Raw genomic sequence first — 124,373 nt, 5'->3', positions numbered from 1 at the left:
GTTGCAGTGAGCCGAGATCGTGCCATTGCACTCCAGCCTGGGCAACAAGAGCGAAACTCTGTCTCAAAAAAAAAAAAAAAAAAAAAAAGAATATAGCAGAAGTGACCCCGTGTGACTTTCAAGGCTGGGTCATTAAAGGCATTGCAGCTTCTCCCTTGAGTTTCTTGAATCGCTTAATCTGTGAGAAGCCAGCTGCTGTGCTGAGGACACCCCAACAGCCTGTGGAGACGCCCACCTGACAAGGAGCTGAGGCTTCCTGCCAACAGCCAGCACCGGTTTGTCAGCCATGTGGGTGAAATGCCTTGGAAGTGGACGTGAGATCTCAGTCAAGCCTTCATCCGATTGCAGACTCACGAGAGACCTTCAACCAGAGCCACACAGCTAGGCTGCTCCCAAATTCCTAACCCACAGGAGATAAGAGGTAATCAATGACTTTGGTATTTTAGGCCAATATGTTCTGAGCGGTTTGTCCCATAGCAGTGGAGCTAATAATACTAGATCAAAGACCAGAGCATTCTTAAGATTCATGATCTAGAATTCCATTTTTTCTTCCCTTTTCATTTTCCTTTTTTTATTTTTAGATAGAATCTCGCTCTGGTTGCCCAGGCTGGAGTGCAGTGGTACGATCTCGGCTCACTGCAGCCTCTAACTCCCGGACTCAGATGATTCTCCCATGTTAACCTCCTGAGTAGCTGGGACTACAGTCATGTACCATCATGCCCGGCTAGTTTTTTGTATTTTTAGTAGAGACGGGGTTTCACCATGTTGCCCAGGCTGGTCTCAAACTCCTGGACTCAAGCCATCTGCCTGCCTCAACCTCCCAATGTGCTGGGATTACAAATGTGAGCCACCACGCCCGGCCACTTCTCTCTTCACATCACCAGATTGTCACTTATTTTTTTGTTTTCTCTTTTTGTGTTGTTATTGTTGTATTTGAGCAGGGTCTTGCTCTGTCACCCGTGGTGGAGTGCAGTGGCGTGATCACGGCTCACTGCAGCCTCAACCTCATGGGCTCAAGTGATCCTCCCATCTTGGCCTCCCAAAGTATTCGGTTTACAGGCTTAAGCTGCTGCACCTGGCAAGATTGTCCGTTCTTATTCTGACATGTAATTGGCCTGCATGATCTAAGGTGATCTCCTGATAGCAGCTCCTGTCAGCTCTGGGGATGTGGGATGTGTTTTCAAAGCCCCATGTGTGACCAACAGCCCTTTCCTGGCTATTCCCATAGAAAGATTTGTTTTTTATTTGTGGCTGTGAACCTTCCAGGGCAGGATGTTCACAGTTTGTTACTTGCGCCCAGCTAAACCATCTAATAGCCAAAGCCGGGCAGCAGAGAAAGTTCAGCCTGTTATAAGTTCATTGCTCTTTGGTTTCTCTGGATCCTCAAAAGCTTTTAAAGGAGTGTAAGCAAGAACACTTGGCTTGGGCTGGGCGGTGGCTCATGCTTGCAATCCAGGCACTTTGGGAGGTTGAGGTGGGAGGATCGCTTGAGCCCAGGAATTTGAGACCATCCTGGGCAACATAGCGAGACCCCATCTCTGAAAAAAAAAACAAACAGCTGGCTTATAAAATAATACTTCGGCTGAGCATGGTGGCTCACACCTGTAATCCCAGCACTTTTGGGAGGCTGAGGCATGCAGATCACCTGAGGTCAGGAGTTCGAGACCAGCCTTGCCAACATGGTGAAATCCTGTCTCTACTAAAAATACATAAATTAAGGCCGGGCACAGTGGCTCTCACACCTGTAATCCCAGCACTTTGGGAGGCTGAGGCGGGCAGATCGTGAGGTCAGGAGTTCGAGACCAGCCTGACCAACACGGTGAAAGCCTGTCTCTACTAAAAATACAAAAATTAGCCAGGCATGGTGGTGCACACCTGTAATCCCAGCTACTCAGGAGGCTGAGGCAGGAGAATCACTTGAACCCGGGAGGCAGAGGTTGCAGTAAGCTGAGATCGCACCACTGCACTCCAGCCTGGGCAACAGAGCGAGACTTCATCTCAAAAAAAAAAAAAAAAAATACAAAAATTATCTGGGTGTGGTGGTGTGTGACTGTAATCCCAGCTATTGGGGAGGCTGAGGTGGTAGAATTGCTTGAACCTGGGAGGCGGAGGCTGTAGTGAACCAAGATCATGCTATTGGACTCCAGCCTGGGCAACAGAGTGAGACTGCATTTCAAAAAAAGAAAGAAAGAAAGAAGTAATACTTCATCAGAGGCCATACAACCAGAATAAGGGTTATAATGAGGAAGTCAGCTTCCCTTTTCATGGCTCATGTACTGAACAGATGCCCCATGTGATGTGCAGACCCAGGGAACCTGCATGAGCACATAGAGACATATCCAGGGCTCCATTCCTTTCATCACTAATATGCCCAGTAAATATTTCATCACCTGGTGAACCCTGTTGGGCTTTGGGAAAATTCAAATGGAATGGAAATCATGGTGGTCCCTGCACTTGAGGTTGTTTACAGAGGCAGTAAATGGAGTAAAAAGTCCACAGATGTTGTAGTTTGAAGTAGGTTCAAATCCCAGCTGCATATAGTGATGTGCACCTGTAATCCCAGCTACTCAGGAGGCTGAGGCACGAGAATCACTTGAACCTGGGAGGTAGAGGTAGAGGTTGCAGTGAGCTGAAATTGCACCACTGCACTCCAGCCTGGGTGACAGAGCGAGACTCCGTCTCAAAAAAAAAAAAAAAAAAAAAAAAAATCCCAGCGGCATCTTCTAAAAGCTGTGTGACCCTGGATAGGTTCCTGGACCTCTCTGAGCCTTAGTTTTTTCTCTCTCTCTCTTTATTTTTTATTTTTGAGACAGGGTCTCATCTTTCATCCAGGCTGGAGTGTAGTGGCGCGATCACGGCTCACTGCAGCCTCGACTTCCCGAGCTCAGTGATCCTCCCACCTCAGCCTTCCATGTAGCTGGGACCACAGGCTCACACCACCATGCCCGGCTAATTTTTGTATTTTTTTTTGTAAAGATGAGTTCCTGCCATGTTACCCAGGCAAGTCTTGAACTCCAGAGCTCAAGCAATCTGCCTGCCTTGGCCTCCCAAAGTGCTGGGACTACACAAGAGCCACTGTGCCTAACCAATTTTATCTTTGTGTGTGTGTGTGTGTGTGTGTGTGTGTGTGTGTGTTTTTGTATATGTTGGGGGAGTTGTTGTTGTTGTTTTGAGACAGGATCTCATTCTGTTGCCTAGGCTGGAGGGCGGTAGTGTAATCACAGCTCACTGCAGCCTTCATCTCTCCAGTTCAAGTGATCCTCCTGCCTCAGCCTCCCAAGCAGCTGAGACGATAGGCATGTACCAACACACTCAACTTTTTTCTTTAATTTTAAAATTTTTGATAGAGGCAAGGTCTTGCTATGTTTCCCAGGCTGGTCTTGAACTCCTGAGCTCACGCAATCCTCCTGCCTTGGCCTCCCAAAGTGCTGGGATTACAGGTACGAGCCACCATGCCCAGCCTCTTTTAAAAGGGGAGAATAATTGTCTCTATTTGGGATGTTTTGAGGAAACATGAGCTATGCATGTGAAACACTTAGTACCTGGCCTAGCACGTGGCATGTGTTTAACAACTGCTGAGTTTATTATTGTTAGCAGGAAAATGTCCCGTGTTGTGCTGGATGGGCTCATGTGACAAAATTAGACCCATCTTTGAACTTCAGCTGCATTCTGGGGATCAAATGCCTTCACCACTCTGAGCCTCAGTTTCTTGATCTGTAGAATAGGTCTAATCAATATACCTTGCTGGGTGTTGGTGCAGATTAGACAGGGCAATGTATATATACGGATGCTTAGCACACAGGTAGCATTTGTATTAGTAGGAAAGACAATCAGAAGAGCAAATAATTGCAACACAGTGTGATAAATGTTGTAGCAAAAGTCTTTACATAGGGTTTTTTTTTGTTTTGAGACAGAGTCTCTCTCTGTCACCAGGATGGAGTGCAGTGGTGTGATCTTGGCTCACTGCAGCCTCTGTCTCCTGAGTTCAAGCGATTCTCCTGCCTCAGCCTCCTGAGTAGCTGGGACTACAGGCACCCACCACCACGCCTGGCTAATTTTTGTATTTTTAGTAGAGATAGGGTTTCACCATGTTGGCCAGGATGTTCTCAATCTCCTGACCTCGTGATCTGCCTGCCTCAGCCTCCCAAAGTGCTGGTATTACAGGCATGAGCCACCATGCCCGGCCCTTTACATGGGTTTTAAAGCCTGGATGTGATTTCCGAGAAATCAGACTGCAATACATTTGTATAGCCAGGACCTTAAAGAGGAAATCCTCATTTGACTTTAGTGCAGAAACTCTGGCCTGCAGAGACAGGATCCTGTGCTGTGGACAGATAGTCCTGGAACTTCCAGAAGCCATGGGGTTGTAATTAAGAGTCTATTAGACCAGGCCAGGAACAGTGGCTCATGCCTGTAATCCCAACACTTGGGGAGACCAAGGTAGGAGGATTGCTTGGGGCCAGGAGTTCGAGACCAGCCTGTGCAGCACAGTGAGATCCCACCTCTAAAAAATAAAAACAAAATAAAATAAAAAGCCTGTCAGACCAAATGAGACAGGTGCAGTGGTAGACACCTGTAGTCCCAGCTACTGAGGAGGGTGAGGTAGGAAAGTTGCTTGAGCCCAGGAGTTTGAGGCTGCAGTGTGCTGTGATTGTACCTGGGAATAGCCACTGCACTATAGCCTGGGCAACATAGCGAGACCCCATCTCTTTAAAAAAAAAAAAAATATCTGTCAGACCAGAGTGCAAAATTCAGCTTTACCACTGACTTAGCTAAGTGAAATTTATCAGTGAAGTCACCTCTTTGAGCCTCAGCTTCCTCATCTGTAAAATCATGTTAATGATGACAGCTAGCATCCACTGAGGGTCAGCTGTGTGCCAGATCGTGTCTTAAGTAATTCGCTATTTTTTTTTTTTTTTTTTTTGAGACAGAGTTTTGCTCTTGTTGCCCAGGTTGGAGTGCAATGGCACAATCTGGGCTCACTGCAACCTCCGCCTCCCGGGTTCAAGCGATTCTCCTGCCTCAGCCTCCCAGTTAGCTGGGATTACAGGCATGCGCCAGCACACCTGGCTAATTTTGTATTTTTAGTAGAGACGGGGTTTCTCCATGTTGATCAGGCTGGTCTCAAACTCCCAACCTCAGGTGATCCGCCCACCTTAGCCTCCCAAAGTGCTGGGATTACAGGCGTGAGCCACTGCACCCGGGAAGTAATTCACATTCACTAGCTTCCTTACTCTTCATAACCGCCCCATGAACTAGGTGCTACTGTTATATCCCCATTTTACAGATGAGAAAGATGTGACACAGGGAAGTCAAATCACTTGCTGGTAAATAGCCGAGCCAGGATTTAAACCCAGGCAGCCTGAGTTCTCAATCAGTGCTCTTCACTTTTAACTCTGAGGCTTTATTTATTTTTTATTTTTTTTGAGAGAGAGAGAGTCTTGCTCTGTCTCCCAGACTAGAGTGCAGTGGCACGATCTTGGCTCACTGCAACCTCCGCCTCCCAGGTTCAAGCAATTCTCATGCCTCACCCTCCAGAGTAGCTGGGTTTACAGGCATGTACCACCACACCCAGCTAATTGTTTTTTATTTTTAGTAGAGATGGGGTTTCGCTGTGTTGGCAGGCTGGTCTCAAACTCCTGAACTCAGGTGATCCGCCCGCCTCAGCCTCCCAAAGTGCTGGATTACAGGTGTGAGCCACTGTGCCTGGCTGTCTCTGCAGCTTTACATTCCGCCCAGTGGGGGTTGGGGGAGGATAAAAAGGACAATGGGTGTACAGTGGTGACCTAAGTGTCTCCAATGCAGGGCATGCTCGGTAAAGGGAGCTGCTGGGTATTTTTTGCTATTCTTATTCTGTCTTGTCTAAAGAAAGTGTTTTTTTATTCATACATATTTTAGAAAGGTCATATATCCCTAGCCCCCTTTGCTGGCCATCAAAATGGACAGAGCAGATGGCCAGAACCCAGTGGAGTGTGATGAACCCTTGAGAGTCCCCCAGTGAATGGTGTGATTTCAAAGAGGCTCCATCCTCCAGCTTGCCGTGCGGGTCTCTACCCCATGATCCAGGCTGGGTGGATCTCTGCAGACCTTCTAAGCATCTGATTACAGGTCCGATGCAGTAATGAGGCCAAGGTCACGGCCCGGGTCTCCCAGGGGGCCACTGAGCTGAGGTGGTGAGCACAGCTCTCACTCTGCCAGCTGTCTCATTCGTGCTGGGCCCTGCTTCAGGTGGCTGGAGATGGCAGAGGGGAGCCCACTGCCTGGTAGAGGGAAGGACATTGAGTGTTGGCTCTGTGGTCTTGGCCAAGCCTCTTTGAGCCTCAGTTTCTTCATCCCTAAAGTGGGAAGATTACGTATTTGTATTCGTTATCTATTGCTGTCTAACAAACCATCCCCAGGTGTTTGTGGCTTAAAACAATAGTATTTATGTAGCTCACCATTCTGGCGTCTGGCTTGGCTGTGAGTGTGTCAGCTGGAATGTTAGCTCATGTCTGGGTGGTCTAGGGGCCTCCCTCACATGTCTGGTGGTTGACAGCTGCGGGCTGGGGTGATGGGGTATGCCTGGGCCTTGGGACTCTCATCCTCCAGCAGAAGAGCCTGAGCTTCTTCAATTAGTGGCTGGGATTCAAGTGTAGCAAGAGATAGCAAGCTCCATATGTAAGCTCTTTTTAAGCTCCTGTTTGTGTCACATTCACTGATATCTCTTTGGCCAAGGTATGGCCCATGGTCCAGGCCAGAGTCAGGGTAGAAGGCAACACCACAGGGCTCCATACAGGAGAATAATTTGTGGCTATTTTTGCAATTGACCACAGTGTCCCAGGCAGAGATTTTGGGAAGAACAAATGAAAAATGGTAGGGTTCTGAGTAGTCATAAAAATATTTGCAAACATTTGGCTGGGCGTGGTGGCTCATGCCTGTAATCCCAGCACTTTGGGAGGCCAAGGTGGGAGGATCACTTGAGGGTCAAGAGTTCTAGACCAGCTGGTCAACGTGGTGAAACCTCATTTCAACTAAAAATACAAAAATTAGCCAGGCACATGCATAGTGTCTCACACCTGTGATCCCAGCACTTTGGGAGGCCCAGGCAGGGGGATCACCTGGGGTCAGGAGTTTGAGACCAGCCTGGCCAACATGGTGAAACCCTGTCTCTACTAAAAATACAAAAATTAGCCTGGTGTGGTGGCAGGCACCTGTAATCCAGCTACTCGGGAGGCTGAGTCAGGAGAATCACTTGAACCCGGGAGGCGGAGGTTGCAGTAAGCCAAGATCGTGCCATTGTATTCCAGCCTGGGCAACAAGAGTGAAACTGTCTCAAAAAAAAAAAAAAAAGAAAAATTAGCCAGGTGTGGTGGGGCATGCCTGTAATCCCAGCTACTCAGGAGGCTGAGGCATGAGAATCACTTGAACCCAGGAGGCAGAGGTTGCAGTGAGCCGAGATCACGCCACCGCACTCCAACCTGGACAATAGATCAAGACTCCATCTTAAAAAAGTAAAATAAAATAAAAATAATAGCAAACATTAATTGGAACATAATAGGGGCTCCAACATGTTGCATGAACAGTCCTCACTTTCCAGGCAAGGAAATGTGGTTCAGAGAGGTTGAATGACTTACCCAGGGTCACACAGCTAATTAGTGGGAGGGCTGGACTTGGAACCCAGAGCTATCTAATTCCAAAGTTCATGTTCACAGCAATCCTTTCTGCTGCCTCCCAGCACACGCAATTCAGTTCCAACATTAATAGGGATTAATAGAAGCCCCTATCTGGGATGCAAGCCCAGTTTCTCCATCCCTCATGAAGGCCTGACTTCATTTGAAAGAAGCCAGCTGACTGTTTTGCCTGTCATCTGTATTCCAGGATTGAGCACAGTTGAGGCTCGCACAAAGCAGAAACTAGAGAGCATTTGTTTGAATAAAAGAAATTGCCACCTATTCTCATAAGGATTTATGTATGCAGGCAGACATGGAGGGAGCTGCTTTGCACCCCACGTTGCAAATACTAGCTCCTCCCCGCTACTAACAATTTTGGTGGCAAGACTATCTGTTTCTGAGCATATGTTCTCCCCATCTCAGCTTTCCTTAGGGAGAAAACTATTTTCTCACCTCTCAGAAAAGGAGGTGACACTTAACGTAGGGAGAGAACAGATGATCTCACATCTAACTTTTCTGCTGGGAAAGGCAACAGCTGATGGGGGATATGATCAAAACCTGTAAAGGAAGAGGGGACGCGTTTCCAGCCACCTGAAGGAGGAACTTATGTGTTCCCAAGGGCCCAGGCCTGGTGTGATTCATCTTGGCTTGTTCAGGGATTCTTGATTGCAGGGAAGCATGTTGTGCTTGAGGTTCTGCCTGCAGCTCTGAAGCTGGGTAGAGGGACCATGCAGGCTTGTTCAATTGGTTTCTCTACTTTTGTTTATACCTGAAAATTTCCATAATTAAAAACAACAGGCCAGGTCTGGTGGCTTATGCCTGTAATCCCAGCACTTTGAGAGGCCGAGGTGGGAGGATTGCTTGAGCTTAGGAGTTTTTTTTTTTGAGACAGAGTCTCGCTTTGTCACCCAGGCTGGAGTGCAGTGGCGCGATCTCAGCTCACTGCAAGCTCCGCCTCCCGGGTTCAGGCCATTCTCCTGCCTCAGCCTCTCCAAGTAGCTGGGACTACAGGCGCCCGCCACCACGCCGGCTAATTTTTTGTATTTTTAGTAGAAACGGGGTTTCACCGTGGTCTCGATCTCCTGACCTCGTGATCCGCCCGCCTTGGCCTCCCCAAGTGCTGGGATTACAAGCGTGAGCCACCGCGCCCGGCCGAGCTTAGGAGTTTGAGACCAGCCTGGCCAACACAGCGTAGACCTCCGTCTCTACAAAAAATACAAAAATTCACCAGGTGTGGTGGCATGTGGTTGTGTACTCCAAGCTACTCAGGAGGCTGAGGCAAGAGGATTGCTTGAGCCTATTGGTTTGAAGCTGCAGTGAGCCTTGATTGCACCACGGCACTCCACTCCAGGCTGGGTAACAGACTGAGACCTTATCTCAAAACAACAACAGAGCAATAACTCAACAATTTGGGCATGGAGGAGAGCAGAGTGCAAGCCCATACCATATGATTTTTTTTTTTTTTTTTGGGATGGAGTCTCGCTCTGTCACCCAGACTGGAGTGCAGTGGTGCGATCTCAGTTTACTGCAACCTCTGCCTCCTGGGTTCAAGAAATTCTCCTGCCTTAGCCTCCTAAGTAGTTGGGATTACAGGTGCCCACCACCACGCCCAGCTAATTTTTGTATTTTTAGTAGAGACAGGGTTTCTCCATGTTGGCCAGGCTGGTCCCAAACTCCTGACCTCAGGTGATCCACCTGCCTTGGCCTCCCAAGGTGCTGGGATTACAGGCGTGAGCCACCGTGCCCGGCCTAGAAATGATTCTTAGCCTCAGTTTCCCTTTCTGTAAAATGGGCATGATAATAGGCCCTATACCCTAGGATTGCTGTGAGGCTTAAATGAGATCTTTCCTGTGAAGCTCTTAGCCCAGGAAGATCTAATAAGGCTCCATATGTCTGAACAGCCAGGGTTTCTCAACCTCACTCCTATTGACATTTGGGGACTAATACTTCTTTGCTGTGGGGTGGGGTGGGGACTGTCCCATGCATTGTAAGATGTTCAGCAGCATTCCTGGGATCTATTCACTGGATGCTAGGAGCACCTCCTAGTCAATGACAACCAAATACTGTCTCCAGACACTGCCAAATGTCCCCTGGGGGGAAGTGGGGAGTAAAGTTGTCCCGGGTTGAGAACCACTGGCCTAATCCTTTGTTGTTATTAATTAGCAGTAATTCTCTTTTCCTGTGAGGCTGAATATCTGATTTGTGAGGGGAGTTTGGCCAGGCTGGGCTTTGGATACTGCAGCTCTTGCCGTTGCAGACAGCACAAGCAATTGCAAGGTTTATTGCCTCAGTAATGAGATTTATGTGGATGAGCGAGCACATTTTGTGCCAAGATTCATACTTCAGTTTTGAAAAATCTGCACAAGAGCATTATCTGGAAATTTTTCCAGCTGGAGTTCTACTGAGTTTGTCAAAGGGTGACATTGGGCTCAGGATCTTGATACAATACCTTGAATTTACAGAATTCCTTCCTCTCTTAAAAAAGACATAACTTGGCCAGGCATGGTGGCTCATGCCTGTAATCCCAGCACTTTGGGAGGCTGAGGCGGGAGGTCAGGAGTTTGAGACCAGCCTGGCCAACATGGCAAAACCCTCCATCTTCACTAGAAATACAAAAATTAGCTGGCCATGGTGTCACACGCCTGTAGTCCCAGCTACTCGGGAGGCTGAGGCAGGAAAATTGCTTGAACCCGGGAAGCAGAGGTTGCAGTGAGCTGAGATCATGCCACTGCACTCCAGCCTGGGTGACAGAGTGAGGCTCTGTCTCAAACAAACAAACAAAAAAATTTAAAAACAAAAAAAGACAATAGCTTTTCTGATTTCCAATGACTGAATGTACTTTGCAGAAAAATTAGAAAATACAGAACGGAAGATATGAAAAAGAAACTTACCCATTGTGATGGTTAATTTTTTTTTTTTTTTTTTTGAGACAGAGTCTCCCTCTGTCACCCAGACTAGAGTGCGGTGGCGTAATCTCAGGTCACTGCAACCTCCATCTCCTGGGTTCAAATGATTCTCCTGCCTCAGCCTCCTGAGTAACTGGGACTATAAACGGGTGCCACCACACCCAGCTGATTTTTGTATTTTTAGTAGAGATGGGGTTTCATCATGTGGCCAGGCTGGTCTCGAACTCCTGACCTCAGGTAATCCACCCACCTCGGCTTCCCAAAGTGCTGGGATTATAGGTGTGAGCCACTGTACCAGGCCAGTGATTGTTAATTTTATGTGTCAATGTAACTGGGCCACAGGATGTCCACATATCTAATTAAACATTATTTCTGGTGTGCTTGGGAAAGTGTGTTCAGAAGAGATTAACATTTGAATCGGTGGACTGAGTAAAGCAGGTGGCCCTCTCCAGTATAGATCATCCAACCCACTGAGGGCCTGAGGAGAATAAAAAGGCTGAGAAAGGTTGGATGTGCTCCCCCTCTGCCTGTTTGAGCTGGGACATCAGGCTTCTCCTGCCCTCGGAGCTCCAGAGTCTCAGGCCTTCAGACCTGGACTGGAACCTCCACCATCGGGCCTCTGGTTCTCAGGCCTCTAAACTACACCACTGGCCTCTCTGAGTCTCCAGTTTGCAGATGGCAGACTGTGGCACTTCTCAGCCTCCTTATTTGCATAAGCCCAAAGTCTGTGGTGTTTTTTTTGTTTGTTTGTTTGAGACAAGGTCTTGATCTGTCACCCAGGCTGGAGTACGGTGGCACAATCACGACTCACTGAAGCCTCAACCTCCCAGACTCAAGCAATCCTCTCACCTCAGCCTCCCAAGTAGCTAGGGCTACAGCTGCACACCCTCATGCCTAGCTAATATTTGTATTTTTTGTAGAGGTGAGGTCTCGCTATGTTGCCAGGGCTGGTCTGGAACTCCTGGGCTCAGGCCATCCTTCTGCCCTGGTCTCCCAAAGTGCTGGGATTGCAGGCATGAGCCACCATGCCTGGCTGATTAAGGATTTCACTGTATGAATTTGGGTGGGACACAAACTTTCGGACCATAGCGTACATTTTCTTTTTTTTTTTTTTTTTTGAGAAGGAGTCTTGCTCTGTCGCCCAGGCTGGAGTGCAGTGGCGCAGTCTTGGCTCACTGCAAGCTCCGCCTCCCGGGTTCACGCCATTCTCCTGCCTCAGCCTCTCCGAGTAGCCGGGACTACAGGCGCCCGCCACCACGCCTGGCTAATTTTTTGTATTTTTAGTAGAGACGGGGTTTCACCTTGGTCTCGATCTCCTGACCTCGTGATCTGCCCACCTCGGCCTCCCAAAGTGCTGGGATTACAAGCGTGAGCCACCGCGCCCGGCCCATAGCGTACATTTTCACAGTATGTTTACTGCCACATATTTAATGTTTGTGTGCTTTTTTGGTATGACTTTTCTGTTTAAAATGATCCCCAAGTGTAGTGCTAAAGTATTGTCTATCTAGTATCCCTAAGCACAAGAAGGTTGTGATGTGCCTTGTGGGGTAAATACATGGGTTAGATACACTTCATTCAAACATGAGGTATTACGGTATTGGCTGTGAGTTTGATGTGAATGAATCAAATATATATATATATATATATATATATATATATATATATTTATTTATTTATTTTTTGAGATGGAGTTTCACTCTTGTTCTCCAGGCTGGAGGGCAATCGCGTGATCTCAGCTCACTGCAACCTCCGCCTCCCAGGTTCAAGCAATTCTCCTGTCTCAGCCTCCCAAGTAGCTGGGATTACAGGCATGCATCACCACGCCTGGCTAATTTTGTATTTTTAGTAGAGATGGGGTTTCTCCATGTTGATCAGGCTGGTCTCGAACTCCCAACCTCAGGTGATGCGCCTGTCTCAGCCTCCCAAGGTGCTAGGATTACAGGCATGAGCCATCACTCCCAGCCCAACAATATATATTAATCAACAATACTTTATACGGTGTCTTTGGCCGGGTGTGATGGCTCATGCCTGTAATCCTAGGACTTTGGGAGGTTGAGGTGAGAAGATCACTTGAGCCCAGGAGTTTAAGACCAGCCTGGGCAATGTGGCAAAACCCTGTCTCTCCCAAAAACAGAAGAACTAGCCGGGCATGGTGGTACATGCCTATCGTCCAAGCTACTCAGGAGGTTGAGGTGGGAGGATCACCTGAACTGGAAGAGGTTGAGGCTGCAGTGATCCGTGATTGCTCCACTGCACTCCAGCCTGGGTGACAGAGTGAGACCCTGTCAAAAAAAAAAAAATAATAATAAGCGGAGGGGTGTCTTTAAACAGAAATACACATAAAAAAAGGTTATATATTGATTGGTTGACTAAAATGTTGTGACCAAAAGCTTGCAGGCACCTAACCATGTATTTCCCCTAGGAGCAATGGTTTAGTATTTGCTAATGCAGTGTTCTTGGTGACTTTGTAGAATAAGTCCATGAATAATGAGAATTGACTCTGTGTATGTGATCATGAGAATTACTTTAGGATACATTTCTGGAGTGAAATTATTGGGTCTAAGTAGAACACCTTTTCTGATGTCTTTTGGGTTTGTATCAGGTAGCTCTCACTGTGTAACAAACCTCCCCCAAATTCAGCGACTTGAAATAATAAGTATTTATTATTTACTCACAAGTTTAAAGCAGGCTGGGAGGTTTGGTTGATCTGGATTGGGCTCAGTGGGTCTCCGCAGGGCTTGCTCATGTTTGTGGTTGATGGGGGTTGGCTGGTCCAGGATAACCTCACTCATGTGTTGGAGTTGATGCTTCTCTTCTTCCAGTAAGGTTGCCTGGGCTTGTTCACATGGCAGAATCAGGATTCCAGGAGAGCTAGTGGAAATGTTCAAGATCTCTTGAGGCCTAAGCCTGGAAATGCCAGGACAGTTATTTCTGTTGCATCCTATTGGCCAAAGCAATTTAGAAGACCAGTCCAGATTCAAGCAGTGGGAAACAGATTTTGTCCCTTGATGAAAAGAGCTGCAAAGATATATTGCAAAGCGCTCAAGTGATCCTCCCACCTCCGCCTCCCAAAGTGCTGGGATTACAGGCATGAGCCACTGTACCCAGCCCAGACACTGTAGTTTTCTTTTTTTTCTTTTCTTTTTCTTTTCTTTTTTGAGATGAAGTTTCGCTCTTGTCACCCAGGCTGGAGTGCAGTGGCGTGATCTTGGCTCACTGCAACCTCCGCCTCCCAGGTTTAAGGAATTCTCTTGCCTCAGCCTCCTGAGTAGCTGTCAGGCACTGTATTTTTAAGGAAGCTTTTATTTTAGGATAGACTTTGATTTACAGAAAAGTTGCAAAATAGTACAGAGTTTCCATATAACCCCACACCCAGTTACCTCTGTATTAACATCTTATGTTTCTATTTTATGTATTTTTTCATAGAGATGGGGTCTCACTATGTTGCCCAGGCTGGTCTCAAACTCCTGGGCTCAACTGGTCCTCCCAAAGTGCTAGGATTACAGGTGTGAGCCACCGCGCCTGGCCGATTTTTTTTTTTTTTTTTTTTTTTGAGATGGAGTCTTGCTCTGTCTCTAGGCTGGAGTGCAGTGGTGCAATCTCGGCTCACTGCAACCTCCACCTCCCAGGTTCAAGCAATTCTCCTGCCTCAGCCTCCCGAGTAGTTGGGATTTCAGGTATGCACCACCATGCCCAGCTAATTTTTTTTTTTTTTTGTATTTTTAGTAGAGACGGGGTTTCACCATGTTGGCCAGGATGGTCTTGATCTCTTGACCTCGTGATCCACCTGCCTAGGCCTCCCAAAGTGCTGGGATTACAGGTGTGAGCCACTGCACCCGGCCACCTGGCCGATTTTTTTTATATTTAATCAGAGTAGGAGCTGTGCAGATCCCTGAGCCAGAGGTTTTCTCTGGTGAATCAGATCTTCTTAAACTTTTAATGGCTCCTCTTATTCTTAGACACGGAGAAGGTGGCACACTCTATCAAGAAGTAGACTCAGTGCAGTGTGGCCCATGAGCAAGAGGCTTTACCTCTCTGAGCCTCAGTTTCTTCCTCTGTAAAATGGGGATTAAAAAAGCCATTTCATTGAGTTAATGCCTGGGAAGTTGGTATCACTGGCCTGGTGGGCGGTAAATGCTTAATAAGTACCAGCTCGACTGTAGTGTTTATCTGTATCAAGGATCAGTGGCAGGTGCTCTCACAGACATAATCTCAGATGAGCATCATTTCTCTCCACTGAAGAGATGAGGAAACAGAGGCCCAAAGAGGTGGCATAACTTGACCAAGATCACAAAGCCAGGAAATGGCAGGACCGGTCATCACACCAGGGCTTCTGGCATTAGCTCAAACCATCATGGCTACCATGCATGGACTCAGCCCCCAGCATATGGTGGGCCCTGAGCCAAGTGTGCAACCTGCATTTCCTCATGGATGCTCCCACAATGCCATGAGGTGGCATCAGAGAAGGTGGAGTAGGGAGTAGGGACTTCCATTCCCACCAGGTGGTCATGAGGCCTCTCTCTGTGGTTCCAGTGGCCATCACATGAGGAGTGTGCATTTCTACTCTCATCTGACAGTAACGATGTCCGCCTCCCTCTCCCCTACTGGGTGCCGTCAGGGGAGGCAGCAAGGAGTGTTGGGACTGTCGCCACTGCCTGGGAACACCTTCCCATGGTGTCAAAGGAAGACACATGGGGAACACTAGTGAGGCACTTCTACCTCTCCCAGCCAGGAAGGTATCAGCAGAGCAGGTGGGGAACCACAAGTCCCACTTTCACCCAGAAATAAGAGAAGTCTCCCACCCTGCCCATCAGCTTTCATCAGAGGCTGACCGGAGAACTTCTACCCCTCCTGGCATTAATGAGGAGGAACTCCCGCCCCCCACTCCACTGTAGTGGTGTCAAGTAGCACCATATAAAATGGATGGAAGATGTATGGGAGGCCAAGATGGGAAGATTGCTTGAGGCCAGGAGTTCGAGACCAGCCTGGGCAACATAGCAAGACCCTGCCCCTGTAAAAAATTTTTTTAGGCCAGAAGCAGTGGCTCACACCTGTAATCCCAGCATTTTGGGAGGCCGAGGCGGGTGGATCACCTGAGGTCAGTTGTTCAAGACCAGCCTGGCCAACATGGGGAAACCCCATCTCTACTAAAAATACAAAAATAAGCTGGTCATGGTGATGCGTGCCTGTAATCCCGGCTACTCGGGAGGCTGAGGCAGGAGAATCACTGGAACCCGGGAGGTGGAGGTTGCAGTGAGCTGAGATTGCACCACTGCACTCCAGCTTGGGTGACAGAGCAAGACTCCATCTCAAAAAAAAAAAAAAAAAAAAAGTTTTTTTAAAAGCCGGGTATGGTGGTACCTGTAGTCCTAGCTACTCAGGAGGCTTGTAGGAGGATCCCTTGAGCCCAGGATTTCAAGATAACAGTGAGCTATGATCATGCCACTGCACTCCAGCCTGAGTGACAGAGCAAGACTGCATCTAAAAAAAAAAAAGTTTAAATGAGATCCAGAGTTTCATAACATAATACCTAAAATGTCCAGGTTTTGATTGAAAATAACTCACACAAAGAACCAGGAAGATCTGAAACTGAATGAAACAAGACAATCAATAGGTGCCAATGCAAAGATGATAGAGATGTTAGAATTAGCCAACAATGTTTTTAAAGCAATCATCATAGAAATGCTTCAGCAACCAATTGCAAACATGACTGAAACAAATGTAAAAAAATTGAAAGTCATCAGAATCAGATCTGATGTTTAATCTATCTATCTATCTATCTATCTATCTATCTATCTATCTATCTATCATCTATCTATCTTCATAGTCTACTGGTGTTGTCATTTTACCAGTTCAAGTATAGAGTCTTATCTCCCTTATGTTTTCTTATACTGTTCTGTTTGTAATATAATTGTCTTAAATATTTCCTGTACATACGTTTAGAACCAGATTAGTGTTATAATTTTTACTCTAACCATTGGTCATAATTTAGAAAACTCAGGAAGAGAAGGAAAGTCTGTATTTACTCACACTTGAGATGACCATGTTCTTTCTTCCCTCCTAATGTTCCAAGTTTCCTTCTTCTATCATTTCCTTTCTGTTTAGAGAACTTCCTCTTTCCATTCTTTTTTTTTTTTTTTTTTTTGGCAGAATCTTGCTCTGTCGTCCAGGCTGAAATGCAGTGGTGCAATCTCGGCTCACTGCAACCTCTGCTGCCTCTCAGGTTCAAGTGATTCTCCTGCCTCAGCCTCCCAAGTGGCTGAGATTACAGGCATGCACCACCACGCCCGGCTAATTTTTATGTTTTTAGTAGAGATGGGGTTTCACCATATTGGCCAAGCTGGTCTCCAACTCCTGACTTTGTGATCCACCCACCTTGGCCTCCCAAAGCGCTAGGATTACAGGCATGAGCCACTGCCCCCGGCCTCTCTTTCCATTCTTTTAGGGAAGGTCTCCTGGTGACAAATTCTCTTACTTTTCCTTCATCTGAGAATGTCTTGATTTCCTCTTCACTAGCGAAGAATATTTTCACTAGATATTGTCTTCTGGGTTGATAGTTCTTTCTTTCAGCACTTAAAAAATGCTGTCCTGGCTGGGCATAGTGGCTCATGCCTATTATCCCAGCACTTTGGAAGGTGGAGGTTGGAAGATTGCTGGAGGCCAGGAGTTTGAGACCAGCCTAGGTAACACAGCAAGACCCCCTCTCTACAAAAAATTTAAAAATTAGCTGGGCATGATTGTGCATGCTTGTAGTCCCAGCTACTTGGGAGGCTAAGGCAGAAGGATTGCTTGAACTCAGGAAGTCAAGGTTGCAGTGAGCTATGATCATGTTACTGCATTCCAGCTTGGGAGACAGAGCAAGACCCTATCTTAAAAAAAAAAAAAGAAGAAGCGGTGCCACTTTCTTCTGAGATCCTTGGTTTCTGATAAGAAACCTACTGTCGTTCAAATTGATTTTCTATGATAGGTAGGGTATTGTTGCTCTCTCACTACTTTCAAGATTTTTTCTTTGTCTTTAGTTTTCAGAAGTTTGACTATGATGTGTGTTGGCATGAGCTTCTGTGGGTTTATCCTGTTTGAGTTTTGTTTAGCTTCTATAGATTTTTGGAATCTTTATTCCAAATTTGGGAAGTGTTTGGCCATTATTTCTTCAAGTACTTTTTCAGCCCCACCCTCTTTCTCCTGTCCTTCTGAAATTCTGATGTCATGAATGCTAAGTCTTTTGTTATAGTCCCAAGGTCCCTGAGGTTTTGTGTAGTTTTTTGAAAGATAACAGAATAATCTCCAAATGCTTGGAAACTAAACAACACTCTAATAAATAACCCATGTCTCAAAGAGAAAGTTTCAAAGGAAATTAAAAAAAAATTAATCTGAATGAAAGTGATAATACAACATATCAAAATTTGTGTCATACAGCTAAACAAGGGCTGAGAAAGGACTTCATAGAACTACATGAAGTCTATTTTATCTTTTTTTTGGAGACCGAAGTCTATTTTCTCTCTATTGTTTTCAGATTGGGTAATTCCTATAGTTCTGTCTTCAAGTTCATTGATTTTTTTCCTCTGCCCCCTCTATTCTGTTGTTGAGTCCACCCATTGGATTGTTTTAGTTTGTTATTATATTTTTCAGTTCTAAAATTTCCATTTGGTTCTTTCTTATATCTTCTATTTTTTGTGGATATCTACCTGTATATCTCTATCTATACATCCATCTATAATGTGGTACCTAGAACAACTACTAAAAGTGCTATGCAAAGAGATACACTCAAAAACACTATAGATAAATCGAAAGAAACTCTAAAAATCCCACAGGAAGGCAGTAAAAAGGAAACAGAAATGGAAAATAGAACAAGCACAAGCACAAAATAAAACAGCAGACTTAAGCTCTAATATATCAATAATTACCTTAAATATAAAGGGTCTAAACACACTAATTAAAGACAGAACTTATGGCTGGGTGCGGTGGCTCATGCCTGTAATCCTGGCACGTTGGGAGGCTGAGGTGGGTGGATCGCCTGAGGTCAGGAGTTTGAGACCAGCCTGGCTAACATGGCAAAAAAAATTAGCCAGTTGTGGTGGCATGTGCCTGTGGTGGCATGTGGAGGCTCAGGCAGGAGAATTGCTTCAACCCGGGAGGCAGAGATTGCAGTGAGCAGAGATCATGACACTGCACTCAGCCTGGGCAACAGAGTGAAATGCTGTCAAAAAAAAAAAAAAAAAAAAGAACTTGGCAGAGTAGACTGAAAAAGCATGAACCAACTACATGTTGTCCACAGGAAACTCATTTCAAATATACAAGTGGGTTGAAAGTAAAAGGATGGTGGCTGGGTGCAGTGGCTTACGCCTATAATTCCAGCACTTTGGGAGGCCAAGGTGGGCAGATCACAAGGTCAAGATATCAAGACCATCCTGGCCAACAAGGTGAAACCCCACCTCTACTAAAAATACAAAAATTAGCTGGGCCTGGTGGCATGTGCCTGTTGTCCCAGATACTCCGGAGGCTAAGGCAGGAGAATTGCTTGAACCCAGGAGGTGGAGGTTGCAGTAAGCCAAGATTGCGCCACTGTACTCCAGCCCGGCAACAAAGCGAGACTCCTCAAAAAAAAAAGAAAGTAAAAGGATGGGAAAAAAATATCAGGCAAACATTAATCAAAAGATTGCAGGAATGGCTATGTTAGTATTAGATAAAGTATACTTCAGAGCAAAGAAAACTGAGAGACAGAGAAGGACATTGTATAATGATAAAAGGACAATCCACTAAGTAGTCCTAACAATCCTAAACACATATGCACCAAACAACAGAGCTGCAGAATATGTGAGGCAAAAACTAATAGAATTAAAAAGAGAAATAGACAGATCCATCATTATAGTTTAAGATTTCTTTCCTCCTTTTTTTTTTTTTTTTTTTTTTTTAAGACATGGCCTTGCTTTGTCACCCAGGCTGGATCTCAGCTCACTGCAACCTCCACCTCCTGGATTCAAGCAGTTCTCCTGCCTCAGCCTCCCAAGTAGCTGAGATTACAGGGGCCCGCCACCACACCTGGCTAATTTTTGTATTTTTTCAGTAGAGACAGGTTTTCATCATGTTGGCCATGCTGGTCTCGAACTCCTGACCTCAAGTGATCCACCCACTTCAGCCTCCAAAAGTGCTGGTATTACAGGCATGCACCATTGCGCCTGGCCCTATAGTTTAAGATTTCAATATTCTTCTCTCAATAACTGATAGAACAACTTGACAGAAAATCAGCAAGAATATAGAAGAACTCAACATCATCAACCAGTGGGATCTGATCAACATATACAGGACGTTCCCCTAAACAGCAGCAGAATACAGTCTTTTCAGGTGCCCATAGAACATATACCATGATAGACCATATCCTAGACCATAAACAAATGTCAACAAATTTAAAAGAATTAAAATCATACACAGTGTATTCTTCAACCACAAAGGAATCAAATTAGAAACCCAGAACAGAAAGATAACAGAATAGTCTCCAAACACTTGCAAACTAAACAACACACTTATAAATAACCCATGTCTCAAAGAGAAAGTTTCAAAGGAAATTAAAAAATACATTAAACTGAATGAAAGTGACAATATAACGTATCAAAATTTGTGGCACACAGGTAAACAAGGGCTGAGAGGGGATTTCACAGCACTACATACATATGTTTAAAAAGTCCTACATCAGGCCAGGCGCGGTGGCTCACACCTGTAATCCCAGGACTTTGGGAGGCTGAGGAGGGTGGATCACCTGAGGTTGGGAGTTCAAGACCAACCTGACCAACATGGTGAAACCCCATCTCTACTAAAAATACGAAAATTAGCTAGGCATGGTGGTACAAGCCTGTAATCTCAGCTACTTGGGAGGTTGAGGCAGGAGAATCATTTGAACCTGGGAGGCAGAGGTTGCAGTGAGCTAAGATCATGCCACTGCACTCCAGCCTGGGTGACAGACTCCATTTAAAAAAAAAAAAAAGAAAGAAAATTGCTAGCCAGTGCAATAAGGCAAGAAATGGGCATAAGCGACATGCAGATTGGAAAGAAAAAAATTAAAATCATCTCTATTTTCAGGTGACTTGATTGTTTCTGTAGGAAATCCCAAGGAATCTATAAAACAGTTTGTAGAACTAAAAGGTGAGTTCAACAAGGCCCCGGGATATAAGGTAAACATAGAAAAACTAATTGTATTCCAATATACTAGCCATGAACTCATTGACATTGTAATACAAAATACAGTGCTATTGGTGGGGTGCAGTGGCTCATGCCTGTAATCCCAGCACTTTGGAAGGCCAAGGTGGGAGGATTGCTTAGCCCAGAGTTTGAGATCAGCCTTGGCAACATAGTGAGACCCCCGTCTCCACAAAATATAATTTAAAAATTAACTGATGTAGTGGTGTGTGCCTGTAGTCCCAGCTACTGGGGAAGCTGAGGCAGAAGGATCACTTGAGCCCAGGAGTTCAAGGCTGCAGTGAGCTATGATCATGCCACTGTACTTTAGCCTGGGTGATAGAGTGAGACCCTGTCAAAAAAAAAAAAAAGAAAAGAAAGAAAAGAAAATTAGCAAGACATGAAGAGACATATAAATAGCAAATAAGAGCCAGGTGTGGTGGATCACACCTGTAATCCCAGCACTTTGGGAGGCCAAGGCGGGTGTATTGCTTGAGGTCAGAAGTTCAAGACCAGCCTGGCCAACATGGTGAAACTTCATCTGTACTAAAAATACAAAAATTAGCTGGGCATGGTGGCAAGTGCTTGTAATCTCAGCTGCTCGGGAGGCTTAGGCAGGAGAATCACTTGAACCTGAGAGGCAGAGATTGCAGTGAGCTGAGATTATGTCACTGCACTCCAGCCTGGGTGACAGAGTGAGACTCTGTCTCAGAAAAAAAAATTAAATTAAATTAAAAAAATAAATAAATAGCAAATAAGAACATGAAAAGATTTTGAACATTATTAGCCAACAGGAAAATGTAAATTAAAACCACAATGAGGTATTACTCTATATCTATCAGAATGGCTAAAGTAAAATATAGTGACAACACCAAATGCTGACAAAGATGTAAAGAAGCTGGCACTTATAGATTGCTGGTAGGTGGGGATGTAAAATGGATCAACCATTCTGGGGAACAGTTTCTTAAAATACTGAACATACGACTACCACATAACACAGCAATTGGACTCCTGGGAACTTTTCATAGAGCAATGAAGACATACATTCACACAAAAAGCTGCACATGAATGTTTATAACGTTTATACCAGCTTTATTCATAATAGCTCCAACCTGTGTCCTTCAATGGGTGAATAGGTCAAACAATATGTCCTTCAATGGGTGAATATTTAAACCATGGTGCATCTGTACCATGGAACACTACTCAGTAATAATAAGGAAAAAACTACTCACACATGCAGCAACCTGGATGCATCTCCAGAGATTTATGCAGAGTGAAAAGAGTCAATTCTAAAAGGTTACATACTATATGATTCCATTTACATGACATTCTTGAAATGACAAAATTATAGAAATGTAGAACAGATGAGTGGTTGCCAGGGCTTAAGGAGGGGATGAATGGAAGGTGGAAGTGGGTGTGGCTATCAAAGGTAACAGGAGGTATTCTTGTGGTGATGGAAATATTTTCAATATCTATATTGACATTGACTGTATCAATGTCAATATCCAGGTTATAATGTACTATAGTTTTACAAGATGTTACCATTGGAGGAAACTGCGTAAAGGGTACATGTGATCTCTCTTTTTTGTTGTTATTTTTCACTAAATTTGTTGTAGAGATGGGGTTTCACTGTGTTGCCCAGAGTGGTCTCAAACTTCTGAGCTCAAGCGAGCCACTTGCCTTGGCCTCCCAAAGTGCTAGGATTACAGGCGTGAGCCACTGCACCTGGCACACACATGATCTCTCTCTCTCTCTCTCTCCTCTCTCTCTCTCTCTTTTTAATGAGACAGAGTCTCGCTCTGTCACCCAGGCTGGAATGCAGTGGCGTGATCTTGGCTCACTGCAACCTCCACCTCCTAGGTTCAAACAATTCTTGTGCCTCAGCCTCCCAAGTAGCTGGCATTACAGGCGCATGCCACCACGCCTGGCCTCTTTGTATTATTTCTTACACTTGTATGTGAATCTACAATTATCTCAAAATTAAAATTTTAATTTAAAAAAAGGCATTTGTCTGTAGCCGGTCAATCATTCAGTATTTTTCCAGTTTCTATTTTGCAGAAAGAAGTACCCAAAGCAGTGAAAATGAAGATTTATCAATGTAGAGTGAGTTTTAGTGCTCTTCAAATTTTGTTGTCTTCTATCGCTCAATTAGGGGTCTTGTCTACTGAGATTACTCTAGGGACTTCCAGTCTCATTTATTTAATAATATTATTATTTGTTAATGTTTCCACAGGGTAATTCACTGAGCTTCTAGGTTTCCCTAGCAACCTAAAACAAATGTCCCCATTTGGTACTCAGAAAAAATAGAAAAATGATTTGCTAAGGAGCCTCTGGATGCTGGGCCCACAGTTCTTTCCTCTTCGTACATAAGCTGGCATCTATATCATGTGGGGTCTGGAATCATTCTTATTTTTCCTGATCATTAAATTCCTCTCCATCTAGCTCCTGTCTTAGGCCACTTTAGAAATCACCAGCTTTTGAGAGCAGGAAAAAACTCTTAAATCCAACATCTCACCTGGACCTGGATCCAGGTGAAGCCAAGGTTTCTTTCAGGCCCACAAAGCAATTGCTGTAGGTTCAAGAACAATGAGATGATGGGGTTTTCTCCCAGCAGAGTTATGCAGTTTTCCTGTTTCTGGAAGTAAGCAGCTCTCAGCTGACCACATTTGGGGTAGGTATGGAGTGACAGTGAGGTGGCGTTGCTTCTGGCATTGGGTGCTTCCTGTGCAAGAATCACCTCCTCAAATGCAGGGCTCAAACTAGGAACTGAAAGAGGCAGTCGGAAGATGAAGGCCTTGGGATCTTTCATAGCATATTCCATGGCTGCTTTCTGGCGGTATCATCTGGCTGGGGGAATTATTCTAATTTCATCATTATCATTTCATCACTTCTAATTTCATAATTTATCTCTGATCTCACGGAACTCCAAGATTTTTTTATTTTCATTTATTTCTTTTTTTTTTTTCAGAGTCTCACTCTCGCCCAGGCTGGAGTGCAGTGGCACTATCTAGGCTCACTGCAACCTCTACCTCCAAAGTCGAGTTCAAGCAATTCTTCTGCCTCAGCCTCCCAAGTAGCTGGGATTACAGACATGTGCCACCATGCCTGGCTAATTTTTGTATTTTTAGTAGAGATGGGGTTTCATCATGTTGGCCAGGCTGGTCTCGAACTCCTGACCTCAAGCAATCCACCTGCCTCAGCCTCCCAAGCGCTGGGATTACAGGTGTGAACCACCACTCCTGGCTGGAACCCTGTGATTTTTAAACATCAACATGTTTTAAAACACCTATTTTGTGCTGGACACTGTGTTGGGTGCTTTGCCATGTCCGAATTCATTGAATCTAAACTCCTGAATATTCAAAACCACTTCCTGAAGCGTTTACATGATCCCAGTGATATATAGGCAAGGAGAACAGGGCTCAGCTCAGAGGGGAAGTGACTTGCTAAACATCACACAATGAGTAATAGGTGGAGCCTGAATTTAAACCTAAACCAGCCAGAATCCAAAGTCCACGGTTTTTCTGTTCTGTCATGCTGCCACAGAGGCAGTTTAGTGTAATGACTAACTGGCTAAGAGTGCAGGCTCTGCATTTAGATGGATGTGGGTTCTACGTGGTTCAAGCCATGTGACTTGGACAAGGAATTTAACTTCTCTGAGTCTTCAGTTTCTTCACCTTTATAGGTGGGGATTAGGAATCCCTTCTGGGCTGGGTGTGGTGGCTCACGCTTGTAATTTCAACACTTTGGGAGGCCAGGAATTTGAGACTAGCCTGGGCAACAAAACAAGACCCCATCTGTACAAAAAGTAAAAATATTAGTGAGCAAAGTGGTGTGCACCTGTAGTTTTAGCTACTCGGAAGGCTGAGGTGGAAGGATTGCTTGAGCCCGGCAGTTCGAGGCTGCAGTGAGCCAGATGGAGCCACTGCTCTCCAGCCTGGGCAAAAGAGTGAGACCCCGTCTCAAAAAGAAAAAAAAAAAAGAATTATTTCTGTGGCCATAGGATTGTTGAGCAATTTCAGAAGATTCTGCATATAAAGCACTCAGATAGTGCCTAGCATGTGTAAGTGATGGATAAATGTTAGCAATAATCTGTTTCCAAAGAATAAGCTAGCTTACTCGGTGGTTTCCAGTTGGAACTCGGCCAGGCGCGGTGGCTCACGCCTGTAATCCCAGCACTTTGGGAGGCCAAGGCGGGTGGATTACAAGGTCAGGAGATCGAGACCTGGTTAACACGGTGAAACCCCATCTCTACTAAAAATACAAAAAATGAGCCAGGCGTGGTAGCGGGTGCCTGTAGTCCCAGCTACTCGGGAGGCTGAGGCAGGAGAATGGCGTGAACCTGGGAGAGAGAGCTTGCAGTGAGCTGAGATTGCGCCACTGTACTCCAGCCTGAGCGAGACTCTGTCTCAAAAAAAAGGAACTCAAAGCACTTTACCAATCTTCATTTTCCCCAAAGCACTCAGAACTCACTGCTATCAATGCCCCTGTTTTATTAACTAGTGAATTTTAAAAAATCAACTTTTATTGTTCAAAACTATTGAGTTGTGGGCACAGTGGCTCATGCCTGTAATCCCAACACTTTGGGAGGCTGAGGTGGGAGGATCTCTTGAGCTCAGGAGTTTGAGGTCAGCCTGGGCAACACAGCAGGACTTCATCTCTACAAAAAAAATGTTAAAAATTTAGCTGGGCATGGTGGCGCGTGCCTGTAGTCTCAGCTACGTGGGAGGCTGAGGTGGGAGGATTGCTTGAGCCCGGGAGGTCCATGCTGCAGTGAGCCGTGGACTGCCCCACTGCACTCCAGCCTGAGCGACAGAGCAAGACTCTGTCTCAAACAAACAAACAAAAGCAAGTGAATTGTTTTTGAGCCTCACCATATGGCAGGCACTGCAGTAGGTGTTTTATCACGTTTATCTCATTTAAATAAAGTGAGTGGCAAATCTTACTGCAGGAAGAGTGCTGAATTCCTCCTATTAGGAGTGGCTGCTTGAAGGCAAAATAAAACCCATCCTTTCATTTTGTTGAGTCCCAGCAGCAGCAGCAACAGGTACTGTCGAGGGTTTATCACAAGCCAGGAACCCTTCTAAGTATATTACTATTATCCTGGTGCAAAAGTAATCGCGGTTTTTGCCATTCCTTTTAATGGCAAAAAGTAATGCCATGATCATGGCTGCTAATATGATCTCATGGAACCCTGTGAGGGAGGGGCTGTCATTATCCCCATTTTACAGATAAAGAAACTGACCCTTAGAGAGGATAAGTAATTTGCTGTGATAGCTGTCTTAGTTCAGGTCGAGCTTGATTTAAATAACACACGTTTCTGAGGCTGACGCTTAAAATAAAAAAAATCCCTCTGTGAATGGCAAAGATGCCTTGCTTTGGGAAGTAAATAGCCCTACCCCTCAGTCAATTCGGTTCCCCAGGCTCTGTTTCCTCAAATCGCGGTATTTCAGAGCTTGGTATTGCAGAAAGGGACTTTGGCTATTAACAGGACAACGTCTTCATGCTAAAGATTAGGGAATTCAGGCCCAGAGAGGTAAGAGAACTGTCCCAGGTCACACAGTCTTACGGCCGCAGAGCTGAGGCTCAAATTCCCGTGCTCCGACTTTCAGGCCTGGGCCGCCGAGTTATTAAGGGACTCTGGCCAAGGAAAGGAAGGGAGGAACCCTTAAGTTTCCATTCCCTCACCTGCGAAATGGGGTCAATCACGGGCCCTCTTTGGGGTTACGTGGGTGTGGCCCAGCCCAGGGGCGGCCACTCTGCACTAGGAATGTGACAATGGACGGTTCAGGGAGGGCTGGAACGTCGGCAGTCCTCAGGGGAGGTGGTGGGAGGGTGTGACGGACCCAGGGCGGAGCCTCGGGAGCCAGAGGCGTGGATTCGCGAATTCGGGGCGGGGCTTGAGGTTTAAACGTTGAGATGCGGTAGTGGGCGGGGCTTGAGATGCTAGGAATAGGGTTGTGGTCCTTGGGCGGGCCTTCTGGAAGACGGGGCGGGGCTTTGTGAGGCCGCTGGGCGAGTTCTGAAGCAGTGGGAGGGGAGCCGGGCTTAGGGAACCAGGAGGCTGGTTTAAGGACTTGGATAGGCAACGCGCGGGGCTCAGAGGAGCTAATGTTCCTGTATTGAGGGGCTCTGGGGGAATCTTTGAGGAGCCAGGGGACGTGGCCTTGCAGAGCCTAGCGGGTCAGTGGGCGGGGCTCTAAGAACCCGGCTCTGGGGTCTGAGCAGTGGGCGTGGCTCGGTGGCGCCTGTGGGCGTGGCCCTCTACCACTCAGATGACTGGAGAGCGGGGCGTGCGCTTGGGCACCGCCTGCATCCCTCGGCGCGACCAGAGGGGGCGTAGCGAGGCGTGGAACGTGGGGTGGGCAGCGGGCTTCCCCTCCGGAAGTGGGCGTGGCGCACAGCGGCCCGGCAGCCCTGGTTGGGCCCCGCGCGGCGCGGGGGCGGGGCCTACGCGCGGTGGCGGGGGCGGTGGCGGCTGCCCGCGCCCCTCCCCCGCACGGCGCTCAGTGCCAGGCGGGAGGCGGCAGCGGTTGGAGGCTTCGCCCGGCTTTGCAGCGGGGACTTCGGCGGCGGCGCCTCAGGCACCTCGGCCCGGGTGAGCGGCGCGCGCCCGGCGGGGCAGCCTGAGAGCGAGTCGGGCGGGCGGACCTGTCCTCTGAGCATGTGCCTGCGCCGGCTGACAGGAGCCGGCGGGGCGAGGGGCAGGGCTGGGTGGAGGGGACAGGGCTGGGTGGGCGCGCGGGGCGCGGGTTCACGGGCTGGGTTGCAAGGGGTTAGGGCCGGGGGCTGTCGGGGGCTCGGGGAAAGGGAGTTGGGGACCGAACCAGGTGGCGTGGGGAGCGTGAAGCAGGGTCCCTGTGGGGAGGAGGCTTTCGAGGTCCGGAACGCTCCTGGCCGGGTGCGGAGCCGCGGGCCGAGGTGGGACGAGGCTGCCCAGGGAAGGCTTGTAGGGGTCAGGGATCGCCTGCTTGGGCGAGGTGCTGGGAGGGAAGGGCTGCTTCGGGCGAGGCGCAGAGCCCGGGGGCTCCAGGCCTGGGGACTGGGTTTGGGCTGCCCCAGGGAACGAGTGGGTGGGGGCGGGCAGGGGCCGGGCTCACGTGGGGCCGGGGCGAGCTGGGCCCTGCCTCAGGAGGGGCGAGGGCGGCCGCCTGGCCTGCGGGTTTCCTGGCTTTGGGTGCGAGACCAGCTCTGGGCCCTGTAGATCTCGGTTGGGGGTCAGGCAGGGCGGGGCAGAGCTGGAGCTGGAGTAATGTGGGTGGGGGCGGCTTAGGAAGAGGCTGAGCCCGGCCAAGGGAGCAGAGGGCTGGGACTGGCTGGGGGTTGGAAGGGGAGGAACGAAGAAGGAAGGCTGTCGGATCGGGGGCCCAGGGTGTCCGAGTGAACTGGGCGATTCAGAGGTGTGTTCCCCTAATAGCGGGGCAGCTGGAGAGGGACGCAGTAAAAAGGAGCGAGGTGCAGGTGGGGCCCCGCTGCGCCGAAATGACTGAGGATGAGGTCAGACGTGGAGGGTGGGAATGCAGAAACCGAGCTCTCCCGCCTGTCCCCACCGGCGCACGCTCCCCAGCTCTCCGTCTCTCAAATGATTTGAATGTGTTGGGGGAAGTGGCAGGCTGCGGTGAGAGCCGAGAAGAAAGGGGCTTCCTCTTGGAGGGAGGCGCTGGCCCTGCCATCCTTTTTTGGGAGTGTTCAAAGGATTTTGAACGCTGGAAAAGGAATCGTAGGCTTTACTGCATCACGGTTTAGAAACACATCCTATATTTGGCCGTAATGTAGGCTGCCCTTGTTTTGTGGTGTCTAAAGTGCTTGCTCTACATGTTGCAAACGTGGGATTCAGAGTGCGAAGCAAATTGCAAGTTGTTCATTTCCCCCGGCATAGTAAGATACAAAGGCTTTTCCCTCCTATAAGACATTTAAAAAGAATTGAATGTAGTGTACGTTTAATAAACTGGTCCTGGGTGGCGGATATATTTACTTTTGGAAATAGTTATCACAAAATATTAGGCCCTCTTACCGCAGCCTTACTGCCTGGGATTACATTCTAAAACAGTACTTGTAGGGCTCTTAGTTACTCTATATAATAATGCATCTCATTGTCCTTATCTGGCAGAACGTTCTCCTGACACCAGGGCCTGCTGGAATAGACAGAAACATGATTAAGTATAAGCAGTTGCTTTGTACCGTCTGTTCAGTTGTGAAGGCAAATAGATATCTGTTTAATATTAATTCACTTTCTGCATTCCCTGTAAAACTGAAGAAATGTGCAAAATCTGTTTGGTTCTATACATTTCAGATGATTTAAGGAAACTAATATTTTTGGTTTGGAGGTATGTTTAACAGTCATAATGTTTGGCTACGAAGCATAATAGTAAACATTGGATCTGAGAAATCGCATAAATAAGTAGGGCAAAAAAGTGAAATAAAACTGAGAATTGTGTTGTACCTTAGGTCCTGAAGTGCAGTGTTTTGTGGTGGAGGTTAGTCGTGTGTACTGAAGATTGGACAAAGATTTGGTATAAACGTCAGGAGCACACATTTTTGACAAATATGGAACCTATCTTATCCATATTTATTTTGATTACTTGTGGAAGGTACATTAAAGCCTGATGAATTTTAATAGATACATACCGATGAAACATAACTGCACACAATATTGACTTTTTCATGATCCTTTGTTACTTTGCCTGCAGATTGTGCTAATCAGCATTTATGCTTATTTATATATAGGATTAGATTCGGTGTCAGTGAATAGCATTTTTTTAAGCACTGTTAGATTTTTTGATGAAAGTTTTATGTTTAATTTATCTGTCACTTCTGGGATCCGCTTCAACCATGAGGAAGAGTCTCACTCTAACGGCTATGAGATGGAATGTTCAAAAGGATAAATATCAATTCTTAGTTATATAAGTGGGTATGTCGACGAATCTCTTCTTTATGATGGTAAAATTTTAATTTCTCATATTTTGATTTGTCACAAACTGGTACTTTAGAAACATATTATTAATTGGGCTGTTTTACCTTTGACCTCTTTTCCAGGGGTGGGGCAATAATAAATTTGAGAGCTACTTGCATTTTCAAGTGATAAAACCTCTTAAGCTTGTTTTCCGTTTATGACTTCTCTGTGTTATTGTCTCCTTGAATTATGAGAACTCTTTTCTGACACTTGTATGTCTTTTTAAACTTAAGATACCTTTTCTGTATTAAAACATAGAATTCTTCATGAATATTTCAGTATGACCTAGTACCTAGAATGTTAAGTAATAGAATCTCTCTGGGTTTCTTTGCCCTAGTTCAGATCCTTTAAAGTGAGTGAACAAGATTCTGTACTCCTTTCTGAGTACTTTGTATTTCTAGAGTGCAGAATGGAACTTTTTTTGTTTTATGACAGCTTCATGGAGACATACTGTACAGTTCACCCATTTAAAGTGTACAGTTCTGTGGTTTTTGGTATATTCACGGAGTTGTGCAGCTGTCACCACAATCAATTTTAGGACATTTTCATCCCCCCCAAAAAGAAACCCCATACCCCTTAGAAGTCCTCCCGTTTCATATAAATGGAATCATACACTATGTGGTCTTTTGTGTCTTGCCCTTATTTAGCATATTTTCAAGGTTTATATATGTGGTAGTATTGTATAGTACTTCATTCTTTTTTTTTTAATGGTCAAATAATATGCCATTTGGATATGCTGTATTTTGTTTTTCCATTCATCAGTTGATGAACATTTGGGTGTTTTCCCTTTTTGGCTATTATGAATAATGCTGTGAACATACGTTTTCATTTCTCCTGAGTATTTACCTAGGAATGTAATCGATGGGTTGTATGGTAACTCTATATGTAACTTTTGGAGGAATGGCCAGATTTCTCCAAAGCAGCTGCACCATTTTACGATATTCACCAAGAGTATATGAAGGTTCTAAATTCTCCACATTCTTGCCAACACTTGTTACTCTCTGACTTTTTGAGTCTAGCCATCTATGTTTTCCTAATGGCCAATGATGTTGAGCATCTTTTCATGTGGTTGGTGAACATTTGTATGTGTAATCTTTGGAGAAATGTCCATTCAGATGCTCTGCCCGTTTTTTAATGGGTTGTCTTTTTATTGGTGTTATAAAAGTTGTTCATGTATTCTAGATTCAAGTGCCTTATCAGCTGTATGATTTGCAAAAATTTTCTTGGATTCTGACATGTGCTTTCATTTTCTTGATGGTGCCCCTTTTTAGGAACAAACATTTTAAATTTTGATGAGTTCCAATTTATGCATAGTGGGGTCTTACTAGTTAGAAATTAGACCTTAAACCACACCCTCATCAATATTTTGGTTATGTAAGTTGAAACCCAGATGTGAAAGGACTGGGGAAAGGTTTGAATTAATATATTTTAAGGTATGCTATAGATCAAAAAGGATTAATGAGGGAACATGCCATTCACCTGTTCACATCCTCTGGTGACCTCACCTTTACCCACAAAATAAAGTCCAGACTTCTTAATGAGGTGTGGAGTAAGGTGGGCTCTGATTTCAGCCTGCTTTATTTCTCACTATTCCGCTTCCCATGTCTTCATCTCTAGTGTCACTCCCTGAAACATCCCAGCTTTCAAATCTTGTGATGAACTTATTACTTCATCCCCTTTCTACTTCTAGAATCCCACTTGTCCTTTGGGACATGGGTCATGAGGTTTTTCCTCCATGAAAACTCCCTCATCTCACAGGCAGACATTTGTCCCTGCCCTCATGTGTTGTACATTCATCAGGACTGTTTGCTACAAAGAACTGGACCTGAATTTGAGCTTATAGTCTGAAAGGTGCCTTTCCATACAAGGCAGAATGCAATAGACCAATTCACATGGAAGGCAGACTGAGATTCTCTTGTTCACAGCTTGGTCATTAGTGCCTACTGGATATTCGCTGAATGAATGATTATTTATTGAAGTTAACTGGAAAGATCCTGAGGTCAGTGGGTTTCTCTGATTATCATGAATGTCTTTATTGCCTATGTTAAAATAACATGAATGGGGTAACTCCCTTTTGCCTTTCTGGCATCCAAGTCCAGCTCTTACCAAAAAGTGCTCAAATATTAAACTGAGTGTTTAAAACATTTCCCCAATGGCAGAACATTCTCGTCCAGGTTCTTTCCCCCGATGAACAGTAATGACTGGCGCACAGTCTTCTCAGTAGGGTAGATGGCCAGCGAACACGATGTAATCACACCAAATGCATACAGGCCGACCCTGATAGCATTTGGTCAGTTAGTACTGGAACTACCCCATCACACTCATGAGAATGGTTGTAAATTGGATTTTAAGGGTGTGTACTTTCTTTTCATTCATTTTTTTTTTTTTTAATGTTTTGTAGAGATGGGGTCTCACTATGTTATACAGGCTGGTCTTGAACTCCTGGGCTCAAGCAAGTCTCCTACCTTAGCCTCCGAAAGTGCTAGGATTATAGGTGTGATTCACCATGCCCAGCCTCTTCATTCTTTTGTTCATGCTTTCCTCTCTTGGAGTGTCTGACTCAAATTAGTATTCTTTAGTTATATTTTGTGTTCTTATGTTCTTTTTTTTTTTTTTTTTTGAGACGGAGTCTCGCTCTGTCACCCAGGCTAGAGTGCTGGAGTGCAGTGGCACGATCTCAGCTCACTGCAAGCTCCGCCTCCCGGGTTCAAGCCATTCTCCTGCCTCAGCCTCCCGAGTAGCTGGGAGTACAGGTGCCCGCGACTATGCCCAGCTAATTTTTTTGTATTTTTTAGTAGAGACGGGTTTCACTTGTTAGCCAGGATGGTCTCGATCTCCTGACCTCATAATCCACCCCCCTTGGCCTCCCAGATTATGTTCATTTTTAAAATACTTTAATTAAAAATATTTCATGCCGGGCGTGGTGGCTCACACCTGTAATCCCAGCACTTTGGGAGGCTGAGGCGGGCAGATCACAAGGTCAGGGGTTTGAGACCAGCCTGGCCAACATGGCCAACCTGTCTCTACTAAAAATACAAAAATTAGCCGGGTGTGGTGGCATGCGCCTGTAGTTCCAGCTACTCAGGAGGCTGAAGCAGGAGAATTGCTTGAAACCTGGGAGGCAGAGGCTGCAGTGAGCCTAGACTGCGCCATCGCACTCCAGCCTGGGCGACAGAGTTGCACTCCAGCCTGGGCAACAGAGAAAGAATCTGTCTCAAAAATAAATAAATAAATAAATAAATAAATAAATAAATAAATAAATTCACTTAGCACCTTTCTGAGAATTAGGAGAAACCAGTTGGCCATTTTGGGATACCTTTTCTTTTTTGTGTGTTCGTTAAAGCTTGGATTGTGGCAAGGTAGTACAGAAGAGAAAGAAAAATGTCAACTTTTTTGTCTAATTAGGGACAGTGAACTATGGGTACCTTCCGTAGTTCTCGTTCTAAGAGAGTTTCGTATTTAGGGGAACTGAGGCCGTGAGGGTGCAGGCCTTTAGGGCCAGATAGAGCTGGGCTTCACTCTTGGCTCCACTTCTTGCTAGCTGTGACTTTGCCAGTTCCTTCACCTCCCTGAGCTTCACTTTCCTCCTCTGTAGTGTGGAGATGCAAAAGGCTTACCTTGCAGGGTCATTGGCAAGATTAAGCAAGGAAAATTATATGAAGTGCCTAATACAGAGTAGGTACTGAATACATTCCTGTTCCCTCTCTTCGCTCTTAAATGTCTATTAATGAATGGAACTGCAGAGAAGTAAAGAGAGTAAGTTTAATACATTTTACATCTGACATTTAGCTATTAAGGGTATGGATTCCTACTCCCACCTGAGGATTTTAGACTTTGAATCAAAGTTGAGTCACTGAAGAGGGCAAAAAATGTCTAATTTTAGGATGGGAAGGCGGTCTTAAAAACACCTCCAGTGTTTTTGCATCTGTCTGAATTGGAAATGTCTATTCAGACAGTCTTCTCTATTCAGGTCTGTGTATTCAGTCTCTCTCTCTGTGTGTCTATCTGTCCATTTTAAGGAAAGTTCCTGGCAAAAGATGAATTTTTTTTAGGATTTGAAGGAGATTGCACTGCAGTGCTTGAGATACTCTTCTGGTTACAGTGTGATAAAGTGTAACATCCTGTGTGGGAAAAGAGCCTCTGCAGTTTTATGGTATGTTAAATTAGGCCTGTCATTTGGATCTCACATTAATAACAAAAACACAGTTCCTCTGGTTTGCTGCAGTAGTGAGTAATTAATATAATGCAAAGGTCAGAGTGAGAGAGACTATAAATGGGAGTAGGAAGGCCTATACATTGTATGTGGAAGGCAGTTATATTTTTTCCCCTTTGGTCAGGCAATGATCTACATTTCTTTTTAAAAATTTATGAATAATAGATTATATTTGGCACCAGTATCTCACCATCTTTTAAAGGATATATTATTTTGGGAGATTTGGGTGATTATTGCTCAGGTACAGAGGTCCTCATTCTTGACTGCCTTTGATGATCATCTGTGGACCTTTATGAATCCAGCTGCCTGGGCGTGAGTTCCCTGGTGACTCTGAATCACAGCCAGAACAGGAAGCACTGTGGGCTGGTCTATTCCTCATTTTACAGATGAGGGGACTTTGGTGGCAGGAGCTTAACAGATTTACCCAAGATCAGGAACTTAACTGCCCCTTCCTTTCTTCCCCCCCACCCCACCTCCACCTCATTCCATGTGTAGTATGAATTAATTTTTATAGTTAGTCGTGTGGATTTATAGTATAGTGTGGATTTTTTATTTAACAGTGTGAACCTGACATGGCTTTCCCTTCTTAGTCTTTGACCCAGTGCAGCAGTTCCATTCGCTTAACCCTTCGTCATGCTCTTTTGCCAGATCTGCAAACCGAGCCTATTCACAGGGTTTTCTTCAGTTAATCACCACAGTTGGTAGCACGTACCTATGTTGTTGTTGTTGTTGTTGCTTTTTCCCACATATTCAGGTTGTGCATGTATTAAACTGTGAAGTTTGGTCCAGGTTTTTAGGAGGATTTTTAGATGCATTTTTAGGAAACTTGAAAATACATGGATAAACCTTTGGTAAACTTGATTTCTATTTTTAATGTAAAGCTCCTTGACAGTATTTTATTGATCCTTTTAAATTTCCTCAATCTTATAATCTGAGCACTAGTAAGCAGTGCTTTTGTATTTGGAAGACCAATTATTATTGCAAAGGTGCCTTTGCATTGCATCTTGCCAAAAAAAATTGGCATTAGTAGGCCGTCTGTATTTGAAAACACCAAGTTTAGACAGGGACAACACAGGCCCAGTACTGAACTATTAATATATAGATTGTGACAGACATAATGAAAACCACTTAGGATTAGCAAAGGTTGATTGTTGTTTCACAATGTGGTTGTTCTGTCTTTGGGAGACCAAGACAGACTGCAAGTCTGGTCACATGGTGGTTTGGTGTAAGAGTCTTTCTTGCTCCATTGTGGAACTGGGTGTGTGTCCCCATGTCTCAACAACTGCTGAGGCCTTCATTCTGGATGAACAAAGCTGTAGATTTTTCATGAGAGACCATAGTAGACACACATGGGAAAGGAAGTGTTAGGAGAGTGAAGCCGTCAGGCTGTATCTTCCACTCTTGATATCATAGGGGTGCATGACAAAGTTCACAAGCACCCCTTCCTTAAGACAAATGTTTAATCACCATTATTTGCTTACTTCACAGGAAAGATACTTAAATTCCTTTTCATAATGGTCAAGCATTCTTTCCTAGTTAAAGATTCTAATTCCTTTCGTTCTTAGGAACTTAAAGAATTGACTGATTTGTTAATATAAGAACTCAAATGCGGCTGGAGTAGGGACTGAGGAACACACGTGAACGTGCGCTGTCATCTCTGTTAAGCAGGGGGATTTATTAGGAAACTAGTCACTTTGGAAGCTAGGTGGTGAATTAATTTTGTGGTTAGTAGTATCTTTAGCTTAACATTGTCATCCTGGTTTTTCTTGGCAAGCAAAAGAGAGGCTGGAGCCAATGAGGGCTGGCCACAGTTCTTTGGGGGTGATATTTAATAAGATGCACGTTGTCTGTTTTAGAAATAGGGTAACTGTCCTTCAGGCTCTCTCTTCTGTGGGCCACTGTTGCTTTACAGTGCTACTGTAGGAAAAGATAAGTTGGAAGTCTTCTTTTTTCTCCCTAAGACTGCTAGTTTGATCTTTTTATGCATTATGACAATGTCTTGAGTGCAGTGGACTGAATTACTTTTATCAAGTGGAACAAATAACATATCATACCTTCAAAGGATGGTTATGAACTGTGTGTTTCTCTGAAAGTGAATGAGCAAGAGCCCAGGTGAAATTTCTGTTTTGGAGGCAGGCAGTGTGTACATTTGGTCCCCAGCTCAAGACTGGGTTGTGTTCCAGAGTCTAACTCAGTTATTTGGAACTCAGATCTACTAGTAGTAGTTTCTGTCTATTGTGTTGATTCAGCATTGTAAGTGGTGGGTACGTTCCCAGCCTAGACTGAAGGAATCTGTTTAATTCACAGCAGTTTTTGAAATTGTTTATGGTGATAGTGGAATTCTGGATCTTGGGAGCTGGTAGTCATGTGAAAGAGAAGTAAGGACTCATGCCCCATGCCCCAAGAGCCTCCCTGTGCAGGCTGTGTGGCGTCCAGAGGTCTCATGCCACTGCAGGCCTCCAGGTCTGTGCTGGCCCTCCTTGTTCTTCATCCTCCTTCGTCTCTCTCTTAATTTGAAGATTCTACTCCCCTGGTTAAGCTCACTTTCTTTAAATCATGGTAGCAAAGCACATGGTTCAAATTCATTTCCCTGCTAGACTACCGCTGTTATTCAGGGTTGGGATGACTACAGGCTTTATTCATGTCATTTCACTCATGTTCTTTAACCCTTTTAGAGGGGTACAATGTTAATATTTTTAAAGAGGAGGTTCCTTACTGATAAACAGATTGTCTCTTTGAAATGTTTGCATTCAGTCATTGCAGCAAGGTTTCACGGGGAAAGTTGAGCAGAAGCATGTGAAGTCAGGCAGACCCCATGTAAGGAGGCTAGTCCTGATACCTGGAATCAGGAAGAAACCATGCCTGCTTTAGAAAGGTTCTTCCTGTTATTCCGAAACAGTGACTCTGCTAAATTTTTTTTCAAAATACTTACGATCTTTTTTTTCCCTTTTCCGTTTGGGAACTTAACAGCTTGAAAGGGTCTTAGGTTTCGGCAAAGTGGCTTGGTTTCTCTGACCTTTGGAAAGTTGATCAGGGCATGGTAGTGATTGTAAATTGGGGCATCTTATAATGGCCAGAACTGGGCACTGGTCCTGTCTATTTTTCTATTCTTTTATAAACTTATCAAAAAGCCACTTTTTTTCGTCAAACAGTGGGAAATTATTGACCTCTCCATTCTGTTAGTGCCTCTGTGAAGGGTTTGAACTACTGGTTTCAAAGAACTCTTCTCATTCAAACATTTTATGATGCAAAATATATTAGGGACTTAATTTTTCTGGTGTCATTTAAAAAATTCATATTCACAAAGTCTGTTACGGCAAGCTTAATGTTTTGATTTACTTTTAAATTATGTAAAAGTTTAAAAAATACATTACAAGCCTCCTCCAGCCCTCAAGCACATGACTCTTTGATGGTGAATTCTGCGGTATAGACTGTGAGCTCTGTGGGAATTCAGGAGACAGGCGTTGGAGAGTCAGTGTTTGTGGGACACTGGGAGTGAGATCCTGCCTGAGGGTGTGCCTAATAGTACTGGGCTGACTCAGAACTGGTGTAATTAGGGAAGAATAGTGTAAAATGGGTAGATGAGATGGCCCTGATTGTGGAAAGTGATGATAATAGGTTATGCATTTATACAATATGTTAGAGTAAAATGTAAATATAGTTTGGTTATGGAGTTATAAAGGTAGGTGAAAGTGTAATTTGTGGGTGTCACTAGTGTTAGTGATTTCTATGGTAATACTAATTACATTTGGGATTAAATGACTAGAAATTGAGTACAGAATTATTTTCTAGTTTGTGGAAGTGAACACCTTATAATACTGCTATATTCCATGTTCCTTAAAGGTAGAGGATATCTTAAATTTTCTGATGCCTCCATTTCCTAGCATATTGCCTGGTGCATAGTAGCCGCCCAATAAATGTTAATTGAGTAATTGAATTTCAACTTTGCATGATACACTTGTGATATTGTCAGTCTTTCCATTTTCCTAGAAGATGAAAGGAATAAAGATGTTTTCTATGGCTTAGGACTACTAATTGTAAATATTTGCCGGGTGTGGTGGCTCATGTCTGTAATCCCAGCACTTTGGGAGGCCAAGGCAGGCGGATCACGAGGTCAGGATGTCGAGACCATCCTGGCTAACACGGTGAAACCCCATCTCTCCTAAAAATACAAAAAATTAGCCAGGCGTGGTGGCTGGCGCCTGTAGTCCCAGCTACTCGGGAGGCTGAGGCAGGAAAATGGTGTGAACTCGGGAGACAGAGCTTGCAGTGAACTGAGATTGCACCACTGCACTCCAGCCTGGGCACTCCAGCCTGGGTGACAAAGCGAGACTCCATCTCAAAAAAAAAAAAAAATTCTTATTATGTTATTATAAACTTTATAAACTACATAATTTTTATTGTAAATATATTAGCAAGATGTTTATATGTGTAAATTTACACAGAGGCATATATACACATTCCTTTATTGAAACATGCTTTATTTGTAAAGCAAATTTTGGGGTTTTGATTATTTAAAGCATATATTCTGATAAAAAGCAGGATAACAACATTTTGGTACTCATCGCAAATTTACTTAATTGATTTCTTGAATAAATTAAAAATATTGGCAGCATGGGTTTCTTATGGCTGTGTTTTATAGCTCTGGTTAGCAAGTTTGTGTGTGCGTGTGTGTGTGTCTGTATGAGTGTTTGAGACAGGGTCTTGCCCTGTCACCCAGGCTGGAGTGCAGTGGCGTGATTGAGGCTCAGTGCAGCCTCGCCCTCCCAGGCTCAAGTGATCCTCCCACCTCAGCCTCTCGAGTAGCTGGGATTACAGGCATATGCCACTATGCCTGGCTAATGTTTTAATATTTTTGTAGAGACGGGGTCTCACTGTGTTGCTCAGGCTGGTTTCCAACTCCTGGGCTCAAGTGATCCTCTCGCCTCAGCCTCCCAAAGTGCTGGGATTATAGGCGTCAGCCACTGTGCCTGGCCTGGTTAGCAAGTTTGACTTTAGAGTCAATGAAGTAACATCCCAATGGAAGCATGCTTTCATTTAACAATGAAGATAGATATGGGAAGAACCATAATTTCTGTCAAGGGGATTTAAAGTTAAGGTAGCCATTGAAAAAGCTGTTTTCCTTCACTATCTTTCTCTTTTTGAGTTTCTCATCCTTTAATGAGCTATTGTCATTGCCTTATGTTCTCCCTGGAGGAGGAGGTGAAGGTGGAGGTTTGTCCGCAGTGGACCTCTAGGTGTGCCATGCCCAGCATCAGAGAAATCATAGGGCAGGCCTTAGGGCATTTGAGTGACTCCTGGAGCCCCAAGGATTTAATGTATTTGAGAATTCATTTGACTTGAGAATTTGACAAGGACTGAGTAAGTTAAGATAGGGTGAATTGTGCACCACTACAACTGTTAAGATGATCTAATCGCTTAGGAGTTCCTTTATACATATTAAAGTTTGAAAAACTGTAGACTTTGGTTTATATTGTATTCACGATAAGTGGTCACAAAAAATGAATTATTTTGTAATTGCATTTGTGTGTATATGTGTGTGTGTTATTTCTGGTAGTTTTTAGAGAGTACCATAAACCATAAATGTAGTTGTTTAAAAAAGTATTAGGGATAGGAAGCCCCTGGATCTTTTTGCTGGCCTTCTACGTAAAATTATTTGTCCTACTTTCATTTGAGGATAGATAATTTCTCTTTAGTTACTATTGTGATGTCCAATTAATTTAGCATAGAGAATTAAAGATTATAATTTTCAAGTCTTGATACAGTTTGGAAGGAAAATGGATTTGGGAGAGTTAGGGCTACAGTTTTACCAGCTACAGCTGATAAAAGCTTTTTGTAGTAGAGTATTCACTCTTAGAATATTTAGCCCAAATGTTTCCTTCTGAAAGTGGGCCGTATTTATTTGTCTTCACTTCCCTAGAGATATTTTCATTTTATTGGTGAAATTGAATGTGTGCTGTTTTCTTCCTGAAGAGCCTGAGACTTTCTTCTAAAGGTATTGAATGGTAGGTAGTAAAGTATTTGGTAGTAACTACATTTTCTCCAGTGAGTTAAATTCTTACAGTTTCTTGTACTCTATTGTAGATACTGATATTGAGTGTTTTTTTTTCCTTCCCTTTAGAAGATGCATATGCTGATAAGGAAATATTTTTAATTTTACCAAAAGGGATCAGGCAGACAAAATTATTTTTCCTAAGGTGCAGTAAGATTGTAAGCGCTATACTTTCCTGTTTCTATAGGATGTCTGAAAATTCCAGAAACATAGGGAGATTTTTATTTTAAACAGTATTAGTTTTCATTTTCTTTTCTTTTCTTTCTTTCTTTTTGTTTTTGAGGTGGAGTCTCGCTCTGTTGCCCAGGCGGGAGTACAGGGGCATGATCTCTGCTCACTGCAACCTCTGTGTCCCGGGTTCAAGTGATTCTCCTGCCTCAGCCTCCTGAGTAGCTGGGGTTACAGGCGTGCACCACCACACCTCACTAATTTTTGTTTTGTTTTTTTTGAGACGGAGTCTCACTCTGTCGCCCAGGTTGGAGTGCAGTACAGCTCACTGCAAGCTCCGCCTCCCGGGTTCACATCTCCCGGGTTCACGCCATTCTCCTGCCTCAGCTTCCCGAGTAGCTGGGACTATAGGCACCCACCGCCATGCCTGGGTAATTTTTTATATTTTTAGTAGAGATGGGGTTTTAATGTGTTAGCCAGGGTGGTCTCGATCTCTTGACCTTGTGATCTGCCCACCTCGGCCTCCCAAAGTGCTGGGATTACAGGCATGAGCCACCACGCCTGGCCTAATTTTTGTATTTTTAATAGAGATGGGGTTTCACAATGTTGGCCAGACTGGTCTTGAACTCCTTACCTCAGGTGATCCACCTGCCTTGGCCTCCCAAAGTGCTGGGATTACAGGTGTGAGCCATTGTGCCCAGCCTAGTTTTCATTTTCAAATAGCATGCTCAATACGTTTTTCTTCAAGCTCCAGACAGTTTTGCGAGCAAAGGTACGTAATTTTAAAGCCGTGGATCCAATTATTAATGTGCAAAGGTAATTACGTTTTAAAAAATAAATTTTAAAGTATTTTTCCCATGGTTTTACTCTTTTCAGATACCTTACTTGTCAACAGAAGGCTCTTTGAAGCTACTACTAAGAGGTAGTAAGTAAGTCTCCACACCAAAGAGAAGGTGGGAAGGCACCCCCAACCATCCGGTTGCATAAGTCAAATTAGGCATCACTGTTGATGCACCCTTCATATCTAAAACAGTTTTAAATTCAGTTGACTTCAAGTCTTTTGACTCTATCATCTCTGTTTCTACTGGGACTGTGACTTGTGGCCTGGACAAGTGCAGTGACTTCCTAACTAGCTTCCCTGAATCCTCTCAGATGCTCCCACCTGCAGATCCATTCTCCAGCTTCATTCAGCGTGAGCTTTTAAAATGCAAATCTAATTATGTCACATACTCTTAAAAAATTTCCAAGACTGCAAGTAAAGATAAAATCCTTAACAGGGCCTAGAAAGCCCTCTGTGATCCGAGTTCTGCTGACCTCCCAGCCTCTTCTACCCTTGCTCTCTGGGCTCCAGCCTCTGCGGGCTAAGTAGTCCAGATTCTGACAAGTGCTTGCTTTTGATACAGACTTTTGATATTTTGTTGTTCTTCCCAGCTGGGACTCACTTTTCTTCTCTTATTGCCCAGTTGACTTTTCATTCTTCGATTTCAGCTTAAGTGTCACTTCTCTGACTGGTTCTGTTCTCCCTGATTATTGACGCAGTTACCTTGTGTTCTTCTGCATTCCAGCACTTGCCACAGCGGCATGCTAATGTTTGCACGAATATCTGATTGTGTTGTGTCTCCTGCAGTGGACTGTAAGCTCCATGAGAGCAAGGGCCAGGTCTGCTTGCTCACAGTTGTGTCTCTCATGTCTAGCATGGTGCTAGAAGCATGGTCAAAGCCCAGTGAATAGTTGTTGAATAAAAGAATGACTGGGATTAAGGACGTATTCAACATTCATAGTTGAGTGTATATGGAATATGTATAACCCTGTGGATGTTAGTAAGTAATGTGGTTTGCAGTGAGTTGTGTCTGTTTTACTGGGGGGGGATGTGGACTGTATCCCAGTGAAAGAAGGATTTCCTGTAGACTCTGATGGACCCTGGAAATCATTTATTTTAGTTCTTCCATTTTATAGATGAAGAAACAAACAACCAGAGGACCAAAATGATCTAGCTGGGTAGGTGACTATGTCAGGATAAATTTGTGTCTGACATCTAAGCCAGAGATTTTCCTACTCTTCCTTAATGTTCCTTTGAAACACCGTCAGGAGTACATGTTCATATAATCCATTTAATCTCTGCTTGCCCAAGGTATGGGTTAAAAAGGGAAGGCTGAAATTCTTCAGGTGAAGGTGATTAATTTGTTTTTTGACACTGCTAGTTTTGCCTGTGACTAGCCTTATGAGGTTATTAATAAAAATATCCCCCATCCCTTTTTAAGATACGAGCATCCAGTAATTTCATTTCTGGGTATAACAGTATTGCCAAATAATAAAATTTTATTGTCTACTCCATATGACTAAGTAGTGAAAAACAGACTTAACAAGTTTGAACAGTCATACACAGTGTGTTTTTTACCAGTTGTTGATAAGAAAAGTAGGTCATCAATATAGAAAGAATGTTTAGAAACATATTCAAGGATTAATTTTTTTTTTTTTTTTTTTTTTTTTGCGACAGAGTCTAGTTCTGTCGCCAAGCTGGAGTGCAGTGGCGATCTTGGCTCACTGCAACCTCCGACTCCTGGGTTCAAGCTATTCTCCTGCCTCAGCCTCCCGAGTAGCTGGGATTACAGGCACGTGCCACCAGGCCTGGCTAATTTTTGCATTTTTAGTAGAGACGGGGTTTCACCATGTTGGCCAGGATGGTCTCATCTCCTGACTTTGTGATCCGCCCGCCTCAGCCTCCCAAAGTGCTGGGATTACAGGTGTCAGCCACCCCACCTGGCCTCAAGGATTAATTTTTAAGTGAGATTGCTAGGTCACTCATGTCTACAAAAGTTTTGCAGTTGGTTTGAGACCTCTTGGGATTAATTTGGCTCTTTGAGTTGTGTTCTGCTCTTTGAAGAGAGTCACAGAATTCAGCTTCTGAGTCTGGTCTCCTGTGGTGCACTTTAGGGAGATGGCTGCTGCCTCAGGCGATTTTATATGGTTCGGCGGTGTTTCGAGTATCCCCGGGGGAGGGGGGGGGCAGGTAGCGCCTGGCTTTGTCTTCCCAAGGGACGTTTCTTCAGCAATGCTTTTTCAAAGCTCCAGGGACCAAAAGAGGTGGTTGTGTTTATAAAGATGCTGGTGATAAGCAGAAAATTGGGAGATGTGGAGGGTTGTAAACATGTCATCCTTGCACATTATCTCTGTAATAGAAATATATATATATATATATATATATATTTTTTGAGACGGAGTCTCGCTCTGTCGCCCAGGCTGGAGCGCAGTGGCGCAATCTCGGCTCACTGCAAGCTCCGCCTCCCGGGTTCACGCCATTCTCCTGCCTCGGCCTCAGGAGTAGCTGGGACTACAGGCGCCCGCCACCACGCCCGGCTAATTTTTTGTATTTTTAGTAGAGACGGGGTTTCACCGTGGTCTCGATCTCCTGACCTCGTGATCTGCCCACCTCGGCCTCCCAAAGTGCTGGGATTACAGGCGTGAGCCACCGCGCCCGGCCAGAAATATATATTTCTGTCATTGAAGAGCTAGAGATGATTTCGAAGTCCTTATATATTCTCACATTTTAGTAACTGCATAATTTCTGTAGTGTCATTTCTATTATATTTTAAGTGAGTTACAGGCCTCATGGCATCTTTTAGTTCATAAAAGGGTCTCTCTTTAATAAGGTGTGAGAGAATTACAGTTTTGTTTTGTTTTGTTTTGTTTTTTTGAGAGACACGGTCTCGCTTTGTCTTCTGGGATCCAGTTCAGTGGTGCAATAATAGCTCAGTGCAGCCTCAGACTGCTGGGCTCAAGGGATCCTCCTGCTTCAGCCTCCCAAAGCGCTGGGATTACTGGCATTAACCATCACACCAGCCCAATTTTAGGAATTTTATCTTTTGTCTTCAGGTTCATTATGTGTTGCTGTTTTGCTGCTCATTTTACTTCTTGTCAGACTTGATTTTCAGCAGTCATTTTCATAGCGTCACATTCCGCTCTGCGATGTGCTCACTGCTTTCTGCTTCACATTGCCAGTGAGTGCTTAGGTTTGACGTTAGGTGGTCCCCAACCAAGTCTCTTTGTAAGAAGTTCCTAAAATGAGTATAGATTATAAAATGTAAATATACGAGTGCTCTTCTTTGAAAACTTTAAAAAGTGTAATACCTCTTTATTATACCTCATCTTTTATTTTTATTTTTATTTTTTTTGGGTCTCACTCTGTCACCCAGGCTGGAGTGCAGTGTCGTGATCTCGGCTCACTGCAACCTCTGCCTCCCGGGCGCAAGCGATCCTCCTGCCCTCAGCCTCCTGAGTAGCTGGGACCACAGGCATGTGCCATCATGCCCGGCTAATTTTTTGTATTTTTGGTAGAGATAGAGTTTTGCCATGTTGCCCAGGCTGGTCTCCAACTCCTGAGCTCAGCCTCACTCCCAAAGTGCTGGGAATACAGGTGTGAGTCACTGCACCTGTAATGTCTCACCTTTTAGATACTATCCTTGGTTTGTGTGTGTGTGTTTCTAGTGTTTTATGCATGCTCTTTCAGGTTGTTCTTTTTTTTGAGACTGACTCTCCCTCTGTTGCCAGGCTGGAGTAGTGCAGTGGCATGATCTTGGCTCACTGTAACATCTCCCTCCCGGGTTCAAGCAATTCTCCTGCCTTGCCTCCTGAGTAGCTGGGACTACAGTTGTGCGCCACCACGCCCTGCTAGTTTTTGTATTTTTAGTAGAGATGGGGTTTCACTATGTTGGCCAGGATGGTCTCAATCCCTTGACTTCGTGATCCGCCCACCTCGGCCTCCCAAAGTGCTGGGATTATAGGTGTGAGCCACTGTGCCCAGCCCAGGTTGTTCTTTTCTTGGACAACTGAGGACATAGTCCTCTGGCTAAGCTAAGGATTTTCAGTGAGAAGTAAGATTTGCTTCCTTGGTCATAACAGATACCCTCTTGTTTGTCTCAGTACATTTGAATGCCTACAGCTGGTTTCTGTATTTTGATTTTTCCATTTTTACTCATATTTATAAAGTGTAGGCAAAGTGCAGTTTCACATTTAAAGTGTTACACAAACTGGCCAACTGGACTGGGGGCTGTCAAAGCAGCACCCGCAGGACAGAGCTCTAAGTGCCATTGTTGGCTGATGTGGAGAAACTGAATTGTATATATGATTTGGGATTGATTGTTGGAAAAGTAGGACAGTTCATGGGCTGAAATGCTCCATACTTTGTAGTTCAAGGTCACTGCATCTTTCTCAGAAGTTGTTTATCTTTGGAGGAGTTATACGTCTCGGCTGAAATGTGACGGGCCTGAAATTGATGAGCTTCGGAACTCTCCAGTCCTAGCTCTGTGAGGCCCGAGCCTGGAGGCTTCTTGGTAGATCTTATTTGCATTTTCTCTTTATTCTTAGAAACTTTAAAAACTAAATGATATTGAGTTACTGAATTGAAACAAAATGCATTTTTACTGGTATGCCTCATTCTTGGCATCTTACCTGTTACCTGGATTAATAATGATGGGATGAAACTATTTGGAAGGCTATAATGCATGTGAATTTTTTTCCCTTAATTTTTACCATTCCTGGTGTCATAATCAATTGAACCAACATCAAGTCTATTCATACTTGCAGTCAGTCGGTCATGCTAAGTGGTCAATAGTTTTTCTAGAAAAAACATTTTTTTCAACAAGTCCATATCAGCAGTGGAATACGAATCTCTTTCAGCCAAAACTGCTGTGTATGAGGAGATCTATTGTGTATCTGACATTTTGCTGTGCTTTATAGCAAATGTTGCATGTGGTCTTTTTTCTTCCTTTTTTAAACAGCTTCTATTAAAATAGGTAAGGCGTGTTTTTTTTTCTCGGACTATCTCATGTATGAATCTGTTAAAGAGTTATATGCAGTAGAAATATAGTTTGTTAGGTAAATTCTTTCTTTGAGTGTCACTGCTGGATTTAATTTAGAAAATTTGAAAAAGCTCAGCTATCTCATATTCAGAAATGATGAATTTTTTTTTTTTTTTTTTTAAGAGACATGATCTTGCTAGAGTGCAGTGGCATGATCATAGCATACCGCAGCCTCAAACTCCTGGGCTCAAGCAGTCTTCCTGCATCAGCCCTCTTAGAGACAGTGTCTCATTATGTTATCCAGGCTGGTCTTGAACACCTGGCCTTAAGCGATCTTCCCACCTCAGCCTCCCAAAATGCTGGGATTACAGCCGTGAGCCAACGTGCCCGGCCAGATTTTTATATTTAATCAGAGTACCTCCTATATTTGCTTTGGGTGTCTGCTCTTTCGTGAATGTGTATTCTGTGTAGGCTTATATATTATTACATTTCCAACTTCTTTTTTTTTTTTTTTCGAGATGGAGTTTTGCTTGTTGTCCAGGTTGGGGTGTAGTGGCACAATCTTGGCTCACTGCAACCTCCGCCTCCTGGGTTCAAGCAATTCTCGTGCCTCAGCCTCCTGAGTAGCTGGGATTACAGACACCTGCCACTACGCCCAGTTGATTTTTTGTATTTTAGTAGAGATGGAGTTTCACTATGTTGGCCAGGCTCGTCTCGAATTCCTGAGTTCGGGCAATAATCCACCTGTCTCAGTCTCCCAAAGTGCTAGGATTTACAGGTGTGAGCCGCCCTGCCTGACCTCCATCTTCTTAAAAGGAATTTTTAACTGTTGGCATTGTCATTTAAATAACTGAGTTTAGGATATTTGTCTCCTCATCTGCTGTCTTACCTGCCTTTTTCTATTAAATAACACATCGGATCTCTTCTACATTAAAGTACCTGCCATACAGGTAACAGTGGCTTGGAGGGAACATGGTCTTTCCTCTAATGGGACATTTTAGAGTCTTCTTGTGGTTGCCACTGGCTGAGGGAGGATTCTCTGCCCACTGAATGCTTGAGTAATTGACGCCCTGGAATGGTCTCAGCAAATGGGCTGAGCAGGATTTTGCTACTAGTAGGGGTTTTCCTTTATGTGTTCCTAGCAGGATGTGTTTCCTTTCATATGAACCATAGAAGTACATCTGCTGGAATCTTTAAACAGATAGCTTTTCAATAAACAGGAAAAATGTCAAAATTGTCATTTTTTATGAGATGGAAGTAGAATAGAGAAAATGTAACATTTACTCAGGTGTTTTGAGTGTATTTTATTTGGTGCTGTTGCAATGTAAATACCCTGTCTTGTCTGCATTTTTTCCTCCTAACACCCAACATGTTTCTTATATAGCTTATAAGGTTTTTATTTTTTTTTTTGAGATGGAGTTTTGCTCTGTCACTCAAGCTGGAGTGCAGTGACGCGATCTCGGTTCACTGCAACCTCTGCCTTCCGAGTTCAAGCAATTCTCCTACCTTAGGCTCCCGAATAGCTGGGATTACAGGCGTGTACCACCAAGCCCAGCTAATTTTTGTATTTTTAGTAGAGACGGGTTTTCGCCATGTTGGCCAGTCTGGTCTCGAACTCCTGACCTCAGGCGATCCACTTGTTTCGGCCTCCCAAAGTGCTGGGATTACAGGCGTGAGCCACCATGCCCGGCCCTTTTCTTTCTTTTGTATTTTGTTTTTTGAGACATGGTCTTGCTCTGATACCCAGGCTGGAGTGCAGTGGCATGATCATGTCCCACTGCAGCCTTGATTTCCTGGGCTCAAGCAGTCCTCCCACCTCAGCTCCCCGAGTAGCTGGGACCGCAGGGGTATACTACAACATCACACCCAGCTAATTTTTTTATTTTTTGTAGATATGGGGTCTCGCTATGTTGCCTGGGCTGGTCTCGAACTACTGGACTCAAGTGATCCTCCTGCCTTGTCCTCCCAGAATGCTGGGAGTACAACTATGAACCACTGTGCCTGGCATATAAATTTTGTACATTTAACTTCACGTGGTAGTATTATAAGAAGCATGCCTTTACACTCTCCTAGAGATTGAGGATTATCAGCTGACTAATAAGATGAAGGTTTTATTGCAAGAGTACAATTTTTCTCTGACACATAAAGCCTTTAAACCATAGAGGTAGACGTTATTTTTACTTGTTCTTGGTTAAAATATTCACCCACCATGTAAGAAAAATTTTAGGCCAGGCGCAGTGGCTCACACCTGTAATCCCAGCACTTTGGAAGGCCGAGGCGGGCGGATCACGAGGTCAAGGGATCGAAACCATCTTGGCCAACATGGTGAAACCCCATCTCTATTAAAAATACAAAAATTAGCAGGGTGTGGTGGCGCACACCTGTTGTCCCAGCTACTCGGGAGGCTGAGGCAGGAGAATCGTTGAACCTGGGAGGCGGAGGTTGCAGTGAGCCAAGATTGTGCCACTGCACTCCAGCCTGGTGACAGAGTGAGACTCTGTCTCAAAAAAAAAGAAAAAAAAGAAAAATTTTAATTGTTTTTTGTTTCCTTAGATGTTAAGTATTATGAATATTAGTTATCAGCTTTTACATTTTATTTGAAGATAAGAGGAATGTGTTATCTCCTTATTAAAAATTTATTATGACAGTTGCTGAATAGTCAAAACCTGACCCGTAATCCTTTTTTTTTTTCTTTTAAAGTGAAAACAAGTTTATTAAGGAAGTAAAGGAATAAAAGAATGATTACTCCGTAGGCAGAGCAGCCCGTAATCCTCCTTTTTGGCCTTCAGTATCACCTGGAAAACTTGGTGAGGGAGACAACTGTCCATGTTTCTAAGATAGAGGTTTCAACCAACGCCCAGAGAGAGCATCTCATAGTTGAGCCTGTGTTCTCAACCTATTCCTGCATTGTCTCAAAGGTATATCAATTTTTATTATAATAAAAACCATTCTAGAATAGTTGCTGTCTTATCGGAAAGTAGGAGGAGAGTGATAAATTACATCTTTTTTTTTTTATTAATTTTTTTTGCACACAAAAACAAACATTTTCTAAAAATACATACAAACAAAAAGATGCGTATCAAACATATTAGGAAGGTTACACATGGGAAGTCGGGGAATAGAAATGGGGGGTGGGAGTTAAAATAAATGAGAGAGGGACTTTATATGGATCAGTGATAATAACTCAATCCTCTATTTGACAAAGAAGAGGGAGAAGGAAGAGGAAGAAAAAGAAAGTGGGATAAAGGATCAGAAAGGGAGGAAAATAGAAAAAATTAGAGTATGACTCCAGGGTAGACCTGTTTTGTTGTCACTGAGTTGGTTGGTTGGTTTGTCTGTTGTATTTTTCATGTTTCGCCAAGTTGGCCAGACTGGTCTCGAACTCCTAGCCCGAAGTGATCAACCCGCCTCGCCCCCCAGAGTGCCGGGACCACAGGCGTGAGCCACCACGTCCAGCCCCCACATTGCTTCTGGCCTCCGTAGTAGACCTCCCAGACGGAGCGGCCGGGCAGAGGCGCTCCTCACTTCTTCCCAGACACGGGGTGGCCAGGCAGAGGCGCTCCTCACTTCTTCCCAGACACGGGGCGGCCGGGCAGAGACGCTCCTCACTTCTTCCCAGACGATAGGTGGCCGGGCAGAGGCGCTCCTCATTTCCCAGACGATGGGTGCCTGGGCAGAGGCGCTCCTCACTTCCCAGACGGGGCGGCTGGGCAGAGGCGCTCCTCACTTCCCAGACAGGGCGGCCGGGCCGAGGCGCTACTCACTTCCCAGACGATGGGTGGCCGGGCAGAGGCGCTCCTCACTTCCCAGATGATGGGTGGCCGGGCAGAGGCTCTCATTTCCCAGACGGGGCGGCCGGGCAGAGGCGCTCCTCACTTCTTCCCGGACGGGGCGGCCGGGCAGAGGCGCTCCTCACTTCTTCCCGGACGGGGCGGCCGGGCAGAGGCGCTCCTCACTTCCTCCCGGACGGGGCGGCCGGGCAGAGGCGCTCCTCACCTCCCAGACGATGGGTGGCCGGGCAGAGGCGCTCCTCACTTCCCAGACGATGGGTGGCCGGGCAGAGGCGCTCCTCAGATAAATTACATCTTAAAAAGACAAGTAAGGTTTGTATTTCCCATGTTTTGTAGAGGTTAAAAACTCTGTTGCATTGTCTCCCATTGAAAGTAAGTCTATTTTGAAACTTGTAAATATTCCTTTGATTTGCTTAGTAAATAACTACTGCTACATTGTCTTCTTCTTTATTTATATTTACTGAGATGATCTTACTGTTTCAAGCAAGGGAAAGAGCCTATGCAGTTTTAAGAATTTGTACTTGAAAGACCTAATGAGCAAGCAGCTTTTCCAAAGTTGAACCACTCTCTGACAGGACATTTAAAATCATACCTAGTATTTCCTTGGAATTTGTGCCTATTGTGTTAGTTCAGGATTTTTTCATTTACTCTTTTTTTTTTTTTTTTTTTGAGAATTAGATCCCTTTATAAAATGCTTTAGTTTTAGGGGGACATTTTAGTCATCTAATTTATGATTTGATCAGTTTGGGACAAGATAGCTGATAACAGAACTCCTAAGTTTGATGATATGCCATCTTAATTTGGAAGTTTATAACTGAACAATTTTTAAAGTGGTAAAACACTAATACCATTTGACAGTGCAGACAGCTCTCTTAAGAAGAGGAAGTTTTTGTGTTTGGGATAGTTCCCATTTTTTCCTTTGTTTGCAGAGAAATTAAACTATAGAAATACCATGCTGAAATGGGAGAAGATAAAATTCCGTAAAAGAGTCCTTGATAAGTGGTGCCGGTTCTTTTATATGAAAATTCTACTCTTAGCCCATAATCAGTAGGGACTTGCTTAGGTTTTCTCCCTGGATAGGGAAAACTATTACTGGGCTCTTAAATAATAATTGCCACCATTTGTTAGATAGTATGTAATATGCTTCAGATTCTATGCTGAGCACTTTATAGTTTTTTTAAAAAAACTGTTTTGAGATATAATTCACATACTATACAGTTCACTCATTTAAAGTGTACAGTTCAGTGGTTTATATATATATATCAGTTCAGAGTATATATATAAAATCAAATAATCTGCAACCATCAACACAGTCAATTTTGGAACATTTTCATTACCTTAAAAGAAATACACCGGGCATGGTGGCTCATGCCTGTAATCCAAGCAATTTGGAAGGCTGAGATGGAAATATTCCTTAAAGCCAGCAATTAGTTAGAGACCAGCCTGGGCAACATGGTTAGACCCCCATCTCTACCAAAAAAAATTAGCCTGGTGTGGTGGCATATGCTTGCGGTCCCAGCTACTTGGGAGGCTGAGGTGGGAGGATTGCTTGAGCTCAGGAGTTTCAGGCTGCAATGAGCTATGATTGAACCACTGCACTGAGTGCAGAGTGAGACTCTGTCTCTAAAAAAATAATAAATAGAGCGAGCATGGTGTCTCATGCCTGTAATCTCAGCACTTTGGGAGGCCAAGGTGGGCAGATCACCTGAGGTCAGGAGTTTGAGACCAGCCTGACCAACATGGTGAAACCCCGTCTCTACCAAAAATACAAAAATTAGCTGGGCATGGCGGTGGGCGCCTGTAATCCCAGCTACTCAGGAGGCTGAGGCAGAAGAATTGCTTGAACCTGGGAGGCAGAGGTTTCAGTGAGCCGAGTTTGAGCCATTGCACTCCAGCCTGGGCAACAGAGCAAGACTCTGTCTCAAAAAAAAAAAAAAAGAAAAAACTCTGAGCCAGCCTGAATCTACTTTCTCTCTCTCTAGATTTGCCTATTCTGGACTTTCATATAAATTAGTGTGTCGATTTTTGTGACTGGTTTCTTTCATTTATAATGTTTTTAAGATTCATCCAAGTTGTAGCATGTATTAGTACTTCATTCCTTTTTATTGCTGAATAATATTCTGTTGTACAGGTAATATCACATTTTGTTTATCCATTGGATACAATGGATAGTCTGTATTTGGGTTGCTTCTACCCTTTGGCTATTGTAAATAGTGCTGCTTTGAAGACTCATGTACAAGTATTTGTTTGACTACCTGTTTTCAGTTCTTATGAGTGTATACCTAGGAGTGGATTGCTGGGTCTTATGATAATTCTTTGTTTAATTGTTTGAGGAACTGCCAGACTTTTCCACATCAGCTGCAATATTTTGCATTCCCACCAGGAGTGTATGAGGGTTCTGATTTGTCTGCATTCTCATCAACCCTTGTTATTCTCAGAATTTTTTGTTTTAGCCATCCTAGTGGGTATGGAATAGTCTCTCATTGTGGTTTTGATTTTCATTTCTCCATTGATTAATGATGTCCAGCAACTTTTCATGTGTATTGGACATTTGTATATCTTCTTTGGAAAATGTCTATTCAAGTCCTTTGATTAATTTTTAAATTGGACTATGTTTTTATTATTGAATTGTAGGAGTTCTTTTTATATTCTAGATACAAGTGCCTTATCAGATATAAGGTTTGCAAAAGTTTTCTCCCATTCTATGAGTTGTCTTTGATTTCTTGATAGTGTCCTTTGAGGCACAAAGGTTATAAATTTTGATGGAATCCGGTTTTTCTAATTTTTCTTTTGTTGCTTGTGTTTTTGGTATCATATCTTAGAATCTGTTGCCCAATCCAAGGCCGTGAAGATTTACTCCTATGTGTTCTTCTCAGAGTTTTATAGTTTTAGCTCTTATGTCTAGGTCTTTGATCTATTTTGAGTTAGCTATTTTATGTATTGTCCCAGTATCATCTGTTGAGAAGAGTTTTTCTATTGAATTATCTTGGCACTCTTGTTGAAAATCAGTTGACCAAAGATGTATAAGTTTACTTCTGGACTTTAATTATATTCCATTGATATAAATGTCTATCCTTATTCCAGTACCACACTGTCTTGATTACTGTTGCTTTGTAGTGAGGTAAGTTTTGAAATCAGGAAATAGGAGTCTTCCTAACTTTTTCTCTTTTTTCTCCCCAAGGTAATTTGGGTATTTTTGGATCCCTTGCAGTTCCAATCAATCCCTTCATCCATTTCTACAAAGAATTCTGGGAGTCTGATAGGGATTGCATTAAATCTGTATCTTAGTTTGGGGAATATTGCCATCTCAGTGCTAAGTCTTCTGATTTTTGAACGTGGAATTTCTTTTCATTCATTTGTGTCTTTAATTTTTTTCAACAGTATTTTGAGTTTTCAGAGTATGAGTCTTTCATCTCCTTGATTAAGTTTATTTGTAAGTATTTTATTTCTGATGTATTGTGAGTGGAATTGTTTTCTTAATTTCACTTTTGGATTGTTTGTTATGAGTTTATAAAAATACGGCTAGGCATGGTAGCTCACGCCTGTAATCCCAGCACTTTGCGAGGCCAAGACGGGAGGATCACCTGCGGTCAGGAGTTCGAGACCAGTCTGACCAACATAGTGAAACCCTGTCTCTACTAAAAATACAAAAATTAGCTGGGTGCGGTGTAGTCCCAGCTACTTGGGAGGCTGAGACAGGAGAATCGCTTGAACCCCGGAGGTGGAGTTTGCAGTGAGCCGAGATTGCACCACTGCACTCCAGCCTGGGTGACAGAGCAAGACTCCATCTTAAAAAAGAAAAAAAAATTGATTTTTGTATATTAATCTTGTATCCTGCAACCTTACTGAACTTACTAGTTCTTTTAGTGGATTCCTTAGGATTTTCTGTATATAAGATCATGTCTTCAGCACACAGAAATAGTTTTACTTCTTTCTTTCCAATCTGAATGTCTCTTACTCCTTTTTCTTGCCTAATTGCCTTGGCTAGAAGCTGTACTACAATCCTGAATAGAAGTGGCAGGGTGGACAAGCTCATCTTATTCTTGATCTCAGGGAGAAGGCATCTTTTGCCATTGAATATGGAGTTAGCTGTGTGTGGTATTTTCATGGATGCCCATTATCAGGCTGAGGAAATTCCCTTCTATTCCTAGTTTCTTGAGTGTTTTATCATGAAAGGGTATTTGATTTTGTCAAATGCTTTTTTTTGATTCAGAGTCTCACTCTGTTGCCCAGAATGGAGTGCAGTGGCACTGTCTCAGCTTACTGCAACCTCTATCTCCTGGGTTCAAGCAGTTCTCCTGCCTCTGCCTCCCGAGTAGCTGGGATTAACAGGTGCCCACCACCATGCCTGGCTAACTTCTGTATTTTTAGTATAGAGATGGGGTTTCACCATGTTGCACAAGCTGGTCTTGAACTCCTGACCTCAAGTGATTCCCCTGCCTCAGCCTCCCAAAGTGTTGGGATTACAGGCATGAGCCAATGTGCCCAGCCTCAAATGCTTTTTCTGTGTCTGAGATAATTGTGTGATTTTTTTTCTTCTATTGATATAATGTGTTACATTAATTGATTTTCAGATGTTGACCCAACCTTGCATTCCTAGGATAAATCCCACTTGATTGTGGTGTATAATTCTAATTCTTTTTCTATGTTGGTTGATTTTGTTTGCTGGTATTGTTGAGGATTTTTTGCATTTGTATTCATAAGAGATATTGGTGTGTAATTTTCTTGAGATGTCTTTGTTTGGTTTTGGTATCAGGATAATACTGGCCTCATACAATTAGTTTGGAAGTGTTCCCTTCTCTATCTTTGGAAAAATTTGTGAGTACTTGGTATTTTTTAAATGTTTGATAGACTTTAGCAGTGAAGTCATCTGGGCCTGGGCCTTCTTTGTCTGTGGTTGGTTTACATTCTTTTTTTTTTTTTTTTTTTTTTTTTTTGAGACAGGGTCTTGCTCTGTACCAGGCTGGAGTGCAGTGGGGTGATCTCAGCTCACTGCAACCTCTGCCTCCCAGGTTCAGGCAATTCTCATGCCTCAGCCTCCCTAGTAGCTGGGACTCCTGGCTAAGTTTTGTATTTTTAGTAGAGACTGGGTTTTACCATGTTGCCTAGGCCGGTCTTGAACTCCTGACCTCAAGTGATCTGCCTTCCTTGGCCTCCCAAAGTGCGGGGATTACAAGCGTGAGCCACCATGCCCGGCCTACATTCTTATTACAGGTATCATTCCCTTCATTTTGTGGATGGGAAACTGAGGCTCAGAGAGGTTAAGTAATTTGCTAATAGTTGCAGAGCTCAGATTTGAATCCAAATTATCTTATGTCAGTTACTAGGATGACAATAGTAGCTAGTATTTATTGAGTGATTAATTTTGTGTATTTAACCATACAAGGTACTATTATAGCATAAGAATCTCCTGCTACCATCCCATCACCAATTGTGCATTTAATGATCACTTCAACTTTGTATGCATTGTACCCATCTTTGGATAGAGAATTTTACACTTAATGGAGACTTAATGACTTGCTGTACTCTACCACGGCCAGGAAGTAAATAGTACAGCTGTGCTTCTCACTTACGAGGCTGTCTGACTCTGGAGTTTGCTCTATTGTGTGTCTGGAGGGCCTGAGACATTTTGTGCAAGAAAAGCAGCTATGCCATATGTACACAGCTGAGCCCAGATCAGAGTTGACCTTGGAGATGAATGGGCTCACACTGCCCTTCAAGCTCCGCTTAGAGATGCCTGACTCAACACAGCACTGCGGAAGCACTGGCTTTTCTTACTCTCTCTGTTCTGTAGCTAACATTCTACTCTGTGATTGTAGCAAAAGAACTTCTATATTATTCTATCCACAGGTATTTAGGACAAAAATAAATATGCATAATATTGAAATAACTTTTTTTTTTTTTGAGATAGAATCTTGCTATGTCGCCCAGGCTGGAGTGCAGTGGCGCGATCTCAGCTCACTGAAGCCTCCGCCTACCAGGTTCAAGCAATTCTCCTCCCTCAGCCTCCCGAGTAGCTGGGATTACAGGTGCCTGCTGCCACACCTGGCTAATTTTTGTATTTTTAGTAGAGATGGGGTTTCACCATGTTGGCCAGGATGGTCTTGATCTCCTGACCTCGTGATCCGTCTCAGCTTCCCAAAGTGCTGGGATTACAGGTGTGAGCCACTGCGCCTGGTGGAAATCACTTTTTAAGGTAGTTTAGTATGTATGTCAGCCAGAAGATTTGTATAGTATCTTTCAATGAAGACAAAGCATTTTACATATTTATATTAATCTTCATATTTTTATGAGGTTAGATGGTATCTGGCCTATCTGAGTGGAGAGGAAAAATTGTCTTTTTCAAGTGAGAGGCCTTCCTCAAATATCCATTCACATTTAAAAGTGAGGTTCTAAAAGCTGACCTTGTGCCTGTGTGGGTGGAGGGGCACATTGAATGGTGGACCTCACTGAGGGCAGTGATGTCTGATCTCTTGTGGGGTGGGGCAGGTGGTATCTTGGGAGCCAAGAGGAACAAGGGGTTGGAGGCCCCACTGTATAGAACCAGGCTGTCAGTGAGGCACCTGTTCACACCTGTGCTGGGTGTCATCCAGTCCAGGGCCTGTAGTCGGGCCTCTCCTGGCTTCTGCTGGGGAGAGGGCAGGCCAGTACCCTGGTTGTGCAGCCCTGGACAGAGGGGATCTGGGTGTCCAGCTGCTCCTAATTCAGGCTTTCAGTCATTTTCTCTGCAGCCCCTCTCCCACATCCCAGTTTCTCCTTGGAGTGTTCTGGGGATTCACAGTGGGCCTTGATATCCTTTTTGTGCGCTCCTCCTGAGACTCAGCTGAGTAGAGGACACTCACACTTCAGTCAGTTACACGTGCACGACAGCTTTCCATCTTCAAAAGTTTGTTGTCACATTTGCTCTCTTGTAGGCTCTTTTCCAGTCCTCCTGTCCTTTCATGTTTTTACCTGCTTTTATGTTTTGCTTTCATTTTATTAGGATTTTAGGAAGGAGTGGAGATAAGTGCTGTTTGTGTTTCTTTTGTAAATTACTTCTTCATGTCCATTGTCTAATTTTCTGTTGGGTTTTAATTGTATGAATTTGTAAGAACGTTTTATGAAGGATGTTAACGCTGACATGGTGCAATCCTTTTTTCTTCTACATTAGCTTACTTTTGATACACTTGCTTGAAGATGCTGGTGGGGATTGCAGCTTCTATAACTTGTACAGATGGTTGCAGATGGTTGTGTGGGGAAGTGGAGCCCGAGACCAGCTGGCTGTATGTTGGCTTTTGTATAGATGTGCTTTCCTTTTACTTCTCACCACCTCGTGGAAGCTGTCTTATCTAACTCACGCTTGAGAAGTATTCATATTGATTCCAAAATGAAGGACCCTGGCCACGAATCATTTGCCATCTCCTCTACCAAAGACTCAAAATGTATGGGCCTGGTAGTCAGCTGGGAAAGTCTGGCAATAACAGCTGGGCTAAGAAACGTGGATGCTCAATTGCCTGCCAAGGGTCTCTTACTTCAGCCCAGCTACATGCCCCCAGCATTGGAGAGAGGCCACTTTCACACATGCCTTGGAAGGGTAAGAGACTCTGGCAAAAATAAATTCGTCTCTGCATTTAGCAGTGGGCTCAGGGCCATGAGGAAGGGAATTAGAGGAAAGGAATTAGCAACAGCCCACCATGTGTCCCGTCTGGCATGAGTGGACAGGTGTTAGCTCTCCTCTGTATATGAGGATCTGATTTTCAGCTGAGTTGTCGACGTTGAACCATGTTCCATTTGCACTTAGATTTTTATCCAGGCTCCTTCTATCTAACCAACATGAACAGAATGTCCTACAGTAGCACATAGGAAAATTACATTGGGCGCAGTCTAGGAAATCTTAATCAGGGAGGGCCTGGTGATCCGAAAGCACAAAGCTTTCAGTGTCTATCAGGTGATTTAGTCAAATTTGGAGTCTGAAATGACACATAAGGCAGCCTAGGAACCTAGCACTGTGTCACCTCCCCTCCCCTTCAGAGTCCCTGGTTTACTAGGGAAGTGGCTGTGGTGGATGATCAGCTCAGTGAAAACCCAGCCTGGTTTTGTTTCCCCTCCACTATAGCCCCTGCATTTTTCCTTTCCTCGGTCCCAGCTGTTACTGCTGTATCACTCCAGGCCTTCCTCAAGTCTGGTTTACTGTCAAATAGCTTCCTAGCCCAGTACCTGGCTTTGAGCTTGTTCCTGTGTAAGCCGTCCAGTGTGCTTCTGCCACATTTACTGTCATCCTAAACATCACTTTGATCACATTGCTTTCCATTTAAATACTTTTGCTCTGCTTTTCCCAGACCTGGCTCTTACCCGTTAGGCTGCTTTAGGCTGACTTTTCCTGTTTCTCACTGTGTACCACTTAGCACTAGGCAGTTTGGTAGTGAGTTGCTCTTATTATTACGTCTGTGTTAGAAGGAGATTAGGCTTTTGAAGTCAAGGGTGATGGCTGTGTCTTTTGAATTCCTCCCATAGTTATTCTTGTTGAAACACTCTGGGGAATAGACATAATTCAGACAGCAGAGTGTTGATGTCTAGGGAAAATGTTTACAATCTGAAAAATTACCTTGGCAGGCTGAGGACAAAGCCACAAAATCGTAACTTGTTTTTCAGCTTTCTTCAGCCTCACCTCTACCAGAGAATTTCACTTTGGAGTTTTCTTATCTGTAAAAGGGGAAGGGTTGAAGTACATTATCTGTCAGCTCCCACCCAACCCTGAAAGGCTAATTTTCTTTAATTCTTTCCCTTAATCTTTCCATTGAAATTAAAACTGATGAGCTGTTTCTGGATCTTGAACTAGGCATTTTTCATTTCTTTGTAATTCTTTCCCTGATGCATTTTGCAGTTGTCTCCGGGTATGTGTTGCTAAAAGAAATTTGGATCGCAATTTGGCTACTTTTTAGGAGAGCAGACAAAATGCCATACCATTCTGTTTTTCCTACTTGGAGCATTTCATTTGTAAAAGTAAAGCTTTCAGTTTGGTGCATAATTCTAACATAATTCTCACTCTTCCTTTGCAGACACGATGAGGCGAGTGGTACGACAGAGCAAGTTTCGGCATGTATTTGGGCAAGCGGTGAAAAATGACCAGTGCTATGATGACATCCGGGTTTCTCGTGTGACCTGGGATAGTTCCTTTTGTGCTGTCAATCCCAGATTTGTTGCCATAATCATAGAGGCAAGTGGGGGAGGAGCGTTCCTTGTCCTCCCTCTGCACAAGGTAGGTAATTTGATCTTCCATTCTGGTAGACACCCTCTGATAGTCTCCATATTTTTTCCTTAATAGATTGACAGTTCACTAAGAATTGTATTTGTGAAACCATTAGACTCTGATGTAATTGAGGTTAAGTTCCACACGCCTTACTAACCACATCAGTTTTTCTCTAACAGAGAATCATTAAATAGAATAGTGACCTCTGTTCTGGGGATGCCTTCTATGGATAAAAAAATTATTATAATGTTGTGAGCATGGGCAGGCATAGGAATTTTAAGATTTCATTCTTAATCTTCTGCTTTTCACAAAAATTTTTCTTTTAGAGTGCAGTTTTAAAAACCGGCTTTTACTCCAAAGTAAAGTTTTAAAAACAGTTACATTTTCAAAAGAGCAGAAATTTGTAAGATAATATTCTCTTTTTTTGTGAAGTCATAAGGATGAGCCCTTTTTCTTTTCTTCTCCTTTTTTGAGTAGGAAATTGGATAAGAACTCAAGAAAATATCCTCAATACAGATTTCAATTCTGGACAATAATAAGTTTCAGCATAAGGTTTAAACAGTGTTAACAAGTGGTAGAAATAAAGGATCTTTACTGAGAATGGTTCTATGTGTTCTTCAATTCAGTGGGGTTCCAAGCCCTCCTCCTTCCTTTATTCTCCCAGAAAGCCTGCTCCAAGGTGGGAGATTAGATAGGAATTTTGTGTATTTGCTGACCAATCATGAATATTGCAGATCAAAATCTATAGTTACCTTATCAGCAAGTCCCAGAATTGCAAATAATGAAGAAAAAAAGCTGTGAAGAGGGCCTAGAAACAGTTGTTTTCTAGTTAGTTTTTAGGAGGAAAATGAGTTTGGTGGGTCCTGAGCTCCAGTGATAAGGGCTCGGTGCTGGTGAGGATGCAGATGTTGAGTCGTATGACAGCTGTTTCCACTCTGCTGAAAACAGTGGGGGAAGTGGATCCCCGCTGTGTCTGAGCCCCTTATATTCAGGGTACATCTCATCACAATGGACCATGTGATTCTGAGAGTGGTTACAATAAAGTGAATTTCTGTCAAAGGGTTGTTTCCCATTGTATGTTGATGTTTTTTCCTTGGGAAAACTCTCACTGGGAAAATGTCCAATTCTCTTGGACTTTTGTTTCAGAGATGCTGGTGACTAACTTGTTTTATTATAACATCTAATTTTTACTTCAGTGGCCAGATAGATAACACAGTAGAACCATCTCCTAACCAAAGAAAGATGGGTGCCTTTGGGGAACAAATTTGATACGTGTTTTGAAATGTACCTTCTAATTGGCGAAGATGAATCTTTTCATTAGGTTAAACATTTATTTTTTATTTAGATACCTTTATTTCTGTTCAAAAAATTGTCGTTCAGTGGCAGATAAGTACACTACACTGTTATAAGTGTTCTTAATCTGGTTTTGGGGATTTGAACTCAAGGCCAGTTGCATTTGGTCTCCACATTGTTTTAACTTACTCCTTCACCAAGAGCAAGGGGCATTTGGAAACTTGACATTTTACTGGTAGGCTTTATGGCAGCCAACTGAGAAGACAGCCATAGCTTGTCAGCTAAGGTCAGACACTGGAGCACCATGATTTGTTTTGGAGTTACGAGTTTTTATTTCCCCTTTTATAGACTGAGGGATAAATGTAAGACTTTTTTTTACTTCAAAGAAAAGGAACAAGCCAATTAAGAAGCACAAAATAGACATAATGAATGGCTAATCTTCCTCTGAATTCAGACATTTCCTTTCAGCTTTCACATCCACAAAGGTTCTGTGAGTTCATCTTTGCTTTTGCAAACCATGAGAAACTGAGTTTCACTTATCCCATTTGAGGGAGAACTGTATGCAGTGCCCCAGCTAACTGATCTTATGATTTGGTTTTCCCTTGCATTCAATGACCTACATACACTTAATGAATATGTCCTTGTATTTTGTTCTTTAACCAGCATTATGGGAACTAGGATAGAATAAGTTGCTTTACAAATTGTCATGTTTAGATGAGGTGTTGCTTTTTAGAGGAGCGTCGAGGGTCTTTCCCAGGCTATAATACTGTCTGTGTAGCTTTGCTCCTTAAATATGAGTTTGTTTTAGAGGAGGTGACATTGGTATAAGCTAAGCCCTGTGACAGCCATTGGAAATAAGATCAATACTTGGGTTTCTATAATTGATAGGTTCATGTGTACTATGTGAGATTTTTGTGTATTAAAGTGTGTGTATTTAGCTCTTAGCATCAGTGTGGCATAGAGGAAAGATCACAAATCTGGGAATCGATGAGCTGTGGAGTTCAGTCCTGGCTCAGTCACTGACTTGTAGTGGGACGTGGATGTCTCTCTTTATCCTTCCGCTCCTCTGTTTCTCTCTCTGTAACATAAGCAGCTGTGTATAAAAGTTATTTTCTGGCTGGGCGCAGTGGCCCATGCCTGTAATCCCAGCACTTTGGGAGGCCGAGGCGGGCGGATCACCTGAGGTCGGGAGTTCAAGACCAGCCTGGGCAACATGGTGAAACCTCGTCTCTACTAAAAATACAAAAATTAGCTGGGCATGGTGGTGCACATCTGTAGTCCCAGCTACTCAGGAGGCTGAGGCAGGAGAATCACTTGAACCCGGGAGACGGAGGTTGCAGTGAGCTGAGATTGTGCCACTGCACTCCAGCCTGGACGACAGAGTGAGACTCCATCTCAAAAAGAAAAAAAGTTATTTTCTGCCTTGGAAATTTTAGATCATGTCAGAAATGCTTCTCACCTCCCATGGTTCTCAGTCATGAAGTGATTTCCAGTGCAGTTGGTGTGCACTCAAAATTCAGCAAAGAAAACACTTTTGTTCCATTTTTGTCCCCCTAATTCAATGTATAACTTTGGCAAGTAGATGCCTTTTTACTCCTGGCTGCCTTTTCATTAAGGCAAAGCTGAGCCCAGCAAAGAGGAGTGGTCCTGTGGTCCCTCATGACAGTCGTGTGCCTAGGTAGTTCTCAGTAGGATCTGCTGTGGCAGGGCTTGGCCCATGAGCCCTGGAGCATCAGGTGACACTTGCCTTTCTTTTCTTCTAAGTTGCTGTTCCTACCTGAGATGCTGCCTGGTTGCCAGACATCAGTAGCTGGTAGAAAATAGAACCATCTTCCATGTTACCAGAAAACCTACATTTCTTTATGGGGCTGACTGCCTTCTTGATATCTACCTTATAATTTTGGTATAGTCATGAATATTTGAATAATGGTTATACATTTTACAGTTGATATTTGATTGTTTACACAATATGAGTGATGAGTCTTCATATACGATTAGTTGGTTTGATTGTCTATAAGCTGAGTACCTGCTGTGTGCTAGCATCTGTGCCCTTCAGGAGCACTTGTGTCTAAGAAAGCATCCTAGCAGATTGCTGGTACTGAGGTGTTTGTCTCCTCGTTAGAAGTGCAGCCTCGAAGAAGAAATATGATGGGGACTCCAACTACATGGTGAACCCATTAATCCCTTTTCAGTACAGGGCTTTGTAATACTAGGGCTCTTTACCCTGGAAAAGAGACTCCTACAACTTTAGTGTCTTGGCAACTATGAAATAGTTTTATCATGAGGTGTTGCTTTGGTTTAAAGGCAAAGAAAAACTAAATTCCCAATTATAATATGAAGTTATGTTTGAAATCAAGATAGCAAGAAATGTTATTTAGATGTGTGTTAGGCTCCAATACATGTTGATAGCAGCCTGGGATGATTTTAAACACGAACCTTAAAAGATGGGTATAGCTTTTAATAGGTATCTCATGGGCTTCTGAGAATGTTTTCCCTTTTTCGTTTCTGGTTATAGACAGGCAAGTTAGTTTTGGTGATGCGTTTGGGACTCTGTACATAATAATATTGAATATGTACACTTTGGAATTAAGTTGGATTATGACCCTTTCAGAAAGGCTCCCATTTGAAAACATGGTTTTCCATGAATTTCTTTTGAAAGCTATTTAGTGTCAGCAGTAAACAAGGCTTCTTATTGCAACCTCATGAGGCTTGTGATTAGATTCTGGGAGAATGTAAAATAAGTTAGACATGGTCTCTGTCTTCCAGGACTTAAAATCTGAAGTGAAAAGAGTAACAGGGATAAATACATCAAAGCACATGCATATACAAAGACACACACATATGCAGCAAGCAGCACACTTAAGAATGAATGTATGCTTATTTTAAGCATATGGTTTATGAGGTGTTTGTTAGGAAGGTTTTATTAGGGAAAGTGGGATTTTTGAAGAGGTCACTGCCGGATGAATATAGAAAGTCCTCAGTCCTGAGGTGGGGTGATTTAGATTAGCACACGTGATTCCCACTCTCTTTTGTAATGCTTCCATCAAGCTGTGGCTTGCCACTCTGCCATGACTTTTCAAGGTGTGGCTTAGTGTATTTACTTATTCTTTAGTCCTTCAGAGGATGAATAATAGCAGTCTTGCTGAACATAAGTTGGCTTTGTGGTTTTGGCTATGAGGGATACTTTTTTTTCTTGCCACAACTGCACCAGCTGCCTTGTCTCAAGAGCACACAGGTTTTCAGCCCTCTGTGTAATCTACCACGTTGGCATGAATAAGCCTTTCCTTTGTGGAGTAGCCACACTCGTGTTGTAGATAGAACTGAGACATTCCCTCCCTATTGTGAACCATGGAGGCTCATACACACCACTGTTTCTGGATAGATACACATACAACCCCCCCACACATACACACACAACACTTCATATCACAACAAGCCTGTAAATCCTGCCTTAAACAAGTAGGAGTGGGAGGAATCAGTAAGAATTATATGTTCTTGATCTCTTGACATTCTCTTGGATGGAGGATGCGAACTGGATGACTCCTGTCTTCCCAAATTGCTTTCTTTCTCCCTTCCTTCCTTGAGTATTATGAAGTACTGTGAAGCAACTTTGGTGAATTGGAATGATAGCTGATTTCACCCTCACAGAAACTACCTGGGACAAGAGCGCTGCTCTGGCCAGGATAGGATGGGTATGGCCAGGTCTCTGTTAGCTTTTTGGGTCATGATCTCTTCTTCTCTCCCATGAGCTCCTTTGTTATAGCTGTGTGGTACTTTCTTATACGCAACTGTATTTCTCCTATTTATTTTAGGAGCTGTGTGTGGGAATATTTGGGATCTTGCTTTATTTATGTCTGTGAACCATTTTTCAACTCATTTTGCAGTTTTTCATCTAGGTTTTTATGAAAGAATTTAGCTCTACAGAAAATCATCTGAATGGCTTTTTTTTTTTTTTTTTGGTTCTCCCAAGGATGATACATAGCCAGTCTTCTAGATGCATAGGATGGAAAAGAGCTCATTGCCTATAATAGCATATATTAGAGCATTAGGACTTTAATTTCTTATAGAACCTAGATTGCTGAGGGCTGCTTTAGAATGATTCTGTCATGTTTGTTGAGGAAGAGATATTGATTCATTTCAGTCAGTATTCTACTAATGATGATACTTGGTGGTCTTTTCTTACTGTTCATTATCCAGCTCAGATGTTGCCTTTGATTATTTACTGAAACAGAGGAACCCGTCCATTGGGTTCTCTTAGTTGCTTCTTCATACCGCTGGTACCACAGGCTGCATTATCACATTATTAAGATTATTATTCACTTAACAGATGGAGGGAGTGGTTAGAATTATATGCTCTTGATCTCTTGACTCACTTGGATAGAGGATGCAAACTGGGTGGCTATGTATATGGTAGCCTTTTGTGCAGGGTCTCCAAAAACTTGCTTCTATATTGTGGTAGGTGGCCTCCCACATTGAATAGGGCTGGCCTGTGTAACCATAAGGTATGGTGGAATTGATGGAGTGTGAATTCTGAGACTAGGTCATAAAAGCCCACTGGCTTCTACTTTGTCTCTTTTGGAGCTGCCATGTTGTGTGGATACTCCAGCAGCTCTGTGGCAAGGTCCATAGGACCTCCTGACGACTGTCAGCACCAACTCAACCAACCATGCGATGAGCCATCTTGAAAGTAGATCCTGCAGCCCTAGTCAAGCCATCAGGTGAGTGCAGCCCTGGCTGACACTATCTCGTGAAAAACCCTGGGCCAGAGCCACCAAGATAAGCTGTTTTTGAATTCCTGATCCTTAGCAACTGTGTGAGTAATAAATGTTTATTGTTTTAATCAGAATTTTAGGATAACTTGTTAATCAGCAGTTGATAACTAATACATGTATTCTTAGACTGTATTATGTGACTCATAATGTTAGTTCACACAATTCATATATGAGTAAGTCAGAGTGACCTAAAAGGCTTTCTGGTAGTTTTGAACACTATATTTCCACCTAGCCTTTAAGAAAAATCTACATAGAAATATAATGTCTATATAGATATAAACATTCTTAAGTCCTAAGTGAATAATTGAGGGATTCCTTTCAATAGCAAGAGAAAGTTACGTTATGTGGCAAGATTTTGTTATCCTGTATTCCATGGTACCTTCATATAACCTAAAAAATGTGTTATAAGATCATAGTCATTATCTCATACTTAACTTCAATTGTGTTATTAGTTTTTAGGAAATAATGTGCAATGTTAACATTGATGGGACTAAAAGTGATGTTTTATTTTCTTCTTTATAATTACCTGCACTTAAAAATATTTTTTTACAATGAACTTATTACATATTGAGATTTTGAAAAATATTATCAGTAATATTACCAGAGCACATATAAAGAGCTAACTATTGCCTAAATATTTGTGAAATTTAACACAGTACTTTAGAAAAATCACATTCATGCATTCACATACTCATTCCTTAGTGCCTGCATGTGCAGGGACCTGTGGTGGGTTCTTGCTTTTTTTTTTTTTTTTTTGAGACAGTCTTGTTCTGTTCCCCAGGCTGGAGTGCAGCAGTGGTGCGATCTTGACTCACTGCAGCCTCCACCTCCCAGGTTCAAGCAGTTCTCCTGCCTCAGCCTCGTGAGTAGCTGGGACTACGGGTGTGTACCATCACGCCCGGCTAATTTTTATATTTTTCGTAGAGACAGAGTTTCACTGTGTTGGCCAGGCTGGTCTCGAACTCCTGATCCTCTTTTCTTGCCCCCCCAAAGTGGGATTACAGGTGTGAGCCACCACACCCGGCTAGGTTCTTGCTTTTAAGAAGCTTCAACAACTGTGCTTGATCTCTCCAGGGGAGTGCTTTGTGCATGAAGTGCTTTAGCACTGGGGTGTGAGAGATCAGTTGCATGCTAGGCTTAGGAGGTAAGGAAGACATCACAGAGAAGATTCAGTTTGAATTCAGGTTTTTTTTTTTCTCTGTGTAGGAGCTAAAGATGAAACAGAAGAGGAGCCAACCCAACTTTTAAACTGTTAAGTTAGTAGACGGGCTCTGTCCCCAGGAGGGCAAAGAAGTAGGTGGTAGGCACATTCCTCCTTCAGACTCCAGGATCTCTAGTTTAGGTGGATTTTTATAGTATTGCAGAAATAGAATGTTTGATTGGAAGGGAAACAAATCATTTATGCATAGTGTGAACTAACATTATGAGTCAAAAGAAGCTGAAGGATAGCTTTTTGGTAGAAAATCCTACATTTCTTGACTCTTTCACTTTCAGTGTGAATTTGGCAAAATTGGTATTTTCCTTGATTTGTTACAGGGAAAAGAACTAGAATAAGCACTGTTTTATATTTTAGAATCATTGTTATAACTAGATCAACATGGCATCTTTCCTTTGTATCATCTTTAGGAAAAAGCAGTGACTTCTGTCACATTCATAGAAATGAGACTGCAGAATGTCAGCAGATCATACGTGGATAGTCCCCTTCATGAACAGTGCCTCCGTTTTTTCACTTGGTAGGGTGGGATCATTCCTCTGTTCTACAGTTGTAGAAATTGAAACTCAAATTGAGTGGTTGTCCAAGACCCGTGAGGTTGTTTGTGGATCAGAACTTAGGTTGCTGAGTCCTTACTTGATTTGTACATGTATATTTTTATTAATTTTTTTTCTACTGAGTGTGAATGAATTTTTTGGGGGAGGGAGGGGTATAGAATCTGTGGTCTAGCTGGGCGCAATGGCTCATGCCTGTAATTCCAGCGCTTTGGGAGGCCGAGGCAGGTGGATCACCTGAGGTCAGGAGTTTGAGACCAGCCTGGCCAACATGGTGAAACCCTGTCTCTACTAAAAATACAAAAATTAGCTGGGCATGGTGGCACATGCCTGTTACCACAGCTAATCAGGAGGCTGAGACAGGAGAATGGTTTGAACACAGGAGGCAGAGGTTGCAGTGAGCCGAGATCACGCCATTGCACTCCAGCCTGGGCAACAGAGCAAGACTCTGTCTCAAAAAAAAAAAAAGAAAAAGAAACTGTGGTCTAATGGACTCTGAATCCTTTGCATTCTTTCTCTGGGATTAGAGAGTTTAATAACAAAAACAGTAACTTGTCAGGGCTTTCATTCTGTCAGCTCAGAGAATTGTCTTAGGTTTGGAAAGTACTTGGTCTATATCATGCCTTGTGAGGACACAGTGACAGTGATGAAATCACAGCAGTTCACATTTGTTGCAGGCTTCCTTTAAGTGCCAGGCGCTGTGCTGATAAGTGCCTTCTTTCATGGGCTACTTGAGAGGGAATGGCAGTCTCCTGACGGTGCTTTTCTGTGTGATCCACAGTCTCTGCCAGCACCTGCTGGATTTGCATTGGCTGCATGTCCGCCTTACTGTGCATTGCTGAGAGGCAATTTCCATTTCTACACATTGCGGTACTCTGTTTTAGACAACAGTGGCAGTGCCGGTAGCCCTTTGTACAGATGTGGACATTTGGCATTTGGTAGCTTTGGTGTTGGGGCAGAGGATTTTGTTCAGAGCCAGCCAGTGTCCTGACTTGTCATGGGATGCCCATTCACCGCCTCCTGAAATAGATTGTCTGATGCCTGGAGCACCTTAAACTGCCAAGTGTATAGGCCGTGAAAAGCTGGGGGACAGGACTGGGAGGGGTGGAGGATGCAAGGGGAGGGCACCAGGTGCAGAACAATGACTTCCAAATTATGTCACGAGCTGCCAGCCACACGAGTGCGGCCTGGCCTCATTACCACATGAAGTGCCACAGAAGGGCCTTTTCATTTTCTCCTAGTGACTGTGTTTTCCACAGTTTTGCTGGGAGGGGTGGGGTGGGCACCCTGCTCACCCCCAGTTAACAATGGAGCACAAAGTCCTGGCAGAAGGAACTTCCCAGTGTACCCCGGGGCTATTTTTGATGACAGTGAGTGGCTGTGACTCACTGAGTGTGTGCCCTGGCAGATGATGGTTTCCACCCCACCCCCTCCCCTGGAGATGAGCAGGCAGCCTTTGTGCGTTTCCTTGGCCAGCTTCTCCTGCTGCTGCAGTTCACTGATATGTCCACAGCAGCCGGCCCGCAGGCCTGACAGGGCTCTGACAGTGGTTTTTACCATATATGGCCATCAGAGCGCTGTGGCTGTCAGCCGGCCAGGATAATTTCCTTCCTTTGCTTTGATTGGCTGTACGGGTGGCTCAGAGAATGGTGGGATCTGGGAGTGTGTGGTGAAGAGAAGCCACTGAGTCAAGTGCAAAGAACGTTTAACTCTTTCCTGGGTTTGTGGAGCGTGCTGGTCTGTGCTAAGCAGGGCGGCAATTGCCGCCAGCAGAAACCCTCAGTGTGTAAAGATGGTAACCCCAGTCTGGGAAAACTGCTATATCTCCAGTAAAGAAAGGTATCTGAATACGCATTACTCTGAAATAAACTGAAGGTGTCATGAACACATTTCTGCAGTCACGGTTTTGCCCAGAAGCCACCTTATAACCACATGTAGCAAATCATCTGCTCCTGCCAAGTTGAATATCTTTGCCAGTTAGGGGTGGGACCTGAGTTGAGTCTGGGGAAGACTGAGCTGAGAGGGTGTGTGATGGGACACGTGTCTGCTTTCTTAGAGGAACGGTGGCTTGGGTTTCATTTCTGGCTGACTGAATTGAGTCTATATTGCAGTCCTCTTGCTTGTATGAACTGACTAAGCCATGGAGCCCAAGGCATTAGCCCCCCCACCCCCCAAAAAAAGTTGTAATATTTTTCTATTTTTCATCTCCACTTCAAGGAGGATGGATTTTCATTCTGAGGCCTATGGATTAAACCATTGCAGAGCTGCGATGGGAAGGGTAGCCCTGGAGCTCTTCAGCATTCACAGAGGGTTTCAGTAGATCAATCTCCAGTGTCATTTGCTTACTATGAGGGCTTAGACAACCAGTTTATCTATTTTCTGATTTGATATTGAATGCTTTAATTTCCCATATTGCATTTACATCTATAGTTCTTTTGCTTTTCAGCTTTTGCTTTCCAGCTCAATTTTATTTTACTAGATTCTACCGCATCTTGGGTTCCAAGTTTTCATTTGTTCTCAGCCCAGAAGCATCATATGGAATTACTTGTCTGTAGTAATGAGCAGAAAGTATTAGGTTTTCACTTTATAAATTCTTTAAGTCAGGAAGTTAGGAAATACTCTGGTTGCTATCGCATATTTGGGCAAGGTTGAGTAAGGAAATGTTAACTTTTCCATGTTTTTGCTTTCTGATAATAAAATGTTTGTAGTTTTACAATAACTTCCCTCAAGTTCTTAATTGATTTTAAAATATGGTCTATTCAGTATTAAACCCAGTTTTTAGAGAGGATCTGCGATGCAAAAATTATTTGCTTGGCATTTTCACCTCTGTCCAAAAAGACTGCTGTTTTTTACTCACAGGCAGGTGAAGTCTCTGTAGGCCCACACTCCCTCTTCCCAGCAGCTTTTGTTTCTAGCTTACCTTACCTTACAGGGTAACTCAATCTGTAGGGTTTATTCCAGAGCACCTCCTTTTACCTCAAGGATGGTGTTTCTGGTTCCCTTAAAGTAAAGCCTCCTCAGAATGTTTTATTCCTGGGCCATGAGCTGTCACTCTCAGGGACCAGCCTGTGCACAAGTCATATATTGTGTGCACCCGTCTTTTTGGTCTGCTGCTGAGTCTCTGTTTTATTTCCATGCCGCTGTCCCCTTGTCCCATGACCACAATCACTTAGCTCCTCCCCGTGGAGCAGCAGGGGCTTAAGAAATTCCAACAAAACATGTATCCACATAAATAATACTGTCATAAGAAAAAGGAAGTTGAAAAAAATGGAAAACCCACTTCAATAGATATCCCTTTGACTCCTTTGAACTCTGCACAGTGTGAATGGAGCCCTTATGCTTGGGCTGAAAACTTTTCCTCTACTTCTGAGCGCATGTGTGACTTAACATTCTCCTTGCTGAGTTGAAGAATTCTCAGTATGTATCACCCAAAGCCAAAAATAAGTTATGATTGAAATTTAGGCACATAAAGTGATTTTGATACTCATTTTTTCCTAAAATGAAAACTTAGATGAATATTAGGTAGGAGTTTGAACAATGTGGAAATCTTTAACTGTTCCTTGAATCAGGTCATGTAAAGTATCTTTGCTTGCCTTCCCCAGGATGGGGTGGGGGCTCTTAGGCCCTTACATCTTCGGGTGGTGTAACCAGTCTGGATAATAGGCATAGAGGACTGCACATCAGGAGTTGGAAAAGTACTGGAAGTGAGACAGCTGCCTGAGTTGGATTAGATAAGGGAAACCGTGTAGAAAGCAGTCAGAATCCAGCACCCTAGGAAGGTGTGGGTTTATATGATACACTCCAGAATGCAAACTTGAAAGAAATTGTATGTGGGATACCTTGAGCTTCTTAAAGGGGAATATTTTATTTGACTTATCACTCGAATGAATGTGTGTCACTTTTTATCACCATGAGAATTTATTACTTTGTGAAAACATACATTAGTTATGAGAGAGAGTAAGCCTGCTGGGTAAAGCGTTGTGCGACTTTAACAAAATATTACATTTCCTTTCTTGCAGGAACTAGTGATTATCAGATTGATCCATCTTTTTTGTTTTTTCAGAGACGGAGTCTCGCTCTCTTGTCCAGGCTGGAGTGCAGTGGTGTGATCTCAGCTCACTGCAACCTCCGCCTCCCGGGTTCAAGTGATTCTCCCACCTCAGCCTCCCAAGTAGCTGGGATTACAGGTGCCCAACACCATGTCTGGCTAATTTTTTTTTTTTTTTTCCTGAGACAGAGTCTCACTCTGTCGCCCAGGCTGGAGTGTAGTGGTACGCTCTCAGCTCACTGCAACCTCCGTCTCCCGGGCTCAAGCAATTCTCCTGCCTCAGCCCTCCGGAGTAGCCGGGATTACAGGCATGTGCCACCACACCTGGCTAATTTTTGTATTTTTAGTAGAGACGGGATTTCACCATGTTGATCAGGCCGGTCTCGAACTCCTGACCTATCCTCCTGCCTTGGTTTCCCAAAGTGCTGGGATTACAAGTGTGAGCCACCACGCCCGGCCTGTATTTTTAGTAGAGATGAAGTTTCACCGTGTTGGCCAGGCTGGTCTCAAACTCCTGACCTCAGGTGATCCACCTGCCTCGGCCTCCCAAAGTGCTGGGATTACAGGTGTGAGCCACCGTGCCCAGCTTAGATTGATCCATTTTAACACCAATTGGTAGTGTCTTCAACTGCAAACCAATATGTGGGTCAGAAATAATTATGTGAGGAATCATTCTTACATGAAGAAACAGTCATTCTGAATGATCTTTTGTAATATGTAGGACATATTGGAAGCAAAATTCCCAATGTTGAATTTCGAGAGTTTGGGAAGGTGAACATGGCTGCGGTACATGGGTAATACACCACTAGCTGCTTTAAAAACACATCCCAGCACAGAACTTTATTGAGACACATCTGTCAGAAATTGTCTGTACATGTTTGTGTACATTAACAGTTTTTTTAATTGTACTCAGTACTGCCCTCAATATGTAGGATGAGTGTACTTCTTAAATGTGGATTCCTTTTTAGAAGGAGACGTGAGATTGATAAATAAGTATACTGGGCTGGGCACGGTGGCTCACACCTGTAATCTCAGCACGTTGGGAGGCTGAGGTAGGCGGATCACCTGAGGTCAGGAGTTTGAGACCAGCCTGGCCAACATGGTGAAAAAAAAATACAAAAATTAGCTGGGCATGGTGGTGTGTGCCTGTAATCCCAGCTTCTCAGGAGGCTGAGGCGGGAGAATCGCCTGTACCTGGGAGACAGAGGTTGCATGCAGTGAGCTGAGATTGCAGCACTGCACTCCAGCCTGGGTGACACAGCGAGACTCCGTCTCAAAAAAAAAAAAAAAAAAAAAAAAAAAAGTTGGGGGATACGTTGTTAATAAGTGGAAGCTGTTGTGATTTTCCAGTAAGATTGATTGGAAATGCCCTTACAACTAAGAAATATCATTTCTTCTTTTTTCTTTTTTTAATTTTAATTAAATTGTTATTATTATTATTGAGACAGAGTCTCACTGTCACCCAGGCTGGAGTACAGTGGCGTGATCTTGGCTCACTGAAACCTCTGCCTCCCAGGTTCAAGCGATTCTTGTGCCTCAGCCTCCTGAGTAGCTGGGACTATAGGCACACACCATCATGCACAGCTAATTTTTGTAATTTTGGTAAAGATGGAGTTTCATCATGTTGGCCAGGCTGGTCTCGAACTCCTGACCTCAAGTGATCCGCCCGCCTCAGCCTCCCAAAGTGCTGAGATTACAGGCGTGAGCCAGTGCGCTTGGCCTTATTATTTTTTTGAAACAGGGTCTCACTCTGTCACCCAGGCTACAGTGCAGTGGCACGATCATAGCTCACTGCAGCCTTGACCTCCTGGGCTCAGGTGATCCTCCCACCTCAGCCTCCCAAGTAGCTGGAACTACAGGTGCACACCACTACATCTGGCTAATTTTTATATTTGTTTGTAGGGACAGGGTTTCGCCGGATTTCTTAAGGTTGATGTTGCATTTAGTGTGCCTAAAGAGGAATGTTTTTTGCTAAGTTATTTAAGTTAATGAACTTTCCTTTTTAGAGCAATTTGATAAGGTTATATTTTTACTGATGCTTACATTTTGATTTTCATTCACCTTCTCCCCGCAAAATGCCCATTGGAGGAAATGTTGCCTAACTCTGTGGGTTTAGTTGAAGTATCAGTCTCCAGGAACTCGGCTGTGTTTTAGCTACTTCAAGATTTTTAAGTGTTTTCCCCAAAACAAATGATAGTGCTTGTATCTGGGACGGTTTCTGCCACGGTGAAGGTTGCTGGCTGGAACATGCTCAAAGACATCACCCTTAGCTCTGGCCAGCCACGTGGAAATTGTGCCATTACACCTCTCCCTTGTGCCAGCTGTATACATGCTTTGGAAGCTGAGTTTTCCTTTCGTCTCATGTTGCTTGGCTCTGGGCAGGCTGTACTGGATCTTTCAGATAATAATGCCTGTAGGCCAGTGTCCTGACCTATTTCACCAATGTCCCACAAGTTTATGAACTGGCTCTGGACCAGAGCCTTTGGACAACTTGGTGCTGGCCATTTTTGCCACTTGTTGGGTTGACATGCTAGTAATCCCAATCATTTGGAGTTTTAGCTAGAAAGGTATAATAAAAGCTATCCTATGGCATGTGATTGGGACTAGTAAGTAATCAATGAATCAAAATTTATTTAAAGCAAGGAGTCTAAATGGCTATTACATTTTCAGCTAAACTTCAATTCCATGCCAGAAAAGTAGTAATATTCTAGATTAAGCAACAGAGGTGATTTATCCCTAGTGAAATAGTGGACTGATCTGTTAGTAAAGTGAAGTTTTTCTATCTCTAAGCCTTAGAAGATTGGTGGGAGTTTCTTAAATAATTCATTTTTTAGTTTAAAAAGATATCTAAAAGCTGGCTTTAATTCTTGTACATCTTCCTTTCAGCCTCTGCATTCATTTAAATTTGCTGCTTAGAGGTTCAGGTAAACTGTGTTGTCACCATGACATGTGGTGGATGTCTTTCTGAATGGCCCCTCACAATCTAGCTAATTATACATGGATTCTTTGGTTTATTCACTACATGATAAATGAGTATGTGTTGTGCAGACGAATGAGAATTGTGTTCTCATTAGATCCTAGTGCAAAATGTCTTTCAGAATGATGTTTCCTCATCTTTACCATATAAGGCCGTTATTAGTATGGTTTCCTTTAATCTCCATGAACTGGAGCCCTCAGCAGTTTGTAAGTGCCCAGCTTTGCATTTTTAATAACGTATGCTGATTTGGTGAAATATGTTGTTGTGCTTTTGTTTTAATTTGATTATGAGTAAGAAGATACTTAGAGGTATAAGCCCTTGAGAGCAGGATAGCTGATACTGACTGTGTGTTTATGAACATCCAGCATGCCAAATAATCAGTGTACCTTTAAAATGCCATCTACCCCCATACTCTCTTCACATTTTTGTTCTTTTGTCACTGTCAGATAGTTAGTCAATTGATTTTCTCTTGTGCTACAGTAGAATACTACTTTCTCTGTTTTATTTAAGGATTTATGATGACATCACAACCAGAGGAAGCAGCTGCTTGTAGAATATCATTTTTTATTAACTCTGTGTTTCTGATGGCCAATTGCCAATCATTTTTAACATTACTTGTGTGCCTTTTTTTTTTTTTTTACAACCATGGCATAGTGGAAATTTTCTTTCCCTATCCAAATCTAGTATGGTTGGTCAGTGATATTTTAGATCTTTGCTTCTTGACTTTCTCTGTGCCTCAGTTTCTTTATTTGGAAAATAGGGTAATAAAGTTCCCACATCTTGAAGGTTGTCATGAGGACAAAGTTATCAAGGTCTTCAGACAGTTCCTAGCTTGTAATTTAAGTACTTAAAAAGTGTTAGCCATTGTTATTATTTGTTTTGATAGAAAGGACGGAAATAGGTGGCAGTTGCTCTTTCAGTGACATTCAGGTTCCAGAGAAAATGTTGAGCTCTAGTACTTTCAGGCTGTGGATTTATTGGGGCTGAGCTGGGAATGGCAGTAATGCTTATTATTATTCTCAAATATCTTGACTGAAGAATACTGGTGAATAGCTATTAACTTTTAGCCAGGGTTATTTAATTTTAACTTCCAAAAAGAAGTCATTTAAGTAAGAAGCTTCTTAGTATGTAATTAAGAACAACTAGTGCTAGTACTTCCAGATTCCCCTCAAAATTGCTTTGTGTTTGAACAAAAGCACTTCTTAGCCCAGATTGGAAAAAATCATTTGGTGTTCTTGGAAGTTCAGAGCTCAGTACTATACTTGGCCATCAAGGATGCCAAATGTGGTTTCCTGAGCAGAGCCTAGGAATGCAAAGACCCTGATGTAAAACAAAACAATTCAGGTAGAAAAGCTTTTTTTCCTTGGGAGTAAAAAAAAATTTTAATGCAAATTTAGTAACAATGCATTGGTGTATTTCTTAACTTTATTATATTTTAAATTCTTTTTTTCAAAATAAGAGATGTATCAAATAAAATAATAGGACACACATGTACTCACAGGATTAAACAGATGTTAATGTTTTGCCATATTTGTTTCATATCTCCCTTTTTTGAAAAAAGTAATAAAGCATAACAGATAGAGGTAAAATACCATTCTTATTTATTTTCTCCTTCCCCAGAGGTAATCTTTTCTTCAAATATGTATCATATTTTTTATTACACATATGTTTATCTGTAACATGTACTTTTATTTTGTGTCTCTTAAACTTTTATGTAAATATGTATTCCCATACTGAAGGACAGTGAAATTGCTTCTGCTTTTGCCACTATTTCCAACAGTGAGGCAATAAATATTCCTGTTGTACAAAATATGGGAGCATCGCTCTCACTCAGACCACCTAGAAGTGGCATTGCTGGGCTGGACATCCTGACCTCTACCTGTTACCAAATTGCTCTTGAAAGGAATTGTAACAAGGTGTTCTGTAAGCAGTTTATGAGTTCCTCTTTCCTTATATTTAGACTTTTAAATTTTCACCAGTTTTAATGAGTATAAAATGTGACCATGTTGTTTTAATTTGCAGTTCTCTAATTATCAGTGAGATTGAAGTATCTTTTCACACATCTATTGCGTCTTCAGATTTTCTTCGCTGTGAGTTTTCTGCTCGTGTAATTTGCCCATCGTTCTGTTTGGTTGTTGATTTTGTTGGGTGTGTATGTTGCATACCTCTTCTTGCACTTTGTAACTTGTCTGTTCATTTACATTTTTAAAGAACAACTCACACTGCTGAATTTGGTTTGCTTTTGTTGCTGTTTGTGAGGAGCTTTGCATCAGTATTTATAAGTCATACAGGCCTCAATTTTTCTCCCTTATACTGTCCTTTGTGTCAAGGTGTTACACTCCTTATATGATGAATTCAGTGGCACTTTTCTTTTTTCTGTTCTCTGGTAAGGTTTGTTTGAAATGATCTCTTCGTTGAATATTTGGTGACACTCACCTGTAAAACCATCTGGGCCTAGTGTTTTTTGGTGTTTGCTGATTTATTGGGGGGTGGTGATGGGTAGAGTTATACTACTCATCTTTTATGGTTATGGATCTAATTTACATTTATTTATTCTTGAAAATCTTTTGATGTTACTTTTACTTCTATGAGATTGTGTATTTCATCTAGAGTATTCAATTTTTTATATATTGTCAAATGTTATTCCTAGTATTTTCATACTCTGTAAATTTCTACTTTATTTGTAAGTTATGTGCCTTTTAAAATTATTGGTATTCATTTGTGCCTTATCTCTTTTTCTGATCTATCCAGTTTAGTTGATTTTGTTGTTGATTTTGTTATTGATTTTTTTTCCACTGACTTCTTTTCTTCCTTTTTTTTTTTTTTTTTTTTTTTTTTTTTGAGACAGAGTCTTGCACTGTTGCTCAGGCTGGAGTGCAATGCTGCGATCTCAGCTCACTGCAACCTCTACCTCCCAGGTTCAAGCAGTTCTCCTGCCTCAGCCTCCTGAGTAGCTGGAATTACAGGCACCTGCTACCACACCTGGCTAAGTTTTTGTATTTTTAGTAGAGACGGGGTTTCACTATGTTGGCCAGGCTGGTTCCGAACTCCTAACCTCATGTTCCGCCTGCCTTGGCCTCCCAAAATGCTGGGATTACAGGTATGAGCCACTGTGCCTGGCGTCTTTTCTAATAATTTTACATTCTTTGGATGTACTCTGTTCATTTTCTAACTTCTAAAGGTAGCAACTCAATGCATTAATTTTCAGTCTTTTCTACTATATGCATTTAAGACTGTCCATTTTTCACTAATATCTGTTTTAGTTGTATCTTGCACATTTGGATATGTTGTGTATCGCTCAGTTTTAACTTTTATTCTGTTATCCGTTATGATTTTTAAAAAACTGAATTATTTAGTAAATTAAAATATTTTCAAATGTACTGGAGATTTTTGGTTTATTTTTCTATTAATTTTTAATTGTATTGCATTATACTCAGAACATGCTCTACCTGCTATTGACTCCTTGGTATTTTTTGAGATTTGCTTTGTGGTCTCCTAATTCATAATTTAAAACAAATTAATGTTTAATGTATGTTTGAAAAAAGTGTATTTTTAAATGTTAGGTACAAGGTTATATATATTCATTAGATCAAAGTTAATTTTTATAAAATCTTCTGTATTCATATTAATTTTGTCTGTTTAATTTCTTAAATCTTTGTTGAAATCTCTTAAGATTATGACTTTGTCATTTTCTTCCTCAAGTTCTGGCAACGTTTGCCTTAATTATTTTGAAATTGTATGGTTAGATGAATTACAGTTTATAGTGGCAATATAACTTTCCAGTGAATTGTTTCTTTAGATGTCAGGTAGTGACATTAATCTCTAATAGTGCATTTCACCTTAAAGTCTGTTTGTTCTGGTATTAACTACCAGGTATACTTTTTAATATGTCCTCCTCCTTTATTTGCCTTTTGGTGCCATTATTTTTTTAAAATATGTTTTGTAGCTGGATTTAATCTAATCTGAAAGGCCTTGTCTTTTATCTAGTGAGCTTAATCTTGCATTTACTGCAAATCATGATTTATAGTTGGTTTTATTTCCACCATCTTTGTGCTTCCTAGTTTTCATGCTTTTTCTTTTCTTAAAAAATTTGTCTCTGCTTTTCATGAGTTGCATTCATACTTTCTCTGTTCTTTTTTTTCTTTTTATTTTCTCTTTCTATTGGATTGAGCCAGTTTTAAAATTCTAGCTGTTCTAGTACACCTCCACCCCCACCCACCCCCAGAAATTATACATTCTCTCTCTTTCCTTTTAGTATTTACTCTGCATTTGGACATCTTTATTTAAAGTCTAAAATTAGTCAATTTTTAAGTCTGATCATATGCCTTTTACCTTAAATGGTATTGTTGTCTAATATTTTATTTCTGTCTTTTTAAAATCTGTAATCCAAGTAGGTATTATTGGTACTGTTTTACATAGTACCTGTTTGTATTTGCTTTATTTATTTATTTGCTCACTGTTGTTTTGCTATACCAGTCTGCTTTTCTACTTTACTTTCTTTTCCTGAAATGAGTCCTTAAACTTAATTCTTCAAAATTAATACAGCAATTCTTTGAGACAGATCTAAGAATTTAATTTTTTGAACAAGGGTTTACCCATGGTAAATTGTGTCTCTTTTTGTCTACAATGTCTTTTGTTTGCTTTTTTCTTGTCATCATTTTTGAATGATAGTTTTTCTGGGTATGGAATACAAGGGTGGTGGTTTTTCTTAGCATTTCCAAGATATTTTCCATTTCTTTGTTTCTCTGATTGCTTCTGAGAAGTCTGCTCACAGTCAGTCTAATTACTCTGTCAGTAGGTAATCTGTCCTTTCTCTGTTGTTGCTCCTGGAATCTTCTCTTTGTTTTAGGTGTTCTAAATTGCACTAGGATATGAATAGATAAGAATTTGTCTTCACTTATACTGCTGGAGGTGGGATTTGTGCCTCTTAAATCTAAAGACTTATGCATTTAATTGAACCTGAAAAATTCTCAGCCATTATCTCTTTAATTTTTGCCTCTGTTCCATTCTTTTAATTCTCTCCTTTTGGTTTGTCTATTTAAATGTGTGTCAAACTTCATTCTGGCCTTCCAGCCTTAGGATGTTTTAAGTTATGAAATATCACACATTCAAGCCATGCATGGTGGCACACACCTATAGTTCCAGCTATGTAGGAGGCTGAGGCAGGAGGATCTCTTGAGGCCAGGAGTTCAAGGCTTCAGTGAGCTATGATTGTGCCTGTGAATGGCCATAGCATTCCTGCCGAGGCAACATGAGACAAGAACGAGAGAGAGAGAGAGAGAGAAAGGAAGGAGAGAGCACACATTCGAAAGAGTTACTATATCTATAGTTTAATAATTATATAACAGTTGTTAAATAATTATGTAAAATGGGATGAACACCTGTGATCCCAGTACCATCAGCTTAAGCAATAATATTACCTGGGGTAGTAACTCAAGGATGCAAGTGAAATCTCCATCTTGCCTGCATGATTTTTGTGATAATGCAATAAGATAAGCAAAACCACGTGGCTTAGACTTAGTAGCTGGTCATTCTTTAAGGAGAGACACTATCAGAAATGTGGTAGATTCCAGCATTTGTTAAATTTTGGGTAATGTTTATTGAGTACTTCAAGTGCTGGGACAGTACCAAGTTCTTTACCTTGATTGTCTCATTAAGTCCTCACATCAGCTCTTAAGGAATAAACAGTTAAACATTCTAGTTTTATAGATGAGGAACTGAGGTTGAGGGATAGAGTAATTTGGCTAGGACTTCACAGATAGAAGATGGCAGAACCATGACTACACTCTGGGCAGTCTGGTTCTCAACCATTTATGCTTCGCTGCCTGTAAATGAACTGTGTGGCTCCTTCCTGTGACACCCAGATTCTATATGATATGGTGTTCATTGGAATTTCCTTTTTTGAAGTCCTTTTTTGGAAGATCCAAACTGGGTTGCAAGGGAAAGTGGAGGAACGTGAAGAAACCTAGGCCTTAGGTCTGTAAACAGGGCCATCTTCAGGCCTCAACTTAGAGCTTACCTTTCCCAGAAGAAAACCTCTCCAGAGACTGTGACCCCACAAACCTGCTTGAATGTCTTCCTTCTATGTTCCTATGTGGCACCAGAATTGGCTGTTTAAATGTCTCTCCTCTCACTGAGCTCCACATTTATCCAGGACAGGACTGCCTTGTTCACGTCTGTATCTCCAGCACTCAGCACAATGTCTGGTCCATAAAAGTTCACAACACATATTTGTTAATTCTTAATGATGGAGTAAATTATTGTACTAGAAGAACTAATAATGTGACAGCTTTTATTGGATATTTTATTCCAGATACTGTGCTTACATTTTTTACATATTTTACAGATAATTATAATACTGAATTGTGATTTATCTAAAAGTGTTCTCTCATTTAATCCTTACGGTAATTGTGGGAGTTAAGTGTCATTGTTAACTATTTTACAGATGACGAATGAGCTGAAGCTTAGAGAGATTACATGACTTGTCTAAAGTCACCTGTTTAATCAGTAGAGCCTGGATTTGAACCCTTACCTGTCTGATTCCAGAGCCTGTGGTCTTTACACGTTAGTGTTCTGCTTCCCTGGAGATTTGCACAGTCAAGTCAAATTGGAGAAATCGTAGAAATTTCTGTTCTTGAAAAATTGCTAAGAAGCCCGCTCCAGTGTTGGGATGATTTGCCATATAAGAGCAAAAACAACAAAAAATAGATTAAGCCATATGTTGCAGTGATTCCTTTCTGTGCACCTGTTCTTAGAGCATACACAGCTTCAGCGTGGACTGGCATTAAGCTGTTTTAAAAAGGAAACCACTTTCATGCACCCGTTGTTAACAATAGCAGTTGTCTTAGTTGACACAAAATTGGTCCGATAACCCTGGTTGGCTTGCTAGATTCAAATGTGTGACATGAGCAAATTGTGGTAGCTATTTATGACCAACATTAAGCATTTTATTCTTAATCAGATGTGGAACTGGCTAATGGGTGAGGTCTAAGTTGGTGTTAACTAGATTGTCTGGCTGGCATTTCTGTTGATTGAGGATAGCAGAGAGACTGAGACATTAAAATGTAGTAGGCTCTTTAGACCCTAATGATAGCTAAAGCTTTTCTTTTTATTTTTTAACTTTAACTTTTTAAATTTTCTTTTTTTTTTTCTTTTTTCCTTGTTTCTTTTTTTTTTTTTTTTTTTTTTTTTTTTTTTGAGACAGAGTCTCACTCTGTCGCCAGGCTGGAGTGTAGTGGCGCGATCTCGGCTCACTGCAACCTCTGCCTACTGGGTTCAAGCTATTCTCCTGCCTCAGCCTCCCGAGTAGCTGGGACTACAGGTGCACACCACCACGACCAGCTAATTTTTGTATTTTTAGTAGAGGTGGGGTTTCACTATGTTGGCCAGGATCTCCTGACCTCATGATCCACCCGCCTCAGCCCCCCAAAGTGCTGGGATTATAGGCGTGAGCCACTGCGCCCGACCTTTACATTTTAATAGTGCCATTCATTTCCAGAACTGGTAATTTATATATTTGAGGATATTGTCTTACTGTATTAACATTTTGAATAATACCAAGGTTTAGGGATTTTTTTAAAAAGCCATGGAACATCCTTTTAATTTACAATTTGGCTATTTAGAATTGTATTTTGGTAAAAAGACTTTCATATTCTCTTTTGCTATGTCTGCTAGTGCAGTTGATTACATCTTTTTGGTTCTAGGGATTTGAATTCTTGTAATTTGATGGCATGTCCTTGGTAGTGGCTTTTTCTAGAAGTGAAAGTTGATATTGACTATACGAAGTCATCATATCTAGAAAATTGAGAGTTTTGGGTGGAGGTAATAAAGGAGAAATGGGCCTAAGAAAATGTATAACGTCTGTGGTGTTGATGTTACATAATAGGTTTGTTTCTCTCTTCTTTCAGACTGGTCGAATTGACAAATCCTACCCTACCGTATGTGGCCACACAGGACCAGTGCTGGACATAGACTGGTGCCCACATAACGATCAGGTCATTGCCAGCGGTTCAGAGGACTGCACGGTCATGGTAAGCTCCCAGGGTGTTGTGTGCACACAGGCCGGTAAGACTCACCTACTGCTTTCAGAAGCGTGTGGGTGTATGTATAGAGGCTTGAAAAGCAGAAAGTTGTAGCAGTTTTGACTGTCTGTTGGATTTTACAATAATTTACTACGTTTAAGTTTAATTACAGATAATCCTTTCAACAAGTCCTTAAATCAAAAGGTTGTACTGCAGTGTTGGGATTACCAGCGTGAGTCACTGCACTCAGCCCCTGGCCGGTTTTTTTTTGAGTAAGAGTCTCGCTCTGTCACCCAGGCTGGAGTGCAGTGGCATGATCTCGGCTCACTGTAACCTCCGCCTCCTGGGTTCAAGCGATTCTCCTGCCTCAGCCTCCCGAGTAACTGGGATTACAGGCATCTGCTACCACACCTGGCTAATTTTTGTATTTTTAATAGAGACGGGGTTTCACCATGTTGGCCAGGCTGGTCTCGAACTCCTGACCTCAAGTGATCCGCCTGCCTTGGCCTCCCAAAGTGCTGGGATTACAGTCTTTTCTGTGAGTGTGTTTGTGCATGTGCTTATTGACAGTTGACATGTTCTGTGTTGGAAGCTTTTAGGGAAAGTAAAGTGACTTTTCAGTAATTCTGTAATGCCATTTGACCACATGAATTTCCCCTCGCCCCAAAAGGAGAGAAAAAACTGAAACTGCTGGCACAGACTGTAGAAGACAGTGACGTAAGATGCCAAAGTTATGCAGATAAAATGGGATATGTCACAGGTGGTAAAAGAGTTTTTGCAATTGTTTGTTTCCAAGCTAATGGCAGAACGTGTGTTCTCTCCAGTGGACCCTGGTTAAGAAAGTCCTTTTCATAAAGATAAACAAACAAAAAACGTGAAAGGTGAATTAAGTACTTTACATTCCCTCCTTTAGTTTCCAAAAGTAGGTTATGTGTGAAACAAGGCTTTGGAATACTTTTTAATATGATTTCTTGTCCTTAGTTATGATTTTTAACTTTAAAATGTGATTATTGGTTTGGAACAGTTTTTAATGGTAGCCCAAAATAGGTTGAAAAGGTTAGGCATAAGCACAAATGGGAGTACTGCTGCCCCTGAAATAAGGGAAGATGGTCTCTAATTAATTTGTAAGCAGTCTTGCACATGTCAGGTAGACAGCTTGGAGAACCATGCTACTTTTATTTTCCTCTCTATTGGCTGTGGACTGAAACATTGTTTGGAAAGCTTTATTAATTAAAATTATTTTACATAAACACAAATTAATTCCTGAACTGTGTCATTTAAACATTTACCCGCTTTTCCTCATGGGCTTTTGGCTGAGAATGTCTCCTCCTGTGATCTCATAATTTTGGCAGCTAAAGCATATTAAGGAAATACGCTGCTGTGAAAGGGAATTGTTCTGTTTAATGTGCCTTGCTAAATTGATCATTTTAATGGCTATGGACGCATTTTGCTAAGAGAAAGGAGTATTGTTTAGACCTGATGCCAGAATTTTTTTTTTTTTTTGGGGGGGATGGAGTCTGACTTTGTCACCCAGGTTGGAGTACAATGGCATGATCTCAGCTCACTGTAACCTCTACCTCCCAGGTTCAAGCGATTCTCCTGCCTCAGCCTCCCAAGTAGCTGGGATTACAGGCCTGCGCCACCATGCCTGGCTAATTTTTATGTTTTTAGTAGAAACGGAGTTTCATCATGTTGGCCAGGCTGGTCTCGAACTCCTGACCTCAAGTGATCCCCCCGCCTCAGCCTCCCAAAGTGCTGGGATTGATTACAGGCACGAGCCACCGTGCCTAACTCTGATGCCAGAATCTTAAACGGAGAGTCTGAACCTCTTTTGAAGAAGCAGATTTGATCCATCTCTGGCTCTCCCTGTCTCTAGCATTACTGGTCACGTTATCCTTTAAAAAAAAAAAACAATGTGTATTATAAAACAGAAAAACACACCAAATAGTTAAGTGAAAAAGCAGATTCAGGGAGTTAAGTGATTTATGACATAGTGAACACCATGTAACCACCTTCCATGTCAAAAAGTAGAACTTTCCCAACCTCCTCAGACTTCTCTATGTGCCCCATCCCAGTCACAACACCCCTCCTCCCTCTCAAAGTAACCACTCTCCTGACTTTTGTAATACTCATTTCCTTGCCTTTCTTTGTAGTGGTAATCACTCAGGTGTATACCTCTAGACTCTAGATTGGTCTTGCCAGTTTTAAAAACTTGATATATAGTCTTTTAAGTCTTAATCTAAAGATTCCTCCTTCATCATTTTCTTTTTTTTTTCGTCATTTTCTTTTCCCTACAATTTATCTATTCAAAAGCCCTGACCTTTGAACTGTGCTTTTCAACCATCTGGATTTTGCTGATTGTACCCTCATGTTGCAGTTCAACTTGCTCCTCTGTCCTCTGAATTTCCTGCAAATCGGCAGCTGGAACCTGAAGTGCGGTCAGATTCAGGTTCTGTCCTTTTGGCAAGACTATATTGTTTGCGTTATGTTCTTTCATACGCTAGGAAGCACATGATGTCACGATGTCTGGGTTTCATTCTTTTTTGATTTGTGCATTCTGTGCCTATATCCAGTCATTCACTAGGGGTTGCAATATGGTGACAGTAAATTCTGTCATTTTGTTTTCAATTTTTAGCTGGTAAAATTTTATAAGATAATGTCCTCACTTACTCACTATTTAGTTACCAAATAGTATAGTTCATTTAGGAAAGCAGGATAAGTGCTTGGTTCTTTCCTTTTATTTACCCAGTTCTCAAGATAATGAATTGATTCTCTGTCATCCTCAGAAGGTGACAAATTAGGAGTTTTTTTTTCCCTGTTCCTTTCATTTTGAAATTATGGATTTGAACATATTTGATGGGTTCAATCCATTATAATTCTTATCTCAAAGCTGACTTTCTCGCCTTTTCCCGTGGAAACCTCTTCAAGATTTCTGAGTCCTTTTGAAATGACCCTCATAGTCTTTGATAGATAGATTCCTGGCTATGTGATATGTTGAGGTGTTTCAGGCTCACTTTGGACATCCCTGCCCAAGCCATTTCTTTCAGAAACCAAGCCATTTCTGGTTTATTTTAAGGGAAAATTATATCTATTAAGTATGCAGTAGCATTATGTCTAAAATATATATATATATATATGTATACATTAATTTAAAAATACTGTATTACCAAAGAGAGTGTAATCTTTTTGCTGTGGAGGGTTTCCCCTCAGTGTTGATGGCTGCTGGCTGATGAGGGTGGTGGTTGCTGAAGGTTGGGCTGGATGAGGCCACGACAATAAAGTTTGTCATATTGATTGACTTGGCCTCTCAACAAAAGCTTTCTCTGTAGCATGTGGTGCTGTTTGATAGCATTTTACCCACCATAGAACTTCTTTCAAAATTGGAGTCAGTCCTCTCAAACCCTTTTGCTGCCTTATCAACTAAGTTTATGTAAGTAGTATTTTAAATGTTTTGTTGTCATTTCAACAGTGTTCACAGCATCGTTACCAGGAGTACATTCCATCTCAAGAAACCATTTTCTTTGCTTATCCATAAGGAACAACTCCTCATCTGTTCAAGTTTTATCATGAGATTGCAGCAATTCACTCACATCTTCAGGCTCCACTTTTTATTCTCTAGTTCTCTATTTCCACCATAGCTACAGTTACTTCTTCCACCAAAGTCTTGAACTCTCAAATGTTGATATTTTGAACTCCTTCCACAAATCATGAATTTTATTAATGTCACCTAAAATGGTGAATCCTTTCCAGAAGTTCTTTTTTTTTTTGAGACGGAGTCTCGCTCTGTCACTGAGGCTGGAGCGCAGTGGTATGATCTCGGCTCACTGCAACCTCCGCCTCCTGGGTTCAAACGATTCTCCTGCCTCAGCCTCCCGAGTAGCTGGGACTACAGTCACGTGCCACCATGCCCGGCTAATTTTTTGTATTTTTAATAGAGATGGGGTTTCACCGTGTTAGCCAGGATGGTCTCCATCTCCTGATCTCGCGATCCGCCCACCTTGGCCTCCCAAAGGCGTGAGCCACTGTGCCCAGCCCAGAAGGTTTTTAATTTGCTTTGCCCAGATCCATCAGGGGAATCACTATCAGTGGTAGCTGTAGCCTTATGAAATGTATTTCTTAAATAATAAGACTTGGAAGTCAAAATGATTCCTTGTTCCAGGGGCTGCAGAATTGATGTTAGCAGGTGAAAACAATGTTAATCCCCTTGTACATTTTCATCAGAGGTCTTGGGTGATAAGGTGCATTGTTGATGAGCAGTAATATTTTGTAAGGAATCTTTTTTTTTCTTGATTGGTAGTTCTCAATGGTGGGCTTAAAATATTCAGTAAACCATGCAGTAAACAGATGTGCTGTCATTCGTGCTTTGTTTTTCCATTTCTAGAACATAGACAGAGTAGATTTAGCATAATTCTTAAGGGCCCTAGGATTTTTGGTGAGGTGAGTGAGCATTGGTGTCAACTTAAAGTCACCAGCTGCGTCAGCCTCTAACAAGACAGGCAGCTCATCTTTTGAAGCTTTGAAGCCAGGCATTGACTTCTCCCCTCTAGCCATGAAAGTTCTAGACGGCATCTTCTTTCAGTAGAAGGCTGTTTGATCTACATTGAAAATGCGTTGTTTAGTGTAGCCACCTTCATCAACGATCTTATCCAGACCTTCTGGATAACTTGCTGCAGCTTCTCCATCAGCACTTGCTGCTTTCCCTTGTATTATATAATGGAGATGGCGTCTTTCGTTAACCTCATGAACTAACCTCTGCTAGTTTCCAACTTTTCTTCTGCAGCTTCTTCACCTCCGTCAGCCTCCATGGAATTGAAGAGAGTTAGGACTTTGCTCTGGATTAGGCTTTGGCTTAAGGGAATCTTGTGGCTGGTTTGTATTTCTATCCAGACCGCTAAAACAAAGGCCGTTTTTGCTTTTTTATCATTCATGTGTTCACTGGAGTAGCACTTTTAATTTCCTGAACTTTTCTTTTGCATTCACAACTTGGCTAACTGGCTTAAGAGGCGCTTAGCTTTTGGCCTGTTTCAGCTTTCGACATGGCTTCCTCACTAAGCTTAATCATTTCTAATTTTTGATTTAGAGTGAGAAATGTGCAACTCTTCCTTTCACTCAAACACTTAAAGGTCATTTAGGGTTATTAATTGGCCTAATTTCAATGTTGTTATGTCTCAGGTAATAGGGAGGCCCAAGGAGAGGAAGAGACAGGGATACAGGGAGAGCAGGTGGTAGAGCAATGAGAAAACACACAGCGTTTATCGATTAAGTTCACTATGTTATATGGGTGCAGTTCATAGTGCCCCAAAACAATTACAGTAGTAACATCAGACATCACTGATCACTGTAACAGATACAGTAATAACAAAAAAGTTTGAAATGCTGCAAGAATTGCCAAAATGTGACACAGAGACGGTGAACATACGCTGTTGGAAAAAATGGTGCAGATAGACTTGCCTTAGGGTTGACACGAAGCTTCAATTTGTTTAAAAAAAAAAAAAAAAAAACCACCGCAATATCTGTGAAGTGCAATAAAATGAGGTATGCCTGTGTTTACCTAACCTCTTTAATATTAATTACATCTCCATGTCCTTTCTTTCACACAGAGAATGTAGGGTCTTAGGGATACAGAAGGAGAATTAGAATATCCTGATCTATCTCGTTTGTCTTTTCACATTATACATATTATAGTCTCAGAGTGAAAATACGAATACCACCACCATACCATGATACTGAAAATCGTTAAAAAACTAAATGACTTTCAGTGGAAAAACTAAACAACTTTTTAAAACCCATGCTATGTCTATTCTCCCTCCATTTAAAAATGATGTATTCTGTATTTTCAAGACCACATAGCTGTTACATTCAACAGTCTCTCCTCCCTTGGTTCTGTGAGTAACTACATTGAAGTACACTCCATCAATCATTGTGTCAGTCTCGCACCAGGCATTTGGATCATCTGAAGCTTGTTCTTGGGTGGATTCCTTAAGAAGGAGTGGGAAAAATATTCTCTGAGTTCTTGTATACTGATAATAACTTACCTGTGATCTTTTTACTTGAAAGTGAGTTTTTCTGAATATAAAATTATTGGTCAGGGACAGTGCCTCACACCTGTAATTCCAGCAGTTTGGGAGGCCGAGGCAGGTGGACTGTTTGAGCCCAGGAGTTCAAGACCAGCCTGGGCAACATGGTGAAACCCCATCTCTACAAAAAATAAAAAATTGGGGGGTGGAGCCAAGATGGCCGAATAGGAACAGCTCCGGTCTCCAGCTCCCAGCCCCAGCGACACAGAAGACGGATGATTTCTGCATTTCTGCTTGAGGTACCAGTTTCATCTCACTAGGGAGTGCCTAACAGTGGGTACAGGACAGTCGGTGAAGCGCACTGTGCGCAAGCCGAAGCGGGGCGAGGCATTGCCTCACTCGGGAAGCGCAAGGGGTCAGGGAGTTCCCTTTCCTAGTCAAAGAAAGGGGAAACAGACGGCACCTGGAATATCGGGTCAGTCCCATCCTAATATTGCGCTTTTCCAACGGGCCTGGAAAACGGCACACTAGGAGATTGTGTCCCGCACCTGGCTCGGAGGGTCCTATGCCCACGGAGTCTCGCTGATTGCTAGCACAGCAGTCTGAGATCAAGCTGCAAGGCAGCAGCGAGGCTGGGGGAGGGGCGCCCGCCATTGCCCAGGCTTGCTTAGGTAAACAAAGCAGCCAGGAAGCTCAAACTGGGTGGAGCCCACCACAGCTCAAGGAGGCCTGCCTGCCTCTGTAGGCTCCACCTCTGGGGGCAGGGCACAGACAAACAAAAACTCAGCAAGAAACTCCACAGACTTAAATGTCCCTGTCTGACTGACAGCTTTGAAGAGAGTAGTGGTTCTCCCAGCACGCAGCTGGAGATCTGAGAACGGACAGACTGCCTCCTAAAGTGGGTCCCTCGCCCCTGAGCAGCCTAACTGGGAGGCACCCCCCCAGTAGGGACAGACTGACACCTCATTCAGCCGGGTACTCCTCTGAGACAAAACTTTCAGAGGAACTATCAGACAGCTGAATCTGTGGTCTCACGAAAATCCGCTGTTCTGCAGCCACCGCTGCTGACACCCAGCCAAACAGGGTCTGGAGTGGACCTCTAGTAAACTCCAACAGACCTGCAGCTGAGGGTCCTGTCTGGTAGAAGGAAAACTAACAAACAGAAAGGACATCCACACCAAAAACCCATCTGTACATCACCATCATCAAAGACAAAAAGTAGATAAAACCACAAAGATGGGGAAAAAACAGAACACAAAAACTGGAAACTCTAAAAAACAGAGCACCTCTCCTCCTCCAAAGGAACGCAGTTCCTCACCAGCAACAGAACAAAGCTGGATGGAGGATGACTTTGACGAGTTGAGAGAAGAAGGCTTCAGACGATCAAACTACTCTGAGCTACGGGAGGAAATTCAAAACAATAGCAAAGAAGTTAAAAACTTTGAAAAAAAATTAGAAGAATGGATAACTACAATAACCAATGGAGAGAAGGGCTTAAAGGAGCTGATGGAGCTGAAAGCCAAGTTTCGAGAACTACGCGAAGATTGCAGAAGCCTCAGTAGCAGATGCGATCAACTGGAAGAAAGGGTATCGCTGATGGAAGATGAAATGAATGAAATGAAGAGAGAAGGGAAGTTTAGAGAAAAAAGAATAAAAAGAAATGAACAAAGCCTCCAAGAAATTTGGGACTATGTGAAAAGACCAAACCTACGTCTGATTGGTGTACCTGAAAATGATGGGGAGAATGGAACCAAGTTGGAAAACACTCTGCAAGATATTATCCAGGAGAACTTCCCCAATCTAGCAAAGCAGGCCAGCATTCAGATTCAGGAAATACAGAGAACGCCACAAAGATACTCCTCGAGAAGAACAACTCCAAGACACATAATTGTCAGATTCACCAAAGTTGAAGTGAAGGAAAAAATGTTAAGGGCAGCCAGAGAGAAAGGTCGGGTTACCCACAAAGGGAAGCCCATCAGACTAATAGCTGATCTCTCAGCAGAAACTTTACAAGCCAGAAGAGAGTGGGGGCCGATATTCAACATTCTTAAAGAAAAGAATTTTCAACCCAGAATTTCCTATCCCGCCAAACTAAGCTTCATAAGTGAAGGAGAAATAAAATACTTTACAGACAAGCAAATGCTGAGTGATTTTGTCACCACCAGGCCTGCCCTAAAAGAGCTCCTGAAGGAAGCACTAAACATGGAAAGGAACAACCAGTACCAGCCACTGCAAAAACACGCCAAATTGTAAAGACCATCCAGGCTAGGAAGAAACTATAGCAACTAACGAGCAAAATAACCAACTAACATCATAATGACAGGATCAGATTCACACATAACAATATTAACGTTTAATGTAAATGGGCTAAATGCTCCAATCAAAAGACACAGACTGGCAAACTGGATAAGGAGTCAGGACCCATCAGTGTGCTGTATTCAGGAAACCCATCTCACGTGCAGAGACACACATAGACTCAAAATAAAGGGATGGAGGAAGATCTATCAAGCAACTGGAAAACAAAAAAAGGCAGGGGTTGCAATCCTAGTCTCTGATAAAATAGACTTCAAACCAACAAAGATCAAAAGAGACAAAGAAGGCCATTACATAATGGTAAAGGGATCAATTCAACAAGAAGAGCTAACTATCCTAAATATATATGCACCCAACACAGGAGCACCCAGATTCATAAAGCAAGTCCTCAGTGACCTACAAAGGGACTTAAACTCCCACACAATAATAATGGGAGATTTTAACACCCCACTGTCAACATTAGACAGATCAACGAGACAGAAAGTTAACAAGGATATCCAGGAATTGAACTCAGCTCTACATAAAGTGGACCTAATAGACATCTACAGAACTCTCCACCCCAAGTCAACAGAATATACATTTTTTTCAGCACCACACCACACCTATTCCAAAATTGACCACATAGTTGGAAGTAAAGCTCTCCTCGGCAAATGTAAAAGAACAGAAATTATAACAAACTGTCTTTCAGACCACGGTGCAATCAAACTAGAACTCAGGATTAAGAAACTCACTCAAAACCGCTCAACTACATGGAAACTGAACAACCTGCTCCTGAATGACTATTGGGTACATAATGAAATGAAGGCAGAAATAAAGATGTTCTTTGAAACCAACGAGAACAAAGACACAACATACCAGAATCTCTGGGACACGTTCAAAGCAGTGTGTAGAGGGAAATTTATAGCACTAAATGCCCACAAGAGAAAGCAGGAAAGATCCAAAATTGACACCCTAACATCACAATTAAAAGAACTAGAAAAGCAAGAGCAAACACATTCAAAAGCTAGCAGAAGGCTAGAAATAACTAAAATCAGAGCAGAACTGAAGGAAATAGAGACACAAAAAACCCTTCAAAAAATTAATGAATCCAGGAGCTGGTTTTTTGAAAAGATCAACAGAATTGATGGTCCGCTAGCAAGACTAATAAAGAAGAAAAGAGAGAAGAATCAAATAGATGCAATAAAAAACGAAAAAGGGGATATCACCACCGATCCCACAGAAATACAATCTACCATCAGAGAATACTACAAACACCTCTATGCAAATAAACTAGAAAATCTAGAAGAAATGGATAAATTCCTTGACAAATACACCCTCCCAAGACTAAACCAGGAAGAAGTTGAATCTCTGAATAGACCAATAACAGGTTCTGAAATTGTGGCAACAATCAATAGCTTACCAACCAAAAAGAGTCCAGGACCTGATGGATTCACAGCCGAATTCTACCAGAGGTACAAGGAGGAACTGGTACCATTCCTTCTGAAACTATTCCAATCGATAGAAAAAGAGGGAATCCTCCCTAACACATTTTACGAAGCCAGCATCGTCCTGATACCAAAGCCTGGCAGAGACATAACCAAAAAAGAGAATTTCAGACCAATATCCTTGATGAACATTGATGCAAAAATCCTCAATAAAATACTGGCAAACCGAATCCAGCAGCACATCAAAAAGCTTATCCACCATAATCAAGTGGGCTTCATCCCTGGGATGCAAGGCTGGTTCAACATACGCAAATCAATAAATGTAATCCAGCATATAAACAGAACCAAAGACAAAAACCACATGATTATCTCAATAGATGCAGAAAAGGCCTTTGACAAAATTCAACAACCTTCATGCTAAAAACTCTCAATAAATTAGTTATTGATGGGACGTATCTCAAAATAATAAGAGCTATCTACGACAAACCCACAGCCAATATCATACTGAATGGGCAAAAACTGGAAGCATTCCCTCTGAAAACTGGCACAAGACAGGGATGCCCTCTCTCACCGCTCCTATTCAACATAGTGCTGGAAGTTCTGGCCAGAGCAATCAGGCAGGAGAAGGAAATAAAGGGTATTCAATTAGGAAAAGAGGAAGTCAAATTGTCCCTGTTTGCAGATGACATGATTATATATCTAGAAAACCCCATTGTCTCAGCCCAAAACCTCCTTAAGCTGATTAGCAACTTCAGCAAAGTCTCAGGATACAAAATTAATGTACAAAAATCACAAGCATTCTTGTACACCAATAACAGACAAACAGAGAGCCAAATCATGAGTGAACTCCCATTCACAATTGCTTCAAAGAGAATAAAATACCTAGGAATCCAACTTACAAGGGATGTGAAGGACCTCTTCAAGGAGAACTACAAACCACTGCTCAATGAAATAAAAGAGGATACAAACAAATGGAAGAACATTCCATGCTCATGGGTTGGAAGAATCAATATCGTGAAAATGGCCATACTGCCCAAGGTAATTTATAGATTCAATGCCATCCCCATCAAGCTACCAATGACTTTCTTCACAGAATTGGAAAAAACTACTTTAAAGTTCATATGGAACCAAAAAAGAGCCCGCATCACCAAGTCAATCCTAAGCCAAAAGAACAAAGCTGGAGGCATCACGCTACCTGACTTTAAACTATACTACAAGGCTACAGTAACCAAAACAGCATGGTACTGGTACCACAACAGAGACATAGATCAATGGAACAGAACAGAGCCCTCAGAAATGATGCCGCATATCTACAACTATCTGATCTTTGACAAACCTGACAAAAACAAGAAATGGGGAAAGGATTCCCTATTTAATAAATGGTGCTGGGAAAACTGGCTAGCCATATGTAGAAAGCTGAAACTGGATCCCTTCCTTACACCTTATACAAAAATTAATTCAAGATGGATTAAAGACTTATATGTTAGACCTAAAACCATTAAAATCCTACAAGAAAACCTAGGCAATACCATTCAGGACATAGGCATGGGCAAGGACTTCATGTCTAAAACACCAAAAGCAATGGCAACAAAAGGCAAAATCGACAAATGGGATCTCATTAAACTAAAGAGCTTCTGCACAGCAAAAGAAACTACCATCAGAGTGAACAGGCAACCTACAGAATGGGAGAAAATTTTTGCAACCTACTCATCTGACAAAGGGCTAATATCCAGAATCTACAATGAACTCAAACAAATTTACAAGAAAAAAACAAACAACCCCATCAAAAAGTGGGCAAAGGACATGAACAGACACTTCTCAAAAGAAGACATTTATGCAGCCAAAAAACACATGAAGAAATGCTCATCATCACTGGCCATCAGAGAAATGCAAATCAAAACCACAGTGAGATACCATCTCACACCAGTTAGAATGGCCATCATTAAAAAATCAGGAAACAACAGGTGCTGGAGAGGATGTGGAGAAATAGGAACACTTTTACACTGTTGGTGGGACTGTAAACTAGTTCAACCATTGTGGAAGTCAGTGTGGCGATTCCTGAGGGATCTAGAACTAGAAATACCATTTGACCCAGCCATCCCATTACTGGGTATATACCCAAAGGACTATAAATCATGCTGCTGTAAAGACACATGCACACGTATGTTTATTGCGGCACTATTCACAATAGCAAAGAGTTGGAACCAACCCAAATGTCCAACAATGATAGACTGGATTAAGAAAATGTGGCACATATACACCATGGAATACTATGCAGCCATAAAAAATGATGAGTTCGTGTCCTTTGTAGGGACATGGATGAAACTGGAAAACATCATTCTCAGTAAACTATCGCAAGGACAAAAAACCAAACACCGCATGTTCTCACTCATAGGTGGGAATTGAACAATGAGAACTCATGGACACAGGAAGGGGAACATCACACTCCGGGGACTGTTGTGGGGTGGGGGGAGGGGGGAGGGACAGCATTAGGAGATACACCTAATGCTAAATGACGAGTTAATGGGTGCAGGAAATCAACATGGCACATGGATACATATGTAACAAACCTGCACATTGTGCACGTGTACCCTAAAACCCTAAAGTATAATAAAAAATAAATAAATAAATAAAATAAAAAATTAGCTGGGTGTGGTGGTGAGTGCCTGTGGTCCCACCTGCTTGGGAGGCTGAGGTGGGAGGACCTCTCGGACCTGGAAGATCAAGGCTGCATTGAGCCGTGATCGTGCCACGGCGCTTACAGCCTGGTTAACAGAGTGAGACCAATCCTGTCTCTAAATAAATAAATAAATAAATAAAATTATTGACTCACAGTTTTTCCTTGAGTATCTAAATACCTTATTCCATTTTCTTTTGGCATAGGTGTTGCTGTCAAAGTCAGATTATAATCTAATTTCCTTTCCTTTATAAATCATATGTTCTTTTTGCCTAAATGTTCATAAGATTTTTTTTTCTTCAAATATAGTTAATTTTACTGGAAGATTGTTGGTCATTCTGAGTTGGTATCTCTAGATACCATGGTATGCTCTTTCAATGTATAGTTTCCAGTCTTTTTTTTTCTTGAATTACAGTTTTTGATTTTTTTTTCCTGTTCCTTTGCTTTGGTTTTCTTTATCAGAAGCTCCTGTTATCCATATGCTTTGTCTTCTTTACTTCTCTTTAGTCGTTGTCAGTTTCTCTCCAAACCTCTTTTCTTTTCCTCCCCTCCCCTCCTTTTCTTTCTTTTCTTTTTTTGAGACAAGGTCTTGCTCTGTCACCCAGGCTGGAGTACAGTGGCACGATCATGCCTTGACCTCCTGGGCCCAGGCAATCCTCCCACCTCAACCTTCCGAGTAGCTGCAACCACAGGCACTCACCACCATGCCCAGCTAATTTTCTATTTTTTTGTAGAGACAAGGTTTCTCACAATGTTGTCCAGGCTGGCCTCTAACTTGTGGCCTCAAGCATTCCTCCCATCTTGGCCTTCCAAAGTGTTGGGATTACACGTGTGAGCCACCATGCCAGGCCCCAAACCTTTTTTTTTGTTCTTTTTTTTTTAGACTTTATTGTTACTATTTTGCTCTTTTCCTTTTATTTCTTTTGGGGGCATTATTTGTTGTGTTTATTTGCTCCTGTGTTCTTTCTTGGTTTGTCTTCATTTATTTCTATTTTTTTTCTTGATTTCTGTCACTTTATTTTTTGAGTTTTTCAAGTTCTGATTTATAATGTTTTATATATTGTTTTCTTATTTTGAATCACTATAATGTAGTTTTTGTCTCTTTTGAGCATGTCTTTTTAGCATTCTTATATTGTCTAAAGGGATGTTATTCTGTGTCTTACTCTCTTTTTTTCTGACAGTAATTTTGGAGTTCAACCTTGATTTTTTTTTCTTGCTTATTTTTATGTGGATTTAATTTTCCCAAGCTTTTTAAATGGTGGCTTGGTTCAGATAGCTGCTGTAATTTCACAGAGCTCCCTCTCTGACATCTTAGATAGTGTTCAGAAGCATGGTGCTTTGCTTTCTAATATTTCCTAGCTTGGCTCTTATGTAGCCTCTCTTATGCTTTTATCCCTCTTATTTCTATCCTGCTGAAATTTGATTTCATTTTCTGGAGTGTCTCCTTTGTGGGCCCATCCTGGAAGGGAGCCCTCTCTGGGTGATTTTGAGAGTGCTGGGGTCTAGATTGTGTCTGCCTCTTCAGACCTTTTAAATTCAGTACCTGTGTGCCCAGCTTCTGTTGGAAAAGGCAAAATCCTTCCCAGTTTCTGCTGCTGATCTCACACCGGCCTGCTGCCCTCAGGTCTGTCAGGTATCCCCTTGCTGTCCCCTCCCACACACACCTGAGGCCGATCACATGCAGGTCGTGTGGCTGTTGGTGTTTGCTCCTACCCGCTTAAATTTTGGGGATATCACCTAGTTTGTGTAAATGTTGTCCCTGGATTTTTGTTTTGTTTTGTTTTCTGCTAGCTCTGTATTTTTACATAGGGACTTTGGAAAAACCCCCAAACAATGCTGCCACTGAGATTCTCTCATCTTCCCAGAATCCTCAATGTCGCCCTTTTATTGGCATTGCTGGAGTGCACATTTTGTAAATTAAATAATGCTTTGGGATAAATCTTTCTAATTTTAAAAAATCTTTAAGTATAGAATTGATATTTAAATCACCCTTTAATCACTTAATATCCCCCATATCATGTTATTATTGGAGTAATTGAAGCTTGTATAGCTTAGCAGTTGAAAGTTTAAAGAAATGTTTGATCTTCTCCTAGCCTACCTGCTTCTTAATACCTTATTTTCCACCTTGCTCTTCTGAAGGTAAAAGAACACTGTATCATAGATCAAATGGTTTCAGACAACACCCCCCGCCACCCACTGCCTTTTTTTTTTTTTATTTTTTTTTTTAACAGAAAAGCTTTGTGTAGTTTCTCAAGCCTAGGCTATTGGTAGTAGCTCATGAGCTACAAATAGAAGATAGTATAACAGGGCCTAGTTTTAGTAGAAGAAGGATATCAAGGAAAACCGGAGAGTAGAAGTTCTGAGCATTTGCAGGTCGCTTCGCTTAAACGTTCTCAGCCCCAGTTGCCTTACATATAATATGGAGGTATGATAATAATAGTTATGCCTATCGAGAGAGTCAGAAGGAAGCTGTAAACGTATAATGGGCTGTTATTGTTTGTAATGGGGATTTTGATGTATATCTATAGTGGATTCCTAGCAGCAAGAGTACCTTTAATAGACATTTCATAGAAAAATACAGAACCAGTTTATCAAATGAACTGTAAAAGAATAAAAGTAGTTTTTTAAAAACTGCTTTTTGTATTACTTATGGTATAAATCCATGAAGTCCTGAGCATTTAAGCATTGATTTGTTAATTTTGTGGGCATTGATTTAGTGACAGCTACTTTGCAGTTTTCGGAGAGGGAATACCAATCTTAAGATACATTCCCCCATTTTTTAGACGTGGCTTCTTTACGCAGCCTAAAATTAAATTATATTGACACAGTTTACCTTTCATGTACTACTTTGTGAAACAGCATTTTATACTATCACACAGCAGTTATATAAATCCTACTCCCAGAAACTACACTTCACTCCTAGGTTTTGCAGAGTTTTGGCTCTGTGAGTTCTTTTCTTCAGCAGTATCTTCTCAAAGAGAGTTTTAAGATTATGGCTACCTAAGTATTTTACTTGGGGGAAATTTTAGCTCCAAGAAAATAATAGCGCTTTAAATAATACAAAGAGCAGCCAAGTTAAGTTTAGTGAATGATGTTGATTCAACATTGTTCCTTATCCGCAGGGTAGTAATCAAACACAAATGCAAAAAATGGCTAATTCGGACAATGGGATTGCATAATTTTTCCTTCCAGAGTCTGGGAGATGGAAAGATCTTGCAAAATGATAGTCTTAATTGTCTCCAGCTATAAAATAGTCCAAATTTTTAAGTTTAAAGGACGCTTCCCCCTTCTCTCAAATCAGTTTATTCTTCTGTAGAAATCAACAAAAATACCCTATCTAATCCATTTTTGCTTCCATTATAAATTTTCCTAATATAGTTTTTTTTGGTGGGTGGGAAGGCATTTGACAAAGACTGGAAAACCTGCTAGACAAATTTTAAAAGAGCTTTAATGCTTTCTAATATAGTTTTTGCCCTGAAATAAAAATGGAAGTGATGTTTTGGTTCGTCTCAGGCATTCAGCAGGGAGGGCTTCGTCTTAATTCCATTTTGTACAGATTACATCTGGGGCATTTGCCAGAGGATATTATAACCCTGGCAGATCGGAACCCAACACTCAGTTCTTGGTTTTCCCGAACTCGGTGCCGCTCTGCACGTCATGGTTCATTTGGGAATGCCCTGATGCCCTACATGCAGGCCTTTGTGGGTGTCTGTAGGACTCTGTGCTGGTCTGCAGCTGCTACCACATCTTTAAGCTTTTTCCTGTCTCATGTCTTTTCTTCATTTCCCCTTTGGAATTGGTTTCCTTAGCAATAGAAAAATAGGGTCTTTTGGGGGTGTAACCCTTTTTGTGGCTGTAACTCTAGTCCTAGCCCAGTAGCAAGTTGATGATGGGTGACTAAAATAGGGAAGCAGTGTCTGGAAAGCAGTATTTGAAAAATAAAACTATTTAACTAATTGTACTTTAAAATTAGCACGTGAGAGAAACCCAAGTGTCTTCGTTTTCCTTTTTTCTTGTTGGGATTGTTCTCTTGAGTTGTCCTTTTTCCATAGCCAGGCTTTCACATGTGAAAAGGATGCCCATGGTACAGTAGTTCTGAACATGCGCTTAAAGTTGTTTTTTTTCCAGAACCACGATGGGATTTTACTGATGGGTTCACTTTTTCACGTAGGAGCCCTTGGAACTGATGTCATTTTTTTAGTTATATAGATGAGAGGTTTCTATGTTGCACAGGCTGGCCTCAAACGCCGAGCCTTGCTTCCTTATGCACCAGGACAACAGGCCTGAGCCACCACAGCTCCTCTGATTTCATTTTTGTCATTTCAAAACAAAACAAAACAAAACATTGCCATAGTAATGTGTTGTCCAAACAGAAAATGTTAGGAACACACAGCATTATTTAAATTAAGAAAATAAAATAAAAAAGAGGGACTAGGGATAACTTGTACTGTCTGCTGCGCTGAGATGCCTACTCTGGGTGTTTTGTGTCTGTTTTCCTCTGCACTCACGGCATACAGTTTTGAGAAAGCTGGTTGGTATTACAGTACCAGTCTGTAGCCATAGAACAAAGAAAAGCTAACAAGGCTGCACAGAGATCAGATCTGTCCTTACTGTGATAATTGGCCTAGGTATAAACCAGAGCTTTCACACATATGATATCTTGGGTGTAAATTAGTTAGTATTAATTGGGTACAGTGCTGAATTAATTTGAAGACAAGACTCATTCTAAGAAATTCTGATGTTCAGACCTAGAAATATATATGGCGTCATAGTGGTCATATTAACAGCAAGAAAAGTCATTGTGAAAATATGATAGGCTCCTTTTTTTTTTTTTTTTTTTGCCATGCGCTATTCTAAGCCTTTATGTGCATGATTATATTTAGTTATTGTATCAGCACAGTAAGCCATGAGTGTGGCCTATTTTACAACTTAGGAAACAGGCTCAGAGAGTGGCAGTTTTGTCAAGGGTCACACAGCTGATAAAAGGCTCAGCCAGACCCAGATCTGTCTAGCTCCAAAGAAAGCCCCATTCTTTTCTCACTAGTTGCAGTATTTCCTATTAGGGTAGTGCTTTGGGGCATGCAAAATGTTTGAGCTCATTTAACCCTTCTAATAACCCCTGAGTAAGCACAGCTGTCCCCAGTATTAAGGAAATTCAGGCTCCCAGAAGTGAAATCCCTTCTTAATGCTAACGTGACCAATTAGTGTCCCAGCTCTGACAGGAGCCTGTGTCTTCTGACACCCAGGCCAGCATCCCATATTACACACAAGAGGACCAAACATGTACCAAGTGGTGCTTCTTCTGTTTGTTGTTGTCCCTGAGCTGCAGGAACATCAGTCCAAACCGGACAGGCCATCACCCAGAGTAGCAGACAACCCTGAAGAGGGCAGAGAGCCACATAATGGCAGGCCTGTGAGCAGGGCCTGTGGGTGCCAGCCAGAGCATGTGTATGCTGAGTGCGGAAAGATCTACAGACCACCCCCAATCCCCAAGCTCTTTCCACAGTCCACCGTGGAGAACACCACCCCCTCTTTACCAGTGGACACAAGAATTCTGTTGTCTTCTCATTTCATTTCAGAGACTTTTCACTCACTTTCTTCTCGCATTGCAGTCCTTGTGCTTATAGTATTAGCTTTTTCACTCTGGTGCGTTTTCCCTAGCAGCTCCTGAGCCAGCTTCTTTATGGCATTGTTTAAATGCTGCATGCACTTTTTAGAAAATTGCTCTACACATCTGTGTTTTTTATTTTGAGACTGGATATTCAATTTCTCCTCATATTCTGCTCTACTTTCACCTAAGTCTTGTTCATCCTTAGAGGTCACCTCCTCAGGGAGCCCTCCTGGATGGACCAAGCTTGGTTAGCAGGAAGCTAATTTCATAGTACTACGGTCGGCTTATGCCAGCATAGCATTGGTTGCACTGTGCAATAATACCAACTAACACTCAGTGTCTGCCTTATGCCAGGCATTCTTCTAAATGTGTCAGTTTCATGTTACCATGTTAGTCTTCAAACCGCCTCACAGAGGGCAGGCTCAATATTAAGTCCTGGAAAGGTTAGGTGAATGTCCTCAAGGTCACAGCACTATGTAACTGAATCAGGAATTCAGTCACATCAGTCTGGCCAGAAGCCCATAATCTCAGCCCTGCTGTGTACTGTCTCTTCATTCTGGAGGGACTATGTGTGTGTCTGGCTCTGTGCTGGGGGTTAATTAATTCCTTAATTCTCTTAGCACACTTCTCAGGCATAGGTACTAATGTTTTCTCTATGCAGTGATGTTTGCCAGGATCATCACAGGTAGTGGCCCAGGCAGGATTTGAACCAGACTCTGCCTGACTCTGGTGCTCATTCTCTGTATCACACCACTTGGATTTGTTGTCTTTGATTTTCAGTCTGATAGAAGTCTCTGCTTTCTGTTAGACCATCAACTTCTCAAGAGCAGGGCCTGTATTTAGTTACCCAGTACTAGATGGGTTATAATACAATTTATTGTAATTCAATAAATGTGTTAAAAGAAAGAGTTAATCAAGGTAGTAAAATGAGTTAGGTGCTTGTCTTATGTGAATAAACCCAGCTGAGGGAACCATTAAACCAGCTGGAGGTGAGGTAAAGAAGGAACACACAGAGTTTCCTTATTTAAAAAATTAATAAATGTTTTGCTTCATCATTAAAATTTTCTTTTAATCCAGGAAAAGATGATGGGGAGAAGCTAGAGAAAGGAAAAGGTTAAGTGCCCATTATGAGCTCTCCTTCTGCCCTCATATTTTAAGGTTGGAAATGCTGATTATAACCAAAGACTCCCATCACTCCACGTCTCATTAGTTGATTTGGAAAATGCACTAGCTCTGCTCAGATGAGACACAGAAGTGTTTTCAGTCCTTGCAAGGAAACCCAGCAGGCCATGGTTGGGGTGCCATCTGGAGATTGAAGGTGGTATTACCACTCTGTCAGTTCTAAGTGGGGTCACGGTGCATCTTGCAAAATGCTTTTCCTGTTGAGTCACTAAAGTCCCATTTCATAATTGTTTTTCTGTCGACTTCATGCTTTGATCAAATTGGTAGTCACTGTTTTCTGTTTGTTCTGTTCAAAATGTCAGTCCTGCTTTATATTCAGATAGTCAAGTTCAATATGGAGTTGTTTCACTAATCATAAATTCTTGAATAAAAATAGTGCATATCAGGATGAAAGCTAACATGCAGTGCTGGAGGAGAGCAGATGCCCACGTTCTCCACGGGAGAAAGAGGCCTGGGTCAAGGTCTCTTCCACAGAGGGAGGGAGAGGGCAGGGTAGGTTATCCTTTTCCTTCTATGCTTGTTCACACCTGCCTTGCTTAAAATTTGCTGAATGATGGTGGGGCTCGGGAAATTAGGTGATGTTCTAAGCTTGGGCCCTCAAAATGCAGGTTTATTTTTGTTATGATTTGCATAAGGGGTTATATTTAGCCTGGGCAGAATTTAGCTGTAAAAATGAACAAATCACTCAACTCATGACTTTTTCCCACTCTTCAGAATGGCAAACTTTTTGTTCTCATTTTTTGCAGGACAGTAGAACTGAGCTGAACCCTAAACACTCATCCAGTCTAGATCTCTGCCTTCCACTAAGCAACTGAAAACAGACAATTGTTTGTCTCCTCCTTTAAAGTTCCCACAAAGGAAAATTCTGTTTCTCACGTGTTCTAGTGTTGAACATGATTTTTCACTGACAAGTTCTTAAATTTTTCATGAGCTAGTTCCTCAAAATCATTTTCTGATGGTAAATTTACTTGTTTTAATCTTCATGTAGAAAATAATGATTTTAAACTTTAGCTTTTTCATAAACTTAAATATTATTTAATATCTGGTCTTCTGTAGGGTTCTTGATGCTACTCAGCTTACCTGTAACTCAGCCCTTTTCTTAGAGATTGTTTGTTTCTTAACCTTTTGAAACCTTTGTTGTTCATTGTTAAACGTAAAGTCTTTCATTCCTTCCACTCATACTTTCCCTGTCCCTTTCTCCCCCTGTGCCCAGGCATGTCCCCAATTAAGATATGGTGAGTCTTCTGCATGTCTTCACTAGTCAAGAGGATTTTCTTAAATAACAAGTTTTATTGAGATATAATTCACATAGAATTCACTCATTTAAAATGTACAATTCACTGAGTTTTAGAATATTCACAACCATCACCACAGACAAGTATAGAAAATTTTCATCACCTCAAATAGAAACCCAAATCCTTTAGCTATCACCCCTCCACCTGCCGCCCTCCACTCTCCCCGACACTAAGCAATCACTATTCTACTTTCTGTCTTTACAGATTTGCCTATTCTGGACATTTCACATACATGGAATCCTGCAATATGCGGTCTTCTATGTCTGGCTTCTTTCACTTTGCATAATGTTTTTAGAGTTTGCTCATGTTGTAGCATGTATCACTACTTCATTCTTTTTTATGGCCAAATAATATTCCAGTGTATGAATATGTCCCATTTTGTTTAGCCATTTATCAATAGGTGGATATTTGGGTTTTTTCCACCTTTGGGCTATTACAAATAATGCTTCTATGAACATTCTTGTACAAGTTTTTGCACGGACACATAGTTTCCATCCTCTTGGGTATATCCCTAGGAGTGGAATTACTGGGTCATATGATAACTCTGTTTAATCATTTGAGGAACTGCCAGGCTGTTTTCCAAAGTCTGCCACCAAATGGTGGCTATACCATTTTACATTCTCACCAGCCATGTGTGCAGGCTCTGATTTTTTCACATGCTTGTGAACACTTGTTATCTGTCTTTTTGATTCTAGCCATCCTAATGGGCATGAAGAGAGAGCTTGTGGTTTTGATTTGCATTTCTGTAATTACTAATAATGGCAAACATCTTTTCATGTGCTTTTTCGCCATTTATATGTCTTCCTTGAAATGTCTATTTAGATGACTGGCCTATTTTTAAATTGGGTTATTTGTCCTTTGGTTGAATTCTAAGAGTTCTTTATATATTCTGGCTATAGGTCTCTTATCAAATGTATGATCTGTAAGTTATTTTCTCCCATTCTGCGGGTTGTTTTTTCACTTTCTTGATAGTGTCCTTTGAAGCACAAAAGCTTTTAATTTTGATGAGGTCTAATTTATTTTTTCTTTTGTAATATTTTCTATAATACATTATAAAAATATTAAGTGTATTTTTGTTTTCCAAGTGTAAAATTATAGAAAATATGTTTTAAAAACTACATCATCCCATCAAGAACCACAGACTTAGCTAAGTGTCTTCATCCCATTCCTTTTCTTGAGTGTTTCAATCATTTTGTAGTTTTCTTTCAATGTTTTGCATGCTTCTAACTGGAGAGTTTCGAACTTAACAAGGAATTTAGAATAAAATCCCAAATAATATTAAATAAAAGCTGAGAGGAAATGTTTTGTAGTCTTTGTTGGTATCCAGATCTCCGATAACATATTACATTTTAAAAACAGCTGATACTTGGGAGGCTGAGGCAGGAGAATTGCTTCAACCTGGGAGACGGAGGTTGCAGTGAGCCAAGATCACACCACTGCACACCAGTTTGGGCAACAGTGTGAGACTCCGTCTCAAAAAAAACCAAAAAAAAACAAAAAACAAAAAAAAAAACAGCCTAACACGGTCATTTCACAACATTCTGCCTTTCATCCAAATATCACTGTATATTCTGTTTATATAGAGCAAATCTTTATAGTGGATGGTCACTGTAAATGTGATAATGAAAGGCAGTAGCTTTCATGTGGATCATCTTTCTTCCTTCTCCAACAGGTATGGCAGATCCCAGAAAATGGACTCACCCTTTCCCTGACTGAACCTGTGGTGATTTTGGAAGGCCACTCAAAGAGAGTCGGCATCGTGGCTTGGCATCCAACGGCCCGCAATGTGCTTCTTAGCGCAGGTGGGAGCTGAGCTCAGCGGTCCTCCCCTTGTCTTCCGCTCTTGTAGCTCTCTGAGTGGGGGGAAGCAAAGTGTTTTGGTTGTATGCTATATGGTTTTAAAGCAGATTATTAGGAAACCATGGTGAAGAGTATTGGGGTGCACTGCTCCCCCAGCCCACACACATACTTGTGTGTGTGTTTCAAGGCCACTTTGACAACCTGAGGAAAGCTATGAATTTCCTGCTACAATTTCAGCAGGTTTCATGGTTCCTGCCAGGGCCCTCCATGAACCATAGTTTTGGTTATTTCTGATATGGTAGAAGGTATACTTTGTTGGGAGCCAGAAGCCCTGTGTTCGGTCTGTGGTATTGCTGCCAGCTTTGAGAGACCCCTATTAGGCAAATACGCTCCTTCCTTTTAAAGAAAACTTTCATTTTCCCCTGCTATACAATTAGTACATTTATACTATAGAGAACATATATAAACAAAAGGAAAAAAAATCACTTTTAATCCCACCACTCAGAGAGAAGATCATTATTACTTTTTTGATGTTTCTTTCCAAAAGATATTTCTGTGCACATACATAAATTATTTTACACACAGAGATGGGTTCATACACTTTACACATGGGCTGCTTTCTGCACTTGGTGGTACACCGTGACCCTTTTCATGTGCCATTAAGCACTCTTCCTATTTTTAATGACTTCATACTAATCCATTTTCTGGATATACCTCATTTTACTTGATAAGTCCCGTATTTCTGGACACTGGTGTTGTACAGAAATCTTTTCCTTTATCTAAAATTGGAGATTTCATTTTCTTTTATGAAAGCAATACAGACAGCATGAGGGAACTTTGTGGGGTGATGGAAATATTCTATGTCTTGATCATAGTAGTGGCTACATGAGTTTATACATTTGTTGAAACTTAGCAAATATATACTTAAAATAGGTGCATTGTATTGTAAGTTATACCTTAATAAAAGTGGTTTATTTAAAAAGTGATACTAATGTTAGAGATAGGATTTTTAAAGGTCTTTCCCCTCACCAGTAAAAAGGAGGAGGGGCAGTTCAGTTTTTAACTGGGAATACAGAATGTTTATGACTCACAGTGAGTTAAATAAAAAATTATAATGCCAAGTGCCTATTGAAACTAAGGCCCACTTTTCAAAAAAGATGCCATGTTTTTTTTATAATCACCATCGCCTATACTTGGGAATCATTTTTGATGTTCTCTCAGAACCTCAGTCTGATTAAGGAGAGGAAAAAAATTCCAGAGCTGGAATTCCATCATGGAAAATTTCCTGCTACCTTTCTCATCAAGGCTCAACATAGGGCAGCAGCCACAGACTGGTCTGCATTCTCCCTTTTACATGTGAAGGAGAATGAGTGATTGTTGTGTTCTGCATATTTTTAGACTATATGATCCAGCTGCCGGGGCTGAAGTTACCTGTTTGCCTATGAGGAAGAAGGCAGAGGAAGGTTCAACTGTCCATCCCAGAGTTTAGCTTCAACTTTTCATACTGTTGTGTAGTTTTTTTCTCCAGTTTCCTACTTCTTTTTTTTTTTTTTTTTTTTTTTTGAGATGGAGTTTCGCTCTTGTTGCCCAGGCTGGAGCGCAATGGCACGATCTCGGCTCACTGCAACCTCTGCCTCCTGGTTCAAGCGATTCTCCTGCCTCAGCCTCTCAAGTAGCTGGGACTACAGGCATGCGCCACCACACCTGGCTAATTTTGTATTTTTAGTACAGACAGGGTTTCTCCATGTTGGTCAGGCTGGTCTCCAACTCCTAACCTCAGGCGATCTGCCCACCTCGGCCTCCCAGGGTGCTGGGATTACAGGCGTGAGCCACCGTGCCCGGCCAGTTTCCTACTTCTAACCCTTAGGTAACTTAAGTATCCTGGATATTAGTGGCTATTTTTTCTAAATGATTTCAAAATAGCCTTATTGGCAAGAATCCACCTCTAGGATGTCCTTTCCGTATATTGAACTAACATCCTAGGAGCAACACATGCTGCCTCTTTTTAAAGGGGCCTGGAGGTGTGGGGCAGACCTTTGAAGGAAGGAAGGAGTTGGTGAGCTGAGGTGGTGAATGAGTTGACATCGTGGGCCTCTTTCAGAATCCGTTTCTGAATCCGTGTAGCTACTTGATTACAGTTTGGGCTTCTCACCATGATCAGAGCAGTCTTGGTCTATTTTTCTCTTCATTTAAAGGTACAGATCTGTTGTGAGCAAACAGGCCTTACTCTTGGCTTTTCTCTTCCACTGTTACACCGTCTTTAATATCTGTGTCTTAGAGTCTCACTGATTTGAATAAGCTGCCACCCAGAGTTTTTGTTGAGTGCCCTAAACAGTCATTTAACCCTTTTATTTTTAGTTTATTTGTCAGAGAAATAAGCTATATTCACCCTGATGCTTGTTTTACTAGAAAGGGAAACTTGAAGTCACTTGGGTCTACCAGCCCATTTAACTCTTTAAAGAAAATAGGGTTCTGTTTTGGTGTGGTTCTTTGTTTTTGTTTGGTTGATTGTTTCATATGAACCCAAACTTAACAAGTTGTGTTTTTACTTTAACACTTTTATTTCTTTTATACAAACTTTTTTCTTTGTCACTTCATTTTTTAACACTGTTAGTAAGTAGGGCCTCTGGTAGGGCCTCTGACAATCAGCCGCATCTTTTCTCTCTCTATCTCTCTCTGCATATACAATATGTGTTCTCACTGTATCTGTAGTTTTCTGAGTGTGTTACATAGGTGTTTCTAATCTTCTAATCTCTGATGATTTTGCCTGTTTTAGGCTGTGATAATGCCATTATCATCTGGAATGTGGGAACAGGGGAAGCCCTTATAAACTTGGATGATATGCATTCAGACATGATTTACAATGTGAGCTGGAACCGGAATGGCAGTCTGATCTGCACAGCTTCCAAAGACAAGAAAGTGAGAGTCATTGACCCCAGGAAACAAGAGATTGTTGCTGTGAGTATTCCTAGGATGAAAACTCAGTAGTTGGAGCACTTGAGTGTGAGCTTTCTGCTTTTTAAGGCAGGCAGCAGTACTGGTCAGTGGGACCCTGTTGTGTGTAGACACCAACTGTGAATAAGAGAAGGCTTATAAACCCTTCTGTCTCCCCAGTTGTGCTTCTCTCCAGAGTTGTGAATTTTCCAGCTTTTACTCAAGTCTCTCACTTTGTAGCCTTTTTTCACAAAGAAATAGTTTGTATCAGTTCACTAGAGTCCCTAAGAGTTTATAAGTCTTGATCAATTAAACCAATTGGCTGCGTTCCTGATTTTGCAGCTTAGTATTGAATATTGATGAATCAATTCCTCACCCTTTTCCAAACACAGCTGTTAAAGATGCAACAGGTGGCCGGGCATGGTGGCTCACGCTTGTAATCCCAGCCCTTTGGGAGGCCGAGGTGGGTGGATCATTTGAGGTCAGGAGTTTGAGACCAGCCTGGCCAACATGGTGAAACTCTGTCTCTACTAAAAATACAAAAATAAATAAATAAATAAATGCGCGGGGCGAAAAGCAACAGGTTCTCTCATCAGTTCAGTGTCTTAGTTTCTGCCACCCAAACTGGACCTGAACAAAATCACGTACCCTGACAAAAGATGGACATTTGGGTCTTCAGTCTGTGTTGAAACTACACGTAGTGAGTCTGAGAAGGCCTCATTTGCCACACTCTGAGGCCCTTCCTGAGATGTGGTTGTTCTTTGGCAGCATTTCTTTTCGAGAGTTGGGCAATGATAGTAGCTGGTGCTTACTGAGCCCTGGGGACTTGTCCAGCCCTGTGTAAAGTGTTTTCTCCACCTGACATCTTCCAAGGGTTGTCCTAGTGCATTCATTAAACTACCGAGGTCAAGGAAAGGGTTAACTAGACAAGGCTTCTTTCTGCCCTATGATATGGGTAGAAATGGTAGGGCATACCTAATCTCCTTATGTTATTATCCTCTTGAGAAACAAACATTTGTCAGAGTCCTTTCATGTGTTTTATTTTCGCAGTGCATAGACTTGGGTTGGCAGCAGGATATGGTGGAGAGAGCGAGGCTTCTGAGTTAAATCCTGGCATTCTTGCTGCCTCACGGAGGGGTCTTGACCAGATCACATAGTATCTCTTTGTTTCCTCATCTGGGGAAGGGGGATGGTTAACAGTGACCTCCCTCCCATACCCAGGTGAACATGAGTGGCAGTTGGTGAGGTTGGATCTGTGCCCGAGTTTCCCCACTCACCTTGTCTTCTTGCAGTTTAATGTGTGGCGTGTGCCTTTTTGCTCTCCAGGAGAAGGAGAAAGCACATGAAGGAGCAAGACCCATGAGAGCCATCTTCCTGGCCGATGGCAATGTCTTCACCACTGGGTTCAGCCGCATGAGCGAACGGCAGCTGGCTCTCTGGAATCCGGTACGCCCTCTCCAGCCTTTCCGCTTGCTTTCACTTGAGCTTTCTCTCTGTTCTGAGCAGGTCTTCCGGTGAGTAAGTAGATTATGGGATTCTTAGTGTAGTTTTCTAAACGCCTGCTTGTCTTAGATTGGATGTGAAGTTCTTATCCTCATTGGAGACTTACTGGTAAATGTATTTCAAAGACACACTTTTGATACTCCTGAAGAGGCTGTTGACTATATTTTTTAAAAAGAATGAAGAATCTAGTGTTTTGGATTTGGGAAATAAGTTCATGTTTCATAAATAATATGATCAGTTGTCTAAATCAAAATAGTCATGCTTGGGAAAATGTTCATAATTAGCTTAAGTGGGGAAAAATACAACATACATTCTATCATCTCAATCTCTGTGTGTACATGTGTCGGAAGGAAATAGATCAAAATGATAATAGCTTCTGCCACCCACTGGGCTGTAGGATTTTGGAATATGGAATGATTTTTATGTTCTTTTTTATATCTTTCAACTTTTTAAAAGCACACATATTTTATAATTTAAAAAGTACTTTCAAAAAATAAAATAGGGTGGGCGAGTGGCCATCCCTGTAATCCCAGCACTTTGGGAGGCTGAGGCGGCTAGATCACTTGAGGCCAGGAGTTGGAGACCAGCCTGGCCAACATGGTGAAACTCTGTGTCTACTAAAAATACAAAAATTAGCCATGGGTGGTGGCATGTGCCTATTATCCCAGCTCTCGCGAGGCTGAGGCAGGAAAATCGCTTGAACCTGGGAGGCAGAGGTTGCAGTGAGCCGAGAGCACTACTACACTCCAGCCTGGGTGACAGAGGGAGACTCAGTCTTAAAAAAAAAAAAGAAAACATTAACAAAGGAGAAGGGCTCTCTTGTCACTGTCATGAAATCACGCTGATGTATGCATGCATTATGTTGTCAAATCAGTGAAATTTTGTGAGTTGGATCTCATTTAGCATCCCTATTGCTGTTTTCATGTATGAGTATTGTATGTGCATAGTTCAAACTTCTATTATTCTAGGAAAATGGCTCACTTAATTGGTATAGAAGAATGTAAATAAGATTGGAAAAATTTATTTTTAAAAAAATGTATATACACACATATATGTATTATTATTATCTTCCCCCCAGAAAAATATGCAGGAACCAATTGCCCTTCATGAGATGGACACTAGCAATGGGGTGTTGCTGCCTTTCTATGACCCTGACACCAGCATCATTTACTTATGTGGAAAGGTAAACAGTAATTTTGATGTTTGGTGTTAAATCCTGTAAGTGGAAACATTTATCCTTCAGAGATTTAGAGGACAGGCAATGTGTTGTATCTGTTTAATTTTTCTAATTTGTGTGTGTATGTTATAAGCCAAGGACAGATAATTTGGTATTTTTAGGTCTTGAGACTGGACTGTGTGCAGCTTGCCAGTTGTGCAGTGATAACACGCCATGTTCCATACTTCTGACTGAAGCAGGGGTTGGGCTGGGGTGTTGGGGAAAATGCTCCAATCAGGGGCGCTCTTGTCAAAAAAAGAAGATACACTGGTGTTTCATCTTCACCTAGCAGTGCTACCTGATTGGTGATTTTAGATTTATCTGTACTTATGTCAGGGATGGGCAACCAGTTGGCCACATCTAATGCTGAAATTTGTTGGATAACCCCAGATGAGCATGTGTATACTTAGTACCACACACCATGGACTTGAAAGGAGAATGGTGCTTTGTGGATGCAAAGTTTTGAGGGCGTCAAAGACTCTCCAGAGGGTTCTTATTCCTGGGGTTCAGTGCTAGGGCTCTGGGCTTGAAGATATGAGGCCTGACTAAAGCTCAGGGGTGATAACAATTACAGGGAGACTCCACACTGAACTCCAAAAACCTTCCTCCTGCCTTATGAGCTCAGCATACCTAGACTGTGGGTAGCTTTATTATTTCATTTTTGTAAGTGGGAACCTTATAATTCCCTTTTTTTTCTTGTAGGCTCAATTTCCCTTAGAACTTTTTGTAGTTGAAATAAATGAATTAATAACAGTGGAGCTGTTGAAGTAGTCCCTAGACCTGTTAGATAGCCCTTCGCTGGGTGGTAAAGCTGGTGATGTTGCTTTTCGTAGCTGATTGAGCATGCTGCAGACCTGATTTACATTTTTATAGGTCATTGTTTTAGAAATGGAGATCTTGTCTGTTTCCTTGAAAGCCATTTTAACAGATGTTAACAGGTGTTAAGTACATTTACCTTGCCGTTGTTGCCCTTGACTGAATTAAAACAAAATGAGCAGTTACTCAGATATTAGTAACATGAGATGGAAAATTCTTTTGGGCATGCAGAAATGACTAGTAAGGGTTTAGCTTCTTTTCCATTGCTTTAGATATCTCAGTCATTGAGACAAATGGAAATCATGAGAACTGGGAGCACTGTTGAGGCATGATACCACCTAGCTATTTTTGTCTTCTTCTTTCTTACATATATGTATATCTCCTCTCTGCCAGACAAGATTGCCGTCATTGTTCAGGTTGGTGTAACTGTGTGACAATTATTTGTACTTAGACTAACATATGCTTCAGTACTCAAAGATATCTGACTATTCTAAGCAAGAAAGTAGTAGAATTGTACACATTGCCATGAGATGGCACTTTCTGAGGATACTCACTAAAATTGAGTTTCTTCATTAGAAAAATCTCACTTTTTATCATCTCAGTGCCTGGTATTGGTGCCCTTAGGTCTGTGAACAGCATTGCATTATGCCAGTAAATGAATACTTAAATCAATAATTGCATTCTCAGCAATCCTCTTAGTCTTTGTTTGTTTGTTTGTTTTTCAAAGTTGAATTGCAATGTAGCTGTTTGGCAGAGGCATTAACATTTTTGCCTTAACCCTGGCCTGGTGCCTAGGCTCAGGGGAGTAAAATTAGAGCCTTTGGTAGGAGGCCAAGGAGACCACTTAAAAGGCATGCTAGCATTTGATAAGTGAGGGATTACTTTGTGAGGAAAAGAAACTGTTACATGCTTTAGGCAAGCCTCTTTATGAGGAAGAAAAGGTCAGCTACTGAAGCGGGGTCCCAACTAATGCTGGGTTTATAGAGGAGAGAGACACCCCCATAATCCAGATGTTTCAGTTAACAATCAGACACAAACTTGTCTCTGGTTTCTTACAGGGTGACAGCAGTATTCGCTATTTTGAGATCACGGATGAATCCCCGTATGTCCACTACCTCAACACATTCAGCAGCAAGGAGCCTCAGAGAGGGATGGGTTACATGCCCAAGAGGGGACTTGATGTTAACAAATGTGAGATTGCCAGGTAAAGAATCGAGATTGTCAAGTGTTCTAGGTTGGTGTAACTGTGTGACAATTATTTGTACTTAGACTAGCATATACTTCAGATCTCAAAAATATCTGACCATTCTGAGCAAGAAAGTAGTAGAATTATACACATTGCCATGAGATGGCACTTTCTAAGGATACTCACTAAAACTGAGTTTCTTCATTAGAAAAATATCTCACTTTTTTTCTTGAGACGGAGTCTTGCTCTGTTGCCCAGGCAGGAGTGCAGTGGTGTGATCTCAGCTCACTGCAACCTCCGCCTCCCTGGTTCAAGCAATTCTCCTGCCTTAGCCTTCCAAGTAGCTGGGATTACAGGCGCCCACCACCACACCCGGCACATCTCACTTTTTATCATCACCTGAATGCCTGGTGATACCAGAGCAATACAGCTACAAGAAATTCTATGAAGCCCAAGTCTTTCTGTCCTTGTGTGTACTGTGGAATTAATACCTCATTTCCTGCCTATATAACTGAAGTGCAGCAATGAAGTGGCATAGCTGGGGTGTATTGCACACCTACTGAAATAGTGAAACATGCATCTTTAATCTTCAAGCTGAGGCCGTGGTCAGTGTTCCCTGGTGGGCAAGTAGGGCAGAGCCTGGCTTGGGGATGGAAAAGTGGGTGGTTTTCCTACCCTATAAGTGGAAGAACCAGAGTCAAAACTGTATTTGGGGCCCCACTGGTCCTAAAATAGAGAAACCAAAGGTCCTATAATGGGGTGGTAGGTTAGCTTGATTTAGGAAGTTCAGCTATGATATAATTTCTACCTCTCTGTACTACTTCTGATTTTTTAAAAATTCATATTCTAAATGCTAGCAGGCTTCCTAAGGGACAGGCTTTTTTCTCATGCTAGTCAACAAATATATCCTCTGAGACTCAGTGACCACTGGCCATTTCAAACAACAGAATAATTAGCACTACATCATCACATATAAGGTCATACCAAACATTTGTACAACACTGTGTTTATATGGACTTTTAAAACTCTTGCTGTTCTGGTCTCACAATTAAAGAATTGATAGTTACGTCTTTGAAATAAAAGTAAAAGAATTTTTATAAGCCCCTTTTTTATATTAATCTCTACTAAAAATACAAAAATTAGCTGTGTGTGGTGGTGGGTGCCTGTAATCCCAGCTAATTGGGAGGCAGAGGCAGGAGAATCACTTGAACACAGGAGGCGGAGGTTGCAGTGAGCCGAGATGGTGCCACTGCACTCCAACCTGGGGCAACAGAGCGAGACTCCATCTCAAACAAACAAAAACAAACAAACCAAAACTCTCTATGTGATTTTTTTTTTTTTTTTTAGTTGGAATAATGATGGAAAGCTGTTAAAGATAATTGAAAATTGTGGTTTAAACCAAACTAATCAAAACGTGGTTCAAAATAGACTGAATTCAAGTTTATGATTACATCCAGTATTTCAAAACACATTTGTTGTCATCTAAAAGTTCGACAGACCATAAACACAGTTGTTCGGAATGTCTCCGATTTATGAAGTGTTTCTTGAGCATTTATTGTATGCCAGGCACTGTGCTAAATATGCTACTTGCCACCTCTTACTTTTCATAACAATCCTATGTGGTAGGTGTAATTTTTATCCCCATTTTATGGATGAAGAACTTAAGGCTTGGTGAGGTTGTCACACTCTCATGGGTTTTAGTAGTAGAGCTGGAAGTCAAAGCCAAGTCAGTCTTTTTATTCACTATACTAACCACAGAATTTTCATTAAATCAGTCTTTAAATATGTTTTTGGGCCAGGAGTGGTGGTTCACCCTGTAATCCCAACACTTTGGGAGGCCAAGGTGGGAGGATCACGAGCCTGGGAGTTCAAGAGCAGTATGGACAATCTAGTGAGACCCTGTCTCTACAAAACATTTTAAAAATTAGCTAGGTGTGGTAGAATGTACATGTGGTCCCAGTTACTCCAGAGGCTGAGGTGGGAGGATTTGCTTGAGCCCAGGAGGTCAAGACCTCAATGAGCTTGTGCCACTGCACTCCAGCCTGGGCGATAGAGCAAGACCCAGTCTCAAAAAAAAAAGGTTTTTGGTTTATCTGGGACTCTTTTAGTTTTTGGTTGAAATAGTAAACAGGCACATTTGACACAACCTTCCTTTTAAAGAGGACGATGATTTTATAAACCTTTACCACCCTGAGCTCTACTCAGCTTTTGTTCCCCTGATGCGTTAGAGCAGTGTATCTGCCAGGTTGTCTTCAATGGACTCCTGCCCAGTTTCAGATGCCAAAGGCTGCAGGTTTCCAGGAGAAATGGTTTTGCATATTTGATGTGGCAGTGTCTTCTCTGACTTAAACTCTTGGAATTCAGAAAACATTTCCCCAGCAGCATGGACGTCCACTTGCACACCAGCCGTTTGATCTGGTGATCTGGCCACAACGCTCACTAAGGCCACCTTTCTTGCCAGGAGCTTTAGAGACTTTTTTTGTTGTTTCCCGTCTTGACTGAAAAAGAAAATTGGCTTGACCTTATCAGGGTCATCATAAGAGAAGTCGTTTCTGGTCTGTTTAGTTTTCTTGTAGGATACAAATAAAAATGTTATACCTTTCTTCCCCATTACAGAGCTCTTTGCTCCTTTCTTCCAATATTACAGTGCAAGTTGCTTTACATTCTCTTTCCACATTTTGGATAGTTTCACATTTTTCTTGAGTGTCATGTACGACGTGGTTTGCTTGGATGAGAAAATCATAATCCTAGGATTGTTTTCTTTTGCTTTCTAAAAGTCATATTTATACTTACATGTTCAACCATCTCAAGCTGGCACCTGTGTTGTACCTGTGTCGTAGATACAATCTAACAGATGTATGTTCTCTCCTGTATGTTGACATGGTAATTTTTTCACAAGTGAGTCAGTTTCAGTGTTGCTTTTATTTCCACCACAGTTGGTCTGCCCCCCAGATAATTGGCATTTGTCATCATCATACGTAGACCTCTGCTCATGGTTCTTGTCTCCAGTCTGCCATTTCCTAGCATAGTGACTCTCGGCTTCCATTCTCTTATCTGTCAACCGGGAACACTAAGTTCTGCCTATTCCCGGGGTGGATCAGATGTGGGGATGGGTAAAGAAGCACTTGACATTTCAGACAGCATTGTAGAAAACTCATTATTCATCCTGTTAGTCAGCCTCATATTTCACTTAATGCAACTTTGCCTTTATTTCCCCTCTGAAGATTCTTCAAACTTCATGAGAGAAAGTGTGAACCTATTATCATGACTGTTCCCAGGAAGGTGAGTGCTCAGTTTTCTAGACAATCCATATTTTAAACAAATGTAAAAATAAAATTCAAAAATCCCAGGCCTTTCTTCTTCCTTACCCATGGGTGCCAAATGTCTCTTGTAGTCTGACCTTTTCCAAGATGACCTGTATCCTGACACAGCGGGGCCAGAGGCTGCACTGGAGGCAGAAGAGTGGTTCGAAGGCAAGAATGCAGACCCAATCCTCATCTCCTTGAAGCACGGGTACATTCCAGGCAAAAACAGGGATCTCAAGGTGGTCAAGAAGAACATTCTGGATAGCAAGCCCACTGCAAACAAGAAGTGTGACCTGATCAGCGTCCCCAAGAAAACCACGGACACGGCCAGTGTGGTGAGGACCAGTGGAGTGCAGGGGTTCTTGGCTGGTTCGGGCTTTATCCTCTAGAAAGCCCTTGTGGTCCAGGGCGTCAGCGAGTACTGTCCCAGCTGGGTGCACAGGGGCTTTCAGTAAACGAAAAAGTGGGAGAAGGTCCTCGGTCATGTGATGGTGGTGGTTTGTGGCCACACTTGCCTCCTTTAATGGAGTTAAAGCTCCTGTAGCCCCATTAAAGGAGCCAAGTGTGGCCACAAACCACCATGATTGGGATAGGTATCAGTCTCCTCCTATCTCTGAGTGTGAACAGGAGCCTCTTGGGTTTTTCCTGTCTTTTGCCAAACTAGTTAAACCCTTCTCTGATTTGGGTAGAAATAAAATATCATGGGAGCGTGGGGTCATAGGCACCAGGGAGAGGAGGTCCCTGGAAGGAGGGAGTGGCACGTGTTCAGATGTAGCTGAGTGGCTACGACAGAAGGATCTGGCGGTGTGGGGTTGGCAACAAGGGGGATTTAGGCAAGAGCCCTTTGGGTGGGGAATTGGGAATCAAGCCTGCCTTTGACTCGCTGTGGCCACTGGAGAGTGCTGCTGTTGCTGGGAGAGCGGGTCCTGGGTAAGAGAGAAGGAGTGGACACACAGGGCAAGGGTTTCTCTCCCAAGAAGGAGCCTCCCTCACAGATGGCAGGAGCTCTGTAGCCTCTGGGAGAGTCACCCCTCGCTCTGGTCAGATAGAAGTTACTCTTGATGGAATGATTGGGGTGGTTAGGACGTAGGACACTGTTGAAGGAGGCTGTTTTGTCCTATAGTCTAACTGTGACCCAGGAGACCCTTTATTTGAGTAAACGCACAGGCTTCGGGATCAGAAGTGGCACTGTGACACTGTGACACACTGTCGTTTTGCCACAGGGTTTCAGATAGATCGGCCAGTGCTCATTGCATTCAAAGCCCCAGATACAGTAGGGCTTTGACTTCTCTTTTCAACTTGGTGACTATGGCTTGCCGTTTGCAAAATAGAAAACTACATTTTATATCTTACAAGTTTTGAACTGTGTTGAACTTTGTTTACTGCATTTTAATCACTGCCTCCTTTTTTTGTTTGTTTTCTTAGCAAAATGAAGCCAAGTTGGATGAGATTTTAAAAGAGATCAAATCTATAAAAGACACAATCTGCAATCAAGATGAGCGTATTTCCAAGTTAGAACAGCAGATGGCAAAAATAGCAGCCTGAAGGTCCCACCCCCACCCCTACAAAAAAAATGGGAGCAAGAACTTGTGCTTGGGAGCTGGTTGTTGGTGTGGTCCTAGGGAGGGCGGAAAGGGAGGCACTGCCATTTGGAGACATTCCATTTCAGATTTGTCAACCAGCGATAGGCCACATTCCAGTAAGAACTCAATTTGTCTCCCAAATTTGCAGAAACAAAACGTGATTTAAAAGCTGAGCTTTTTATCAGAAAGCTTTTTTGATGTTTTAAGTGTTACGTGACTTGTTGAACTTTTTAAAAAGTGCTACTTTTAAAATCCCAGATACTCTGAATTTTAGAAAACAAATTTTAGAAAAAAAAAAAGTACCCTTTTTTTTTAATGAATAGGGACCAATGCCACATTGCTTTTTATATTTCTTTCTTTTTTAATGTTGCCAAAACCAAAAGTAGCTTTGTTTTCGTTTGTATTTTGCTACTTTGCAGTATTTGTGTGTGGTTTTTTTTTTCCTTAATTTGAAAGGGACAGCACTGTGTATGTTTATAAACTAAATGAAGATAAGATATTATTTTCTATAAACATTCATCTGAGAACAATCAAAGCAGCAGCCACATGGTGCTGGCTCCTTTGCAGCACAAACCTGGTCATTTTGATGACTGTACAACAGGAAGACTTGAAAAATCACGTGGATTCATATTACCACTGCTCTCATTTCATGGAGTCTTCTGATCAAAAAAGCTCACATCATATTTCTTCCTTTCCTTTCTCTTTTCTAGAAATTGGGTGTTTGTACCAGAATGGAATTTTGCTTCTCGGTTATCCTGTGCTTCAGATGATTATAATCTAACCCAAACTAGCATGTGTTTCTGCAGTTTGTTACACATCTAGGATCTATTGCATTCATCACTTTAAACATCATGTTTCAGGTTTTGGTCGATACTTGACAAGGGTGCCCAGGATGGGAAGACATGTGTACTGCTGAGTGTTCCTTCTTGCCCTTTTCAGCAGCTTGCCCGGCTCTTGAGTACAGTGGTGGGGACTAAAAACGTGGGCATGTGGAGAGGGGTATTTGCCCTGGGTGATCCTGTTTCCCTGTGCTGTCCCCATGCTGTGTTGGAGGAGGAAGTGGCTCTCCTTCCACCAACAAAGCTCCTGCCCTACCCTCTTCCTCACATGTGCTGCGACCTCTCTCAGGGCTCCCCCAGCCATTCCTACTTTCCTTCCTGCCTTTTAGCTCTAACCACATTAAGCTAAGACAAGGCCAGAGGGTGTGATTGAATGACTATTGAGACTGAGGAGAATGATAGAGAGTGAAGCAGAAACAGGAGCGCAGACCTCTGCTGTAGCTTTAATGCATACAAACATGTCCCTCCGCACAACTAACCGGCCTTGCCTCTCCATCTCGCACCAAGGCTGTGTCAAAGCACAGAGGCTCCCTGGACTCGGAGGGGGCCAGAGACTGAGCTCTGGTTGCCTGTTCATTCCTCAGTTAGCTGGAACTTTGCCCCATTTCCAATTTCTTATAGTGCATGCTTGGGAAACAAGATTTAAGGAGCCTCTGTTCTGGAAGGGCTGTCTGTGATTGAACGTGAAGTGTGTAGTGCCATTGGGACCACGAAGGGAATTCTTGCACATGCTCGTGCTGGTGTGGGCATGGGACTGGCTGGAAACGTCTGCATACAGGGAGCCAGGGTGAGAGCGGAGTGTGGTGACAGCTGAACTTGGAGTAATGTCCGTGTAGAAAAAGGACCATATTCTTATCCAGCCAATATTGGGAGTGCTGTCTCCACAATTTCAGGGCATCTGAATGTTTGATGTGGTTTCGTGTGTGTGTATGTGTATGTGTGTGTTTAATATTGAAGTGGATCATGAGATGTAAAGAAAACAATAATGACAATGACTTATATTCAAACCTGTGTTTGTTTCTTTATCAATGTAATCTGCTGAGGACCTTTTGTCTAAGATTCAGAAGTGTTTTAAGGTTCTGATATCGAATTAATGAAGTAAAGTTGTTGATGGTGGTGAAACACCGTAGGGCATGTGGTTCAAAGAGAAGCAGGAGGGCAAGGGAAAGTTACCCTGATCTTAGTTTGTAGCTTATGACTTATTTAATGAACGGATGCCCAGCCAAGCTCAGAGTAGGTGCCCCAAAGCATTGTGGATTATTTTCCTGTTTTGTCTTTTTTTTTTTTTTTTTTTTTTTTTTTAAGCCGTGACATCCCGGAAGAGGACAGTGAATTACTCCTAGGTCGGCTCTTATAGAGTGGTCATAGTGTTCTGTCAAAACACTTGCTTCCATTTTCAGAGATAAAAATCATTGATTACAAAATGGTGTTTGTGTTTATTTCACACCTTGGCTGTCTGTGAGGCAGCCCCCACCTCTCTGCCTGACATAGCTTTCTGACTTTGGTGGACGAGCACAGTGCCATACTCCTCTCTGGGGGTAAGTACAGGGGAAGTGCGTGTGGGTGGCTCAGCTCAAGTGCAAGTGAGGTCTGCAAGCCAGTCAAGCACTGTGTTTTGGCTTCCAACAGACCTGAGCCTTTGGATCCTGTCTCAGACCTTTGCCAGCGGTGTGTCCTGGGATGGGGTTCCTAATCCTTCTGAGTCCCTTTTCTTGAAGGGAGTATGATAATTCCATATAGTTCAGATGAGAGGAATACCTGTGTGGCCACACAAACAACCCTCGCTGCATGGCCGCCACTGTTACTATTATACTATGAGTTGATTTTCTGACAGAGCCTTTGAAAGCACTTTTTCTTCAGTAGAAACAAAATTCTCTTGGCTCAGCTGCGACTTTTATTCCAGCAGGCTTCCAGGGTTAGTTGAATTGCAGGGTTTCCCTTTCGCACTATGACATTGTCTCGTGACATTTCAGTGTAGCAAAGAATTTCCCACTGTTTGCTTTTTCTGAATATGATGAATGGTCAGCATAAAGCTCCCCTTCCTCAAATGCCTTATCTTAAAGTTGCTTTAGTCTGTGAGAAGAATGGCTGCCATGTTCTTGGTCCACTCGTGGCTGCAGGAAGTAGAAGCTGGCAGGGCTCTCTGTAGACCCGAGGTGCCCGCAGTCAGCCGGGAGACGCGTGGTGGTCTGTTTATGACTAACTTGTTTTCTCACTCGGGCCACCTTGATTCTTTGCCAGAAGACCTGAAGGTCAGCATGCTGGCCCCAGACAGCCAGCCAGACCTCGTCTGGGGGGAACTTCCATTTTTTTTTTAAGGTCACTTCCCTTGCTGTACTTGGTATTCTACACCCAGAAAAACTCTTTGTTGGCTCTTAAGAATCTGTTAACTCTAAGTGGCCCCTTCTCTTTCTGCGGGCATATTAAGTATCCCAGTGCTGGCAGTGGGTCACAGACGTGAGTCACCATCAAGGGCACACCTTTCCTGCTTCAGACGGGCAACCCTTGATGTCCAGGCTGGACAGTGCCCTTTGTGCTCTTTTGTTCGTTAAAAAGAAGTCCCTTGCCAAAGAATGTAGGGGTGGCTGTCCTTTCCTGCGAGAAGGGGGTATGTGCGGGGTGGACAGCCTTTCCAGAGGGCAGTCTGGCAAGTGTATCAAAAGCCTTAAGTGTTTTCTTAAGACCCAAGATTCTCACCTTTGGAAATTTTGTCCCAGAGAACTAGTGGGAGGTACATTCAGGAATTAGAAGAGTAAAATCAACTCTGCAGAAGGGGGTCAGTAAGTTACTTGTCATATTCATATGTTATAATACTGTTTTGTTATTTAAAGTCATTTAAAAAGAGTATTGAGTAGGAAACATTAAAAAATAGTAAAATAAAGTCAATTCCAACTTGGGTTTAAAATATATACCTACCTAGGTTGAAGCATGAAAGTATATTATTTCTGGGTGCTGGGTGTCACTACCAACTTTTTTCTGTGTGTGCCAAGTGCCCTACAGTGAACTGCGTTGCTGATGTCAGCATAAAAAGTATAAGTGTGTTTACAAAGTAATTCTCACCAGCTCTCTACCCCATGGAGTCACTCTGCAGTAAATGATGTTAGTTGGCTTATCCATTCAGAAGTAAAATGGGGAAGAAAGTGAAGTCCATTGGACCTCATAAGAACATTCAGGACCAGAACTTATAGTGAGAAGTGTAGGTTTCCTAATACAGATATGTAAAACCACCCCAGAACAGATGGCTTGTGACAAACTTTTTAAAGGATATATGCATATACAATGTATACTTATGTGTAGAATAAATACCAGAAATGTTGTTATTGCTATAGGCAGGTAAAGTTGTGTGTAATTTCTATCTAATCCTATTTTTCTGAATTTCCTATAAATGTATTTATTCCCAGAAAGGCACTATTAAAATTAATGTATTTGTGATAAGTTAATAATTATTAAGATAAGCATAAATCAGTGGAGATGTGTGAAATGGTGCAGCAACATTTGGTGAGCTGTGGGGGCAGCAGGGACACCAATCTACATTCTTAATGGAGTCCACAGTTAAAACCTTTTCTTTTTCTAGTTAGAAGAAAGTAAGTCCCTTTTAATCTACTCTTCAGACTAGAAAAAAAAAAAATGTAAGCCCTAAAGCAATGGAATACATCACAAAGGGAAAGACAGATTGGCTATATAAAAATTAAATTATGTAAGACTTTAATATGGCAGAAAATGAAGGTCATCGGAACTGGGAAATACGTTTTCTTCCAATATAGTAAGGGCTAAGTATACTTTGATATGCTTCATCTCAGCTGCAGCTGCTGCCTCTGTTTGAAACGTGACGTGTGAAATGTTAAGTCCCAGGCAGCTGATGTGCAGATGGCAGCCATCCTCATCCCTCCTGCGGGAACTGAGTCCACCAGCAAATGGCTTATTCTCAACTTCGAACTTTGGGGCATGGGGTGGGATGGGGTGGGGGTGTGTTCACCTAGCCGTGGTGTGCTGGGTGAAAGTTCCCCTGTGGCGAGTGTCAGGAGGGCTGGGTGGGAGATGGGAATTACTGCACATCCCAAGGTCCGTGAGGATAAGGTGGCTGCTGAGTTGGTTGGATTGGCTGAAATGTGGAGGGGGGTGAGTTTAGAGAGGCAGATGGGATCCTTCAAATTCATTGTATTTGGAGTTTAATTCATGTGAACGAAAATGGGTAAGAGGGCATATTTTAGGATCCTGAGTTTAGTGAGGGGCAGATAGAGGGTGAGGCATGCGGCTCCCTGACAGGCTTCATGGTGAGGGGCTAGAAAGCAACCCCAGGGCCATTGCCCAGGGAGCCTGAGGGCAGAAGTCAGAGGAGGAAGTTACCTACTTCAGGACTCAGCTTGGAAGGCAAGTAGACGGGTCTGTTCTGCTGTCAGAAAAAATCTGCACACTTGAGCTTGGGCACTCACCACTGGGTGCTCAGTTTTGTTCTTAGAGTAGCTTCCTCACACCGATCTCAAAGAGTAAGTGGACTTTTGGGGAAGGACTTCCTGGTGGGTTTGGAACAGAACTGAGGAGAAGTGGCTCAGACAAAGGCCCGCAGGCAGTTGTGGGGGCAGAGAAAGCTTTGGGCTGCCAGAGAGGAGCGGTCATCTGTGTCTCCGAGGGGAAGAGCAGGGGGCAGGCCTGGTTACAGTGGAAAGGGATCACACGCAGGGTGCCTGGCCCCCAAGATGCTGCGGAACGCGGTCAGGGGGCTGGTTGCCAAGTTTGTCCAGGCTCCTCTCCACTGGGTGCCTCTCAGGCCCCCAGCAGCAGGGCTCCCTTCCCGAGAGCCCTGTGCCTCTCATCGCGCATTTCCTAATCTCCTCTCCCCCACTAGGTAGGGTTGGATTCGTCTTGGCATTCACTGAGTGAGAACTTGTATTTACAGTGAGAGTGTCACCGGGCTGGAGAGAACTGTAATGGAGCAAGTGACCCCTGGTCCAGCCAGGAGAGGTGCTCAGGCTAACTAAAGGCTCAGTGCCTTGAGGGAGTTCAGCAACAACATCGGAGCTTGGGGGCTCTAGTGATGAGGTCTGAGAGCTGGGAAGTGCCCCATCCATGACAGGGAGCTGTTGCAGCTTCATTTCCGTGCAGAGATGCTATTTGGGTTGTGGAAGTTGGAATAATACCTCTTGGCGAACAAAATCCTGGGCTGCTGATCACCATTCCCACCTACAGCTCCCCAAATGCAAAATGAGTTCTTATCACCCTGAGCAGTGTCTTCAGGAGGCAGTGGCCCAGAATGCCTCATAAGCCACAAGGTGGAGATTCCATCTGGGGATCTGGCCACCTGCCAGGTGCCTCCCCATATAGATACCAGTCTAGTGTCCGAACAGCCTTGTAACTGGTTTCTCTGCCTCCAACCGCCTGTTCCCTGTTTTGCTTCTAGAGTGATGTTTTCTGTCAAGGTCTCTGAAGGAGACACAAGTGATTATCCCTTTTGTCTACGGGAGGAAGTTCATTCTCTTCCACCTCTGAGCCTCCTTGACTCCCATCTCTTCTCGCGTATCCCACACCCAGGCCCTGGTTTCACAGTGCGTCCATATCCCAGCTACTTCTCACACCTGCCCGGTGACTCCCCCAGCCTGTGCTCCCATCATTTCTGCGTGGACAGAGCCTCTCTATTAGCGTTCTCCAGAAGAAGAGAACCAATAGGGTCTGCGTGCGGGAAGAGAGAGAGATCCGGATGTATTTAAGGAATTGACTCATGATTATGGACACTGCTAAGCTCCAAGACCTGCAGTCAACAAACCAGAGAGACCCAGGAGAGCTGAGTTTTTCAGTTCAGATCAGAAAGCAGCTAAAAACTGATGTCCCAGCTTGAAGGCAGTCAGGCAGGAGTAATTCCTTTTTTTTTTTTTTTTTTTTTTTTGAAACAGAGTCTCACTCTGTCGCCCCAGGCTGGAGTGCGGTGGCACAATCTTGTCTCACTGCAGCCTCTGCCCCCTGGGTTCAAGCAGTTCTCCTGCCTCAGCCTCCCAAGTAGCTGGGACTACAGGCATGCGCCACCACGCCTGGCTAATTTTTGTATTTTTAGTAGAGACGGGGTTTCCCCATGTTGGCCAGGCTGGTCTTAAACTCCTGACCTCAGGTAATCCGCCCACCTTGGCCTCCCAAAGTGCTGGAATTACAGGCATGAGCCACTACGCCCGCGAGGAATTCCTTATTACTCAGCCTTTTTGTTCTATTCAGGCCCTCAACTGAACGGATCCACCCACCCACACCAGAGAGAGCAACCTGCTTTACTCAACCCACAGATTCAGATGTTCATTTCATCCAGAAAATCCTCACAGACACACCCAGGGTAACGCGTGACCAGATATTTGGGCACCCCATTGCCCAATCAAGTTGACAAGGTTAACAGTCGCAGCTTCCTAACCCAGCTTCCCCCACCCACTTGAATCTGTTCTCAGAGCTGCAGCCATAGTCACCTTTTCAGGTATTAAGGCAGGAGAAGGCATGCTAAGGCCCATGGGCTAACTCCAACCTGCCGGAAGCTTCTGTGTAGTCCACAAGCTAAGAAGGTTTTTGACATTTTTAAATGGTTGGGGGAAAAAACAGTATTTAGTGACAAGTAAAAATGATATGAAATTCAAATTTCAGTGTCCATCAGTAAAGCTTATTGGAACACGCTGTGCCTTGTCTGTGGCTGCTTTTGCTCTATACTCGAAGAGTTGAGTAGCTGCAACAGATCGTATGGCCACAAAGCCTAAAATATTTACTGTGTAGCCCTTTAAGAGAAAGCTCGTTGACTCCTGTATCTAAGGCTTCAAACCCTCCATGGTTTCTCATCCCACTCAGAATAAAAACGAAATCCTCACCACTGGCTTAGGAGGCCCCGTGTTGCCTGCCCTGCCGC

The 124,373-nt window shown here is 42.6% G+C and overlaps 1 protein-coding gene and 1 non-coding gene across 5 annotated transcripts; one reads left to right on the top strand and one right to left on the bottom strand.

Annotated features, from left to right (window-relative positions):
• The first annotated feature begins 27,165 nt into the window (after positions 1 to 27,165).
• Positions 27,166 to 118,929, top strand: CORO1C (coronin 1C). Of its 4 annotated transcripts, XR_004032053.1 has the most exons (12): positions 56,975 to 57,270; positions 58,736 to 58,935; positions 81,691 to 81,813; positions 103,996 to 104,125; positions 106,900 to 107,081; positions 108,384 to 108,503; positions 109,639 to 109,743; positions 110,986 to 111,008; positions 111,651 to 111,796; positions 115,003 to 115,060; positions 115,173 to 115,418; positions 116,509 to 118,929. XR_004032053.1 is itself a non-coding variant. In XM_030821325.1 (11 exons), the coding sequence occupies exons 2-11, from the start codon at positions 58,741 to 58,743 to the stop codon at positions 116,626 to 116,628; spliced, it is 1,425 nt and encodes a 474-aa protein (XP_030677185.1). In that variant the 5' UTR covers positions 27,166 to 27,320; positions 58,736 to 58,740; the 3' UTR covers positions 116,629 to 118,929. The 4 variants fall into 4 exon arrangements, 3 of the variants coding, with proteins under 3 accessions (XP_030677185.1, XP_030677184.1, XP_030677183.1); XM_030821325.1 differs by lacking the exons at positions 56,975 to 57,270; positions 110,986 to 111,008 and adding an exon at positions 27,166 to 27,320; XM_030821324.1 differs by lacking the exons at positions 56,975 to 57,270; positions 110,986 to 111,008 and adding an exon at positions 56,766 to 56,959.
• Positions 97,631 to 97,691, bottom strand: LOC115837120. Its single transcript, XR_004032154.1, has one exon. It is a non-coding gene; the product is annotated as a U7 small nuclear RNA (small nuclear RNA).
• Positions 118,930 to 124,373: the final 5,444 nt, after the last annotated feature.

The sequence above is a fragment of the Nomascus leucogenys genome, chromosome 10 (genome assembly GCF_006542625.1).
Source record: "Nomascus leucogenys isolate Asia chromosome 10, Asia_NLE_v1, whole genome shotgun sequence".
Taxonomy (NCBI): Eukaryota; Metazoa; Chordata; class Mammalia; order Primates; family Hylobatidae; genus Nomascus; species Nomascus leucogenys.
Note: the sequence above shows the minus strand (reverse complement) of the source record. Positions and strands in the feature narration are given on the sequence as shown.

What these genes read in the sequence shown, in the direction of transcription:
- CORO1C (XM_030821323.1), top strand. Translation starts at nt 57,117, where the DNA reads ATGTATGGGCCTGGTAGTCAGCTGGGAAAGTCTGGCAATAACAGCTGG. An exon ending in AGCTGGCTCTCTGGAATCCG is followed by an intron (nt 108,504 to 109,638) that starts GTACGCCCTCTC and finishes TCTTCCCCCCAG; the next exon opens with AAAAATATGCAGGAACCAAT. An exon ending in TCATTTACTTATGTGGAAAG is followed by an intron (nt 109,744 to 111,650) that starts GTAAACAGTAAT and finishes GGTTTCTTACAG; the next exon opens with GGTGACAGCAGTATTCGCTA.